At 33.7% G+C, this 120,937-nt stretch overlaps 9 protein-coding genes and 1 long non-coding RNA gene across 19 annotated transcripts; 5 read left to right on the plus strand and 5 right to left on the minus strand.

The window, feature by feature from the left end:
• Positions 1–24,550: 24,550 nt before the first annotated feature.
• LOC110673703 (uncharacterized mitochondrial protein AtMg00810-like) lies at positions 24,551–26,221 on the minus strand. Its single transcript, XM_058140574.1, has 2 exons — positions 25,618–26,221; positions 24,551–25,221 (listed from the first exon to the last, which is right to left on the minus strand). Exons 1-2 carry the CDS (start codon positions 26,219–26,221, stop codon positions 24,551–24,553), a joined length of 1,275 nt encoding a protein of 424 aa, XP_057996557.1.
• Positions 26,222–35,150: 8,929 nt separating this feature from the next.
• LOC110649023 (phenylcoumaran benzylic ether reductase Betv6-like) lies at positions 35,151–38,310 on the plus strand. The gene is made up of 5 exons (XM_058140351.1): positions 35,151–36,167; positions 36,243–36,373; positions 36,598–36,835; positions 36,933–37,136; positions 37,807–38,310. Exons 1-5 carry the CDS (start codon positions 35,978–35,980, stop codon positions 37,971–37,973), a joined length of 930 nt encoding a protein of 309 aa, XP_057996334.1. The 5' UTR covers positions 35,151–35,977; the 3' UTR covers positions 37,974–38,310.
• On the minus strand, positions 36,688–39,087 carry LOC131175803 (uncharacterized). Its single transcript, XR_009145988.1, has 3 exons — positions 38,694–39,087; positions 36,968–37,060; positions 36,688–36,813 (listed from the first exon to the last, which is right to left on the minus strand). It is a non-coding gene; the product is annotated as an uncharacterized LOC131175803 (long non-coding RNA).
• Positions 39,088–40,552: 1,465 nt separating this feature from the next.
• On the plus strand, positions 40,553–42,310 carry LOC110649022 (isoflavone reductase-like protein). Of its 2 annotated transcripts, none has more exons than XM_058140349.1 (5): positions 40,553–40,773; positions 41,034–41,168; positions 41,330–41,576; positions 41,654–41,857; positions 41,942–42,310. In XM_058140349.1, the coding sequence occupies exons 1-5, from the start codon at positions 40,588–40,590 to the stop codon at positions 42,097–42,099; spliced, it is 930 nt and encodes a 309-aa protein (XP_057996332.1). In that variant the 5' UTR covers positions 40,553–40,587; the 3' UTR covers positions 42,100–42,310. The 2 variants fall into 2 exon arrangements, with proteins under 2 accessions (XP_057996332.1, XP_021659108.2); XM_021803416.2 differs by having other exon boundaries at positions 41,339–41,576; positions 41,942–42,307.
• Positions 42,311–42,962: 652 nt separating this feature from the next.
• On the plus strand, positions 42,963–50,167 carry LOC110649021 (phospholipase A1-Igamma1, chloroplastic). The gene is given in 6 exon segments (XM_058140575.1): positions 42,963–43,035; positions 43,980–44,000; positions 44,409–44,437; positions 44,439–44,839; positions 48,888–48,976; positions 48,979–50,167. Coding segments are annotated over 6 exon segments (1,632 nt in total). The 3' UTR covers positions 49,998–50,167.
• Positions 50,168–50,245: 78 nt separating this feature from the next.
• On the minus strand, positions 50,246–55,108 carry LOC110649017 (CSC1-like protein ERD4). The gene is made up of 6 exons (XM_021803409.2): positions 54,429–55,108; positions 53,219–53,364; positions 52,743–53,018; positions 51,492–52,336; positions 50,930–51,185; positions 50,246–50,810 (listed from the first exon to the last, which is right to left on the minus strand). Exons 1-6 carry the CDS (start codon positions 54,697–54,699, stop codon positions 50,433–50,435), a joined length of 2,172 nt encoding a protein of 723 aa, XP_021659101.2. The 5' UTR covers positions 54,700–55,108; the 3' UTR covers positions 50,246–50,432.
• Positions 55,109–57,095: 1,987 nt separating this feature from the next.
• LOC110649019 (hydroxyproline O-galactosyltransferase GALT2) lies at positions 57,096–66,642 on the minus strand. Its single transcript, XM_021803410.2, has 7 exons — positions 64,947–66,642; positions 63,954–64,186; positions 60,245–60,535; positions 59,005–59,133; positions 58,712–58,885; positions 57,830–57,937; positions 57,096–57,666 (listed from the first exon to the last, which is right to left on the minus strand). The coding sequence occupies exons 1-7, from the start codon at positions 65,851–65,853 to the stop codon at positions 57,460–57,462; spliced, it is 2,049 nt and encodes a 682-aa protein (XP_021659102.2). The 5' UTR covers positions 65,854–66,642; the 3' UTR covers positions 57,096–57,459.
• A 2,008-nt stretch (positions 66,643–68,650) lies between these two features.
• Positions 68,651–76,698, plus strand: LOC110649020 (protein PLASTID TRANSCRIPTIONALLY ACTIVE 12, chloroplastic). 2 transcript variants are annotated; one of them, XM_021803411.2, is made up of 11 exons: positions 68,651–68,806; positions 68,964–69,032; positions 69,145–69,215; positions 70,005–70,661; positions 71,083–71,195; positions 72,320–72,579; positions 72,895–73,016; positions 73,972–74,040; positions 75,529–75,585; positions 75,712–75,819; positions 76,355–76,698. In XM_021803411.2, exons 2-11 carry the CDS (start codon positions 68,999–69,001, stop codon positions 76,451–76,453), a joined length of 1,590 nt encoding a protein of 529 aa, XP_021659103.2. In that variant the 5' UTR covers positions 68,651–68,806; positions 68,964–68,998; the 3' UTR covers positions 76,454–76,698. The 2 variants fall into 2 exon arrangements, with proteins under 2 accessions (XP_021659103.2, XP_021659105.2); XM_021803413.2 differs by having other exon boundaries at positions 75,532–75,585.
• Positions 76,699–104,738: 28,040 nt separating this feature from the next.
• Positions 104,739–116,277, plus strand: LOC110650212 (auxin response factor 6). Of its 4 annotated transcripts, XM_058140896.1 has the most exons (15): positions 104,739–105,918; positions 106,561–106,673; positions 107,049–107,147; positions 107,235–107,291; positions 107,383–107,538; positions 107,633–107,717; positions 108,237–108,327; positions 108,686–108,850; positions 108,925–109,047; positions 109,501–109,576; positions 109,713–109,860; positions 110,069–111,246; positions 111,392–111,582; positions 111,843–112,053; positions 115,410–116,277. In XM_058140896.1, exons 1-14 carry the CDS (start codon positions 105,876–105,878, stop codon positions 112,039–112,041), a joined length of 2,724 nt encoding a protein of 907 aa, XP_057996879.1. In that variant the 5' UTR covers positions 104,739–105,875; the 3' UTR covers positions 112,042–112,053; positions 115,410–116,277. The 4 variants fall into 4 exon arrangements, with proteins under 4 accessions (XP_057996879.1, XP_057996881.1, XP_057996880.1 ...); XM_058140898.1 differs by lacking the exon at positions 115,410–116,277 and having other exon boundaries at positions 104,739–105,938; positions 111,843–112,244; XM_058140895.1 differs by lacking the exon at positions 115,410–116,277 and having other exon boundaries at positions 104,740–105,918; positions 111,843–112,244.
• LOC110650213 (uncharacterized) lies at positions 114,324–118,092 on the minus strand. 5 transcript variants are annotated; one of them, XM_021805069.2, is made up of 6 exons: positions 117,810–118,092; positions 117,118–117,280; positions 116,255–116,935; positions 115,172–115,613; positions 114,951–115,032; positions 114,324–114,719 (listed from the first exon to the last, which is right to left on the minus strand). In XM_021805069.2, exons 1-6 carry the CDS (start codon positions 117,837–117,839, stop codon positions 114,495–114,497), a joined length of 1,623 nt encoding a protein of 540 aa, XP_021660761.2. In that variant the 5' UTR covers positions 117,840–118,092; the 3' UTR covers positions 114,324–114,494. The 5 variants fall into 5 exon arrangements, with proteins under 5 accessions (XP_021660761.2, XP_021660758.2, XP_021660759.2 ...); XM_021805066.2 differs by having other exon boundaries at positions 116,255–116,956; XM_021805067.2 differs by having other exon boundaries at positions 116,255–116,941; positions 117,810–118,087.
• Between the last annotated feature and the right edge of the window lie 2,845 nt (positions 118,093–120,937).

The following is a 120,937-nucleotide window of genomic DNA, read 5'->3' on the forward strand; positions in this document are numbered from 1 at the left end:
TGGAATTCATTTGTTTTGTAGGATAAATTTGGAGAAATTTGATGTATTTTGATCAGAGTAGCCATTTAGAGGAGATTAAAATCGAATTGCAAAAATTTTGAAGTTGAGTAAAAAAATGGCCGAGCGACACAACCCGCAAAGACAACTGAATTAGCTTATGTCGCAGCTTGTGTCGATCGTCAGATATTCACGCCGAGAGCGACACAACCCGCGACACAACTGACTCGGCTTATGTCGTTTTTACTGGAAAATAATTGACGTGGCATTTCCGTTACTCCAGCTTTTTACCTCACTTTCTCTGGATCCTTCCCCCTTTTACCCATTATAGAACAGTCCCCTCGCCTATATAAAGTGCCCTTTATCACTTTCTTTCCATATAGAGAGCAAGGGAGTCATTTTCGGAAAAGTTAGAAAGAGAGAAGGAGGAGCACCTTCTGCATTTTCTTCCAGCAGCAGCAAGGATCACGTTTCTGCACTTTTCTGCAGAGATCCTTCTGCAATTTGCTGGGTTTTTTCTACCCCTTTTAGCTTACATTTCCATTATTTCTTCATTTCTTCATTTGGGTTTGTCTTTAAACAATGATTTGTGAGTAGTTGATTGAGATTCTAGAGATGGGTTTGTAAATATTGATTTGTATTGTGGTTTTGAACTGATTTAGCCATTTAAATGGGATTTGTTATATTTTGATTTATTGCTTGTGTGCTTATTGCCTTGCTTGATGAATGGGCCCTCATTAAGTTAAGTTTTAATCCTTAATAGATGGACTGAAAAGTGAATATTGGGGATGGATAATCTTGCAATAAACTTTATTTTCTTGGTGTTAGAAATAAGCTAAGAAGATTAAGGGGAATTTTCCAAAAATCAATTTTATGCATTAGTTGGGTTTTTATTAGATTTGAAATACCGTGAAAACAGGGTTTGATTTAATGAAAACCAATTTTGAGATGCTTGAAAAAGGTTTCAAAAATTTAAGAATTGATTTCCCTCAAAATTGCAATTCTCATGTGTTTGGCTAAATTAATGATAAACCACATGCAAACAATATTGAAAATCCAATCTCTAGAATCAATTTTATTTTTATTGAATTTAGATTTAATTCTTCTTAATTTCATAAATAGAAATTTCAAATTAATTTTTGGTAATCTAGTTTAATTAATTTTAATTAATTGTTTGATTTAGTTTTAATTTCTCAAATACCAATTTTAATTCTAAATTTCACTTTTAATATTTTTAAATTTTGTCATTCTAATTAGCTTATCCTTTTATTTCCAATTTAAGCACAATTCCCTGTGGGATCGATATCATTTTTAAAACTATACTACTGTGACCCGTGCACTTGCGGACACACCGTATCAGTAAGAGGAGACAGGAGCTTCCATAAAATGACTTACTAAACCAACTGCAAACAGAATATCAGGTTTTGAGAATGTCACGTATCTCAAGCTTCCCACAAGACTTTTAAAGAGAGTGGAATATATATTATCCCCACTATCGAACTTTGACAACTTAACTCCACATTTCATAGGCGCGTTCATAGGATTGTAGTCAAGCATTTTGAATTTCTCCAAATTTTTTTTTGCATATCCTTCTTGAGAAATAAAAATGCCATCTTCCATTTGCTTCACCTCAAAGCCTAAATAGTGAGTCATGAGGCCAATATCGGTCATCTCAAATTCAATAGTCATTATTTTCTTCAATTCTTCAAACAAGTTTGAATTGTTGCCCGTGAAAATGAGATCATCCACATATAGACAAACAATTAAAATATCACCATTAGCATGCAGCTTCACAAAAAGAGCACATTCATGAAGATAATACAAACCCATTGTCTTGAAAGTACTTGTCAATCCGGCTATTCCATGCTCTTGGTGCTTGTTCTAGCCCATACAAAGCTTTCTTTAATCTCAACACTTTATCTTCATGTCCTTTAACCACGAAACCCAATGGTTATTCTGCATAAACCTCCTATTCAAAATAGCCATTGAGAAAAGCTGACTTCACATCAAGTTGAAAGATTTCCCACTTCATTTGTGCTGAAATAGCTATGAGTAAACGAATAGTCTCCATGCGTGCAACTGGTGCAAACATCCCTTCATAATCAACTCCATGCTTTTGCTTGTATCCTTTAGCGACAAGCCTTGCCTTGTATCTTTCCACTTCTCCTTGAGAATTCTTCTTTGCCTTGTACACCCATTTGATGCCAATAGCTTCATGTCCTTTAGGAAGAGTTGTTAGCTCCCACGTGTTATTTTTGTTTATGGAATTGATCTCTTCTTCCATAGCTTATCTCCATCTTGTATCTCTCATGGCTTCATCAAAATTCATGGGCTCACTGTCAAGGAAAAGACAAAACAAAGCATTTATGTCAAAGTTAATGATCTCCTCAGTTTCATCATAAAGTTTTTGAATGCTCTTCATTTTCTGTGGCCTTTCATTTGAACTTTCTTAAAAGGTGGGTGATGTAACATGATTTGGAGAAGGAGGTGGAGTTGTCTCTTGCAAAGGCACCATGGTCTATTGATCTTCCTCTCCAAAGTATGGAAAGAAATCATAGACACCTTCTTCTTGTTGCTCCCATTTCCAAGCCACTTCTTCATCAAACTCTACAGCTCTACTCACCACAATCTTGCCATTACTTGGGTTGTACAATTTGTAGCATTTTGAATTTGCATCATAGCCAATGAAGACATGCTTGACACTTCGATCATCAAGCTTGGATCTCTCTTGTTGTGGAACATGAGCATATGCAATGTAACACCCTCACTTTAGGTAGTCCATATATTCTACTGTTCTGACGACTAATGTCTATTCAGACAGCTAGGATGTCTGGAACTACACTCAAACTAAAGTGAAGAGCCATAAATTGATTGAATAAAGACCAAGAAAAATTAAGGAAAAATAAAAGAAATGAAATGCAACTGAGTTAAACAAGCCGGAGTCACGGCGATGGGTGACCGTACTGGGAAGCGACTGCGAAGTCAGTTGCCGACCTCAGACTTGCGAGGAACCCTAGGAAATAATTTTTGAGACTAAATTAGAGGTTTTATAAAGATTAAATGACATTAAAAATATCAAAGAAATTCAAAAAAAATTGCCAATCGATAAAGGGAAATTAAAACTCGATAAGCACTATGAAGGGTATTTTGGTCATTTCAACCCCAGAGTTAAATTTTGACCTAATGTCAATTAAAATAAGGGAGATTAAAACACATAAAATAAATTAAAATAATGAATTATGGAATGAAAAAGGAAAAAGAAAAGAAAAGAAAAGAAAGAAAATCAAAATATAAATGAATTACTACATGAGCATGATGTCAAAATGACATCATTAAAAGTTCTACCCAATTAAAATTGGACAAGCATATATAAATGAGACAAATTAACTTAAATAGTAAAAAAGAGACCATTTTCTTTAATTTTTCTCATCTTTGCCGAACCATGGGAGCTATCTTCTCCCACCATTTTTCTTCCTAGCAAGCTTGAATTTCCATGCTTTTCTCACCCAAAAACCCTAAATCCCCTCACAAATAATTAATTCCACACCTTAAAGAAGATAGGGGCAACCAAGAAGAAAAGGAAAATTAAAGATTAGTTAAAACTAAATTTGGCTCCAAAGAGATTAGTGCACCATATGACTTTCCTTCTTTCTTTTATAGTTATTAACATACAAACTAAGTCAAAATTTCATGAAATTAAAAAGAATACTTTAAGTACATGGAACCCAAATTTTTGGCAGCCATGGAAAGTGTGATGAATTGATGGTTCTGATGGTTTTAAATTAGTTAGTGATGTTGATTGATGAACTTATATGTATTAGAAGTTGAATTGCCTTGAGAATGCTTGAAATTGAAACTTTGAGTTAGGGTTTTGACCTAACTTTAGGGCTTTGGCATTATTACTTGAAATTTGTGTTGTTGAGACTATTTGTTGCCTACTAGAAGTGCCATGTATGCCAATTGAAGTATGAGAGTTGGAGGAAATTGAAAATTTGGAAGTGTGTTTTTATGCAAGATTTCTGGACTAATGAGTTCAGCATGTTTTGACAACCATAACTTGAATTGTGTTGCTCCAATTGGTATGAAGCCAATTGGAGATGAAACCAGGATCAAAGTGCCCCATTTTTCATAAAAAACTATGCCCAAAAGTTGTCCAAATCTTGACCTAATTACTGTTTCAATTTGGCCTACCAAATCCTAAAGCCAGAAAAATGACCAAATGAACAGTTCATTTGGCCATAACTTCCTCTAGACAGGTCCAAATGACCTGATTTTTGTGGCATTGGAAAGCTTAGACATAGGGCTACAACTTTCATGAAGAACACAAAACCCAAAAATGCCTCTAACCAAGTCAAATTGTTAGCACAAATTAGATTAATAAAACTGTCCAGAACCAATCTGCCCAGAATTTGTTAAACTTAGGCTCACCCGATCAGTTTTGGCAAAAATGCCAAAACTTGGTCTTAAAAATTGCAAAATGAATGAAGCTAGTGTCAAAAGTTTTATAAGGCATATATCTACAATATTGATGTTTTGACCAGAACCCAGAACCCAAGGGAACTAAGTCAAATTGTTAGAACAACTTAATATACCAAATCTTGAAATTTGCCTCAACTACCACCTGACCCCAGAACAGAATTTATATCATAACTTTCACTAGGAAATCCCAAATGGGATGAACCAAACTGTTTTGGAAACCTAAGAGATAGGGCTTCAACTTTAATTTATAAAATTTTCTCAAAATTTGAGTGTAAGATCCCTAAAATGAGAGTCAAGGCCACTGACCTAAACTTGAAATCCTGTAGACACAGGGCACCTGAGTCCAGACCAGTTAATTTGCTATAATTAATTCTACAAGACTTGAAAAATTGTAATTCAAAATTCTGAGTAATCATAAGACATATGGTAATAAATTCTATGAAGAATATTAGGCCTAAAAGTGGCTGTAACATGTTCAAATAATTAGAAAAATATTGACTTCAGAATCTGCCTGGTTCTGGAACTTAAGTGAGTTAAGAAACCAGTTTTGGTTATTTGACCATAACTTGAGTTCTAAAACTCCAAATGATATGATTCAAAAAGGAAAATAAAAATAAGACATAGAGAGACAACTTTTCATGAAGGAAGTGTAGCCAAACAGTACCCACATCTTGGCCAATTTGCTAGAAGAAGATAAGACACCAAATTTGGACCTAAAGAAAGGTTCAAGATATTATTTGATACATGACATGTAAATTACCTATATGAATTGCTAAATGTATAAGTTACATGAAAATGAAGGGGGAACCTATCTTCCTACTATAAATTGACATGAAACTACTATAAAGCACAAATAGTGCATGACATGAAATGATAAGATCATAAGTAATTAATAATATTAATTTGCCCAAAGAATACCTAGACTTATTTATATAGCACGGATCGATTGGTATATCAATTAGGGACTACAGATAGCAGTATTGCTCACAGGAATAATTATTGATGGACAACATATGTCTAAAATGGTTGTTCTACTGGCTTTATGCCTGTCCGCTGGCCTTGTGCCTGACATGACAGATGTATACATGATAGGCATATGGATGTCTAACTTGTATACTCCCGTGTATCCAGTCTTTATAGTCTATCATAGGTTACTTGGGCACAAATATGAGTAATGAGTCTTAGATTTAATTAAATACCGAAAATATCACATATATGAGTAATAGGCTATAAAAATCAATTGATTATATGAAGAGATCCCAGTAAATGGAGCAGCTAAAGTTATGAAACGACTCATAAGTAATAAGTTTTAAAAATTAAATAATTATATGAAGAGACCACTGATATGAAATTAAGAAGACTGAAAATAGAATAAATTATTAAAAAAGATCCCGACAAGTTTAATTGCTTCCAAAGCTCAGTAAACATGTAATTGACTCAGAGTCCTTTAAATATGTATCTCTATATGAAATTATGCATGAAATAATTATCCTTGATTATTCAGTTATTTTTATTTTAAATTATGCACCACTAAGCAATATGCTTAGAGCGATGGATTGTTGCTTTGCGTAGGTATTGAAGGGATTGACCAATAGAGTCCAGACAGAGATTCTGAGCAGATCTGCACTAGTGTGGGAGTCACATCAGCAGAGTATTTTTGGTATGGCTCATGTATATTTAGATTTTGTACTTTTGATTTCTGTACATAAATCAAAGATGTAATTTATTTTGAGACTGTAATATAAATTGTAAATTATTGTATATGAATTTTATTAATAAAAGTAAATGTGTTTTACATGAATTGATTATATGACATATGATATGAATTGATGATATGATGTGATACATGGAAACTAATGAGATGGATATGACAAGAGGTAAATTGATATAGATTGAACTTATGATATGAAAATTTAAACAGGTAAATAAGAAAACCCGCCATGCACTAATAAAATAGAGGAGACTCTGTCTGGGTCTCCATAAAAATGAAATAGGATAAAAAAAAATTTTACACGTAAGATAATATAATTAAATAGACAATTAAATTAATATTGTATATGAAAAGATAAAATAAGATGCTCTGATACCGAATGTAGCACATCTTGCTTGACTGCACTGTAGACGGGTGAGGGGGTGTTGCATGCAATACTTCCAAAAACTCGTAAATGATTGACGCAAGGCTTTTTTTTGCTCCATACTTCTTGGGGAGTCTTGTCTTTCACACTTCTTGTTGGAGATTTGTTGGAAAAATATACTGCACAAGAGATAACTTCGGCCCAAAATTCCTTGGGCATACATTTGGCTTTTAACATACATCTAGCCATGTTAACAATTGTTCTACTTTTCCTCTTCGCAACACCATTTTGTTATGGTGATCTTGGAACTGTTAAGGGACAATTCTACGAGATTCACAAAAATTATGGAATTCTTTGGAAGTGAATTTGCCTCCTCTATCGGTTCTCAAAAATTTAATCTCATAGTTACTATCTTTTTCTACAAGTGCCTTAAAATTTTTAATAGCAACAAATGCATCCGACTTTTGCTTCAGAAAATAAACCCAAGTCTTACTGCTATAATCATCAATAAAAAGTAAGAAATATTCATTTTTACCAAATGAAGGTGGATTGATTGGCCCACAAACATTGGCATGCACAAGTTGGAGCGGCTTGGATGCTCTTATAGTGGCTTCTTTTGGAAAACTTCTTCTTGAATGCTTCCCAAGTAGATATGCTTTACACAATTGATTTGGATGGTTAATCAAAGGCATCCCTTTCACCATCTTTTCTTTTTCTATCACCTTGAGTGCGGCAAATTTTAAATGGCCAAATCTCAAATGCCAACGCCATGCTTCATCTTTCACACTAGCCTTTAAGTATCTTGCTTTAATAGTCTTGAGATTCAATACAAACATTCTATTCTTTGACATATGCACCTTAGCAATCAAATTAGCACTTTGATCTCTAAGCCAAAGACAATAATCTTTTATATGAATCTCATACCTTTTTTCAATAAGTTGGCCCAAACTCAAAATATTACTATTCAATTTTTGAACATAATAAACATTGATAATAAGTACATGCCCACTATCCTTTGAAGAAATTAGAATTGTACCTCTCCCTTGAATTTGTACTTTTGAAGAGTCTCCAGAAGAAATATTTCTGCAACACCCCAAAATTTTAAAACTTTATTATTTTATGAGTATTATGGATATTTTAATTTTATTAAATTTTAAGAAATTATTTGAGATTTTTCAGATTTTAAAAATCGGGTTCGATTTTTCCGAAAATATAAATTTAGATGATTTTTAAAAATTAATTTAAAGACCACGTGGAAAAACTAAAAATATATTTGGAATCTACGAATTTTTCTGAGTTTTTTGGAATTTTTTCGGAATTTTTGGACCTCGTTTTCGGTCCCGAGGCAGAGTAAAAATTCAAAATTTTATATCCTGAATCGAACCGGCTGAATCGAACCGGATTGGATCGGACCGGTCGAATCGGACCGGCCTTTTCTTTTTCTTCTTTCCCCTTCCCCGCACGCGTCCGACCCCCCTCCCTTTCTCTCTCTTTTTCTCTCTCCTCCCTACTCCCCTTGCCGCGCCGCCGCCTCCCTTGCCACCCCAGCTCGCCGGCGCCCACCACCAGCCGTCCCAGCCCACCGGCCGCCGCCTGGAATGCCGGAAAACGGCGCTCGAAGTGGAGCGACGCGCGCGCACGACCGTTCGACTTCCCGGCCAAAATCCGGTCGATCCGTCCACCAATCAGACCGGGTCTTGTGTCTAAACTCATCTACTCGTCGAGAGCTTTCCATAGACACCAAGAACACCGAAATCCATTGAGCGGTTTGTCCAATTTTTGCCTGGGAAGTTTTAGCCCATTTTGACTTTTGGGCTAGATTTCTCGCAAACCGTGAACCCAACGAGAAAACCGAGAGTACCAGAGCGTTCCACTCGTCGAGAGCTTCGCGGGGATATAAATTTCAAAATTTTTCGACACCGTTTTTCGGTGGGTCCCACGAAACTTCGCAGTGTTTTTCCGAGCATTAAATGAGCTTAGAAAATTCTGAAAAATTTATGTACTAACCCCCGTGTTGTGGGCTTTGTGTAGGTATCCTCAATTCGCGGAAATTCGATAGTTGACCGGGTTTGTGAATTTCCGGCCAGACAGACCCGTTACCAGAAAAGTCTCCGAATTGGACCGAGGTTTTAGCTACCCCCCCCATTGTCAGACGTCCCGAGCTCGTCCCCGGAGTCGGAATCAGCAAAGGTAAACCTGAACCTTGCTTTTTTCATAATTTTTTAGTGCTTAAATAGGATTAAAAATCCATAAAATATTCGTGGCAGCTCAGAAAATTATGATTCTTTTTGCAATAGCCTAATAATATCATTAAGGACCGCGAGGCGAAGTTTTAGAATTTTTAGAGCTTATTTGGGTAGTTTTTGCAAAAATGATAAATTATAAGGATTAAATTGAAATTTTACATATTGTGATGGATGACTGATTTGATGGGCCCAGGAGGGGCTGTGTGATGTGATTGAGTTGTGGATATATGGGTTGTGAATATAGAAGTGTGTTTTGAGCCCTTTTGCAGGTTGGGTAGGTCCTAGGTATAGAGGAGACTCTGCCGGATTTTCGGTATGACTTAGGACGTATTTGGTCTTTTCTTGATTTGTATTGAGTCATTTGTATTAAATAATTGTAATGTAATTGTCAGGTGAGCCGGGACAGCCTTCTTCCTCCGCCCAGCCGCCCCAGTGACCGTTGTCAAGTCTGTGAGTAAAATATTAAATTTAATTGTAATTTCACTATTATTATATGTTCAAGCATGTCCATGCATCACTTATATGTATATATTTATGTAGTTAAACTCTAGGCACGATTTATATTGCATTCATAACTGTTAAAGTGCCATGGATGTTGTTGTGGTAATTTGGAGCAGTGTGCGTGCGTTGGCGTGCTTGTGATGTGGTGTGGACTATGGATAGGACGGGTAGACACGGCTTGAGATCTTAGCTGGGAACCGGTCCTTCGGGGTAGACACGGCTTGAGTTCTTCGCTGGGACCCCGATTTGGTTTATTAAGCGAAAGTCCGGCTTGAGTTCTTCGCTGGCACCAGGTTGAATTTAAGAGAGTTGTATAAGGGATTAGCTCCCATATATTATGATTGATACTACTGGGTGTGTGAGTGCTCCAAATGACCTTTTTGCTGTTATGATGTGAATTTATTGCTAGTGTTGCATTTCACTCTACAGGGTGCATTAGTTTTAGATAGTTATAGAAATTATGGTTAAAATTGATATTTTACTCTCTGAGTCGAACGCTCACTCCTGTTCAATATTTTTCCAGGCCACAGGAGGATATTTTTGAGGTTAACCTGCTTTCTTCCTCGCAGGTCAATTATTAATGTTTGTATAAACTTGTTAAATCTCAGAATTTCCGCATGTGTTAGGAATGTTTATTTGATATGGGTCTGTAAACTAAATTATTATTTTGGACCTGTAAACTTAATATTCTATGCATGTTTGATGGATTGGATGAGGGAGCTGAGCTCCCATTTATTTTTATGCTGATGAGTATGTGGAGGGTGAGCTGAGCTCCCCAATTGAGTATTTATTGTGTTTACAGGTCGGGTGAGTCAAAAACTCCCCGTTGGTAGGTCCATTTTATGGCCGGACTCTGTCCGGTTGATTTCTTGAAATTGGGCCCAAATGGGCCTTAGAGTTGGGTTAAGTGAATAGTTAGGCTTACTACGGGCCTCGGGGGCTTTAGGCTGGCCCAGGTCCTAGTGCCGGTCCGGCCCATAGGTTGGGTCGTGACAAATGTGGTATCAGAGCTTAGGCTCCAGATTCTTAGGGAATGTTTGTCTAAAGTATTGGGAAGAGTCTACTAGGAGTCACATGCGGAAAAATAGGGTCCATATTCGTCTTGCATTGTCATCTTTGCTTCTAGTTTCTGCTTTATATATTGAGTGTAAATATGAGTTTATAGAGCTATGTAATGAGTAATTTTGAATTTTGTGGGCTAATGCTGCTGAATTTCAAGAAAATGCGTAGAAGTAAGAGAGTTGCCACTGCACCAGAACCAGATGTGCCTGACGAGGTGTCAGCACAGGATGAGGCGCCTACCCCGAGGAGGCGGGGTAGGAGGCCTATAGCTGCTCAAATAAAAGAGCAGCTGCCACCAGTTCAGGATCAGTCGTTTATGGCACAGGGTCCCATGGACCCCATGGCAGCTACTCTAGCTGGGTTACAGAGAACCATCGATATGATGGCGCAGTATATGGTCCACCCTCCACAGCAGCAGTCTACCGCACCAAGAGGGGAACTTTACAAACAGATCATCAATTTCAAGAAGTTAGTGCCAGGTACTTATGATGTGTCAGACGATGCATATTGGTTTTTGGATTCTTGCAGACAGGCAGGAACAGAATTACAGTTGACTGATAGAAGACTAATAGAGTGTATGCAGCATGTCATGGGGCCTATGCCTAGACAATGGATGAATGACTACATATTACCTCGGATGGAGGGTTTATCGTGGACTCAGTTTGTGGAACTGTTCATCAATCGGTTTATGCCAGAAAGTTTCAGGGATCAAAAGCAGTGGGCCTTTGAGGCCTTAAGACAGAATGGCAGGTCTGTAGATGAATATGCTACAGAATTTCTTGAGTTGAGCAGGTATGCCCCTACAGCAGTTGCTACAGAAACTATGAAGGTGAAGAGGTTCCTAAAGGGGCTAGACAGGAGATATGCAAACCTGGCCATGATGTCGGATCAGTCATTTGATGTGGTAGTTGATCGAGCCAGACAGATAGAGATTAGCTATGCTGCGGATGACAGCCGAAGAGCAAAGAAAAACAGAGCAGAGGGTTCTTCAGGTACTCCCCACATGGGTACTCCAGATAGTGGTGGCTAGAGTAATTTCAGAGGAAGAAGTAGGAACAAGAAGAGTGGTTTTAGACACAAATCCCGAGGGTTCAGACCAGGGTACGGATCTAGCAGTGGTCACAGTTCGGGGTACAGCAATTATGGGTCTGGTTTAGGATCCTCCTTGGCACCTTGTGCACAGTGTGGAAGAGGACATTCAGGACCTTGTATGATGGGTTCAGGAGTATGCTTCAGGTGTGGCCAACCAGGTCACTTTGCTAGGGAATGCCCCGTGTTCAGCGAGCCACAGATGGGGTCACAGGGTTCTGTTGCAAATGTTCCTCGTCAGTTGTATCCGGGTGCTTCGAGATGGCGGCAATCGATTGATGGCCAGTGGTCGAGGACAAGGGGGACGTGGATTTGGAGGCAGATCAGGAGGGAGAAGTCAGTATCAGGGTTCTGCCACTCAGGGTAGGGGTCAAGCTCGGGTTTTCACCCTGACCCACCAGGATGCTCAAGCTTCAAATGCAGTTGTGGCAGGTATTCTTCTGGTCTGTTCCTATGAGGCTCGTGTTTTAATAGATCCAGGTGCTACGCACTCATTTGTCTCCCCTGTGTTTGCCATGAGGTTGGGTAGAAACCCTACAACCTTAGAATGTCCTTTGTCGGTAGCTACCCCACTTAGTGACAACATAGATGTAGATATGGTTTTTCTAGGTAGCCCAGTAGTAGTGGATGGAAAGATCCTCCCAGCAGACTTGGTTCCTCTACCAGTGATGGATTTCGATGTAATCTTGGGGATGGATTGGTTGGCAACTCATTATGTCACTTTAGACTGCAGGAACAAAAAGGTGCATTTTCACATACCTGGTGTGGAAGAGTTTAGCTTTGATGGTGACAAGAGCGTGGCTCCATATAATTTGGTGTCAACAATTAGTGCTAGAAAAATGTTGAGGCGTGGATGCCAAGGGTATTTGGCATTGGTGAGAGATACATCTGTAGAAGGTGCCAGTATGTAAAATGTTCCTGTTGTCAGAGAATTCATGGATGTCTTCCCTGAAGAGCTTCCAGGGTTGCCACCGAAAAGGGAAATAGAGTTCTGCATTGATATTGTGCCGGGTACAAACCCCATATCAATGCCGCCTTACAGGATGGCACCAGCAGAATTAAAAGAGCTAAAGGAGCAACTACAAGAGCTTTTGGACAAGGGTTTTATACGTCCGAGCACTTCACCCTGGGGTGCTCCTGTTCTATTTGTGAGAAAGAAGGATGGGTCATTGAGGTTGTGTATTGACTATAGACAGCTGAACAAGGTGACTGTGAAGAATAAGTATCCACTTCCTTGGATCGATGACCTGTTTGATCAGCTCCAAGGGGCTAGATTCTTTTCCAAGATAGACCTGCGATCAGGCTACCATCAGTTGAGAATCAGGAATGAGGACGTGTCCAAAACGGCATTCAGGACAAGATATGGTCATTATGAGTTCTTGGTGATGTCTTTTGGACTCATTAATGCACCAGCAGCCTTCATGGACTTGATGAACAGGGTGTTCAAGCCATTTTTGGACCGTTTTGTCATCGTATTCATAGATGACATTCTGGTATACTCTCGGACCGAGGAAGAGCACGTGTGGCACTTGAGAATGGTGTTACAGACTTTGAGGGAGCACCAGCTATATGCTAAATTTTCAAAATGTGAATTTTGGCTAGAAAGCATCTCATTCTTGGGACACGTGGTTTCTAGTGACGGCATTCAAGTAGATCCCAAGAAAGTTGAAGCTGTAACTGATTGGCTTAGGCCTACAACAGTCACTGAGGTGCGAAGTTTTCTGGGCCTAGCTGGCTACTATAGGTTTTTTGTGCAAGATTTTTCTAGGATAGTAGCTCCCTTAACTAAGTTAACTCGGAAGAATGTTCCATTCATTTGGACAAATGACTGTGAGAAGAGCTTCCAGAAGCTTAAGGAGTGTCTAACCACCGCTCCTGTGTTGACACTACCTATGAGTGGTGAAGGATACACCGTGTAATCGTGGACGCCCAGAGTTGGCTTAGGGTGTGTTTTGATGCAGAATGGAAAGGTAGTGGCTTATGCTTCAAGGCAGCTGAAGAGGCATGAGCAGAACTACCCCACCCATGATTTGGAAATGGTGGCTGTAATCTTTGCACTAAAAATCTGGAGACACTACCTATATGATGAAGTGTGCGAGATATACACCGATGACAAGAGTTTGAAGTACATCTTCCAACAGAGGGATTTAAACTTGAGACAGAGGAGATAGATGGAGCTTCTGAAAGACTATGATTGCACCATCCAGTACCACCCTGGGAAGGCCAATGTAGTGGCAGATGCTTTGAGCAGGAAGTCTTCTGGCAGTTTGGCGCACATTTCAGTGGAGAAGAGACCGTTGATTCGGGAAGTACATGAGTTAATGGATTAAGGTTTAATCCTAGATCTTTCAGATGAGGGGGTGTTGTTGGCTCATTTTTCAGTGAGGCCAGACTTGCGAGACAGAGTTAGAGTTTCCCAGCACAGAGACCAACAATTAATGAAAATCATAGAAAGAGTACAACAAGGTGAAGGTGGTGAGTTTGGATTTGCCAATGATGGCACCCTAGTACAGGGTTCTAGGATATGTGTGCCCGATGTGGACAATCTCAGAAATGAAATCATGCAAGAGGACTATACACTGTACAATGTCCACCCAGGCTCCACCAAGATGTACCATGATGTGAAAGATAGTTATTGGTGGAATGGCATGAAGAGAGACATAGCAGACTTCGTGTCCAAGTGCTTGACTTGTCAGAAGGTGAAGTTTGAACACTAGAGACCGTCAGGGAAGCTGCAAGAGCTCCCTATCCCAGAATGGAAGTGGGAAATGATCACTATAGATTTTGTGACTGGGTTGCCTCGTACCACGCGAAGATATGACTCGATATGGGTAATTGTAGACCGTCTAACCAAATCAGCTCACTTCTTGCCTGTGAAGACTACATATTCTGTGGCACAGTACGCCCGACTCTACATTCGAGAAATAGTCAGATTGCATGGAGTTCCGGCTTCCATAATATCTGACAGAGGGCCCCAGTTCACTTCTCGGTTTTGGAGAAAGTTGCAGGAGGCACTTGGCACACAGTTAAACTTTAGTACGGCTTTCCACCCTTAGACAGACGGACAGTCCGAAAGGACAATCCAAACACTGGAAGATATACTTCGCATGAGTGTTTTGGATTTTGGAGGTCAATGGGATGATCAGCTAGCTTTGGTGGAGTTTGCCTACAACAACAGTTACCATTCCAGCATAGGGATGGCACCCTATGAGGCACTATATGGAAGAAAGTGTAGGTCTCCTCTGTGTTGGACGGAAATGGGAGAAGCGAAGGTGCATGATGTAGACCTAGTGCAGTACACTTCAGAGATAGTTCCTTTAATCAGGGAACGATTGAAAACAGCTTTTAGTAGGCAGAAGAGTTATGCAGACCCCAGACGGAGGGATGTGGAGTTTGCAGTAGGCGACTATGTATTCCTGAAAGTTTCTCCGATGAAGGAAGTGATGAGATTTGGAAAGAAGGCAAGTTGACACCTCGGTACATTGGACCTTTTGAGGTTACTGATAGAGTTGGAGCAGTTGCCTACCGGTTGGAGCTACCACCCAACCTTTCTCATGTTCATCCTGTGTTTCACATCTCCATGCTCAGGAAATACATTCCAGATCCTTCTCATGTACTACAGCCGGATGTAATAGAGCTAAAAGAGAACTTGACATTTGAGGAGCAACCTGTAGCCATTGTGGACTACCAAGTGAGACAACTAAGATCAAAACAGATCCCTATGGTTAAGGTTTTGTGGAGGAGTCAGTCAGTGGAAGAGTGCACCTGGGAGTCAGAACAGGACATGTGTAGCAAGTATCCTTATCTGTGTAATCTTGTACTTTATTCTGCCTTGTGTAAAATTCGAGAACGAATTTTCTGTAAGGGGGGAAGAATGTAACACCCCAAAATTTTAAAACTTTATTATTTTATGAGTATTATGGATATTTTAATTTTATTAAATTTTAAGAAATTATTTGAGATTTTTCGGATTTTAAAAATCGGGTTCGATTTTTTCGAAAATATAAATTTAGATGATTTTTAAAAATTAATTTAAAGACCACGTGGCAAAACTAAAAATATATTTGGAGTCTACGAATTTTTCTGAGTTTTCTGAAATTTTTTCAAAATTTTTGGACCTCGTTTTCGATCCCGAGGCAGAGTAAAAATTTAAAATTTTATATCCTGAATCGAACTGGCCGAATCGAACTGGACCGGATCGGACCGGTCGAATCGGATTGGCCTTTTCTTTTTCTTCTTTCCCCTTCCCCGCGCGCGTCCGACCTCCCTCCCTTTCTCTCTCTTTTTCTCTCTCCTCCCTCCTCCCCTTGCCACGCCGCCGCCTCCCCTGCCACCCCAGCTCGCCGGCGCCCACCCTCACTGCCCCACCATCGGCCGCTCGAACGCCGTAAACGGCGCTCGAAGTGGAGCGACGCACGCGTGCGACCGTTCGACTTCCCAACCAAAATCCGGCCAATCCGGCCACCAATCGGATCGAGTCTTGTGTCTAAACTCATCTACTCGTCGAGAGCTTTCCATAGACACCAAGAACACCAAAATCCATCAAGCGGTTTGTCCAATTTTTGCCCGGGAAGTTTTAGCCCATTTTGACTTTCGGGCTAGATTTCTCGCAAACCGTGAACCCAACGAGAAAACCAAGAGTACCAGAGTGCTCCACTCGTCGAGAGCTTCGCGAGGATATAAATTTCAAAATTTTCTGACACCGTTTTTTGGTGGATCCCATGGAACTTCGCAGTATTTTTCCGAGCATTAAATGAGCTTAGAAAATTCTGAAAAATTTATGTACTAACCCTCGTGTTGTGGGCTTCGTGTAGGTATCCTCAATTCGCAGAAATTCGACAGTTGACCAGGTCTGTGAATTTCTGGCCAGACATACCCGTTACCGGAAGAGTCTCCGAATTGGACCAAGGTTTTGGCTACCCCCCCATTGTCAGACGTCCCGAGCGTGTCCCCGGAGTCGGAATCAGCAAAGGTAAACCCGAACCTTGCTTTTTCGTAATTTTTTAGTGCTTAAATAGGATTAAAAATCCATAAAATATTCGTGGTAGCTCAGAAAATTATGATTCTTTTTGCAATAGCCTAGTAATATCGTTAAGGACCGCGGGGCAAAGTTTTAGAATTTTTAGAGCTTATTTGGGTAGTTTTTGCAAAAATGATAAATTATAAGGACTAAATTGAAATTTTACATATTGTGATGGATGACTGATTTGATAGGCCCAGGAGGGGCTGTGTGATGTGATTGAGTTGCGGATTTTCGGCACGACTTAGGACGTATTTAGTCTTTTCTTGATTTGTATTGAGTCATTTGTATTAAATAATTGTAATGTAATTGTCAGGTGAGCCGGGACAGCCTTCTTCCTCCGCCCAGCCGCCCCAGTGACCGTTGTCAAGTCTGTGAGTAAAATATTAATTTTAATTGTAATTTCACTATTATTATATGTTCAAGCATGCCCATGCATCACTTATATGCATATATTTATGTAGTTAAACTCTAGGCACGATTTATGTTGCATTCATAACTGTTAAAGTGCTATGGATGTTGTTGTGGTAATTTGGAGCAGTGTGCGTGCGTTGGCGTGCGTGTGATGTGGTGTGGACTATGGATAGGACGGGTAGACACGGCTTGAGATCTTCGCTGGGACCCGGTCCTTCGGGGTAGACACAGCTTGAGTTCTTCGCTGGGACCCCGATTTGATTTATGAAGCGAAAGTCTGGCTTGAGTTCTTCGCTGGCACCAGGTTGGATTTAAGAGAGTTGTATAGGGGATCAGCTCCCATATATTATGATTGATACTACTGGGTGTGTGAGTGCTCCAAATTACCTTTTTGCTGTTATGATGTGAATTTATTGCTGGTGTTGCATTTCACTCTACAGGGTGCATTAGTTTTAGATAGTTATAGAAATTATGGTTAAAATTGATATTTTACTCTCTGAGTCGAACGCTCACTCCTGTTCAATATTTTTTCAGGCCACAGGAGGATATTTTTGAGGTTAACCTGCTTTCTTTCTCACAGGTCGATTATTAATGTTTGTATAAACTTGTTAAATCTCAGAATTTCCGCATGTGTTAGGAATGTTTATTTGCTATGGGTCTGTAAACTAAATTATTATTTTGGACCTGTAAACTTAATATTCTGTGCATGTTTGATGGATTGGATGAGGGAGCTGAGCTCCCATTTATTTTTATGCTGATGAGTATGTGGAGGGTGAGCTGAGCTCCCCAATTGAGTATTTATTGTGTTTACAGGTCGGGTGAGTCAAAAACTCCCCGTTGTTAGGTCCATTTTATGGCCAGACTCTGTCCGATTGATTTCTTGAAATTGGGCCCAAATGGGCCTTAGAGTTGGGTTAAGTGAATAGTTAGGCTTACTACGGGCCTCGGGGGCTTTAGGCTGGCCCAGGTCCTAGTGCCGGTCCGGCCCATAGGTTGGGTCGTGACAATTTCCATTGAACTTCTCATCAAGTTCCGCAAATTTTTCTTTATAGAGTGATTGCTTGCTCCATTATCCAAGTACCACGAATTATGGTCATCATGATCTCCATCTTTGAGTGCTAGCAACAAGCTTGGTTCCTCTCCATCTTGTTTATCATTAACAAGATTAACTTTCTCCTCCCTATCATTTGAAGTGCCACGACAGTCCCAAGAATAATGACCATAATTGTGACAATTGTAACATTCAATGTTAGACTTTTCAAACCTTCTTTCATTTGATCTATAATAGTTGCCTCTTCCTTTTCCTCTTCCATGACCTCTACTTGATCGTTGGCTTTTATCTTCATTGTTGGCATGTCTTGATTGCTTATTCTTTTAGTTACTTGACCACGACCACGACTGCATCCTCTACCTTTTCCTCGTCCTCTTTGGCTTCTATCATCATTCAAAGAAACCTTGGTTTTGAGGATTTGATCGGAAGGTTCTTATTGTCTTCTCTTCATTTTGTCTTCATGAGCTTGCAAAGACCCCTCTAACTCCTCAATTGTTATGGAGTCTAAATCTTTTGATTCTTCAATGGTACACACCACATAATCAAATTTTGGTGTAAAAAATCGAAGAATTTTCTCTACCACATGAACATCTTCTACCTTCTCACCAAATCTCTTCAATTGGCTCACTATAGGTTTCACCATCGTTTAAAAAACCAAAATGGATTCAACATCCTTCATTCGCAAAGCTTCAAATTCACCTCTTAACATTTGGAGTCGCACCTTCTTCACTCTATCAACTCCTTGGAGGAAATTTTTCAAAATCTCCCAAGCTTACTTTGCATTAGTAGCATCGGCCACCTTCAAGAACATAGATTCATCCAAACTTTGATGGATGAGAGCAAGGGCTTGTTGATCCTTCTTCCTTGCTTTTGCTAAAGCATCATTCTCATTTTGAGATAACGATGCTTCATCTTCGGGTGGAGTAAAGCCTTTATCAACAATATCCCACACATCTTGTGAGCCAAGCAAGGCTTTCATACGAATATACCAACTCTCATAATTTTCTCTTATAAGGTGAGGGAATTGAAAAGAAAGAAGACCACTGCTAGCCATTTCTCAAATTATTCAAGATTAAAGAAAGAAGCTCTGATACCACTTTGTTGGAAAAAGAAAGAGGAGAGAAAATACTATTTTGTATTCTACACTTATGAACCTTCAAGTACAAGGGATGTATATATAGTAGTTTAGGCAACTCCTCAAGTTCTAATTACATGAACCTAAGTTAATATTCATTTTTGAACCATCCAAGAAATCTAAAAAGACACATACTTTGATCTATTACATTAATTATATTTAATCACCTAGAAAAAACTAAAAGACTAATTAACCTAGACATATATAGAAAATTACAAATTATTTTTTAAAACTCTCTCTTAATTTACAATTTCCTTTTTCACTTTAAGACTAGCACGTAATCTTTTTCACTCCAAATTATTTTTTCAACAAGGCAGGTAAGAGAAGCATAACAACCATTAATAATGTTACCCTGATAATTACGGACAATGACACCATAAACAGCTAGAGGGAGCTCAAAATCAAAAGAAGCATCGACGTTCAACTTGAGAATACCTCTTGGCGAGTTAGACCATGGACCCGCGTTCTATGATTGCCACGTGGTGATTTGGTAAGAATCACTCAGTCAAGGGTGACCCGTGAGTTGTCGATAATAGGCAATACTGATTCGCCGTGCTTCTGCGCGAAAGCGACAGTTACCTTTTGCTATTACATGATGAGTTGTATTTTTTTTTTAATGAAGAGCGGAAGCAATAGAACCACGTGGCCATATAATTTCTTCGGTTGCAGTCATGGCTGGATGCCACATCGACCAGAAGTGACACCTCATACCAGCAGCAGCGGGTCCAGCACCTGTAATGAGGCCTTCTCTCAAATTATAGTTGGGTCACGGAGCAGCCTTTATCTGCTCATCATATGGTCCAGAGCCCACGTAGCGTTCATTTCATCATCTTCCCTCTCCTATATCCAGGCAACCTCTCTCTTTCTCTCTCTCTCTCTCTCTCTCTCCCCTCCCGTGTGTGTGTATATATATATATATATATATATATATATATATATATATATTGATATGATTGAATTTATTTATATAGGAACTCAGGACAGGGGTTCTTATTATGATATCCTTATTCAAATTTTTTTTTTCATCCACTAGCTGAACGCTTCAAAATGAAATTTTAACTAGGTGTTGTTTATGCCCTTCGGATTTGGGCGTATGATTTCTTTTGTTGTTCTGCGTGAATTTGAAGTCAGATATTTTCCCAACTTGTCTAAAGGCAATACTCAATAATCTTCGTTTGTTTTGTGTAAATTCTCCACAATGGGACACATGTTTGAGCTTCTAGCTCGTGAATTTTAGTTCATGGGGTAATGCGTTGTCATGTGATTAAAGAGTTGTTTGAAGTTTGAACACCGGCTTTGAATTGGATGAGCTTTGTGTGTTTTAGGGGCAGCAGCGGCTTGAGGTTTTTAATTGCCTTTTGGAGAATAGTTAGTGGAGGAAAGATATTCATATTATTGCATTTGGAATTGACAGCTTTGGATTGAAGATTGAGCTGGGTTTGGGTTGGTCCGTGCTGTGCTGTGGGCAGTGTCTCTGTAATTTCAAAATGGCAATGATTTAATATTCACAACATAATTGGGGAGTAATCTTTATATTAGCATCTTTAATGAAGTCTACAATTTTATAGGATAGTGATTAGGACCTTCCAACTGTATAATGCTTGTATCATCTGTATGTCAGCCTACACATTTCACCCCAAGCAGTTTGCACGGGTTGGGGGTGGGGTTCGCAAAATGATTAAATGATATTCATCTTTATCACATCTCATATTGCTATTGATGTATAATTGAGTATCTGTTTCATGATGTTTGAGTAATCTGCATGTACAGGAGCATATGTCTAAATTGGAATACAAATGATAGCTGCTAAAACACACACTTTTTTGTTGTTTCTGTCTTGATGATAGATGAAGATGAGCCTGTGCTCTGTTTCCTTGTTAAATTGATGGATCTCGAAGGCAAGAAGTTTGGAAGGGGTTAGATGCTTTAGTTATTGAGCGATTTGGTTATTGTTTGTCCCATTTGTGTAGTTGAATTCCTTTCATTATTAATATAATGGAGTGTAATTTAAATTTGTTACTTTTTATGTTCTTTTTCCCACTATTAATTAAAGAGAGGTTATGGACTGTATTTCTTCAGTTTTTATATAAGAACTATTAGTTGTAGAGATATCTTGGTCTGCGTGTAATGTTGGTTTGCTTTTTATGAGAGATTTTGTGATATTGTCAACAAGCTATGAAGACCCTGCTATTGTCCTATACTTGCCTTAAAAGGGGATTGTGCTTCTGAACATAAGTTTTGTCATATTGTGTTTGACAGTAAGCAAAAGCAATTTGTATGTGAACTATAAACAATTTTTGAATCCTTTTCACCATTATCTATTCCTTACTCATTGATTATATCCATTCTTTTCTCAACTCTTGAATTATTACTGTGACAAAATAGTCATGATTTGGTTGCTAAATTTTGATATAGGTACTTAGATTGGGGAGGGGATGAATAGTGATTGGAGGTCCTTTCATGCATTTTCACATTCTAGTTCCAAAACTTCATTTTTCTCTATTTTTTTTTCTAACATTTAGGAATCACGATTTAAATGGAACTTTGACTTCAGACACACACACACACACACACACACACACACACACACACATAAAACTTATCTATTTTTTGGGGAAAGCTGCTATTCCACCTTTTTCTCTTTTTACCTGGCTGTATTCAAGGTCATTCAATTTGACACTTTTTTTTTTTTTCAAAAACTAGTGGATGGTTTCAGTCCAATCTGATATTCGGTATGCTTAGTGTTTACTGGAGGGTTTTGATAATTTGATCTCTTTATTTGTGGTCCAACAAGGCTACTTAAGCTTTTGTTTTTGATTCACTGCCTATTGGAGCCTCATGTTGGCAAGTGTTTCGTGAGGTTAAACGCAGTGATATAGCAATCAGAGCTTCATTTAACCTTTTGATCTTGAGATGATCTCTTGGGGGAGCCTTGAGAAGGCAATAACTCAAATATTTAAAATCCAAGAAGCCTTTTACTTGACATTTAGGCATTTGACCTGATAATTTGAAATGGCCCTTGCTATTGCAATTTTTTTTCCTTTTAAATTTCATTTCTTTTCATTTAAAAGAAAAAAAAATGATGTTCATTTTTTTGCAAGGCTCTATCTGGAACAATGCAAGGGAGCTTGGTGGTGCTGTTGATTTCATAATGATAAATGAGTACAAGCTTTGGCCTTAGCATGAAGTATTCTGCAGGTTGTCGTTACCTTTGCAATATGTGCTTTGTGAATAGGTTTCTGTTTTTCTTCAATTAAAAGTCAAAACTTGTATGTTTTTTTAAGCATGATTGCTGGAAGAACTGGCGTGTATTTAAGCCATCACAGTGGGAATTTATTTCAAAAAGGCAGCATATTAAAATTTTAATCCTATTGATTAAGTTTTGCATATGTTTTTTGTTGGCTTAAATTAGTGTGATAAATACTATGCTTCATGTTTTAGTTGTGATTTCTAAATTTGATTGGGAGGGTTACAAGTTTACAGCGACAGGATTTTCATTCTTGCAAACAGACTCTTCTGGTTGTTCCTTTGGTCTCATCTTAACAGGCAGATGGAGGGATCCCTACTGCAGTAATGAAGTCAAGGAGCAAGTCCACAAATGATAAAGGAAATGAAGCACAAAATGCACAAAGACAAGGATCATAACAAGCACAAGCATCACAAGGATGGAAGTAATAAAAAGGATAGAAAAAGAAGTGGAACAGAACCTGGTCCCGAGAACTTGAAGAAACACAGGTGGACAAGATTTTCACATGAATTCTCTTCCATTTAGCATTGAGCATTGCATGGTTTACATTGACTATGTAACCTTTTTTGTTAAAATCACTTGCCTTCTCTTTGCATGGTTTGTATTGGCCGTTACTTCTTGTTCCTTGGTATTGCATTGTAATTGCTATTTTACCACCTTCTCTTTCAACATCTCTTTAAATTAATCTACTACCACGTTAAATGCTCGGGTGTATATTAATAAGAACAGTTAGACTAGCTCTATGTTTGAGTATCACATCATTTTTATGTTCCAATTTCCGTTATTCTAAGGGAAACACACCAGCTCCTTTTACATTCACGAATCAAGGAGCGATGAACTGCGAAGTCTATTTCAGAACCTATAGCCTTTTCCTTGTTGCTATTTCTCCCTCTTGATGGACCTATGGTGACAAAAAAGTAAGATTCGTCGGAGGGACCTCAAAACCTCAAGACTCATTAAGAGAGAGTCTCAAACCTCATAGGACAATCAAGATAATTTTACTTATTTTATTTCATATTACTCAGCCAGTTATATAGGCTTACACGGCAAAAAAGGATCCCATAGATAAGTTCCTACTAAACAGGAAATAAAGTCTTCCTAATACAAAGGAAATTACTAATATTAAGAAAATTAGTTACCGAAGCTAATCCCTCAATTTATGCATAGAAAAATAGCAACTGAAATAAAAAAAAAGATACTGATCCCAAAGAATTATGCCGCAATCAAATTTTCCTGGTACTGCTGGTCCCACGTCCACGTCTGCAGTAGTGCTGACCACAAAGGCGTCCACAACAGCTACACACTGTACTAAGTTTGCAAAAGCATTATTTTCCATCTAGAGACGCAAAAAATTATGGAGCCATGATTTTATTATCATAATGTACAGTGCTTTCCTCAATAATTCCGAGTGTAATTAGAGTCTTAAAGCTGTGTGAGTTTGTAGAACCATGAATATGATTATCATTACTTATAATGGTTTTCTCAAATTGTAAGTAATGTGATTATCATTTAGCTTTCTGACCTCTTTCAAATTAGCTTAACCATTGTAGTTGTAGTTCTTTCACAAGAATTCAACTTTGAGAAGCTTTATTTATTTATTTTGTTCAAACTACTCTCGTGGGTGTAACCAGTTCTGTTCTTTTTTCCCTTTATCTAATTAGATGAGACGACACAACGGATGGCAAATGACCTTCTGATAAACTCAACATGAGAAAACCTGGCAAGTCATTGTTGGACTCTCAAGTATACCCAGAAGTACTCGATGTTTTGATTCATATATTTTCCTGTTAATTATTGGGCAATTTTATTGTATTTATCTTCAGTTTTGAGAAAAGAAAGAATTTTGTATTTCTGAATCTATGTATTACAAGATTTATAGAGTTCTATATATACAAGTATAATTGAGCTAAGAAAAGAAAGAAGGTTGGTAGCAAAAATAAAGCCTAGATTAAAGCCTAAATCAAGGTCCGTAATATTGGGTTAATGACATAATATTGGGTCAATGACAACTTAATACAAATATGACAGTTGAATTCTAACATGCCCCCTCAAACTCAAGTAGGCAAAGTATTTGCTAAATTGAGTTTGCAAGATAAGTTGTGAAATTGCCCAGGTGGATGAGCTTTGGTGAAGATATCTGCCGTCTGATCAGCAGAAGGAACCGAAATGAGACAAAGCTTGCCACTCACGAGGTGATGACGAACAAAATGACAATCAATCTCAATGTGTTTAGTTCATTCATGAAAAACATCATTGTGGGCAATTTGGATGGCACTTTGATTGTCACAATAGATGTTTGTTGTAGCATGGGATGACACTTTGATTGCCAATTTGGCTGACAATTTGGATGGCCTAGGTGGATGAGCTTTGGTGAAGATATCTGCCTTCTGATCAGCAGAAGGAACCGAAATGAGACAAAGCTTACCACTCACAAGGTGATGACGAACAAAATGACAATCAATCTCAATGTGTTTAGTTCGTTCATGAAAAACATCATTGTGGGCAATTTGGATGGCACTTTTATTGTCACAATAGATGTTTGTTGTAGCATTAGATTGAGAGACACCCATATTCTGTAATAACCATCTTAACCAGAGAAGTTCAGAAGTAGTGTCAGTTAGTACCCTGTACTCTACTTCCGTACTAGATTGAGAAACTATTGTTTGCTTCTTACTACACCAAGATATAAGCGAATCTCCTAGAAAGAAACAATAGCTAGTTGTAGATCTTCTATCGGTAGGATCTCCAGCCCAGTCAGCATCAGAATATGCTTTTAGTTCAAGTGATGATTGAGCAGAAAAATGAAGACCATGGAACAATGTACCTTTGATGTATCGAAGGATACGAAGAACAATAGTAAAGTGAGAAGTGCAAGGAGCAGCCATGAATTGGCTAACAATATAAACTGTGTAACACCCTAGGCAAATCCCACATCGACAAAACACGAGAGAAATATTGAGTTTATAAGTTGACAGTTCGTAACCCCCTATTGACGTGTTTTAAAACCGTGAGGGCTTCGGCCCAGAGCCGACAATATCACTAGTGGGCTGGGCTGTTACATTTGTGGTATCAGAGCTGCTCCGCGTGCAACCTTGAATGATGGTGGGGCAAACCTCAGCGAGGACGCTGAGTCCCATAAGGGGGGTGGATTGTAACACCCTAGGCAAATCCCACATAGACAAAACACGGGAGAAATGCTGAGTTTATAAGTTGACAGTTCGTAACCCCCTATTGACGCGTTTTAAAACCGTGAGGGCTTCAGCCCAGAGCGGACAATATCACTAGTGGGCCGGGCCGTTACAAACTGCATATGCTATGTCTGGTCGAGTGGCAGTGAGATAAATAAGACTCCCAACCAACTGCCTGTAGAGTGTTGGATCCTTCAAAATTGTTCCATCCGTAGGAGAAAGTTTCACATTTGTCTCAAGAGGAGTATTAGCAGTTTTATTATCTGTCAAACCTGCTCGACATAGAAGATCAATGGCATATTTAGCCTGAGACAAATAATAGCCTTTGCTGTCATAAGAGACTTCTAACCCAAGAAAATAACTCAAACGACCAAGGTCTTTCATTTCAAACTGAGTATAAAGAAAATTTTGCACCTCTTTAACACCCTGCAAATCATCACCTGTGATAATCATATCATCCACATATAATAACAAAAGTGTATATCCCTTATAAGTCTTGCGAATAAAAATAGCACTATCAAAAGAGCTAGAAGAGAAACCCAATTTGCTGATTGTAGAGCTGAGTTTTGCAAACCATGCTCTAAAGGCTTGTTTAAGTCCATATAAAGCCTTTTGAAGATGGCAAACTTTCCCAGGTGGATGATCATAACTAGGTGGAGGTTGCATGTAAACTTCCTCAGAAAGATCCCCATTGAGAAAGGCATTTTTCATGTCCATCTGAAAGAGTGTCCATTTATGCACAGCTGCAATAGCGATGAGGCTATGAATAGATGTGAGACGAGCTACCGGAGCAAAAGTCTCTTCGTAGTCAATACCATACTCCTAAGTAAAGCCTTTTGTTACTAATAGTGCTTTGTAACGTTCTACTAAACCATGTACTCGGGTTTTGATTTTATAAATCCATTTGCATCCTATAGCAATTTTACCAGGCGTTAAATCAACCAAGTTCCAAGTGGAAGTCTTTATTAAGGCCTGCAATTCTTCTTGCATTGCTTGTTGCCAAAGAGGATTAGTATTGACTTCCTTATAAGAAGAAGGTTCATGCAAAGAAACTATTATGGAAAGTCAATCACTATATTATTTCTCTGTATATTCTGTATTTTGTATTCCTATTTAGAATTTTTTATGTAGGATTTCTTTCTAATTAGTATAACACAATTATAGGAATCAATTGTGTATATATATATATATATATATATATATATCCATGTACAGATTAATTGAAATTAAGGAGAATCATCTCTTTCTACATGGTATTAGAGCAGGTCATCTATCTAGGGTGACTATTTGTTCTCACCACCCAGCTCAGAAGAGACCTTGGCCGCCGACTGGCCATTTCGACTATGATCAACATCGCTAGCGTCGCCTCAACCCCCTCATTCCACCACTGTGTGCTATTGTCTGATCCAGTACACCATTGAAGGACTTCTGAGGTTTGGCTCTCAGATCCTATTTCGATATTTGCTTGATTTGTGATTTTGGGTTATTTTGCTATTGTAAGCACTTTGCATTAGCATTTCGATTAGTTTTCTTTGTCTCAACAAATGGTAGACAATAAGAATGTTATTTCTGATGTGATTCCGGTGATGACTAAGATCACGAAATACAAACTTAATGGTTCAAATTAACTGAAGTGGAGTAAGACTGTTAGGGTCTATTTGCGTAGCATTGATAAGGATGATCTCCTTACTAAAGATCCACCTACTGATGATACACAACAAACTTGGCTAAGGGAGGATGCTCGGTTGTTTTTGCAGCTTTAGAACTCGACTCATAGTGAGGTGATTAGTTTAATTAATCACTATGAATTTGTCAAGGAATTGATGGATTACTTAGATTTTCTGTATTCTGGTAAAGGGAATATCTCCCGTATTTATGATGTTTGTAAGGCATTCTACCGTGCTGAGAAAGAGGATAAGTCTCTCACGGCTTATTTTATGGATTTTAAACAGGTATATGAGGAACTTAATGTATTGTTGCCTTTTAGTCCTGATGTGAAAGTTCAGCAGGCCCAACGGGAGCAACTGGCTATTATGAGTTTTCTTGCAGGCCTTTCTTCAGAGTATGAGACTGCTAAATCTCAGATTCTTTCCAGTTCTGAGATTTCCTATTTGCATGAAACGTTCACACGGGTCCTTCGTATAAAGAGTACCCAATCTTCACAGCCTACCAGTATTGCTCTTTTTAGCAGTAATCCAAATGGACAACAGGGTAATAGAAGAGAAAGTAGAGAAGGAATTACAGGCAACAGAAGTAATCAGCGTAATGGAGAGGCTAATTCTAATCAGGACTCAAGAGGAGTCATTTGTTATTATTGCTATAAGCCTGACCATGCAAAATATAATTGTCCGCAACTTTAGAGAAAAATCAACGATCACAGATGGCAAATATGGCAGCAGAAGATTCTACAGTATCTTCCTCTAAGAAAACTATTTTGGTATCTGCAGAGGATTTTGCACAGTTTTTCCAGTATCAGACATCTCTAAAGCCTACCAGTTCCCCTGTCACTAGGGGTGTATAAACGGTCGGTTCGGTTTTGAACCAAACCAAACCGATAAAATCAAAAATCGAAAATAAAAAATTTTAAAAACTGAATCAAACCGATTAATAAGAGAAAATCGAACCGAATCAAACCGATATTATTGGTTCAGTTTGATTTTAGACCGATCAAATCAAAATTTATAAAATTTTATATTTTTAACATTAAATCTAAATAATAAAACATAAAAACAAAAAAAAATAGAAATCAAAACTCAAAAATCTTAAGGTTCGGTTTGGTTTTCTTTGATTTCAGTTCGGTTCGATTCAATTTGGTTCGATTTTCTTTGATTTCCTATATATATTAATAATTTCGGTTCGGTTCAGTTTTTATTTTTATTTTTTATGAGAACCGAACTGAACTGATTAATTGAAATTATTAAAATTATAAACTGAACTGAACCGATTAAATTTTAAAACCAAACCGATTGAATCGAATTGAATCGGTTCGGTTCGATTTTTCAGTTTAAACTGAAAACTGCTCTCTCCTACCTATCACTGCGATCGCTGAGTCAGATAAATCCACTACATGCCTTGTATCTTCCTTATCCAAATGGGTTATTGATTCTGGTGCGACAGATCACATGACAGGTAATTCTAGTCTTCTATCTGCTTTTCAGTCTAATCTCACTTCCTTTACTGTTATTTTAGCTGATAGTTCTATTTCTTGTGTCATGAGTTTTGGAACTACGAATACGACTTCGTCAATTTCTTTATCATCTATTTTGTGTCTACCAAAATTCTCTTTTAATCTACTTTCTGTTAGTAAACTTACTCGTACATTAAATTGTTCTGTTTCTTTTTTTCCTGACCAGTGTTTGTTTCAGGATCTTACGACGAAATAGATTATTGGTAGAGGACGTGAGTCAGAAGGTCTCTACATTCTGAAAAATCATGTACCACGGTCGCTTGTTTGCTTCAGTATCTTAACACCTCTTGAAGCTCATTGTAGATTGAGCCATCATTCTTTGTCTACCATGAAGAAGCTGTGTCCTCAATTTCAGTCTTTATCAGTACTAGAATGTGAGTCGTGTCAATTTGTAAAACATCATCGTTTGCCTTCTGTGTCTAGAGTCAATAAACGGGCTTCATCCCCTTTTGAGTTAGTTCATTCTGATGTTTGGGGTCCTTGTTCTGTTACTTCTAAAACTGGATTTCGTTATTTTGTTACTTTTATTGATGATTACTCTCATTTTACCTGATTATATTTAATGAAGAATCGTTCTGAGTTATTTTCTATCTTTTTTGCCTTTTGTAATGAAATCAAAACTCAATTTAATATTTCTGTGCGCATATTAAGAAGTGACAATGCCAAAGAATATTTTTCAGCACAATTTCAGTCTTATATGATACAAAATGGCATTCTTTATCAGTCTTTCTGTGTGGATACCCCATCACAAAATGGCGTGGCCGAAAGAAAAAATTGGCATCTTCTTGAGGTAACTTGTGCTCTTCTTTTTCAGATGAAAGTTCCTCAACACTTTTGGGCGGATGTAGTTTCCATGGCATGTTTTTTGATCAATCGTATGCCGTCTTCTATCCTTAATGGGGATATTCCTTATATTGCTTTATTTCCTACAAAATCTTTATTCCCGGTTGAATCCCATATTTTTTGTTGTACCTATTTTGTGCGTGATGTTTGTTCACAGGTTACTAAATTGGATCCAAAGTCTCTTAAATATGTCTTCTTTGGGTACTCCTGGCTCCAAAAAGGATACCGCTGTTTCTCTCCTACTCTTAATTGTTATCTTGTTTCTGTAGATGTCACATTTTTTTAGTCCACTCTATTTTTTTTCTCAATCATCTGTGTATGAGAGTTAGGGGGAGGACGATGATCTCTTAATATATACTGTCCAACCAATGTCTAATCCTCTCCCACAGCCTGTTCCTTCTGTCTCTAGACCTACTCGATCTCCCGTTGTTCATGTTTATTCCAGGAGATTGGAGATTCCTGACTCAGATCCTCCACCAGCTACTTCATTGGGAGATCCTGTACCTCACACTGATCATGATTCTGATCTAGACTTACCCATTGCTCTTCGTAAAGGTAAACGTTCATGTACTTACCCTATTTGTTCTTTTGTTTCTTATAATCAATTGTCTTTTTATTCTCGGTGTTTTGTTACTTCTTTAGACTCTGTTCCTATCCCTAATACTGTTGGTGAGGCACTGTCTCATCCTAGCTCATGTGCTGCTGTGAAAGAGGAAATGGAGGCTTTAGATGCTAATGGTACATGGGAACTGTTGCCTTTGCCCACTGGTAAGAAAGCTATTGGTTGTAAATAGGTATTTATAGTAAAGGTAAATCCTGATAGTTCTGTGGCTAAGTTAAAAGCACGCCTTGTAGCAAAAGAATATGCTCAGACATATGGGGTTGATTACTCTGACACTTTTTCTCCTGTAGCTAAACTTACTTCTGTTCGCTTGTTTATCTCTTTAGCAGCTACATATGATTGGCCCCTGCACCAATTGGATATCAAGAATGTATTCCTTCATGGTGATCTTCAGGAGGAGGTGTATATGGAGCAATCACCTGGATTTGTTGCTCAGAGAGAGTTGGGTAAAGTTTGTAGGCTTCGGATGTCTCTTTATGGGTTGAAACAAAGTCCTAGGGCTTGATTTAGGAGATTCAGTGAAGCAGTACAGGAATTTGGTATGCAAAAGAGTAAGTGTGATCACTCAGTATTTTATAGGCAATCTGAAGCTGGTCTAATTCTCCTGGTAGTCTATGTGGATGACATTGTCATCACTGGGAGTGACTTTGCAGGTATTTCATCTCTTAAAACCTTCCTGCAAACTCAGTTTCAGACCAAAGACTTGGGATTATTAAAGTATTTCTTGGGTATTGAAGTTATGAGAAGTAAGAAGGATATTTTCTTATCTCAAAGAAAATATGTCCTCGATCTATTGACAGAGATAGGAAAATTAGGTGCTAAGCCTTATAGTACACTAATGACTCCAAATTTGCAACTGTTAGCAGGGGATAGTGAGTTATTTGAAGATTTAGAGAGATACAGGAGATTGGTAGGAAAATTGAACTACCTTACGGTCACTCATCCTGACATTGCTTATGCCGTTAGTGTGGTAAGTCAGTTTATGTCTTCTCCAACTGTTGCTCATTAGGAAGCCTTGGGACAAATCTTGTATTATTTGAAGGGTGCTCCAGGAAGAGGTTTGTTATATGGTAATCATGGGTATTTGAATGTTGAATGTTTTTCAGATGCCGACTGGGCTGGATCTAAGGTTGACTGGAGGTCAACTATTGGATATTGCATTTTTGTTGGAGGAAATTTGGTGTCTTGGAGAAGCAAGAAGTAGAGTGTAGTTTCTCGATCTAGTGCTGAATCCGAATACAGAGCAATGTCACAATTAGTATGTAAGGTAATGTGGATACTTCAATTACTAGATGAGATAAGTTTTAAGACCTCTCTGCCTACGAAATTGTGGTGTGATAATCAAGCTGTTCTCCATATTGCTTCTAATCTAGTGTTTCATGAGTGGATCAAACATATTGAGATTGATTGTCACTTTGTTTGTGAAAAGATTCAACAACAAATCATCTCAACAGGACACATCAAAACTGGAGGGCAATTAGGAGATATTTTCACAAAAGCTCTGCATGGAGCTAGGATTGACTACATTTGTAACAAGTTGGGTATGATTAACATCTATGCTCCAACTTGAGGGGGAGTGTTATGGAAAGTCAATCACTATATTATTTCTCTGTATATTCTGTATTCTGTATTCCTATTCAGAATTTCTTATTTAGGATTTCTTCATAATTAGTAGAATACAATTATAAGAATCAATTGTGTATATATATATATATATATATATATATATATATATCCATGTACAGATTAGTTGAAATTAAGGAGAATCATCTTTTTCTATAGAAACTATAACAGAATAGCAGTGATAATCATGAAGATAAGATGGTGGACGACGTACTCTAGAAGGTACAATATCAGAAGGAGTAGAAACAGTGGGTGGGGAGACAGAATTCACAGATGTACTAGATCTCTCAGACATCACCATAGGTTGATCATCTGTTTGTCCTGCATTAAAGATGTTAGGAGAAGGAGTTGCATTGTCATTGAGAGGAGAAGATGTATCAGGAAATAACTCCACAGACAAATTAGTGAAGAAAGGGGAACTATTGTCTGGACACTGAAACTCAGACAATGTGGAAAACATTTTATATTCCCAAAAGGTAACATGACGAGAGATACGAAGACGTTTAGAAATAGGATCCCAACATCGATAACCTTTATACTCAATGCCATAACCCAAAAAACAACATAACCGTGCATGAGGTTCTAATTTTGAACATTCATGTGGTTGAAGAAAAACAAAGCAAGCACACCCAAAAACACGAAGAAGACTGTAATTAGGAGAGATACCATACAAACGTTCATAAGGTGTTTGATTACCAATTATTGCAGAAGGAACGCGATTAATGATGTAGACAGCTGTAAGAGCAGCTTCTCCCCAAAACCGTTCAGGATAAGAGGAAGAAATTAAAAGGGTACGTACAGTGTCAAGAATGTGTTTGTGTTTTCGTTCTGCATGACCATTTTGTTGAGAGGTACCTAGACAAAATCGATGAACAGTAGTGCCATGTTGAGAGAGAAGATTGAGAAAGCCAGTATCTTTATATTCCATGGCATTATCTGTTCGAAGAGTTTTAATGGTACAAGAGAATTGAGTTTGAACATAAGCAGTAAAATTAGAATAAATTTGAGACAATTGAAAATGATTTTTCATAAAGTAAATCCAAGTAAATCTAGAGTAATCATCCACAAATATCACAAAATAAGTGGCACCACCTATGGTGGCAACTAGAGATGGACCCCAGATATCAGTATGCACAAGATCAAAGATTGAAGAGGAAATAGAATCACTATTATTAAAGGGTAAAGCATGATGCTTACCAAGTTCACATGAAGAGGAATCAAAATTCTCATACTTAATATTTCCTAAAAGACCACTAGAACATAAAGATTTTAGTCTAGAAGGAAAAACATGCCCAAGTCATGAATGCCAAGTAGAAGAAGACACGGAGGTAGCACATTGAGATAAAGAGATAAGTATAGATGTGGTTTGTGAAGGAAGGTGAATATATGACAATTCAAACAAACGATCAACTTTACGGCCGGTCCCAAGGATCTGTCCTATCTGTGGATCTTGCACATAACAACCATGACAAGAAAAATGTAAATCAAGACCAAGATCACATAATTGTCCAATAGAAATAAGATTGAGTGAAAGTTTAGGAACAAGAAAGGTATTAGGTAAGGACAAAGTTGATGTAGAAATATTTCCAACATGACTAACAAACAAGCATGAGTTATCGGCAGTATGAATAACAGAAGAATGAGATATGGAATTTTTGGTTTTGAAAAGATGTGAGTCAGCTGTCTTATGGTTATAATAAGCAGAGTCAAAGAACCAAGAAGAATATGTACCTGGGGTGATTGATAATGCAGAAGAGGTGGAAACTCCAGTGATGGAATGGGCTAAAGCTTGTTTTAAAGTATCAATATTTATCTAGTTAAGAAGCTCATCTAAGGTAGATGTGTCACTAGAAGACCAACTTTCAGTGGCAGCAGCAGTAGTATGGGTAGGAGCCTTACCAGACTTAAATTTGGATTCATTATTTCGTCTAATTCCCTGCTTGGATTGCAACCTGAAGCAATTAGAAATGTGATGTCCTGGTTTGTGACAATACCTGCAAGTCACTTTATTTTGCGATTGAGAAGATGCTGGAGTGGCTAACATGTGTCAGTAGTGATGATAGACTGTTGAGATTTCAAGGTAGCAAGACGAGCTTCTTTAGATAATAATTCTGTAACCACAATCTCAAGTTTGGGAAAATGATCCCTATGTAACAGAGAGGATCTGACTGACTCAAATTCATAATTTAAAGCCAAGGTAAATTGATAAACCCGAAATTCATCTCTTTCTTTAGCATAAAGTTCAGCATCACGAATGTCATGCCATAGTGGTTTCGATAATGACAATTGGTCCCATAAAGCAGTCATTTTAGACAAAAAATCATTAATGGACTGACCTGGTTTTTGATGCATGCAATTGAGAGTACCATAAATTTGCAATCGATGAATAGCATTCGAAGTGGAGTATCACTTGATTAACAAGTCCCAAACTTCTTTGGCAGTATCAAATCGGCCAAATTGGAGTTTGATGGATGGAGCACAGGTGTTGAGTAGCCAAGTAAGAATTTGATAATTCTTACAATCACATTCCTCAAGACGTTCAACATATTTGGATTCATTTTCATCTGTGATCTTAGTGGGTTTAGTGACATTATCGGTGACATAACGCCATAATTTTCTGCCTTTGAGAAAGCTAGACATTTCTTAGGACCAAAGGACGTAATTGGATCCATTTAAAATGATGCCAATAGGCTGTGATACATCGAACTTCTCCATTAAAAAAAATTGTCTACACACAGAAATTGTGATAGACCAAACAAAATGAGAAAAGACCAAAGTGAAATGAGTGCTGTGAATAAAGACTATTGAATCAGGGATGGAATAACAAGACAAAAATCCATCAAGTCAAACAGCTCTGATACCATGAGAAAAGATAGAATTTTGTATTTCTGAATCTATATATTACAAAATTTACAAGGTTCTATATATACAAGTATAATTGAGCTAAGAAAAGAAAGAAGGTTGGTAGTAAAAATAAAGCCTAGATTAAAGCCTAACCTAAATCAAGGTCTGTAATATTGGGTCAATGACAGAATATTGGGTCAATGACAGCTTAATACAAATATGACAGTTGTATTCTAACAAGTGTATCACTTTGACTGATTGCTTTTTCTTTCCAAGTTATGCGAAAATCAGAATCAGAAATATTGAAGTTGGCAGGCAGCAGGCTGAAAGCATCTGGGTTGAATTGCCGATTTGTGCTCTCCACTAGATGGAAATTGTCATGGTATATGGAATTTAATCCTATAGATAATATAAATGAAGATGTGGGAAGCTCCAACATCTCTTACGATGATGGTCGGTGCCTAGATCAGCTATTGTAGAAAGGAAAACCATGGAAAAAAAAAAAAAGCTATAATGTGAATTCTCGTTGCAAAATTGACTTCTTATGTTTTCTAAATTAATTATGTACTAGTCCTTTCAGGATATGACTGTTGATTTTTTTTTTTTGAAAGCAAATATCATCGCTGAAAAGCCTAACAACAGGCATCTGCATACAAGGGGATGATGGCCATTGATGGTGTCTAGCCAAAGATTTCTCTTGATTCCTCTCCCTCTAAACTTATGTCCTGTAATCCTCTGTGTTTGCCCTCAGATTATGGATGCATGGCTCTGTGCTTGCTCATGCTTTGATGTTTTACCAGCAGTTTAACTTTAACTTCACTAGTAAAGTGCTTGATTAGTTAAAGATTTCTCTGTGGAAAATTGGTGAATTCATCAAGTGCACCCTTTAGTATATCAATCAAGGAGTTTATCTCGTAGTGATGTCAGCTGCAGCTGGGCAAAAATTCTAACTTGCTCGAGCAAACCATCGACTCCAATTACTTTTTTGTTTTTCATTATTTTTCCCTCATAATTGAAAGAATGCCTTCTTTTTCAAATATTTCTTGAGACTTTGTCAGAGCATGTTAGCAGACAGCTTTCATGAAACCTCTAACTTGAGTTTGTGATATCCCTGATATCACTATCAAATTCTTGTTAGAAGTTTTTGTGATGTCACTAGGGCTACAGTTGCATTTTCGCTTTCAAATGTAGTGTTAATCATGTATATCCTTGGACAGGTGGTGCCTGGTGATGTTTGCTTATACTAAATTTTATTAGTTTATTACCAAAACATAGAATTTCTTCACTCCGTTTCTTTATTTAATCCAACTGCGAACAGAGACCATATTTGTATCTTCCAATTGAGAAAATTTCCATGGCTGAAAAAAGCAAGATTTTGGTGATTGGAGGGACTGGATATATAGGAAAATTCATAGTAGAGGCAAGTGCCAAATTGGGTCACCCCACTTTTGCATTTGTAAGAGAAAGCACGGTTTCATCAAATCCTGAAAAGTCCAAACTCATTGAGAGTTTCAAGAGCTCTGGAGTAACGTTGATCTATGCATGTTCCTGAAACTAACTAATTTTCTTCTAATTATGTTCTTAATTAGCATCATTAATTTGTGAACTTTGATAGGGAGATATCCATGATCATGAGAGCCTGGTGAAGGCGATCACGCAAGTGGATGTTGTGATCTCCACAGTGGCTGCTTTGCAGGTGCCTGATCAAGTCAAGATTATTGCTGCAATTAAAGAAGCTGGAAATGTCAAGGTTTTCCATTCGTGAATTATCCTAACCCCATTTGCTATAATATCTTTGTATTTTTTCTTCTGACCCAGTTTGGATTACCAGGGCTTTTTTTTAATTATTTATTATTATTATTATTATTAATTTTTTTTATTGAACCTATGATTTTTGGTTCCATGAAATTATTCTTGAGAAACTTTTTCTATATATACACTTGGATTTCTGACAAATGTTGGGGGTGGATTTAGAGATTCGTTCCATCAGAATTTGGCACAGACGTTGATAGAACCCATGCAGTGGAACCTGCTGCAAGCATTTTCGGGCTCAAGGCTAAGATCCGGAGAGCCACTGAGGCTGAGGAGATCCCCTACACTTACATTGTGTCCAATGGCTTCGCTGGATACTTCTTGCCTACTTTGGGACAGCCAAATGCTCAAGTTCCTCCTAGAGACAAGGTTGTCATCCTGGGAGATGGAAATCCCAAAGGTGATATATTTCAACGCAGAAATTCGATCCTCAAATCTTATAAATATTTTGCCTAATCATCATAGAAATAGAATCTTACAATTTCTATCTGTTTCAGCAATTTTCGTCGCAGAGGAAGATATAGCAACTTACACTATAAAGGCAGTGGATGACCCAAGAACCTTGAACAAGATCTTGTATATGAGACCCCCAGCTAATATTTTATCCTTCAATGAGATCGTTGCCCTATGGGAGAAGAAGATTGTCAAGACCCGGGAAAAGATCTATGTTCCAGAAGCCCAACTGCTCAAGAACATTGGAGGTAAAAGAACAAGAAAAGAGAAAACAAAAAGATTATCTATATTCATTATATGTATATGGTACAATATTTGATTGATAAGATTAAGGTTAAGGCTATATTCATTATATGTATATAGTTCAATATTTGATTAATGAGATTAAGGTTAAGGATATCGACAAGGGATAAATTTTAACAATTGTCCTTAAACTTATCTAGTTGTAACATTACAGTCCCTCAACTCTTAAAATATAACATAAAATCTCATAAACTTTCAAATTTTGCACAGTAAAATCCTTCTAATCTCCAATTATCAATTTTTCAATTAGACGCTGACCTGGACAGTTCCAGCATGAAATTTCTCTTTTCTCTCATAAGCCATGTGTAAATTGAATCCTTTTTCTCTCTATAGACATAATAATTTTTCATGTATAAAAAAAATAATTTTAGATTTTGCATAAGAGAGAAGAGAGAAATGTTGACTAAGTGTCATGCGGGAGCTATTTACATCAGTTTTTAACTGAAAAATCAGTCATTGAAAGTCAGAGAAATTTTACTGTATAAAATTTAAAAATTTAGGGAGTTTTATGTTACATTTTAAAGTTAAAAGACTGTACTATTACAACTATATAAGTTCAAGGATAATTGTTGAAATTTACAAGTAATGAATAATTGTTGTTTTGTGCTTTTGCAGAGGCTCCTCCTCCCATGAATTTAATTTTGGCCCTCTGCCACTCTGCTTTAGTGAAGGGAGATGCTACAAACTTTGAGATAGAGGCCTCTTTTGCGGTGGAGGCTTCTGAGATTTATCCTGAGGTTAAATACATTACGATTGATCAATTCCTTGATAAGTTTGCTTAAGATCACGATTATAAGATATTACCTGTCAGCCTTTATTTGTGTGGTCACTGGTCGGTGTACTCTTGTTCTTGTGATTGTGTCAAATGTATCTTTTCGGTTCGTTTGGTTGGGGTCAGGAGTTGTATTGTTAGCTTGTTACTATAAAAATAAAGGATAATTACTATTTAATTTTTAAGTATTATAATTATTCATTAGTTAGTGTCTCAATTTTAAGAATTATTTTACTTAATCTAATTTCATTAAATTAAATGATACCAATGGAGCAAAATGAAGTTAAGAAAGAAACTTCTCTCTATATTCTCTATTTTCTACTCTCTCTCTCTAATCTTTATTTTTATCTTCCCCTCTCTCTGTTCAATCCACGGCTCTCTCCTCCATTAAACACAATAAAAAAAAAGGCCTAAGATTAAAAATCAACAAGCACATTGAAGAGCACATTCAAGAAAATACAAGAAAAATTTAAGAAAGAGAGACTTTGATAAATAATATAGAGAGTAGGATCATTTAATTTAACAGAATTAAACTGTATGGATTAATTAATGTAATTCTCAAAATAAAATGACTGCTTTGTGGATAATAATAATAATAATATTAATATTGAAAGATTACATAATAATTCTTCCTAGAATATTGATAAAAAAAATTCTTCCTAGAAATAAAAATAAATAAACATCAGTAAGAAAAGAAAAGATCCACTTCAAAGTCCTGAGCAACTCTTACCTTAAAATCTACGTTTTGAGTTTCAACTTGTGTAAAAAAAGTGTGAGCTTCTCTCTTTCTAACCTTCTACAGAGAGAATTCTCCTTTTTTTTTTGGTTGTGTTTGTTGTGGGGTAATTGCCATCTTTGTTGCCTTAGAGACTTCTGTTGCCCCTACTGGGCAAGGAGGCTCCTCCTTGATCGATTCTGTGGATCTTACCTTCTCCTCACCGGGTTGGGCTGTTTTGTTTGCTTTGTCTGTTAGCTTCACAGGTATGAGGTTAAGTGAGAGGGTGTTGTATGGCAGACCTGTGCTGTATTTTCTTTGTGTTTGGGTGGCTTTGCTTTGGCCACGGTTGTTTTGTATTAAGCTGCTGTGCTTTTGTGGGCTTTGTTCTGCTCTTTGGGTTCTTGGGCTTGGTATCTTTGGAGAGACACCTCTAGTTTGCATCTGGTCTCTTAGCGGCTATAAGAGACTAGGCTTGGTCCCCGTCGAGCTCCTGAGATCTTTCCTAGTTTTTGAATGCGTTGAGACTCATGGATAACATCTATTGTGCAGTGGTGCGGCCTCTTCTACCTGTGTTGGTATAGCGAAGTCATCTCATCTTTATTTTACTGAGACAATGGAATAAATATATATTGTAATATTTTATAGATATGAAGAGTAAAATTAAAAAATAAATAAATATTCTCAATTTTTTAAAAATAATAAATGACTTTAAATAAAAAAAAATTTAAATATAATAAATAAAAATAAACAAAAATAACACAACCCATTTTTATAATGGAAATAACATATAGATTTCTGCATTCACATGGGGGGCATTATTTTATCGGGTCAACGTTGTTGGGTACTCAAAATAATTCTTTTAATCTATCATTTGCATTTGGGTGATAAATATCATTAAATTGTTCAGGCGGCTATCAATAATTATAAAATTAAGAGCTATTATTGTCTATGATAATAAAATACTTACTCTATTCCGGTATAAATTTTTTTAAGGATTTTTTTGAAAGAATTAAAGAAAAAATTAGATATTTTTTCATAAAATAATATTAATAATTAATTAAAATATTTTTATATTTAATTAAGATAAAAAAACACTAAAATTAATATAAGAGCAGATTAAAAAATAACAGATTGTTCACTTGAATAGAATTTCTTGTATTATGAGTTGACTCAAAATAGTAACTTTTACTTTGTTAAGAGTTTGTTTGGCATTGCTATTGAAATTATTATTAAAAAAATTATTTTTTTAAAATATATTAATTATAAAATATTAAAAAATAATTAAAAATTAAATTTAATTAATTTTAATTATAAAAATATTAAATTAATAAAATAATTTTTTAAATTAATTTTTTCAATAACATTTAAAATAATATTTTTATCCAAAAAAATAATTTTAACTTTCAAAATTCAGCATCAATCAGACTGGAAGTCTCACGGTAGCTAATGACCGTGTAGGATTTGTTGGGTCGAGGGGCTAACGGATAAAATCTGCAGCCTGAGAACCCTTTGATGAACCGTGAAAATAGATACTAAAATGTGATAACAATTAATAAATAAAAGTAAAATTAAAATAAAATAATTAATGTATTTTTAATTTTTTTGAAAAATAAATAAAATGAAATAATTTTTTTAAAAAATTAATAATTAATTATCAGGGTGATAAAGAAAATTTTCTGCAGTTGGGGGCACTTAAAACAATTTCTTAATCAATTTATTTTATTAGGGTAATAAAGTAATCATGAAATTAATGAGGCAGCTATCCAGTACAGGCTGTTCTCCGTCGAAGCAGATGTAAAAATAAACCCCCCGTCTGAAGTCAAATCGACAAACTTCATTTGGTTGACACTCCAAACAAGCACTTGGTTGGCCCTAACCTAATTAACTCTGAGAGCTTAATTAAACCATGGCTGAGAAAAGCAAGATTTTGGTGATTGGAGGGACAGGGCATATCGGAAAATTCATAGTAGAGGCAAGTGTCAAACTGGGTCACCCCACGTTTGCTTTAGTAAGAGAAAGCACTGTTTCTAATAATCCTGAAAAGTCCAAAATCATCAACAGTTTCAACGGCCATGGAGTAACCTTGCTCTACGTAATTACCTGAACTTCTGATTGTCTTATTAATGCATAAATTTTAATTGTGTATACTGACCTGTTGACAATCTAGTCGTATAGGATCAAAGGGATTTGTGAGCTAGCTAGGATCAGTGGTTATGTTAATTTTCTCTTAATAATAAATATTTGTAGAATAAGCAAATAATTGTCAAATCATTTAAATTTTGTGTTCTGATTATCTTGTTTTTCACAAAATCCTCTTGGTTCACATGCTTTGGGGTTCATTTTGACATACAGGGAGATGTTCATGATCATAAGGGTTTGGTGAAGGCTATCAAGCAAGTGGACGTTGTAATCTCCACTGTTGGAGCGGAACTAATGGCTGAACAGCACAAGATTGTTTCTGCTATTAAAGAGGCTGGAAATGTCAAGGTAATTAACTATAATTTGAATAATCAGATTGCTTTGTCTTGTCAATATATTGTTAATAGCATTCTAAATGAATCCCAAAGAGTAAATAAACAAAAAAAAAAAAAAAAAGAGAGAATTTATCATGAGTTCTTGCCAACGATGAATGGTGCAATGACATTCAGTGTCTTCAGAGATTCCTTCCATCAGAATTTGGAGGAGACGTTGATCTGAGCCAAGTAGTAGAGCCTGCTACAGACTACATCGAGCTCAAGCGCAAAATACGGAGAGCAGTGGAGGCTGAGGGGATTCCGTACACCTTCATTGTCTCCAATGGCTTTGCTCAATATTTCTTAGCAAGCTTGGGACAATTAAATGCTAAAGTTCCTCCTAGAGACAAAGTGGTCATTTTGGGAGATGGAAACACCAGAGGTAAAGAATTTGTTCTATAGATTAATTCTTGGGCTACTCGATCTGTTGACGGAGATGATTCATTGTTGGCCTTTCAGTAATTCTTCTGGCAGAAGAAGATATAGCAACTTACACAATAAAAGCAGTGGATGACCAAAGAACTTTAAACAAGATTCTATATATGAGGCCTCCTGCTAATGTTTTATCATTCAACGACATGGTTGCTTTATGGGAGAAGAAAATTGGCAAGACCCTTGATAAGATCAATATTCCAGAAGACCAATTGCTTAAGAACATCCAAGGTCAATAAAAACAAATTAATATCTTGTTTAACTGAGGCTAGGAAGTATATCAGGAAATATTGATTTTTGTTTGTGCTTTTGCAGAGGCTCCTTCTCCACTTAATTTCATTTTGGCTATCAACCACAATGCATTTGTGCAGGGAAATTTTGACATTGAGGTTCCTTCCGGAGTAGAGGCTTGTCAGCTTTATCCTGAAGTGAAATACACTACAGTTGATAAATACCTTGATCAGTTTGTTTAATTATGATTACTGAATTAATTTCTTTTTAATTTGGGAATTTATTTTCACCCCAAATTCCGATCATACTTATGGATTCTACATCAACAATACCCTTTCTCTTCTCTGTATTATTTGCTGTTGCTTCTTGTTTGTATGTGTAAATCCACTTCTCATCTACTTATATGATATGAGCTGCTATGAATGTGTGGTTGTCCATCTGCAATAAATTTGATGAGCACAAAGAATATGTGTATACAGCCATGGGTTTCATCTAGGTTTGGACATGAACAGTCCTGATCAAAGTTGGATTAGAATTAAATTAAAATCGGTTAAATTTAAATTTAATTATAATTGTCTAAAATCGTATCAAATTGATTTTGATCAATATGTGATCTGATTTCAGATAAAAATAAGATTTTTCATTTTTTTGGAAGAGTTTTAAAATTTTTTATTGACTAATTTAATCAAATTAGATAAAATTGAATAAATCAAATTAAAATTAAACTAGAGTTGAACTAAAATTGAAATTGAAATTGAGGTAACCTTTTTAATTTGGTATTGGATCCCAACTCTTAAGAACAAACTGTCAATCTGATTCTGGTTCTGGCCAAAACCTACTGTGCCCATGCCTATATGTATGTATCCTAACCCTAACGTTAGGCATACACATGAGTGTTGAACGAAACTGAAGGGATTGAAATGACTAACAAAGAATATATTCTATATCAGTATGTTTCTTACTCTTGAAGTTGGATTCCTTTTAGTAGAAGATTGGGAGAGGAGACTAAAACTTGAATTTATCATATTAATAATATATATATATATATTTGTATTTGCTCAATAATAATGTCTTCAATCCCTAAATCAAGTCAAGTGAGGATTTGATGAAGGCTATCAAGCAAGTAGATGCTGTAATCTCTACTATTAGATTTCTATTAGAAGCCGGAAAATGTGGAGGTAATTAACTATAATTAATTATCTATAATGCGTCATACATAAAGACAGAACAGAAGAGAAAATGTGATTTTTTTTTTTAATTATTTATGATGTGTCATGTGAAACTCACATATTTAAAATAAAAAATATCACCTGTAACGCTACAACAGCAAAAAGCATACTTTATTAATTTTAATTTTAAATAAAATTTAATCAAATTTTCAAAATCTAATCAATTGATTCAAAATTAGAAAAATTAGATTAAAACTCTAAAATTTGTAAAAATTTAAATTTTTAACGTGATTGGGGCTAAATCAAACTATGGTTGTGTTTACATGAAAACATTAATTTTGTGAAAAATATCCATACTAAATTAATATATGTCACTATAAATTTTTATTATATATATTTTAATTAATTTTATTTCCATTATAAATTTTTATTATATATATTTTAATTAATTTTATTTCCATTAAGATTCAAATTCATGATTTCTAAGTTATTATTATTGAGTAATTTTGACATTAATTAGATCTTTCCACCCAAGCTATGCCCGATAATTGTTAGGATCACTTGCTCACTCTTTTTCCTACACATTTTTATGCGGAATGTAATTCAATATACTTGCTTACCCTATAGCCATGTTTATCTAGGCCTAATTTTTCAAAAAGCTTGTTTCGGTTGTATATACAATTTCTACAATATCCAGACAATGAATCAAAATCAAGAGCATTGTATGTTGCTTGTTCAAATTGTCCATACTTTGACAATTTCTTGTCCAATCCAAGGGTGGAGAGGGTTTAGAAGATTTTGCAAAAGTTTTTATTTAGACTCGATTTATCGCATACATAAAAATAAAATATATATAATGAGATTGACATGTAAAATAGATATAGCCTACATAGAATATAATTTAAATGACTTCTTTTATTTATTTTTAGTTTATCGTTTTTTTTTTTTTTCAGATGATCCTGAAAATATAGATGGTAAGACTAATGGAATGTCTAAAAGACCAACTAAGAATGGCTGCTGATTCGTGGTCCTTAATTAGGTAGCCATCAGTATGCCATTAGTCTTTCAGTATGGCATACCGTTCCTGATTTCCTCTGCTAATCCATCATAGAGTATTATATTTACGCTTAGAAAAAGACAATGGTCAGCTGTAGTATGCATTGGTGGTCCAATTATGAGGGTGACACTTTTCCAAGAAGAAGGCATCGTGAGCCACCGTCCCTGAAATTTCAAACTCTCTGGTTTCTGGACCAATTAGGCCTCCATCTATCAATAATTAGATAAAACCTTTCTTTGTTGTCATTTGCATATCCTAAGAAGGAAAGAAAAGATCGCTTTCGTTGTTCTTCCATTAATTCTGAGACCACCATGGAGGTGTTAAGAGTCATCACTAAGACGACATGTCGCAACAAAAGAAAACAAGGTCGAGAAAAGCCAGAAGGCGGCTATGGAAGTTGAAGCTCAATATTACCTGGCAAGCTATCATGAAGGCATTTACAAGCAAGTGCCGTCTCCGGTTAAGCTGTGTACCGAGCATGAAACAGCTTTCCACCATCAAAATCCATCAAGAAACCAAAACGAAGAAAAATTCCTGCCGTCCCCATTAAACACTAGAGCACCTACTCAATGTGCCCTACGCAGCACTGGATTTCATCGACCGAGGAGATCACATGACTCCAACATTTTCTCCCAAGGAGAATATACCTACAAAGTGGCGTGAAATCCATGATTCTTGCAACTGGGAAAACATTCTTGACCCTCTCCATCCATGGCTTCGTCGAGAAATTGTCAAGTATGGAGAATTCGTTGGAGCAACTTACTGTTATAAATAGCTTGTATGTTAGATAGTATAGAGAGAAAGAATTTTTATATTGTTAAAATATAAGAAAGTGAAGGAATGACAAGAGTGAAATATGTATAGAATTATATATATATATATAATTCAATAAATATTATTCTATTATGGCACTTAACAAATAGATGTGTCTGTTAATAGACAGACATATCAATTCTATACAAACAGTCACAACTGTTTGTATAGGTATCTGTTAATAAACAGACATGTCTATTCTATACAAATAGTCACAACTATTTGTATAGGTATCTTTTAATAAACAGACATGTCTATTACATAAATAGTTGTATCTATTGAAGATAGACAGATGTGTCTATCTAGTAAAGGTGCCATAACTTTTCATTCTTTATAAATATAGATGAGTTTTTTCAATCCAGATATACTACTTCTACTTCTTCTTCTTTTCTTCTAATCTCTATAAATTCAGTTCATATAAAGAGTTCTTAAGGGAAATCTTCAGGAGTTGCTGTCTGCAGATTTCAGGCTTTGTTGTATCCTGGAGGTATATTGCCATAACCTTGCAGCAATATAGTGGGGGCAATTAATACCTTAAAGATAGTGATTCATCACGCCTCAAAGCCTATTCTACATCCACTGCCTCAACAATTTTAAGGTATTAATCGCAATAGAGTCTAAGGCTGTTTCCGTGATGAATCAAGAGTTCATGAAACTTGATCATTTTGAGGAACAAATTATGTTCACTGAGAAGGTAAAAACAGATCAGGAAAAGAAGATGAATTGCCATGCAGAGGTCATATTCTCAACAACTCATCAGATAGGCTATAAGATTTGTTTACCTCTGTCAAGTCTCCAAAAGAAATTTGGAATTCGTTAGAATTCGAATATAATACAGAAAAAAAAGGTATGGATAAATTTCTCATTATGAAATATTTTGAATTCTAAATACTTGATAATATGTCTAAAGAAATATAAGGTTATATTATGATGCTAAAGCTCATGGTGAATGTGATAAATAAGGTAATAAGATTTATGTGCATAAGTCGAAAAACACTTTTATATGCATAAATCCTAATTCATATTGATTGTGTCTATCACTAACTAGGTGGGGATATTGTTAAAATATTAGTGATAGAAAATTTTGTCTCATTTCAAAAGAGTTATGTCTGTTCATAAGTGAATATATATAATTATTCTAAGAGATACAAAGTGAATGGTTGTATCTGTTCTAAAAGATATAACTGAATGGTTGTATCTGTTCTAAGAGGTATAAGTGAACGGTTGCATATGTTCTAAAAGGTATAAGTGAATAGATGTAATTATACTAAGAGATACAAAAGTGAACAGTTGTATCTATTGTAAAATGTATAAATAAACAGATGTAATTATTCTAAGAGATACAAAAGTGAACGATTGTATCTGTTGTAAAAGGTATAAGAGAATAGATGTAATTATTATAAGAGATACGAATTGAACTGTTGTATCTATTCTAAAAGGTGTAAGTGAATAGATATAACTATTCTAATAGATACAAAGTGAATTATTGTATATGTTTGAAGAGATGCAAATGCTTTATAAATAGCAGTTTGGAACAAAAATCTATTAACTTTTCTTTTTTGTCTCTTCTCTTCATTTTTACCGACAATCAACATTATTATTCTTTAATTTATTCTTGGGAGAATTTTAAAATTGCTATCTAGATTTATATTTTGGTTATTATCCTTGAGGGATCTGCCTAAAACTACCCAGCTATAACATAGTGGGGGTTTTACTCTTTTTCAATTTCATTATATTGAGGGAAGTAAATACTCCATATGATATTTATTACAAATTGACTAGAAATTTTGGTAGAATAATTATTCAAATTGAGTGTGCTAGTGCTATTGTTAGCTTAATGTATGTTATGCATTGCACTACTCCTGATATTGCTTTTGCAATGTATAAATTGTCAAGATATACTAATAATCCTAGTGTGGAATATTGAAAAGAAATTTCAAGGGTTTTTGGATATTTAAAAAAGGAATTATAAACTATAGATTATTCTGCGATAAGTTTTCAATTGTATAAAAACCATATAAAGAATTGTATCTATGCAAAGAGTTATGTCCCTTGGCCAAAAGATGTAACTAAATGAAAAGATGCAATTTTTCTAAATAGTTACATGCATGAAGAGATGAACTAATTGGCCAAAAGGTTGGTACATTTTGAGTAGTAAAAATAAGAGCCTTACAAGTCATTTGTAAGAAGTGACAAAAGAACAAATGAGTATGCATTTGTGTGTGTGTGCAAGTTTAGCTTGGTTCTTTATTGTTGGATACTCTCATTTTAAACAAGTTATGGAGCAATTTATTTCTGCAAATAAGGTACATATCTAGACTGTGAATTATTTATGTAGTTCATGTCATAAACATGTGATTATATGGTTAACTAGTAAAACAAATATGGTGGAGATCCTAGAGTTATACAAATGCCAATTGGATAAGTAGTACTAAGAATAATAAGTCAACATTTGGTTGGGTATCCACTTTAAGTGGAGGTTCTGTTTCTTAGGCATCAAAGAAACAAACTTGTATAACTCATTCTACGGTGAAATCCGAATTTATAACTTTAGCTAATGTTGGTAAAGAAGTAGAATGACTGAGAAACTTGTTATCGGATATTAAGTTGTGGCCACAACCTGTGCTATCTATTTCTTTATATTGTGATAGTCAAATCATGATGGTTAAAGCTTATAGTAAAATATACAATTAAAAGTATATATATATAAGCTTAAGACATGAAAATGTAAGACAATTAGTCTCTAATGGTGTTATTACCATGGTTATGTTAAATCCTATAATAATCTAGCAAATCCTTTAATAAAAGGGCTCTCGAGAGTTATGATCATAAGCACATGTGCTGATTAGGATTTAGAATATTCCATTAAATTTACTAATGATGGGAACCCTACTTTATAGTATTATTACTAAATAAAGTTTAAAGGGTAACAACAAGTCATTAGTAAATAGTGTAATTAAAGTACTTAATGTACTAAGTTAATGGAATGAGGATGAGTGTTTATACTCTTAATGAAGTTTAAAATTATTACAAAGGAAACTTCACCTATATGAACATAGGAAGTGGTGCCGCTTCAACAAAAGTGAGAATAACTTTTGTAAATGTTTATGAAAACAGGAGGTAGCACAAGGCCATATTCGTGCTAAAATTTTGGTGAACTTTTTAAGTTGAACTAATTGATTCGTGTGTGTAGTATTTCCGGTTCTATTTAATAGGAATCTAGGTTTAAGCTAAGGCCACCATGATTTCTTTAGAACTTTGAAATACTTACACTAAGAAAAAGTTTAAATCGAAAGATACTTTTCATTATGCATGAAACAATGGGATCTAACAATACAAGCTAAGTGGGGGATTGTTATAAATAGCTTGTATGTTAGATAGTATAGAGAGAAAGAATTTCTATATTGTTAAAATATAAGAAAGTGAAGGAATGACAAGAGTGAAATATGTATAGAATTATATATATATATATAATTCAATAAATATTATTCTATTATGGCACTTAACAAATAGATGTGTCTGTTAATAGACAGACATATCAATTCTATACAAACAAATACGCTGTTTTGTATAGGTATCTGTTAATATAAATAGACATCTATTCTATACAAATAGTCACAACTATTTGTATAGGTATCTTTTAATAAACAGACATGTCTATTACATAAACAGTTGTATCTATTGAAGATAGACAGATGTGTCTATCTAGTAAAGGTGCCATAACTTTTCATTCTTTATAAATATAGATGAGTTTTTTCAATCCAGATATACTACTTCTACTTCTTCTTCTTTTCTTCTAATCTCTATAAATTCAGTTCATATAAAGAGTTCTTAAGGGAAATCTTCAGGAGTTGCTGTCTGCAGATTTCAGGCTTTGTTGTATCCTGGAGGTATATTGCCATAACCTTGCAGTAATCTAGTGGGGGCAATTAATACCTTAAAGATAGTGATTCATCACGCCTCAAAGCCTATTCTACATCCACTGCCTCAACACTTACGATGCCTTCGACTTCGATGCTCTATCTGAGTATTGTTGGAGTTGCAGGTATAACCGGCACAAGTTTTTGCAAGAACTGGGCCTTACAAGCACGGTTACAAGGTGACTAAGTACATTCATGCCATGTCCCATGTAGACGTGCCTGAATGGTTCGTGAGGTCACATAGTATATGGAGCAAAGATTCCAACTGGATGGGATATGTTGAGGTGAGCAACGACGAGGAATCGCATAGAATTGGTCGGCGAGACATAGTCGTGGCATGGCGGGGCACGGTGGCTCCCACAGAGTGGTTTACGGACCTTAAGACAAAGCTAGAGCAATTTGATGATGACAAGAAAAATATTACGCTACAATGTGGGTTCCTTGGCATATGCAAATCCAAGGATGAGTTTACTAGGTACAACAAGTTAAGTGCCTCTGAGCAAGTTATGGAAGAATTCAAGAAGCATGTCAGTTTTTACAGGGAAAATGGCGAAAGGGTCAGCTTGACACTTACAGCACATAGTTTAGGAGGAGCATTAGCCCTTCTCAACGCTTATGAGGTTGCAATTTCGATTCCTCATTTTTTCATTAGTGTCGTTTCGTTTGGTGCACCAAGAGTTGGAAACATGGCCTTCAAGGAGAAGCTTAATGAACTAGGAGTCAAAACACTTGGGGTCGTTGTCAAGCAAGATATAGTCTCAAAAGTTCCAGGGATCATAGTCAACAAAATTCTCAAGAAACTTGACAAAATGGCTCAAAAATTGACCTGGGTTTATAGGCATGTGGGCCAGTTGAAACTTGATGTGTTCATGTCACCCTACTTGAAGCACGAATCTGACTTGTCAGGGCGTCACAATTTGGAGGTTTACCTCCATCTTTTGGATGGATTTTTGGGCAAGAAATTGAAGTTTCGATGGAATGCTAGGAGGGATTTGGCATTGGTGAACAAGTCTAGTGATATGTTAATAGAGGAGCTAAAAATACGCGAGTTCTGGTTCCGGTTGCCTCACAAGGGGCTTGTATTGAACAAACATGGTAGATGGGTTAAGCCAGGGACAGAACCTGAAGATATTCCTTCTCCATTTAGTACTGAAATATCCAATCATGATCCTACATATTAGATTTATGTTTCCCATAGGATCAAGCCTTTTATCTAGTATCCATTTCTTTCTTATTTTGATGATGATTTTTTTCCAAAAAAAGTTACTATAGATTTGATTTACTGTCTACTTCGATCAATTTGATCTGAGAACAGCTATTGGAAATCCAAAATCTTGTTTGTAACTAATCATAAATTAGGTTCCTCATAAGATTAATATATTCTTTACCTATGGTCTATGGAACTTATGCGAAAAAGACATGACCATACTTAAGGAACCCATTCAACTAAGCAAACATTAAAAACAGGATTGATTTACAAAATATCCACACAAGAACTAAAAAGAAAAAAGAAAAACCTAATTTATGTTCTAACTTAGAATATGACAAGCAGAAATTGAAAAAAAAAATGAAGTTTCTGATGCAAGTCTGGAATATCAAGTGGAAAAACACCAAGTTCAAGCAAATGATCCCATTCTTGAAACTTGCGATAATGCATCTTCGAACTGCTCATCGTCGAGCTTCTCAGAGTTCAAGCTTGGTGGGATGAAGGATCTGAAGAGTTGTTCCATGTTAGGAACTTCCTTCAGCTCACGGCAAGCAACTTCAAGAGGTGTGTTACAAAAAGAGCGGTAGAATTTCTTCGAACAAACATAGACGAAGATCAAGGAAATTATGGGAAGCGGAATCAGCATTGGAGTATAATAGAATTCCTTCACCCCAAAGTAACCAAACATTGTGACTTGGAACAATAACAGAGAAGCAAGGATTCGTGTATGCATATGGGGCCACATCCTTCCATAGCTCTCAAAGGATGGAACAAAGACTTTAAGTGCCTGTTAAGAAAAAGAAGTCAATAATTATCTCAGTGAATGCATGCATGCCATCATATGTTGCCATTGAAGCTCAGCAGGCAGGGAATGCATATTTAAACACACATCTAAAAGGAAATTACCTGATTTCGTAAAACAAGCCATCCCAGGCCAAAGTACACAACTCCAAATGGGATAATCAGAGGAGCTATGACAGAGTAGCAGAGGACAATTGTGATGATAAGCATGTCACCAGGAACTCTGGTTGCATATCCAAAATCTCCAGGAGCCCAAGCCTCTTTCAACTCAGTTTCAGTCTTGCAAAGGTACTTCCTTTTCAGATGATAAATGATTAGAGGAACCACACGTGAAAGCTCAAGTCCATATCCAACAAAGAACCTGAGATCAATGAAATATGTAGAAGTCAGACATTAATTTAACAGGTACTAGAATGCATAGAAGTAGCATTATTGTAACTGGATTTATCTCTAGCAAAAACCCCTCATAGAGAAAAGAAATATTTAGGAAGGATTAATATATCCACTAATCTCAGTAAAGATGAAATTTAAAAAAAAAATGCAAATGTGTTGTCTTCATATCCATCTGGTTTATGGTTCAGAAACCAGGAGGATATAACATAGCTAAAGGTGTATAATCTTCTAGAAGGACAAGACTGAAAATGAAAGCAATGACAAAAAATCTTACTTCAGGGCCACAAAGGTAAGAAAGAAAGTTGCATTGCCAGGGAGGCCGTTTCCTAGCAATTTAACTACAGAATCTGGATTCTTCTGAATGCTCTTGAATGTACTGAACAAGGTTCCACCGATTGTAACTCCAATAAAAACATTCAAAACAGTGAAATAAAAGTACTTTCCAGACGTAGCCCTTACTGCATGGCTCTGTGAAGGAATTCCCTCTGCCTTGGAGAGAAACAAAAGCAACTTGGGCAACAATGCCAAAAAGACGATGAGTGCAATCTGAGGAAGGTAGGCTTCCAACACTGTCTTGATTGCAACAATGTTCACAACTGGCTTTAGGAATGGGAGAATTTTCTTCAGATTGTCCAAAGTTGTTAATGCAGAAATAAACCCAATTGGTATCATGTAAAACAATATGGTCAGAGCCACAATAATGTATACCACGTACTGTCGTATTTGCCTCTTGAAAAACTTAATTTTAAGATTAGTCCATAAAAGTTGACGAGGCTCAGGAGCTTCCATGGCAGTCCATGTGTCAACCATTTGGGCATGCAGACTCTGAGATGCAGAAGCAGCTGTCACCCTACTGGTGAAAAAGACCAAAGCAGAAGGCTGCTGCTTGTCTCGTAATGTAACTTTTTGTGCAGCTTCCAATTTTGTGACTAGTTCCTTAATCTTCTCATTGAAGTACTCTATGCTATCTACTTTCTTACCAATGAGACCAAGGAAGCCAGTTTTGGTGGTAGGTCTTGACCCTTCTGGTTTGCCTGATTCCTTGGACTCGGCATATATGGCTTCTGCATGTGCAAGCTTTTTCTTGTACCCTTCCAACTCTTCATAAATTTTGTTAACCTAGTTCAGTTTTTTTTACAAGCTTATAATCAGTACAATTGGTATAGCATATACCAACATAAGCTTAAAAAACACATACTTAGCATGGTCAAGAATTGTAGCCATCTAAAATATAATATCCCTTCTTACTCTCTCGAATACCAAGAGTTGGTCAATATTCAGGATTGTCTAAAAGATACATTAATCAAATTACAATACTATAACAATATCATTAAATTCTGAAAACCAGGAAACAATAACATAGAACTTGAAAGGTAATAGTAAAAGAAAGAAAAATGATACATAAGAATCAGAAACAAGAATAGAGGACTCAACTGGAACATAATAACATCAGAAAGTCAACTCAAACCATTGAGGGTAAGGAGGAGTATGAAAATGAAGAAAATAAATTAATGTATTGTAATACCTCTTTATTGTTTGTAACCACCATCGATCTGTAAAATGTCTCAGGGTAGATGGATTTAAAATATGAATCCACCTGTTCCTTTAGAGTTTGGCCCTCAGGAGGAGGAGGTATGTCCCTAACAAGAACAGCGAATTGCTCTGCTTTTACTTCTGGAGACATTAAAGCCTTAGCTCTCAGCCCAGAAACATGTATGTATGCTTTCCATAACATGTAATAGGTGACAAAAGAAACCCAGTAGGTAGCAATCAGGAATGCCCACAGCCTTGGACTCTTCTCCTGTAGGTAAGAAGAACAACAACAAACACTTCCACATGTAAAATTGCAAGTAGAGGATTCCATTAATTATGGTGGAATACAACACGGAGAATTTATTAAGAAAAGAGTCACAACCATCTCAATCAAATAATAAATTATATCGATGGAGCAAAATGAACGTGAGCAAATCATTTCAGCACATGCAAAATTGAACAGCTTACCTTAACATGTCCCATAGATAACTTGTCAAGATCATTGAAACTCCCCTCACTTGTAGAATTTGTGACTTTCAATCTTTTTTCAGTCGCAGCAACAGGGAGAAGAACTGGTAGAAGAATGATGCCCGATACAACCAATATTGACAACACTGTCACATTAATAAAAGGAATGATCATTAAAATTGTATTCTTTCTTGTCAGAAAGTCCATACGTTTATATCAAGCAAGGAAATAATGAAAGAAACAATGTTATAAAGGGTTCCGTGAGCAAATAATAGATCGAGTAAATAATAATCTAAAGAAACCAGAACTACCTTTCACAAGAACATTTTCAAGTAAAAGTTAGTTTCTTGTAATGAAGTCTCTTCATATTTTCATCATTCTCGATAAGTTGCAAAAAATATGAATCCTAGATAACTTGGACTGAAAAAAAAATCCAAGCTATTAAGCAAAATGATCATCCAGCATTACATCAGGTTCATCAATAATTCAACAGAGGATTTATAGACTTTCAACCGCCTCTTAAATAAATTTTCCAATACAACTATATTGAGGTAACCTACCGTCCATTTTTTTTTTTTGGCGGAAGGCAACCTATCATCTTTGCTAAGGCATGAAAACTAGAAGATGGGGAAGAGAGAAACAAAGTATTACCAGAAAGAAGAAGATACAGAGGAAATGAAAAGCATAAGCACAAAATTAGGCACTTTTCTTTGTTTTCTAGTTTTCTTCTGAGTAAATAATGAAATTGACAATTAAGAACTCAATTCATCCAGTCACCCACCCTTTTCCTTGGTAATTAGAAAGAAAATGACATATGAAAGTTAAATTAATGAAAAAAAAAAATACCATAGATTATCTAACCCCAAAATTGGAAGCAAGTTAAAGTTTTGGATTATGGGGGCAAAAAAAAAAAAAAATTGATTATATTAATTTGCCATTTATCAATAATCATATTTCTAAAAGGATAAAAAGAAGAAAAAAGGGAGAATGAAAAGGGAAAAACGCTAGCTCCACACTCCATAGCCATCAAGTCAATAATCAGAAGAAAAAAGAAGAAAGAAAACAAAATAAATCTGAAAAAGCGAAGTTCAATCCCACTTCACAGAAACCAGAACAAGAAATTTGCAGATTGATCTACAAATAAAACAAACATGAATGAACAGAAACAATATGTGGAAATTCAGACATGAAAAAAAAAAAAAAGACAAACCTGTACTCAAGAACACAAAATAGACAGCACTGTCAATGCCAGACATGTTTATGATATCCTCTTCACTGGAAGACAACGCTTCCCGTATCCAAGCGAAAGGGTTGCGAGTTCTGGACCCTCCCTCCGATGGATCCAAGCCTTTCAAGATCCGGTTGGGGTAATAAACGACAGTGTTTCCAGGTTTTCTGGAAAGCCATGTAAAAAGCATCATCAAAATCACAAAGATTACAAAGGAAGTCCCCAAGGAGGTCAAGAAGGAAGAAAAATCCATCTCTCAGCGTACAGAGAGACACTATGGGAACTAGCTCTCTCCTTGTCTGAGTTTGGCAGACAAAAATGAAGAAAGGGTATGGTGTTATGAGAGAAAGAAGTAGCCGTTAAGAGAACGAATATGGAGGGGTTAAAGATCTATATTAATTAGAAGCATTGATGGGTGGTGGTTGTAACGTGGATAGGGATAAACGAGCAGGGGAGAGAGAAAGAGAGAGAGAGAGAGAAGACGCGAATGAAAAATATCTAAGGACAGGTTTCTGTCCAAGGTGGGTGTAATGTGGCCATTGATTGGGTGTTTTTTCTTTCCTTGTGGGGTTCCTGCTTTGTTTTCCCAAATTCTTTCGCTTTCTTCTGTGTATTCTGTTCCAAGCCTTTCAAAGTAGAAAAGAGAAGAAAGGACTTGATTCAGAGCAGATAACGGGAACGTCGGGAGTGCACGTCGGCAAGAGAGTGAGCGTGAAAGGACAAAAATAGGCTTTTATTAGTACAATGCATACTTCACTGTCTCAGGGGTCTTTAACTGCTTTTTTTTTACCATAACGTCTCTCTTTTTTTTTAAAAAAAAAAATGCGCCACCTTTTTTTTTAATGAATATAATTATGTGATTGAAAATATATTTTTTATATAATAAAATTAAATATAAAATTTTATTTTTTTTAAATATATTAATAATATATTTATTTTATTATTAATAAGTAACATTGAAATTACTTTTAAAATGATAAAATTTAAAATTTTAATTAAAATTAATTATTTTTGAAGGATTTAAATCTTGCTGCGTTTACTTTTTTTTCACTTGGAAATATATTTGAGAAAATGAGGATATTTTTGTCATTTAGATGGAGTGAAGAATAAAGGATATATTATTATCCACATAATAGTACGTGATTGCGAAATTGCCACCTTTACTCTGCTCCTATCCAAACCTCGGGCCCCACTTAATCAACAGTCCACCTGTGCACTCCAACGCTGCTTTATGTTTTCAAACAGCCACATAAACGGCGCCGTGCTACTCAAAACCTTAGCCAGCGAGCGACGCGAGTGTTCATTGCTTGTTGAATAAGTATACGCAGGGCAAAGCGATAAACTTTGCTTTTGAACTTGAACACGTGGCAAGATATCTGCTTGCCGACAGGAAATATGGAGCTCTGGAGGATTCTGTCGTTTTTGGGATCCACAAATTGTCGTGTTTTTCTAACTGATGAGTCATGAGAAGGGCTAAACGTTGAGGGGCACGTTAGGTGTAAAACGCTACCGTACTTAGTGGCCCTTCACATAAAATTATAAATTTATATCAAATAATAATTTATTTTAAAAAATAAAACTTATTATACCATATATATATATATATATATATATATATATATATATATATAAAATATTTAACACTTAACTAAACCATCTCCAATTTCAAATTTTAGACTTAATTATTTATGCTATAATCATAATTCAGTTAATAAGTTCTCACAATTTACTTGAAAATCATGAAATTCACAAAAAGTATGTTAACTTATTTTTTCTTTGGAATTAAGGAAATTTGAAAAATTAAAATTAATTTTTTGTTACTTTTTACTGTTTGTTAAATAAATATTAAAATAAGGAAAAAAATTGAAACAAAAAAAAGGTTATTTATTATTTATTATTTTTATTGCATTTATTCAGTAAAATTATATAAATTATGATAGAAATAAATATTATATACATAATGGTAGTCAACTAACTCTTTAAAACAAGAGAAATATTATATACTCAGTAAATTATTTATATATTTAATACACTAAAAAATAATATACTCAATATTCATATAGACATAACTATATCTTAAAAGTAAAAAGATAAAATTTATTATTTTATGGATAAAAATATATGTACACTTAATAATTTATTTATGTATTCTCAAGAAAGAATTTTTAATGAAGAAAGAGGAGAAATTTAATGCAGTTAAATAAAAAAAACTATATAAAACGAAAAATGAAAAATGCAAACGTAAACGGAAGCAACTTAACTATATATATATATATATATATATATATATAAAAGAATATCTCCGGAAGAAGAAAACAGATAAATAAATAAGAGTGACAGGGTGCCAACTGTCAACTGCCCAGAGGGGGGGGGGGGGAGGGGGGGGATGGGGGGAGTGGGCGGGGGAGGGGGGCCAGTTTTCAACTATTTTAACTACTAGTCCAATTCCAGTGAGGCGTACAGGGATGGAGTCCACAGAATTTGGTTTCAATAGTTGGACAGTTATCATAGCTATGGATGGTTTGTGGACCCTCCCACGTATTGTACTTAACTATAATCATCATGCTAAGTGTATTCTTGAGAGCATCAGTTACAGTATCAGGCACATGAATCGCATTGAAAGATTCTACAGCTTGAATTGAAGTAGGATTGATTTCAAGGCTTCTTCCACTTGCCAACTAAATTTGATATCAAAAGTATGAAATACAAGATATACAACTACACTTGTACAAATTTTTCTCTCTCTTTTTCTGCAGCTTTTAGTTGAAGCCAAAATGGGTTTGATCTAATTAACAATCATTCCTGATTACAACATGACACCGTCCGCGTTCTTCCAAAATGATGAGTGTAACTCAATACCCAGCCATCTCTACAACCCACTTTAAAAAAATGGACAAGAATCAGCAATAGGTGGGGAAACAAGAACAAGAACATAACGTTCTCATCAGCTAATGCAGCATGAGTTGCTGTTATCTTCTTAAGGCCTGGTGGGGACTTTGTGGTGAGGCAGTCATCATCTGAAGTTGCAGCAATGAGCCCCACCTCTAGCCAACTTGTCCCACAGACAGATCATCTGTCTAGGGGATTGATAATGTGCTGTGTAATAGTTCTCCATGCATCCGTACTGACAAAATTTCCAGTTGTGGGAGTACTGGACAGGCTTCGAGCTGTTGAATTGTTCAACCCACATTCCCATACTGACATCTTCCATCTTGAAAAGCTGAAACCAGAATGTAAAACAATACACTTTAAGGAACCAAGCAGACTGAACAAAAGGTAATGGAAAAAAAAAAATTACAGAAAACAAGAACATAAGATAAGAGACAAAAAGAGGCTATCCCCCTCCTGACCATGATATTAGATAAAATTCAAATATCACTAACCCGGAGGCTTCGGTTGCCATGTTGAGCAACGACAAATTTAGCAATATCACTGGAAATTACATATCCAGGCCCATTGGCATAAGGAGGATATACTACATGTGGCCACTCCTGTCACATCAGGTAAAAATACAGTCAAATTTAACAAATGTAGGGATAATGACTATCATACTTTCTAGATTAGTTTTTGCGATTAAATCTTAAGGGACATTTGGTATGGGGTTAAAAAAAAGGTAATTATTATTCTTGTAACTTTTAACTCCTTATTAATATTGTTTAAATACTTTAAGAGAATATATTAACTTTTCACGTCATTAATATTTATATTCTCTTAAGAGTTTAAATGTTAATCTTTGGGGGACTAGATTAATAGTTGCCCTCTTTAAAGTTAAAACTTACAAGGGTAACATTTAACCCTTTATTTTTAAATCTTCTACTAAATGCATCATTAGTTGAGTTGAGTACAATCTCTGGGGAATTCTAAGGTTGCATTGTTTTCAACAAATTAAATCCAACTTTGTAAATAACCATATCTGGATAAATTAGTAATGGCTCACCTAATGGTAAAAGCAACATAGCATAAAGAAAGTGTATGAAAAACGGTCCACACAGTAAACACCCTAAAAATAATATCACTGACTTCATGTTTTATTGATAGTTTCTAACAAATTTCCCCCAAACCCCTCCTCCTTCCCCAGATCAAAATTTATAACCAAGATAACATGGAAGGTGTCTTCCATGGTTACTTTGTTTTCACTTTGTTCTTCTATCCACAAGATGTAGATTACTTTTTTCATCTAAGGGTAATTAACGAAGTAAGTTACACTTTGATTTTAACAAAATAACAATAGAAAACCTCAACATGGAAGGAAGTAGAAAGAATACCTCAAAAGTGACTGCCCATTTTCCAGTTCTCAGAGGTCGATGTAACAGGTTGAGATTGCCCATATAAAGAGACTTTTTGGTAGAGATGGCATTAATTTCTTTCAAGACAGTGTCCACCCTAACAAATGTGTCGTCATCACATTTCATGATATATGCAGTAGAAACATTCTGAACCTGTACAAAGGATATTTGTGCTTAATTCAGAAAAATGAACACATAAGAAAGTAAATAGATTCATAAAATCCTATTGAAGAGACTCAATGAAAGATGACTGATGGATAAAGTGGACTTACACCGAACTCACAAATAGCAACAGTTTTAAGAACCACAAGTTCATAGCGATCCATAAATGGCAATATCACAATATCACCAAAGTAAGAAGCCTCTTTCTTCAACACTGCATTCACTTCCTTCCTGGGGCTCTGCAATGATGAGTGCATTCCAGTTATGCATATAAATATAATTAAATGGTAGCAATTTAATGGCAGAAAAGAAAATTGAGAATTTAACAAATACAAATTTATTATAGAACATATGGTATAGTGTACATGATGTGTCCCACATCGGCTCTGCAGGGAGTTCTTGGGTGTTATATATATGGGTTTGCAAACCTCCCCTTGTGAGCTAGCTTTTGAGATGGAGTTAGGTAGGTTCATATTATTTGGTATCAGAGCCTCACTCTGTATGGGTTGGTGGGCTATATATAAAGGCTCCCTGACGTTCTTCCGGAGAGGTCGGAGTGAACGAGTCATGACCCCGGTTGCTTCACAAGAACATTCAGTCTAAAGGGGTTGGGAATGATGCGTCCCACATCGGTTCTGTAGGGAGGTCTTGGGCGTTATATATATAAGATTACAAACCTCCTTTTGTGAGCTAGCTTTTAAGGTAGAGTTAGGCAAGTTCATATTAGTACATTATTGCACAATACTTAATAGATAATTTTGCCACCTCGTGTTCATGTATCCCTGAAAAATCTATATATGAAAATCCAAGAACCACAAGACCATCATAAAACAACTCATACACTAGATAGGAATGGACAAGCTAAAACTTTTATCCACAAAACAACTAGGTTTTTGTCAAGGGAATATAAAATCAAGTCAAACACAAATTGCAACGACCTAACAGTAGACAGAAAATCAAGCGTGAACTAAATTAGCCGTTCAGGATCCACCAAATTCGTTAATCCTAGAATCAATAATTGTTTGCATCTCTAGTTCTGCTGATTAGAGCACTCGTAATTCAAATCAGTGCCTTCAAACAACCATGGCAGGTGAACAGACCCTTTAACATCTCAGTGTTTCCAGAACCCAAATGAACATCGACCCTCATATGTTGTCCTCCCTCTACTGAGACTATTAGAAACCCAACTACCTTGCTGGGCACATTTCTAAATGTGACTTGAACCAATATCACCGCATCCATTAGCTACATGTTCACAGGTCAAAGGTTGGCATTGAAGATCAAGTTGATCCTGCTATCTAACTACTTTTGACTTCATAACTACATTAAATGAAAAGAATAAGACCTTACCAAAGCAACAAAGAAACGAACTACTACATTTGAAGACTTGATTGGTGATGATTGCATCCAAGTTTTTCTCACTGCCATACGTTCTGCGAAGTGATTTGTAGTAGAAAGAATCCCAATGAAAAGTTGAATAGGACTCTTTGGTAAAGGAAGAGCTTTCCACTTCTCCGACATTTCCAACACCCTTTGAGGAGAGAAACTTGGATGAGTACTAGGAAGAGAGGTGGCATAAACTGAATGAATGTCCACATCTCCTTTGATTGCTAATCCTGTTGCGTCTTCAATGGTAAATCCCTGAAGGTACATAAAATTTCAGAAGATATCATTTTCAAGCTCAATACAGTCAAGGTAAAATCACTCTATTTGCAGTACTGAACAGTTGACAAGAGATTGATTCAATATAATTTATAACAATAAGAGGTAGTAAGAACACATACACAAGAATCTAAAATTAAACTGTATTGAAGAATCCCAGTAGAAAGACAAAGGGGAATCAAAACTTGAAAGGAAGAGCTACAACCTTAATACACGGGAAGTGTACAATGAATGAAGGAAGCCTTCAAAGAAAATAATGCAGAATGCAGACAAATCAAAACTACAATTTCTCTGCAATAGTTAGAACCATTAGAATAAAGAATAAACAGCAATTCAGATGTGCAACAGTGTTGTATAGATCTACAAGGTCAACATTTGCCATATGAAAAAGAGAGATATAGAAGAGCAGTCAAAAGAGGCAAACAAAATTAGTTCCTTATCTTTAGCAATACAATTAAACTGTATTGAAGAATCCCAGCAGAAAGACAAAGGGGAAAGAAAAAGAGGAATCCAAACTTGAAAGGAAGAGCAACAAACTTAGCACATCGGAAGTGTATGTTAGGTAGTAGCCCTAACAGTAGATATCCCAGAGAAGAAAATAGAAGAAATAATAGAACAGAAGAGAGAGAGAGAAAGGGAGAGAAGGGAATTTTAGAGAGAAGATAGAGAATATTATTTATCAGAATTCAGAATCTCTAAACAGGTGTTTCATCTCCCTTTTATAACAGATTCTCCTCCAATTCCCTAATAACTGCTCTTTAACAACTACAGCTGTCACTGCTTATAGTTTCCCTCCCAAACAATTAACAACTACTCAATAGACCTAACAAACTTTCCCTCCACAATTCTAATTTGCTCTACTAGCCCAATTACATATTCCTTTCCTTATTTCTATATTTTCTCCTTCTCTACGTAACAATACCCTCTCCATTAGAGCATTTTTGACCCCAAGAATGCTGGAAGTCAGGAAATTGAGTTTTGGATAAATGTGGTATCTTCCCAAGTGGCATCCTTAGCTAGCACTTTGAACTAGAATTTCTTTCTTTCTTTCTTTCTTCCTTCCTTTCTTCTTCTTTTTCCTCTTCTAATATGATCATATTGGAGAATTGCAGCAGATGTCAACTGCCCCTGGTTGCCAATGACTGAAATCATAGGTAGTGAGAAAAGACTAGGTCTGAACTTCCATTTGAGAAAAGACACATGAAAGTATGAACTATTAATTAACAAAGAGCTAACTTTCTTTCTTTGTTTTCTCCAAATTTCCAATTTTTGTTCCTTTAAGATCACCATACCACTTGATGTCCAGCTATAAATGGAAGCCATCTCATGCTTTTCCTTAACATTTTCAGCAAAAGGAAAAATGCACTCTGCAGAATTCTTTTTATCAAATCTCATAACACTTTTGCAGTTTACTTTGTCATTGCAGCACAAATTTCCAATGCAATCATCCCTCGACAAGGAATTTATTTTTTTCCTCTGTCTTCTCCATATCTCAAACTCATTCTCCTTGAGTATCATATGATTACATGATCTCAACTCAATTATGCTACCACCAAGATTCCAATACTTCACTTCTTCATAAACTTCCATGTCTTCTCCTTTAATAAAAACATTCTTAGCAAGGGAAACAACCTTTTTGTTTCCAGAAATTTTGACAAGTCTAGGGCCAAGAAACATACCTTTTAAGATTTCAATATTTTTATCAGCACTATTGATACGTGTGTCATCTTGAATCCCAAATGATTCCTCTTCGAGGCACCCATCTCTTATGGAAGAATTCAGGTTGAGGATAGGATCTTGATCATTATTCCATCTGATTGACTATTGAAATGCTTAAGAAATATTGAAATTTTCTCTTCAAAATTTTGTTCATCTTCATCCTTAATCCAAGCATCAGTATTGATTGCTTCTAGGGTAGGACTAAACACTCCAAGTGTAATGCTTTGAATGCCTGATTCCATGACAGAACTAGAACTTCCTTGAAGATTCAGAGTTTCCTTAGGCATTAGTAAGAAATTCTCACTTGTCACTCCATTGGAATCAGAATTGATGGTTTCTTTCCCCTTTTCACCAAAAAACCCTAACATCAGGATTTCCAATCTTCCCCCCTCATTTGAACTACTGCTCTCCTTATTCCTTTCCACCACATGAGTGATCATCATTTGTCGCAAGTCCTCCAGAATGGCATTATTTGTTAAAGAAGTCTTGTTTAATTCCTCCTTCATCTCCTTCTTGAAATCATTTAGGTCCTCGGCATTCCTTGAGTTGCTTCCTACAAATTCCTCATTTGTTCCTCCAATTCTGCAATCCGCACCATCTCTGGGCCTATCACAATAGATCTAGTCATGGCTGCAACCCCTAAGGAAAAATTACCCACTGATTTCTTGGATGCAAAGCTCTGATACCAATGTTAGGTAGTAGCCCTAACAGTAGATATCCCAGAGAAGAAAATAGAAGAAATAATAGAACAGAAGAGAGAGAGAGAGAGAGAGAGAAAGGGAGAGAAGGGAATTTTAGAGAGAAGATAGAGAATATTATTGATAAGAATTCAGAATCTCTATTACAAGTGTTTCATCTCCCTTTTATAACAGATTCTCCTCCAATTCCCTAATAACTGCTCTTTAACAACTACAGCTGTCACTGCTCATATTTTCCCTCCCAAACAATTAACAACTACTCAATAGACCTAACAAACTTTCCCTCCACAATTCTAATTTGCTCTACTAGCCTAATTACATATTCCTTTCCTTATTTTTATATTTTCTCCTTCTCTACGTAACAATATACCAATGTTAGGTAATAGCCCTAACAGTAGATATCCCAGAGAAGAAAATAGAAGAAATAACAGAACAGAAGAGAGAGAGAGAGAGAGAGAGAGAGGGAGAGAAGGGAATTTTAGAGAGAAGATAGAGAATATTATTAATCAGAATTCAGAATCTCTAATACAGGTGTTTCATCTCCCTTTTATAACAGATTCTCCTCCAATTCCCTAATAACTGCTCTTTAACAACTACAGCTGTCACTGCTCATAGTTTCCCTCCCAAACAATTAACAACTACTCAATAGACCTAACAAACTTTCCCTTCACAATTCTAATTTGCTCTACTAGCCCAATTACATATTCCTTTCCTTATTTCTATATTTTCTCCTTCTCTATGTAACAGTGTACAACGAATGAAGGAAGCCTTCAAAGAAAATAATGCAAAATGCAGACAATTCAAAACTACCATTTCTCTGCTCTAGATAGGACCATTAGAATAAAGAATAAATAGCAAATCAGATGTGCAACAATGTTGTATAGATCAACAAGATCAACTTTTGACATATGAAAAGGAGAGATATCAAAGAGCAGTCATAAGAGGCAAACAACATTAGTTCCTCATCTTTAGCAACATACCGGACGATATGGAAATGAGGTGACATGCCGACCCCCAACATTAATATGATAGCCATCAACACCTGCACGCAATGTCAAGATAAACAATCTTCCCTCCACAAAAGGAAACGGCCAGGTCACTTCTGGCTTCTGTTCGCGCCCTATGAATCTCTTGAACCATGAAGTTGTCTTGGACTCTTTTGAATCGACAATGTCATTCCGCATCCATTTCTCACATCTCATAAATCCATCAACTGCCAAATACATGTATTAGAAATATGGTGTGACGTGGAGTTTAGAGGATTGAAGTCCACCAAGAACTTCAGCATGTGCATATGTGTTTTTCAGCGAGTGTCTTGAAAAGCGCATTCACAAAACAATATCATATGACCCAACATATCAAATAATATGTCATAGTGCCTAGCATGGAAAGAAAAAACAATGTGTTTGATCCAAATACTTCTTGCAACTCAACTGGGACATTTATAGTGATAGTTTGTGTTAACTGAAAAGCCAGATGAGGTATAAACAGTAGGGACTACAAGACTTTGTAAAATCCCTGCAAGTATCATCTCACTACTTGATTAGAGAATCCATTTCATAGGACATCAAAAACTTCAAAGTATTAGTTCCAGGGAACTTGATCTCATGGACATCAAGTTGTTTCTAAATGGTTTTGTTTAGAACCTCAAAAGTGTTTCCCTCTTGTCTACTTCAAAATTTCATAACTCCCATTGATCAATAGAAATATATCCCAGACATTTTAAAGAGTTACATAAATAAATAAATAAATCCCCAACCTCAACACCCAGCATATAATTAGAATGTTACCTAGGGATATAAACAAAAGATCAATAATTTGCTTCCTTTAATATAAACATACAGTTAGTCATGTTTCTTTTCATCTAAAAATATATATCATTTCATCTACTCATGAATCCTAATGCATTTGATATAACATGCAAAAGAAAATAGGAGAGAACAAAAATAAATGAAGATATTTATACTCCATACCCAGCATGTCTTCATCATTTTTGGATGGCAAACCATCACACCTCTGAGCTGTCCCCCATTGCATCCTATAGCAGGTGTTATGCTCAATAATCGGTCGCTTACTCCAATCTCCTCTTAACCGAGGATTCAAATGTAGAATCTTTGGTGGATCCTCCCCATCAACTACCTTTAGCCCTTGCAACTCAATCATAAACTGTGAAACTTTAACAATTCCATCACCACGCCTCAACCTAGCTAGCTGAGGCACATACTCCTCATGTGCATAATGAGGTGTTCCCACCACTGTTATAGAAGAACCTGCAGCTAAACCACATGGAAGGAACATCATCTTATCCCCCCCAGCCAATTCCTCCCCGCTCATGGATGCCCATGAGGGGCATGACTCAGACTTCCCCTCAAATACAGAATTTTGTGCAAGCTCCTTTCCATCATAATTCTCTACTTCTTTCCATGCCCTCAAACCCAAAGTCCAGGCCTCATCTGCTAGTCTCTCAAGCATTGATAAATCACTGGTTCTATTCCTTCGTCTCATAATTTCACCTGTTATCCGACCATATCGATGCCGAAGAGGTTTTATAGGCTTAGACACTTCTTTTACTTCTTCCAAAGGTTCCTTACTAGGCATCCTTGGTGCATTTTGGTTTTGGTTATCTTCCAACTTCCGGTGGAATGTATCCTTATAAACAGAACTGAAAATTGGTTTGCTTAAATCCGAATCATCCATATCTTCTGCTGCAGCCGCATCCAATCCAACATAACTGTCATCTCCACTCAACATTGCTGCAATCTCTAAAAAGTGTGGAAATTTAAATGCTAAAAAAACCAAGTATAATGCTCCTATACCCAGCAAGAAATGTGACAATTTACACCTCCTCCCACTAGGAGGTTCACTTTTTAACCTCTTCATTTTATAACGCCCAGAAAAAACCAGATAAATTAAAATACCCTACAAAACCCAGCAATCTCTCATAACTTAATAAAAAAACACCTCGAACGAGCTCAGAACCCAGCAAGCGAACAAAATTAACCGTGCCCAAATCTTCAAAATAAAACCCTTTTGAGGTTTGAATGTAAACTTCAGAAAATTTTATAACCCCACGTATCTACTGCACTAAATGATCTAAAGGAGATAAAACAAGCTCAAAATCCAACAGAACATGCAAAGAGTAAAGTGCCAAAATCTTCAGAAAGGCACCAGAGTAGATCAAATTACGGAAATAGAACTGACACCTTGATGGGTCTGACGAGATCGAGTAGACGATTAACAAATATGACGAAACGAACAGCACAATGTACAAAAGCCATCAAATTTTGGGACCCAAAATCCCAAATTTGTCAATATTAACCAACATATCCTCGAATGATGCGCAAAGAAATAATGATTGATCGATCAGAGCAGCTGAGACACAGAAAGAAATATGATCTTGATTTCAAAAGTGAAAAAAAAAAAAAAACTTTCTTTTCTTGGAGGAAAGGAAATAGAAAAGCAGAGAAGGTGAGAGGGACAAAAGACTCAGAAAATACAGTCTACGACGTGGATGTGGGGGTACTGAGGAGTTAAGAGCTTAGATAGAGGAGAGGGTCATTACAACGGAAATACCTGGAAATTGAAGGAGTGGAATGCAAAAGGCTGCATAAAATCAAAATTTTAAGGGAAATTCATTTGGTTCCTGGTTTTTTATTGCTTTCATACAAATTAGAGCTTTTCCTGCCCAATGTTACCTTAATTTAAGCAAAAATATAAATATATCTTTTTATTTAATTAAAAAAATTATTATTTAATCTCTAAAATTTTTTAAAAATTAAATAATTTGATTCTTTACATATATTTTCTTTCAATTATAATTAATTATTATTAAATAAATTATTTTTTTATAAAAAAATTAACAAAAAATTTTAATAAAAACGAAGCTAATAAAAAAATAAATTCTTATAATTTTGTTCATTATTAAATACAGAATTAAATAGTTTAATTTTTAAAATGTAATGATCAAATTATAATATTAGTTAAAATTAAATAATTAAATAATAAATTTTTTAAATTAAATAAAGAATATATTTAATTTTTTATTTAAATTAATAGAAATATTGAATAAAAAAATTTTTAATTTTGATAAAAATATAAGTGATAAATTAAATTATTTAATTTAAAAAATATAAAAATTAAATCATAATATTAACTAAATTTAAGATGAAATAATAAATTATTTAATTTTTAAAGACTTTTTATTGGAAATTAGTTGTTTTTGAGGTTGGAGAGTTGTTATTAATGATTGCACAGTTGTTGTTTTTTTTTAATGGAAAAAATTTAACAAACAACACAGAGTTCAAGTTTTTTTTTTAAACTATTATTTTTGTATGATTACAGTTATTAGGGGTGTGCAAATGGTCGGTTCGATTTTGAACTGAACCAAATTCATAAAATTAAAAATTAAAAATTTTAAAAATCAAACCAAATTGATTAATAAGAAAAAATCGAATCGAATCGATAAATATTGGTTCAGTTTGATTTTAAACCGATTAAATCGAAATTTATAAAATTTTATATTTTTAACATTAAATCTAAATAATAAAACATAAAACAAAAAACAATTAGAAATCAAAACTCAAAAATCTTAAGGTTCGATTTGGTTTTCTTTAATTTCGATTCGGCTTGATTCGGTTTTCTTTGATTTCCTATATATATATTAATAATTTTGATTCGATTTGATTTTTTATTTTTTATGAAAATAACCGAATCAAACTGATTAATTAAAATTATCAAAATTATAAATCCAATCGAACAGATTGAATTTTAAAACTAAACTAATTAAATCAAATTAAATCGATTCAATTTAATTTTTCAATTTAAACTGAAAACTGCTCTACAAGTTCTAGTTTTCTTGCTACTTTATTTTTTTTTTTTATGATGATAATTTTTTAGCTGAAAAATTCATTAAACTTTTTTTTAATCAAATAGTAAAATCTTTTATTAAAAAAAGACGAACCAGACAGGAGACATCACTTAGAGCTAAATTTTAATATATTATTTTAATTTTAATTTATCACCTAAAATTTTAAATTTTAATTTGTGTTTTGATAAAGTTAATATTGCCAAATTACAACAACTTGGCCAACATTTGGCCAATTTAAAAAGTTAATCTAACAAAACAACAAATAGGTTTATTGTCAATTATTAGGAAAGAAAACATGTAAAATTAAGATGATATCATTCTCAAAATTAGGTGTTAGGACAGCAAAAAATTTGTAAGAAAGTAAGTGCCTTGGTGGTTCTCATATGGCTTTCCACCCTTGCAGGTAAAGAGGCTGTAACGTCCTGATTAAACTTTAAAATAAATAAATAAATAAATTTTTTAAACTCCATATATATATATATATATATATATATATATATATATATATATATATATATTTTAATTATAAATGTATATGATATATGTATAATAATAAAAAGGTTAAATATATCATTTTATATATTAATTTTATTAATAAAAATATGATAGTAATATGAAATTTTAAAACGTATAATACATTTCAATTTCTATATAGTTTAATTAAGATATTTTTAAGGTTTTTAAATTTTAATTACATTAATATGAGATTTATTGACTGAGATTTAAAAGATATTTTAATTTATAAAATATATAAATATAAGAATCCCATAAAATAGACAAAACTATGTTTTCAGAAAAACATTTCTGTCCCTTTTTTTTAAAATAAATGGTAACAGTATCCAAAACCCTTATCCATTTTGAAAGCTATTCTCACTCGTCATGTCCCCTCGCTTAAACCATCAAAATCCAAACTTTTAAACCCCATGATTGTTCTTGGTTTTCTCTCTGCAGTTCGACACTAGAACGGTTCGTTTCTTATCTTAACCATTAGTTTCTTTTCATCAAAATTTTTGTTTTACCTGCTTGCGCTTGATATTGTTATTGTCTGTTGGATTTTATAATAATGGGTTGAATTTCTGTAGATTAACATAATACCAACCCAGTGTTTTGGTCTTCTCTGCAGATTTTATCAGCTGTCTAGCTAGTTGAATAAAAAAAATGGCATCTTTCTTAGCAACTTGGCTTTACCAAGGTTTTTATGTTTCGTTATCTTCATATGGTTTTTCTTCTACTAAAATAGGATTTTCTGTTAGTAGTTAGAATTCACCTCTTTTTTCTTTTTTTGGTGGGCTGGGGTATGGCAGATAGAGGACTGAGGGATACAGTTTGTGCAGATAGCTTTGTTACTGGGAAGCCAGGCTACAGTCATCTGCAGGTTTACTTTCTTTTTCTTTCCTTTTCTTTTTTTTTTTTCCCCTTGTATTTGCTTCTCTGGGGTGAGGGGTTAGTAAACATTATTATGCTGCTCTCAAATATTAAATGATTAATGAGTAAAAAATACGCATACATATGTAGCTGAGATGTGGATGTGGTACTACCTACTAGTTCTTTACTGTATGGGACGTCTTTGAAAATTTCATGGGATATCAATTTTCCAGGTGGGAAATTAAGCCAAACTTATCAATTATCATCGTGATAAGTCTTGTATAGTTTGTTGATCATCTTCTTCATCATCATCATCAAAGTAAAAAGGAGCTTTTCTTATCCTCCAATGGTGCTACATAACAGAAAATGCAAATTTTTCTTGAAAAGCATAAAGAAACTTTTTCTAGATCACTTCTGCATTAGTTCAATCTTCTCTCTGTTCAATTTATTTTGGGACCATATTTTCCTACATAATCACATCTCTAATTCTGTTGGCTCTAATATCAGAGAGTTGTGTTGATGAAATCCTATAGCGAGTCTCCTCCTGAACAAATTCTACGATGATCCATGTTGAAAGTGTGCCAGTGTTGTAAACAATTTATAAATGATGTTACTTTTTATCACCTAATCAATTAAACATGTGGCCCTTGCTGACCTAGATTTTATTTTATTTTATTTGGGGGTGGGTCTGGAAATTTCCCCATTTGCCCTGCCTGTGACAAAGGTGCTTCATTATTCCCATCTCATTTACTATACACTGCTTACTAGTTACATGTATAATTTTCTGTGCACAATGCAGACAGCATTTGTAGGTTCATTTTCAACTGGAATTTTGCAAGTTCAGTTTGGCTCTAAAGCATTTCTGAAGGCTCCATTACTTCCTTGTATAAAGTGTGAGAAGAAGGATGAATACATCGAACATGTGTCTGTTGAACGCCCTCCTTACCATAGTTATATGGACTCCACATCTGGGCAACTTGAGCCAGCATCTGGTGCTCGTGCTAGCATTCCAGGACAGGAGTACTGGCCAGAAGGCACTGCTGATCGAGTTAGGGCTGCCAGGGCTCCTGAACCAACAGGCACGTCAACAGGATCTCCATCTTATGGTGAAAGGCCTGGAAGTAGGAGGAAAAAGTACAGAACATCAGCCACTGCTCCTGAATCTAATGAAGTGACCATAGAAGCTCCCAAGGCACCTGATACTCTCGACGAGACAATGGAAGAACCTAAAGATATCTCATCTGATTATGTGGTTTATCAGATGGAACCTGAGGAAGAACAAGAAACTGGATATGAATTAGACAAGAAGCTGGGACGCCCTCATCCCTTTATTGATCCAAAAGTCAAGAAGCCAATTGAGGGGACGCTTACAAGTGAAGAATTATGGTGGAACTGGAGAAAGCCAGAGGATGAGCAATGGTCAAGATGGCAAAGGCGGAAACCTGATGTGGAAACGGTTAGTATAGTTTTATTAGAAAAAAGATTAACTTTTGTTGATGTACTCTCTGTCAATAATATTGGCTTTATGTGATAACAACCATGTATCTGTTCTGCCCAGATCCTTTAACATCATGTTGACCATATGTTCTATTCATTTTACAATGTAAATACAATGTGGACTTTAAGAATAAATGGTTCCTAGTGTGTAACATCTCTTTTCAGTTTGAACACCTTTTTTTTTGGGCCTTGGGTAGCCACATGTTGTGTCAGTAGTGAAAATCTCAAAATTTTGGAGGATGATAACCCAAGACTCTTCTTAATTTTGGGAAGATTGAACAACATTTGAAGTATGTGCTTTGAAAGTTTATATTAAAATATTATATATAAGCATGCTTCTTACTGAATTATTTTAATTTGGTATATTTAAATTTTTGAAGGTTTTTCTCAAAGCAATGGCTGAAACTGGGCAAGTGAAGCTTTATGGCGAGACTCCAACATTGACAGAGGCTGCTCTGTACAGGGCTAGAAAACATCTTTTTAAAGAAGAAAGGTAATATTGATCTTCAATTGATTTTTTTTTTTTTAAAAGAAGAAAAAAATCCATGCTGCAATAATTTTTGGGCATTTCTACAAGGTCTTTCTTTCTTTTTGAGTTATAATAGTCATTAGAAAGATTTAAACTACGTTACTTTCACCACCTATGATTAAGTATTTTTCACATTATTTTATTCCTATCTTTTTTTAATCTTTATTATATATTAGTGGAAGCATTTTGTTTTATCAAATTCTCTCCCACCACCACCCCTTTTCATTTAATGACTGAAATTATTTCTCAAATTCAAATCTGGACCTCAGTTATTAAAGATAATGTAAAATTAATGAACTTCATAGCATGATAGATGGGGAATGTGATGCATTCAGTGTTGTGGAGACTCTTTTGTATTATCAAACATGTGTATCACACAATCTTAGGGCTTCCTTTTTGTTGTTATATTCTCAAAAACAATGAGAAAGAAGAGATGTGTGAAAAATAGGAGACAAGGAAGAGATACAGCCTCCAGGTCCTTTTAACTGCAAGAAAATCTAAATAGGACAGGACTAATGAGAGAGCAAGAGGAAAAGACAATTTCAGGACTTTTGAATATGAGAAGATAGAGATGGAGGAAAGGAGAAAAAGAGGAGGGGTAGAGAGAGAGAGAGAGAGAAGGGGATGTCTCATTCATAAGCTGCTTCCAGACCAGAAAACAAGTTTAGGTGAACTTTCTAGTTGTTAATCTTCTTATAATGTAATGTGTCTAAGTAGCTATGCTATGAAGAATTACTGAACCATAGAGAATAAAATTTTCCTGTTATTCTAAAATTACTAATATGCCATTTCCATGTCAATATATTGTAGAACTTCCATCAGTAACATCTAGAAACTGAAAATTTTGGAAAGCCCGTTTAGTTGCAACAAAAATCAAATCTTGATAGTGGCTGCTCATTTTGGATGTAACATTGTGTGAACTCCAGATCCCCAATAATTTTGAATTGTAATGTCCCATGATGTTCATTTTTGTTTCCCCTATTGCTTTTCAACCTGATGGTCCACCAGAAAAACTTGTCTATAGCATCTATAGTATTTTTTTTGTTTTTGGATAAATACGTGGATTTATCCATTATTACCTTGTGTAGACTTCAAGCTGAACAAGAGAGACTGGAAAGAATAGGTCCTATAGCGTATTACTCAGAATGGGTAAAAGCATGGAAGAAAGACACCTCTTGTGAAGCTATTCAGAAGCATTTTGAAGAGACTGGTGAAGATGAAAACACCCAACTAATTGAAATGTTCTGCCATCAAACTGATCGAGAATATCGCATAATGATGGGGACAGATATTCGTATTCGTAGGGATCCTTTAGCAATGAGAATGCGGGAGGATCTAATAAAGCAAAGTATCTTATTCAAAGCTGATTTCTTTGTGCATTTTTTCTCTGTTTTTTATATTTTAGTTACATTGATTTATGATCTAAATCTTGATCTGAATAATATATACTATAGTAACCTTGCTTGTTGTTTCTAACCTCTCTTTTTCTTCTTTCTTAAATCTTTTGTACGTCTGAATTCTAATGATCTCAGAAACACGGTTTTCTTTCTGTTATTTTCTCTTGCCTAAACCATGAGGTCATATTATTAATTTAAGTAGTTTTGAAGTTATAAAAATTTTCTTGCTTCATTTTGTTCTCAAAGTTGACAGTTGATCTTTGCAGTTTGGGGTGGAGATCCAGTTTACCCAACTATCAACTATATCCAAGATCCAAATGAAATAGTTGATTATAGGGGTCCTGATTTTCATGAACCAACACCCAATATGCTGGCTTTCCTGAAAGAGGTTAACACTCTGCTTCGGATCCACTTGTTCACCATATCAAAGATAGGTTACAGTCAAGCAGTTTGTCATAGATTTTTTTTATGGTTTTCCCGTTATGAAATAATTTGGTTGATAAAAGGAAGTTAATCAATTTCTGAAATATCATGGTCCAAAGTTCAAGCCTGGAGCATTCATCAGATGATCTCCAAAAGTTGATGAGGTCAGCATACTGCTGATGAAACTAACATGCCTGCAGTCTGCGTGTCTGATTGAGTAGTTCTCCTAATCTCATCTGATTTCTATGCTTCTACGCGTGTATTACTTATTTGGGTCTTATACTGTCGTTTTTTGCATTTGCATGAATTATATGTGCTATTTGCCAGTTCAAGTAGGATCATGTCTGTAATTATCCAACTGAATTTATGCCAATCGGAAGCTGGGTTTTAATATCTGATTGACTTTTTCTTTTGCATTAGTTGTGCCTGGAACGAATGAATTCTAGTGCAACATCCAGATTAAAGAAATCAAGTTTAATTTTGGGTGGGATCTGGCCTTAAACCATTTGAGAATCATAGTTTTACATTTCTTCTAGCCCTGTAGATCACACTAGAATTGGATGCAGCATGCAAGAAAAGATATTGATGTGAAATATGGATTTTATCTGAGGAGCTAAGGTTTTTTATAGCTTGTTTTCATTTCATTTGCATCAAGATTCCAAGTTAAATAGGAGTGATGTTGTAAGATTGGGAAAAGAAAAGTGGTATTATGCAATTTGATCCAAAACATCATTTCCCTCATGGTGATTCTGAATCCCTGAGGTCTTGTTTCAAGCATGCTTAAAATGTAACTTTTCTCTTTGGCCCATTTGAAATCACATTCTATACAAAATGAGTGGAATAATTTGTGTTTTAGGCGAGGCGAGTGATTATCGTCTTTGTACGTTAAGCTCTAACTTTCTTTTCCTTGATTTTATCAGCATGGCAAAATTGTACCTAGGGAGGAGTTTGAAAAGATTCTGGCAAAAGAAAAGACAGAACAACTTGAGGTAATTCACAAAAAAATTAACTTGGTATATTCATTTACCAAATTGACTGATAAATCTTTTTTATTAGGAAGAGTACATTTTCATTCTTGTATATAATTGATGTTTAGTTGTTATGTTTCAAGGAGATCTTTTCCTTCCCTCCTCTGTTCCACCTCCATCCTTTAGACTGCAGTGACTCTCTCTGTCTGTGTGGTCTGTCCAAGCATTATCTACTTTCCTATTGTTTGTATTTAACAAATCCCATATTGGATCAAATTATATGCATGATTCTTATCTTAAAAAATTCTAAAATTTTTCCAGTTAGAAAGAATGCTTCATCTGACTGTTACGGTTCTTCATTCTAGTTTGTGGATGTAATTTCTAAAACTTATTGTTTATTCCCAGTTTCTACTGTAAGCTATCTGCCAAGGTTTTTAGATACATCTAATAAGCTAAGGCAGTCAGGTTTTTTATTGTACTCTCATACAGAATAAAATGGTCAGTATCTTTCTTTGGCAAGTGGGATTTGAACCTAAGCCTTACCTCTACTTTGGCCTTTATCCCTTACCACCTGAGTCAAGGTTCTGGGGTTCCAATTCTTTTTAATTCAAGTTCAAAATCTATTTTTAATGGTTTTTAATAGTGCACCAAAGCCTCTTGTCTACTGCTTTTTTTTTTCAGTTAGACAAACTACTGAATGCAATCATAATGTGCTCTCGATTTAAAAGGTAAATACCAGGAAATAAATGGCAAATATAAAACCTGTGTAGGGTTTTCCATTGAACTTATATGACATGAAATTGTATGTCTTGTTGAAACAATCAAAGCCTTTTGTGAAGCAAATCATCCAATTGTATAGAGGAATTTCAGATACACGTCAATAACATTTTGCAATTGAGAATTGAATGTAGCTTCCCACTACTTCAACCTTGTAAGTTAATGTTCTAGACAGTTTCTTAATGTTCATTCAAAAACTCAACATCATGGTTTGTACTCATTCAACAGATAAATTTAATTGGATTGGTAGTTTGGGATGATCGGAGAATATGTGCCTTTTGATTTTGATTGCATTCAATTCAGCATTATCAAAAAGCTGGGACAAATGTGTACTTACAGAGTTATACGTAACAGAGAAGTGTATTAATGTGAACAGAGTTCTTAGGCCCCTTTCATGAAATGATGAGATGAGTTAACCATCAGTAATATTTATTTATTATGTCAGTACTTCAAGTTCATCATTGAGGTCCATTAATGCTAAAATTATAACAGATGTCAATTTTTTAGCTCAATTGAGTGATTACCAATGCATCTATGGACTATGATATAAAATCTGTTCTTCTAACAACGTAGTTACTCTTCCATGAGTCTCCAACTTGAACTTTATATTTGTGCTTGTCTGTTATATATAAAATTTTAAAGTCAACTTGAATTTTTCCTTGGAATTGAATTTTGGATTATGGCTTATTTCTACTTGATATTCATCCTTTAATTCTTGATACTTTTTAAAAGCAGATGACAGACATGGATGAAGCTATGGAACAAGCTGTTGACATTGGCGAAAATGACGTGGGTTTCATTAATTTGATGTTTGTGATCATCTATCTATTCAATAAAAAATACCTCTATCGTGCAAAAGTTTATGTCTGTTCTGTCTATAATATAATGGCATTGATCTATTGACACTTGCATTAGGATGAAGGAGAGGATAGTGATTTAGATGAAGAGGAGGAGGAGGAGGAGGAGAAAATTACACGCAATTGGAGTGTTCTAAAGTCTACTCCTAAGCTTCGCAAATCAAAGGTTTGTTGTATTCTATTAGATTTTGTAATTCTCTGCCTTAGCCAAGTCAGACGTGTGCATACACACATATTTAGCGCATTCTGTGTACAGTCCTCTGCTTAATTAATGGTGGTGGTTTTTTCTACTAAATTATGTGGGATTTCTTGCCTTGCTGAGACCCATATGCTCACAGGCTACCAGCAGAACCATTGTATTCATCAGTTCATCTCCTGTTTCTGAATCATGTTCGATCACTTTCATTCTAATCTCATGGTTCTGAAACTACTTGTCTTATCCATTCTATAGTTTTTGAATGAACATTTGCTTGTGCTATCCTTCTTGTAGAAAATGTTGAAAGCATTTGCATTATTTTCAAGTAATAGAATCCCACAGGACAGAAGCAGAAGATTTATTTTTGTCAGGACCTAGAGATTGAAAATTCGATGGACCAATTTGTGTTCAAACAAATTTGTTTCCTGAATATTATTCACCAACCAGTTTCTTTTTTCACGCATTTCAAGCCAGTAAAATTTTCTTGCTTTCATTCAACCTGCAGGAAAAGCTTAAAAAGGACGGTCGCATGTCTCTTGAGGAAGCAATAGAAGATTCAGAGAACTTGACTGATTTCCTCATGGACTTTGGAGAAGAGGAGTGATAATTGGCTACTGTGGAACTTCAAACAGGAAGTTTCTTCAAAATCGAAAGAAATAATTGGCTCAGAAAAGGCGTTATGTATTATGAAATCTCGTGATTGAACTGAGAATTGATCAGATGAATTGAGAGTTTGGGGCGAGTTTCATGATTGTCCTTGCCAAATAAATGTCCCTGTTATTCCTCTTTGTTAAAAAAATAATAAAAATAATAAATAAAAAAACAATATTTGGTTTGAGGATTTTTGAATCTAAAGTCTCTACAGATATTTCAATCCCCTTAGTTGCTTAATATAATTAACGCAAAGCTTAACAGGGCTCCTGGAGGGGCTTTGTATGCAATTTTTGCAGCTGAAAAGCTCAAAACAAAGTGAGCTTTGAGAAGTTACCAACCTGATATGTAGGGGTGATATGTAGGGGTGAGCAATCAGTTCAAATCGAATCGAATCAAATCGAATTAAATTATAAAAATTGAATCGTCAATTTTAGAAATTGAATCGAAATTGGTGAAAAATCAAATCTAATTGAATCGTTTTATTTTGTTTCGGTTTGGTTTAAATCGATCGGTTTGATTTTTTATTGATTTTTTAATTTAGCTTTGATTTTCAAGTTATTTGATCTAATTTTAACTTTGGTTTGATTCTAATAACCATTAATCAATGAAATTAAACAACTAATATATATAAAATTAAATATAATTCATAAATTTTTCATAAAAATAAATTAATTCAAAAATTGATTCGGTTCGATTTGATTATATAAATCACTATTCGGTTCGGTTCGGTTTAACCGATTTTTTTCTTTTCAAAATCGAACCGAACCGAAATAACAGAAAATTTTATAAATTAAAACTGAACCGAACCAATTAAATTTTAAAATCAAACTGATTGAACCGAATTGATTCGGTTCGATTCAATTTTTTAATTTGAACCGAATTCTGCTCAGCCCTACTTATATGTTTGGGTTTAACACCTTAAAAATAATTCACTGAGATGGGATCCACCCATATGGAGTGAACTTGCCAGATTGGGGTGCAAAAGAAAGCTATCAAGAATGCTACTGTTAGTCCAATTCTTAGCATGAATCTGCCTAGACGTAGGTAAGGATGGACCAACATGGATGGTCCAATTGCTAGCATGAATCTGCCTAGACATAGGTGAGGGTGCACCAACATGGACAGGTTTGGATTACCAAATAAGCTGTACTACATTATTCTTTTTGTATGTTCGCCATTTTATCTATCATGCTAAATCAATGCCCCTCATCCTTTTTTTCCCTCATTTTCTCTGAAAATGTTTGCTCTTGGATTTGGATTTGGATTATGCAATAGAAAAAATTTAAATCATTACAATTAAAATTGATGTTAATATTACTCAGGAATTGCAAGTGGAATCCCAAATTTTTCTCCCCAAAAAATATTAGAAGTTCATTTCAATAGTTTATTTCCAAACCTAAACAACCTTAGATTCTTTTCAAAAAGCAATAGTTTAATCACTTTTGACGTAGTTTTCAAACTTGGAAATCCCAAGATTGTTTCTGTTCTTTAAAGGCAAAAAAAAAAAAAGGAAACAAGTATGTAATTTTTTTCCTTAAAGGTATGTGTTTAATGTTTCCAAAACCTTGTTGTTGAAGATCAATTGAGGCACTTTGGAGCCCCCACTAATTATTACAAGGCAACCTTTGCTACAGTTGATCTCAAGTAAAAGATGGGACCAAAATGAAGGAGCATAATTAGGAGTTTTGATACCTAAGAAAAGTGTTAGCAAAGGGTCTTGAAGAATCCCATGCAAAAAGAGAGAAGAGGGCTAGAGATCCCTTTTGGTGCTTGAGGTAAGATTTTCTTGAATAATGGGATTTGCTCTATCTTTCTTTCTCATTTGAAAATTATGGCACATTTTTTCCCTTTTGACCCTAGTGCCTTCCAGAGCACACACATATTTAACTATGTATATGCTAGCAGGCTAGAATTGTCCCCCTCTCCTCATCTTCCTTAATTTATTCCCCTCTGGCCTACACTATCTATCTGATAACTTTGCAAGATCTCAAAAGTGTTTTGTATTCTTAATTTATTCTTCCTTCCTCTCTCTCTCTTTCCATCATTAAATTATTTTTCTATGTTAATTATAATTATTTTTCTATGTTAATTATAATTATTTTATGTTATTTAAGCTACTGAGAATTTTTAAAAAATTAGTGCTTATGCTTATATTAACTGAACCATGCTTTGTTCACCTGAATTCATTCGTTAAGTGGTCCCATTCATAATGCATAGATTCTTGCTTGGACTTCAAATATACTAAATGCATCATTATTACCAATATATATATATATATATATTAAATAAAAATAATCTAATATTAGCAAGAAGAAATCTAGCATCCATGAAAGATGGGTAGGGATAGTGAGATGATCTTTGACCTTATAATTATGAGCAACATTGGATATTCTATAGCCAACCATAAAAGAAAAACGAACCACGTTTGGTGGTTCAAAATTGCCTAATCTTGACTTTTTACTCAAAATAAGGCTAAGCAAGCCAAACCCATTTGATTCTTCTTTGTTATTATTAATATTATTATTACCCCGAAGAATGGAAGTACTCAATCAAGCCACCCCATAAGCGCATCAAAGGTTTAATTTATCTAGAATTCTATTTTCAAAACCCTCCACTTAACCAGCATAAACATACTCTTTTGCTGCTGGGATCCTATCAATGGCAGCTTACATATGCCTCTTGGGCAGTGATGCTTCTGTTGTGTTATCAATTGATCAAGTGATTCTTCTGTTGTATGCATGAGAGAGAGAGAGAGAGAGAGAGAGAGAGAGAGGGATGGAGGGATTTGACGAAAAACCAAAAAGAAAGAAAAGAAAAGGTTTGAAGTTTGGGTGGGGGAGATGATATGATTGAGCAAAAATGGTGCATGCAAGGGCAATAGTGAAAAAGATTATTTATTTATAGAAGGCTGCTAAAGATTTGACTAGTACAAAACGAATTAAAGACTTGAACAAGGAAGGGGGACAACAGATCCTATTTCACTAACCCAGATGATATAGAAATGATTAGATATATAGAGAATGGTCAGTAAACAGGCACACAATTAGAACAAATATGCTTAATGAGTTAATGGTTTTTTGTTGGAGACTCTCTCTCTGTCACCCAAAACATGATCAAGAAAATATCCAAGAATTGCTGGCTTGCTTTCTTGCTTTGCCCCCCACCCCTTACCAAATCCCTTTGAAGAAAAAGGGAGGCAGATAAAAAAAAAAAAAAAAAAACAACGTTGTCAACCCTGTTTGATTCCATGTTTGTGTCTCTATTAGCATTTGTATATGTCCTCCTTAAATGGGTTCAAATGTGAGAGGAGCTTCCTCATCATGTCTTAACCTCCCTCTTTCTTTATCATTAATCATCATTAGTTTTCCTTTCAAAACCTTTCTTTATCATCAATTATCGTCATGTTCTCACTAAACACTAACATCATTAACACATGGGCTCCACGCTAAACCATCCAAGTTAGTATTGCCTCTCCATAAGTGTCATATTGTCCTAAACTTGTTTTTAACATTCTTCTTTTTGTTAAGACAAATGAAACCCTACTATAAGTTATTGAATTAGGGGGGCTTTAATTAATTGTTTGGATTTAGGATTATTTATATTTTATTTATTATTTATTTATATTATTAAGTTAATTACTCATTAGTTTGTGCCGCATAATCCGTTTCATTATTAAGTACCAACATGTCCAATCAAAGACCAACACGCATTCGTCTATTAATTTGCTTTGTGATTAGGGAACCCATTATCTCTTGATAATCACTCTTTCAAAGTTGCTTTAGATATAAATTAAAATAAGCATTAAAATTTGTGCAGCAACTTTAATTTTACTGTCTATAAAGTTAATATATAGCAATAATGTAAATAATTACTATTAATAACATATAAAAAATATATGCTAGAAATTATTATTATCATTGAAAATTTTTTAAAGCAATAATTGTTGCTGCCAATAACTTTTTTTTTTTACAGCAATCATAATTTTGCTGTAAAATACCTACAGCCACGATTTTATAACAGTAACATGCGGCAATTCATATATTTGATAAGAAAAATTTAGTGTTAAATGCCTAAATCTAAAATTTCTTATAGTAAAGTATATTTTGCAAATTGATAAATAAGAATATTTTAGATGTTATACCATCCTGTTGCTTCCAAAGTGAACTTAACAAGTAGAAATAGAAGTGTAGAGATTAGGATTTGGCAAATCAAACCCTAAGCCTAGCAAAAAGCTAACAAGCAACAAGGGTTGATTTGCCATTTTCAACTTTTAACCCATATCTGCTCTCTAGTCTCAACCCTTTAATTGCTTATTATATGTGAAATTATAGCAGCATTTGAGATGTTTTAGAAAGGTGTCTGTCTGGAAATTAATTAGGTCAGCCAACCCTCAAATGATTTCTAAAAAGGCTAGCCATTTTTGAATCTATGTTGTCCCTTAAGCTTGGATCTGACTTAAATCATCTTCTTGAAGCAACCTATTTTCATGTGATGAATGTAATTTTCAGAAAGTAAAATTTAAAAAGCTAATATTCCTTATTATAAAATATATATTTAATCATTAAATTATTAATTTTATAAAATATAATGTTGTGCAGTCCCTAGGTTTATAATTATCTTGGAAGCCAATTAAAATATATGGTGAAATGATTATCCACCTAAAGTGGAAACACTTCTCATATTTACCTTGTAAAAGTCCACTGAGCTTGCAATTGCTCTTTATCTACTTAGCATCGAATTACATGTTACCCTATTCTCTACTAGAATTTAGAAGAAAAAAAAAAGACAATAATAATAATAATAATAATAAAAGAAAAGCTAGGCATTGATATTCCAATTAAATTGGAAAGAAATGAGAAATCAGAAAGTTTAATGAAATTGGGATATCCCCACCTCATACTACACATTCATTATTATTGATGGCAATGCCATATGTGTACGAGGTTAAAGATAAAAGGGGGCAAAAGGGTTAACAATGTTATGACCCGTCAATTGGACTAGTGCTCTCTGCCGACCACCAAAGAACATGCAACCCATGTTCACTTTTTGACTTTGGTTGCTTTTTTCTTTCTTTTTTTTTAATTACGAAAAATGGCAAGATTAAAATTTATCATATTAGCAAATTTTATGTTTTGGTATATAATAAAAAGGATAAATTTACTATATATAATAAATTTCATCTCTATACTACTTATTACATTTATTGAACTCCATTTTTAATATGACCTGATAAAAATATATATATATTTTTTTGTTATTTAAAGCCAAATAAGATACATTGTATAAAAGTTTTACAAGAAATTTTTTTTAAAATGAGTAATTTTATTGAAATAAATTAAAGTATAATAATTAAGATAAAATCATTGCCAAAGTTGAGCGAGCGTGGATAAAATTTATCCTAATAAAAGCGTAAAATAAATAAGCTACATTCTCATTTTGAACAATGATAGTCCTGAAATATGAAGAACCCTTAAATGGGTTGGGTGTAAAGTGAACTGAATTATTGGAATGGACTCATAAGACCTTCGAGTGTTTGTGAGATGACCACTGAAAGTGGGCGACGATCACTTCTGAAATTGAAGGGGTATGCTGGGTGTGATCTTCGCAAGACAAGAACTTGTTAAAAAATAAAGTAAGCTTCCAAAAGAATTGAATGAGATTTGTGGAAAAACTAATAGAGGATAGAGAATTTTTTTTTAATAAGCTGATATTATATTTAACTTAAAATTTCAAGATAACGAGATTTAAGTCATTCTCACTTATACATCGGTCATTCATTTCATGTCAATATAGAAATTGTAACTTTGCATAGAGAAAACATACAAATGAAATATTTCTCAATTTGCAGTTCGCTATCCCAAAGATCATGCTCAAGAAGATATTATAAGTGTGTAAATATAATGGTATAGATAATAGAGAGACAAGATTCACTCAATGATAATTACCAAATCAAACAAAAATATCCATTTCATTGGTTGCAATGTCATAACATCAACAATCCCATTTTCTAACCACAATCAACTTCAAATATCCTTGTCCACAGATCAATCTAAATAATCTTGATTTCAGAATTATGTCGTATGCAGTTGACTACTTGCACTTAATTGCCAAAATAATTAATTCAATCATCAAGATTTTTTTTTCCTTTAAGTTCTGTTGGAACTCAGCTTTCTAACAAGCCTACTTCAATTTCAATTGATTGATGACTGTCTACTTCAAAATTTGGAATAATCAAATTTTATAGATGCCCTATTGATAAACATTCATATTACGAGATTTTCTTTTCACTAATTTTAATTGGAGCAATTATGAGAGTTAATTGGATTTAGAGACAGAATCTACTCATTTGATGAGGTAAATTAGCGTAGGGTTTGGGAAATGGAGAGAGTAGAGGGAGTAAGAGTGGGGGGAGGGCAGGGAAGCGTGGGGAGAGCGAGAGAGTGTTGACGTCGCATCAATGGGAACGATATCTACAGCCAGCAAATTGCATGGTCCCTCAAATCTACGCCGTGAGCTGTTGCTTTTTTGACATCTCTCGCTTTTTCTTTTTTATTTTTTATTTTCACTTTCCATTCATTTCCCTATATACAATGGAAAGAAAGTGACCTTCTTCAAACCAGGAAATTAAATTATTATTATTATTATTTCGCTTTTATTTCTAAAAATAAAAAAGGAGCAATAGAAGAAGCATCTGTGACTGTGACCTTATCCTCCACCACTACCACCAGCCTTCTTTTCGTTTGGCCAAAAGTCCATTTCAATTCATGAACTATGGGGGAAGTATTTGCCCTTCATCTTTATCTCCACAAATATCACCTTATCAAATTTGTAGAAGAAAGAGGTCTCACGAAGTTTTTCGTTTAGGATTTTTCTGTGCTTTTAATTTTCTCTGCCAAATCAACAATTTTTTGGATTAGAAGACCATATTTGTTTCCACACACAGTGAACTAGATGGATGAATTAGTATCTCTGCGTCATCGCACCCACATCGACGCCTCTTTATCCTAGGTTTACCGATACACTTCGACAATAGCAGCATGTAAAAAATAGTTAACATTTCATAATTTCTTGAGTGAAGATGTATATGTGCTAAATATACTGAAATTTATAGAAGGAAGAGGCTTAAATCTTAATGCCAGGGCTAATTGTTCACTCCCCCCTATAGTTTAGGGGTTGAAATAAACTTTGGCATTTTTCTTTTTCTTTCTTAATTCTCGTGATTCTATTTTTCTGCTGCCATTCATTCTTTGCTTTTTTAACCCATTTGCCACGGCCTGTGTTAATCCCCAATTCAAATATCTTATAGCCGACTTCTTTGAAAACCACTTGAATTTTATATATTTATATTTATATTTGCCATTTTTTTATTTTTAATGATTATTATGGAAAAAGGCAATAGATGAATAAAGGTAAACTTGGCCGACTTTGTTGATATTCCTGGTTTTACTTTTTTTTTTCTTTAATATATTAATCTTTATGAAAATGTATAATTAAGAGGATGTTTATCTTAATTTATAGGTTAATAAATTAATTTGTAAGTTTTAAAAATAAATTTATTTATTTATTTATAATTATTTTTTTATTTATAAGTTAAGTTTATAAACTTAAAAAAATAAGTGAAGATTTATTTATTTTTTTATTTTAGTGCTTATAAGTCATATACTTATTAGCTAATTTAATTGATTATTTTATTATATTACTCTTATTTAATTTTTAAAATTTTATTATAAATTTTATTTAATATTTTTTTAATTATTTTAATAATAAATATATTTATAAACTATTTTTTATTAAACATATTAACTGCTTATCAATTACTTATAGACACTTTAATTAAATATGTAACTGCTTAAATTTTTCTAATTATTATAAATTAATTTAAATATTATCTAAGTGTGAAAATGATGAAGCCACCGTATTAGTGGTTATTTTATATATTTTTGTTTGAAAATGGATCTTTCATGACTTTAAACAAAAATAAAATAAAATATTCTAAGGGTTCTTTCTCTTTATATAATGGGTTCACTAAGAAGAATGCAATAGGTCATTTTCTTGATTCTTCTCCATTGCAATATGTTATTTAAAGATAAACAAAAGAGAAATGAAGAACAATTATATTAGTAACATATACATATATATATATTCTATGAAAAATACCTTTTTTTGTATATTCCTGGTAGAGGAATTCAACATCTAAAAATGCCATCATTAAGAACAAGATTAGGGTTTTCAACAATGAACTTTTTGATTGTTTATTCCATATTCACAAATCTAAATCCGTGGGCAAGTTGATCCTAAGTTAAACGTACAAGTGGTCATTTCATTTTAATTAGTGATATATATGAAATTTGTTAAGGCCAAATGCGATTGTGATCCAAGTGGTATGATGACTCAACAAGGTTCTCTCCTTCTAATAGGCTTAATTGTGTGCTCTTTCAAACCCTAGTGGCCACTCAACCCATAAAGCAAGAATATGGATTATTCCTTACTGATCCTCCAAATTAATTAGGGTGCAGCTCCAAGATACCAAATTGTATTCATTTGTTACCTTAATATTAACTTATTTAATCATGTTTTTTATAATATAATTTTATAGGTGCAATAATTTAATTTAGGTAAATTCTAAATTGCAGCAATCCTTCCCTTCTTATTTTATAAAGTCAAGCAATTGGATGCACAACAACTGGTAACCATAAACGACATTAATGGGCAGGGGCACAGTACAAATATTATGGAGATTTTTCTTTTGAATTATGGTGTTGAAGTTGTGTAGCTAGCTGTAGAAATGGGCACCCCTTAATTAAGAGTGTGCAACTAAGGACATTAAGGGCCATCGCTTTCTGTTGTTGATTGCTAAAATAATAGAAAGTGCAAAATACAAAAAAGTATCAACCTTTTATACATATAATTTAGGTGCATGTTTCATTCAACCACTGCTCCATTCTTTCTAATTTTTATTATGATGTTACTTGCTAACTCAATAGTAGGGTACATGTCCTGTGGTAGGCAGGACCCAAATCATCTATTTATTATCCACAACATATCCCACTCTTGTTTTCCTTTTTTTTTTTTTTTTTTTGCCTTTTACGATCCCCTAGTTTTATGAAGAGGATTAATTTAAGTCATTAATCAATAATCATGTGCAAGTTTAGGTGATGGCATTACAATTTACATGTGGAAATTAATTGTCTTAATGGGGCAAATGGGTTGAATAATTGAGCAAGGTAAACAAGCCATGTTGATGTTTTTCATAGGAAAAATGTGGAGATTGATATTATTTCCCATATTTGCATGAGACATAAGCTTTTGTCATTTAATCAAAATTGAGATGATGTGATCTTCACTTGGGTTTGAAAAGAATAGATTTAAAAGGCATCTCTTATCCCTTCTTCTATGAATGAATATGCACCACATGTGATGAATTTGGCCAAATTCCAAATAAGGATAGTTTTTTTTTTTTCCTTTCTTTCTTCCTAGAAATTAATATTGGTTGGTTGGATTTCTTTCAAATTTAGATTTATGATAGAGTTCACTTTTTTTCTTTTTTTTTTTCTTTTAAAATCACAAGACAAAGATAAATAAATATATATATATATATATAATAAAACTTTTTTAGTAGGGGAATGGGGAGTGGATGCTCAATCTTATCGACTGGATTAATTTGGTGGTGTCCAGTAAGTTTTTCATAACTTTCTTATTAATTAGTAAAATTTATGTTTATCAAAAAGATTATGGCTATATTTGGTATGGTGTAATCAAAGTTGTACTGTGATTACATTACATATTAGATTATGTTGTTTGATAATAATAAAAAAAAATTAATGTAGTAGAATAATAATTATATAATGTAATCAATTATATTTATAGTAACGTGACCATTACATTCAAAAATAAATGTAATCATAATTATTTATTTTAATATTTTATTTATTATCAATACTACTACCACTATATCACTACGTGGCCACTACTATTTCTATCACCATTACCCCTACCCTATCATCACTACAAGTCTACAACTACCACTACCAACACCATTATTGTCATACTGCTATCATCGCTATCATCGCCAATTGACCATCACTATTACTATTTAGTCGCTATCACTTTTATGCCATCTAGCAATTACTACCATTATTATCTTACTTTACCGCCACCGTTACCACCATTACTATTCGACTTTTCATCACTATAACCATTATCACTTATTATTAATATTATAAATAAATTAAATATTAAAATAAATATTATCATCACATTACACTATTTATATTTTTATTTTGTAACTAAATATAGGAATGTAATGATAATTACATTATATTAAAATTTTACTTACATTATATAATTAATTATATTGTATTGCATTATCCTTTACCAAACATAACTTATGTGTATTGGGGATTCCCTTGAGAGATAAAAATATGAAAAATATAATCAACACATTACAGTTATGTTAGCTAGAACTAGCTTAAGAAAAAATACATTTACAAAGAACAATAAATATATTTAAATAAAAGATTAAAAATATGAAAAATATAATCAATTTAGTATTAGTGAGATTTAAACCTAAAAGGCTAATAAATCTCAATTTAATAAAAATATTTTTTGTTAATTAATTTTTCTAAATGTCCAAATATTAAGAAATGCAAAAAATATTCTTACGAAGCAAAAGAAGAAAAAATTCTAAATAAACAAAAAAATATATATATAACATATTCTTTCACAAGAAATCGATTAATAATAGGCCTAATATTAAAAAAAAATCAAAATTTTATGTTTTTTTACAATTATAGTTAATTTTTTATTATCAAATTTGATTTAATTTGGAAGCTTAGTATTTATTATAGTCCAATTAAAATTAGAGATTTGGGGTGCTAACGTGACATTTGACATGTTAAAAATATTATTTTCTTAATATATTATTATTGATGTGGCTTGCATTATTATGTTATTGTTTACATGGTAAAAGTATTATTATTTTATATGTTATTATTAACATTGTATAACTTTAATAATTAAAAAATCTCATACTTTTAGACTTTTAATAATTATAACTAATTCTATAAGTTTGTTTCATTTGTTGTTAATTGATTAATTTTGATTTAATTTAATTAAAAATTAATAATTTATTACCTAATATAATTTTAAAAATAAATATTTATATTACTTAGTATAAAAAAAGAAATAATTTTAAATGACCATGGGTGGGAGGAGAGAGAGAAAGCAAAAGGTATAATAATTTTTTTTTTAGAGAGAGGGAGAGTGAAAGAGAGAGGTAAAAATAAGGATATTATTTAAAAAGAAAAAATTGAGTAGAGGGTATTTTATATATATATAATTATGAATAAATTTAAAAAAAATGCAAAGGATAGGAAAAATATAAAATTATTGAAAGTGTAAATAAAATTTTATTTAAAAAATACACTAAAATTTATAGATGAATTTTAATTTAAAAATTTTAGGGAGTGCACATAATAAATTTTCAAAAAAATATATATTAAATTTTATAAATAAAATTTTAATTTTAAAAAATTCTAGAGCACACTTGAGTAGTATAAACTATCTTATATAAAAAGGTATATAATATATTATTTTTTTGTATTCTAATAGATTAATATTTTTTTAATCATTTTATTTTTATTACTTATTCATGTGTATATATTTTATTTATGACAAAAAAATAATATATTAATTATTGAATAATTAGTATGCAATATAAGAAATTAAAAATTTTAATTTTAATAATTCTTGATATATTAAGATGAATTGAAGTATTCACTTTCAACTTGTTTATTTACATTTCTGCCACCGACTGATGGAGGAGCCGACGACAGGGGGGTAATTTACTGCGTGTGCTGTCTCTCCACCGTGCAATCTGACAGCGACCAATGAAAAGGTGAGGTGGTTCACGTCAAGTCCCATCAGGGCTTCATGGGACCCGCCTTCCCTCAGCCAATGGTCAGGATTCGTCCTTTTCCTCTTTTCTTCTGCTTCTTGTACGATAATATCTGCATTTTATCCATAGGATCACAAGATTCGGTGATGTCACTTTTCTTTTTTGCTAATCTGCCCCTCAACATATCCCTATTCACCAATTTTTCCCTATTTGCAAATCATGTGTACATTCCCAAACCTTTTAAAAAATAATTCAAATTTTGCATTTTGATTAATTTTCTATTCCTGAGTTATATTAAATTCAGTACTTATGCCCTCTAAAGTTTTAAAAAGTTAATGATTTATTTTTTACATTTTGATTCCATATAATTAAAGATTCATCAGTCTAATTTTTTAAAATATTTTTAAACTCTATTGTTTTACGAAAAATAATTTACATATGAAAAATATTTTTCATAAAAAATATTATTCAAAAAAATATTTCTCCTTAAAATATTTTTCTTTATTTTATTGTAATATTAAATTAATAATATTTATTTATTTTATATATGTATAAGTTGGTTTATATTTTAATAACATTTTTAAAGTTTAAAAAATAAAAAATAATTTCCTCTTTCGAAAAAATAAAAGTCATTTTTTATAAAGAATGACTTAATTTTTCTTTGATCAAAAAAATATTTTCTATTGATCAATTTTTTTAGTGACTCTAAACATCAAAAAATACAAAAATATTTTTCAAAAAAATATTTATGTGAAACAAATATAGCCTTAAAGATAAAATATTTTTCTGTTGTTAGTTTATATAAAAATTAGCACATATTTCTCCTATTTTTTTAAAAATAATAGTTTAATTATTGTATTTTACTTCTATCTATTTAAGGAAAAAACACGTTATTTTTAAATATGGACAACGAGATTTTAATATGATAGAGTCAAAATATAAAAAATTAAATAATTGATTTTTGAAATCAAAACTATACATTAATTTTAAAATAATTCAAAGAAAAAAAATAGTAAAATAACTTTTTACGAATTATTTTTTTCAACCGCATCTAATGTGATTATTTTTTTTTTGTGAAATATAGTTTTAGTCTTCTAATATGATTAATACCCAAATAGGTATTTAGTTGGAATTAGCTAACTAGTGTCTAATGGATTAAGACTAACTCTGTTCATGTCGAGTTGGTATATTAAGGAGTAAAGTGCTTTCAATAGGTATTTTCTCTATCCATAAGGATTGAATATTCAACCTTGCTTAAAGGATAAGAGTGTATTATGCCCAGAGAATGAGAATGCCTTTATGCATTTATTGCCCAAGTTAACTTGATCCTAATGCTTTTTATGAATTATGATTTATACAATAGTACTAATAAAGCATTATAGGCCATTAATTACGACCATAAAATTAATGGAATTTAATTTATGCATCAAAAACAATTTGTCTCTTCTCTATATTTATGAAATAGCACATTTATTTAATTACAGTCATCCCTTAATTAATAGGCCATTAATTCTTGAGAAAAACATATGCATTAATCTCTTAATGCCATTTATGTGAAAGCAAAGTATCATATATGTAGTTAAATAATAATTAATTAAAAGCTAATTTATAAACAAAAAATATGACACTTGATTAAGCAAGATATTGAAGAAAAAAAATATATTAAATAAAAGGAAATATTAATTAAGAATATTGAACAGCAGGAAGTTTAATTGTTGGGCAACATGCCCTTATTTTTTCAAATATATTTTTAAGTGAATCATTTAGCAATAAAAAAATTAATATTAATTTTTCACAAATTTAAAAGAATATAATAAATTTAAAAACTTCATATATGTTTAAATCATGTTGAAAAGGAAACGAATAATTTGTGAAATTAATAGGTGAAATCCATACCCTAAAACATTAGACGACGTTGCAAGTACAAGTTATATAAATATGGCTTTAAATTAATCAAATTGTTTGCGAGCTGCTTGAGACTTATCACAATGAAAAAAATAATTGAATTTGACTTTTATAATATTCATGTACCCCTATATTCATCAGTTCTGTACAGTTTACTATTTTGGCGATTGATGTCTGTCTGGACAGTTAAGATGTTCAGAACCATAATTAAGCCATCTTGAAAAGTCATAAATAAAAATTAATATAAATTATATGAAGGTGAAATGAAAATAAGAAAAATAAAACATAATCAGTTAAATGAGTAGAGGTGCCAACGATGGGTGACCGAACTGGAAAATGACTGCGAGTCAGTTGTTACCCTAACTTCGCATGGGACCTTCTGGCACCTCAAGCTTAATAATTATTGCGAAACTAGTGATAAAATGAAAATCACAAAAAAGAATGAAAAACCAGTTCAAATAATTAAATTATAGTTCAAGAAGTAACCTAATATTATTAGAAAAACAGATCAAACCGATAAGGGGTAAAATGTTTAATTCACCCTTAGAGGTGACTCTTAGCCTAAATGTCCATTAAAATATAGGAAATTAAAATTATAAAAAAATAATTAAAAGCATAAGAGTTATATGGAAGAAAAGGAAAAAAAAGAAATTTAAATAAAGGGAATTATGACATCACACCTATGCAAGTATGACATCATAAAAAGTTATAACCTAAAAATTTGAAATTATGGATAAATGTTAAGATAAGAGACTAATTAGAAAAAGAAAAAAATAAAAAAAAAATAGTAACCAATAAGCATTAGACAAAAATAAAAAAATTAAGTTTAATATTTTATTTTTATGGATAAATATCCATTATAAGAAGACAAATGGAATTAAAAGAAAATAAAAATCCCTTACCTTCTTCCAAAGAGCCGGCCACACATGCATTCTCTCTTTCCCTCTTTTCTTTCAACCGTTAACAATACTACCAAGCTCCAATACTCCCATTTCTTCCATAAATTTCATACTAAACTAGTAGAAAACATTCAATTGACACTTGATAGGAAGAATTGAAGCAAGGGAAACAAGAAAAAATTGAAGTAAATTGAAGATTAGGAAAACTTCACTAGAGGTAAGCTTCCTTTCAGACTTAATTAACTATGTATGTATGGAATTTAGTTTAATTGCAATGAATTAAATTGGGAAAAAGATAAAAATTATGCAAGTATGGGAAAGAAGGAAGTTTGGCCAACCTAGGGTATATTAAGATTTGATGATGCTTAGTTGAATTAAACATGAAATTGAACCTACATGAAGTGGTAGGAGTGATTAGTGAAGTGAAATTTACACGATTTGGCATGAATTGTGACAATGGGAAAAATTAGAGTTCTTGGTGATTAGGGTTTTGGAAGAAATTGGAAATTTTGAGAATTATTGACTAATTGATGTTTTAATGCTTAATTTTGATCAATTAGTGTGCTTATGAATGCAAATTGATGAATGGAATTGAGAATGGTTTATAGTGTGGTGTTGCTAGATTCTGAATAGCCTGACCTCTATCTATTTAAAAGGTTATAAGTTGAATTATGTTGCTCCAATTGGTGTGAGGCCAATTGAAGACAAAAATTAAGACCCAAAGCCACATTTTTTATGTATAAATCTTACCCAAAAACTGACTACAAGTTAGTTTAAAATTAGGTTGAATCCAGAATAGGTACCCTGTTATTGGGTAGAATTGACTAAATGAACAGTACATGTTCAAATTGTCATAACTTTGTGTAGAAAGGTCTAAATAACTTGATTTTTGAACCATTGGAAAGCTTACACATAGTAGAACAACTTTTATGTAGAATACAAACCCAAATTCTGACAATAACCTATTCAAATTGCCAATCAAATTTAGGTCACTAAATCTACTAGAACCAAAATTTGCTCAGAAAATCTGGAAATGACTAATCTGGCCAGCCTTAGTTAAAATGGTATAACTTGAGCTACAAAACTCTAAATGAAATGATTCAAAAAGAAAATTAAAGCTAAGACATTAAGGAACAAGTTTGATGAAGAAAAGTTGATTAAATTTGTTACACCTTACCCCTCTGTAAGGCATAACATGATCCCGTAGAATACCTAATGAACTACCGAACTTCACCTACCGATAACTCATTAAGTACCCCACAAGAGATTTTAAACAATTTTCTTACTTTTGACAAGTGCTGAGTATTTTCTAATAGGTATTTAAAACATATGATTAAAAGTAAATCTAATTAATATTTTTGGTTCATTTTAGTTTTCCGCAAATTTTATAAAAATTTTGACAGAGTTCTGTCTGTATTTTGAGAAACCAGTTCTTCAAATACCTGTAAAAAGCACTTCTAAAAGTTTTATCAACAACTGCTTCAATTTCAAACTCAATCTCAAATAATTTCTCAACACATTTATCAACTTTCAATTTCAAATCCAGTATCCAATGATCATCAAAATACTAATAGTCCATTTCATTCAAATTAAATAAAATAGTTCCATTCATATTTCATTAGAAACAAAATAATTTGAATAGATCATTACAAAATTTACATTAAGAGAATTTCAAACTATAATATATATTACAACTTTATACAAATTTTATACAACTGCTCAACACCCATTTTTACATGTCCATACATTTATGTGCAATATATACATTAAAAGAAATATTTACAATTAGGGTATAAATTATACCCGAAGACTTTAGGCTGAATGATCCTCAATCTTTAGCAGCTCAGTCTGCTGCTCTTCTAGTCTCTGTATCTGCGACAGCAATAAAAGCTATCGCTGAGTACTAGGACTCAGTGGTGCACAACATACTAAAACAATCTTTATGCTAAAATAAAATCACATTTATTCAAAAATTTGACTAAACATGAGTATTAAACACAAAACATGAATTATGAGATTTTAATGCAAACCACGTTCATTTCGAAGTATCAAAACACATTTCATAAAACCCACAGTTAGATCATGCCATTCGAAACAAATAGAATCTCAATAGCCAGAGGCTAAAGAGAAATCACATCACAAGGCTAGCTAGCTCAAATATATGGATATCCATTCACATCCTCTTCTACTGGCACACCTCAACACTTTTCCAGAGAAGGAATCAAAATTTGAAACTAATTACCCCCACTAGTCGTGCTAGTGAGGTGTTCAAATATATGGTCATGACATTGTGGTTTCAAAACTTATCTTAACAATTTGCTAAACATTGCTATTTCAAATATACACAATAACTTTCACAGTTTAAATCAAAACATCATAAATAATGTTACAAATAAACTTTCAACAATTCCGAAGCACAAGTAAAATACATATTTCGTTCACTTTATCAATGAATTTTAAAGCATGGAGATGTTGTGCACAAACCTCAAGCGAGTCACCTCTTGGCCTTTACTCGGTTCCTCGGGTTTTTTCCCGGTATTCTTTTCAACTGAAACACACAATTTTACAATGTTTCAATACTAGAACTTAACATAAATCCAAAATAAATTTAGCTTCACATTTACTTAGTTCTAACGTGTTAAATTCGACGTTCACGAAATTTTTGTGTTTCGGGTTACTATTCACTACACTATTCAAGTCAAAATAGTTAACTTTCTAAGGCTTAATAGGTATGAGAACTCCAACTTCACCCACATACCACATTTTGGTCACTAAACTTGTTGGTTTTGGTTGTTTACTCAAATCCTAAGTCTTTTAGGCAAATTTGGTAAATTTCAGTTTTGGAGTCCTAAGTTGCACTGTTCCATTGGTCACTTTATTGTTGGAATTTGGCAAAACTTTCTTCATAGAAAATGTTCCCCATTGTCTTAAGTTTATTCTCCTTTTTGAATCACCCCAATTGGAGTTTTGTAGCTCAAGTTATAGCCAAAATACAATTACTGTTCACGTGTACTGTTCATGCTGTAATTTTGGTTCTGGCAGATTTTTGATCCAATTTCGTTCAATAATTTGATCAAGTTAAGTCCGTAATTTGGTCTAATTTCCTTCATACGAAATGTTCTACTATGTCTTAGGTTTCCATCGGTTCAAGATTCACCTAAATCGGAGTTTTCTAGAGAGAGTTTTAGCCATTGAAACCTTACTGTTCAAATGGCAATCCTGCAGTTTTGTAGGTTCAGTAACTTAATTTTGCTCAATAATTTGATTAGGTTAATGGCATAATTTTGAGTTGGTGTTCTTCATAAAAGTTTTAGACCTATATCTTATCTAATTACTGGTAAAATTTCAGGTCATTTTGACCTTCCTAGCTCGAGTTATGACCAAATGAACAAATACTGTTCATTTGGTCAGTTTGTGCAGTGGCAGACTGCTCTTAACCAACTTTGGTCAATTGGTTCACTAGGTTTTGGTCAGTTTTTGGGCATAGTTCCTTAATGAAAATTGTGCTATTTTATGTCTATTTTCATCCCCAATTGGTGGCATATCAATTGGACTTGTAAAATTTCTGTTTTGGTCCTTCAAAGTTGGCTTGGTCATGCTGCCAGCAGCATGACTATTTGCCCTACGAATTTAACTTCTATTCTCACAATTTCCACACATCTCTTTTGGTCATTTTTTATCATTTTTCATCTCACAATAGGTCAAACATGCCATTTACTCATTTCTCCAAATTTTGCCTCAAAACCCTAGGTTTCAAAACCCTAATCACACTAAATTATTGCATTTTACTAATTCCAACCATACAAACACAATTCCTCAACTTATTCAATCTTTCTAACATATTTTATCCAATCAAACTCATGCAATTCTCACCCCTACATAGGCTGGACGAATTTTCTTTTGGTCCTCTAGAGATGTTTTCTTTTCATTTTAAGTATATTTCTAGGTTAATTAAGCTATAAACATAACTAAATCAACTAACAATTCAAGTTTAGTTTACTAACTTTGTGTGCAGAATTTCTTCTCCCTTTTCTTCAAATTTTTCTTCTTTCTTTTCCTTGAATCTTCTTTCCTAGTTGCCCAAACAAAGTCTAGTTATGGTAGGACAATTTTCTATGGTTGGATTTTGGGTTCTTCAAGCTCAAAAATGAGCTTTTATGGTGGTTTTGGTGTGGGAGAGAGAGAGTGAAGTTTTTTTTAAGAAGGCTTGTGTTTTATTTTTTTTTCTTTTCTTTTCTTTTATCTTTATCTTATGGAAGACCACAAAAAAAATCAAATTAATTAATTTATTAATTAACACTTATGGCATGTCATGCATGATGTCATCACCTTTTTACTTTTTCATTTTCCTCTCTTTTTTTTTATTTTTCTATTAGTTCTTTAATTTAATTATCGATTCCGAAATTTCCTTTTCTCCGATTTTATTTGACAGTTAGGTCAGGAGTCAGCTCTCGGGGTCAATTGACCAAATTGCCCCTCGTCGGTTCATCCCGGTTTGCAAGTAATTCCATATTTCTTCCAGCTCCCTGACCTAATTATTTGACTGGCTTAACAGTTCTTTTTCGTGATTTTCTCTTTTCCACTGTGTTCATAAGGGTCCTAAGGACCGCAGCGTCACTTTTTACAGTTCGAAATTTGAGTTTAAAATGACTTCGTAATCATTCCCGAGAAGGTCACCCATCGCTGTGACTCTCGGCTCGTTTAATTTCTTCTGTTCTGTTTTTCTTATTTATATTTAACTAATTGAACATTACTAATTATTTGTGTTTATGGCTTCTCTAGTTGTCTTAAGGGTGGTTCTAATCCCCTTAATTGTTCAGACCGACACCGGTCACCGGAACAGTGAAATCTACCAGGCTATGCAAACGGGGTGTTACAAAATTTCTACTGTAGATAGGTCCAATGGAACAATAAACTTTAGTGACCAAAACTAAAATTTTGAAATTTCTCTTAGGGAGTTTTGAATTTCAATTAGCAATCAATGCCAACACAATTGTAACCCAAAATGTGATATGTGGGTGTAATTATAACTAATATACCTATTAAATATGAGAAAGTCAATATTTTACCTAATTAGTCAAATGAATAGTAACCATCATAGTCATAAACACAAAGATGAGTAAAATTAAATATGCAAAGTTTAATTATTGGATTAATTATTAGAAATTGTTTGGATGGATGGTGAAACACTTTAAAATTATGTGTTTTAGTTGAAAAGAAGTCATCCGAGGAAGAAGGAAAAATTGGATTAAAATCAAGGCAAGCAAAAGAGGTTTGTGCATAGCTAGCCTATTTCTATGTTTCAAATTTATAATGAGTTTTGAATGAACTTGATAATTGTATTTTCTTTTATGTACAATAACTTTAATTCATTAAATGACTTTGTATGATTTAATTATATTTTCTTCTATGCATTTAAGAATTTATTGCATGGTTTTAAGAATTATAAATTGTGAATTTGATGTGTTGCCAACCTTGTGCACGAATTTACAATGATTAAATATGTTTAGTGATTTGTAAATACTTTTTGTGAATATAAATTTTTTTGAATATGATTTGAAACCACAGTCGGCATGGCAATGTGATTGAATTTCTCATTAGCTTGTCTAATGGGATGAACATGTTATTCCCTCTCTGGCTGAATGTTGAGGTGTGTGCCAATTTAGGAATAATTAAATGAGTACTTATATTTGCTAGCTAGCTCATATATACCCCTTAAAGCCTTTGGTTATTGGGAGAATTAGCTTGTCTAATGGGATGAACATGTTATTCCCTCTCTGGTTGAATGTTGAGGTGTGTGCCAGTTTAGGAATAATTAAATGAGTACTTATATTTGCTAGCTAGCTCATATATACCCCTTTAGCCTTTGGTTATTGGGAGAATTGGCTTTGTCATAGTATACAACCCGACATTATTTTAGTGTCATGCTCTAAGTTGTGTGAATATTTTCAACATCCTTAAATCATGCATACTTTGATAAAATGTGATAGAAATAAATATTTGTTAGTGGTTGGAAAATGATATATTGTTTTATGGTTCAATAAAATATAAATATTTCAATTGCTTTATTATGAATTGGATAAATTGTTATTACTCGATCAAACGCTATTCATCAAATAATTTGTGTGATTTGTATTATTGATTTTGATTTTATGAATTTTGAAGAAATTAAATATTTTGAGGTTTTTTGCTATGATTTGTCAAGTATATTTTGTATTAAATTTTAATTTATTTGTTGTGCACCACTGAGTTCACCGCTCAGCGATAACTTTATATACTGTCACAAGTGAAAGTAAAGATATAACAACTGAGTGAGGCCACTTGGAGCAGTGGATTGAAGTTGTTTACGGGTATAGCCTAGGTATACCCTTGTATATTAAGTTTTGGTACAATCATGTAATTATATGTATGTAACAACATTCGAGCAGTTGTACAGAAATACTTGTAAGATTATTTTGGGGTTGTAATCAAATGAAAACAAATTTTGTACTATTATTTAGGGACTTAATTATATAAATTTCTTTTGAAATATAAATTTTGTTATCTCAATGAATACATATATTTAAATTTCTTTATGAGTATTATACATAATGAATTATTTTCTTTATGATGAGATTGGGTTGTGTTGCTCTAAATGAAGTTTTGGCTGAAATAAATTATATGAAGTATTTTTCTGCAGGTTTTGAAAAACTATTTCCTAAATTTCTAACCGGCACTTTATCAAAATTTTATAGAATTTTTAAATATTAAATTAATTTTAAATAAAGTATACGACATCACCGCAAAATTTTAAAGATGCTTAATTATTCCTAAAAAGTTTTATGACAGATATTAGATTCGAAAACATTTAGCTTAAATTTTTGTCACCACACCAGATTGTTAAATGGAATTATTTTGCCAAAATCACTTGTAGTATATTTAATAGATTATCGGTAGGTGAAGTACGGTAATTTATTTAGGTATACTACGGGATCATATACATCTTACGGAGGAGTAGGTGTGATAATTTGACTCATTAATATTCGTGAAATATACTCACAATTTATAAAAATATTTATATTAATTATTATATTTTATTATCTTATAAATATTTATTATTTATTTATAAATATCTTAAAAATAAATTATTTTAAATTATGATATAATTATTATATAAAATGTGCTTATAAAATATAATTATTTATAATTTAAATTTAAAATTCATGAAAATTAATTTTTTTATATCAAAACTATGTAATATGAATTTTATGACTCTAAATTTAAAATTCACTAAAATGTAAATAAATTTAATTATTTGTAAACTATTTGAGATTAAATTTAATAAAAATTAACTTAATTCAGTTTTTTATTTTTTTTAAAATTAGACAGAGCTTGAATTTATTGATATTCAATACCGAGTAAGCTCACATCCCTATGTAAAAACTGGAAATATCAACGGTATTATTCAATGGACCTCAGAAAGGATGTCATCATTTTGCAGCTTAACCCCTTGTTTGGGTAGCGGAAAAAGGAGTGAAAAGGAGATAACAAGAGGAAAATAAATTAAAAAAAAATTATTTAGATAAAAAAGGAAAATAAAGAAAAAAAGAAAAAATTATTCTATTTTTTTAATTTTAAAAAAATAAAAAATTATTATAAAAATAAAATTTTTTATTATTTTTTATTTTCCATCGTTTATTTTTTTTTATCCAAACATAAAAAAAAAACCATAATAGAAATAACAAAAAAATTTCTTTCTTTTATTTTCTTTTATCCTTAATAATTTATCGAAATAGAGTGTAAATGTGATGGACCCTTCACACTTTGATTTTGCCAATTGTCTCCAGTTTAAGAAATAATGCAATATTAAATAAAATTATCACTTCAAAATCCTATAACGTAAAATAAAAGTAAAGTGCTAAAAGAACTAATTAGAAAATATCAAAAATCTAATTATAGCTGCAAAAAAAAATGCTAATTATAATTTGATACACGTCCAAGTATTAATAATTTAATTTTTTATATTAAAAATATTTTAAGAAAAATTTATTTATAATTATAACGGGTGATATGCAAATCTATAATTTGAATGATTAATTAATAATATGAAATGTGAGCATATAAAATACATAAAATTTATATTAATTATATGATTGGATAAGTGATTTTGCATTTTTAGTTAAAAAGACTCATATTTAATAATTGTAATTTTTTTAGTAATTTTTATAGTACGTCTCTGAATTCTATCTTATGTGTCACTTTTTTCCTTTAATTTAAATTTATTATTAAAAAATTTCTAAACTTTAATTTTATTTCACAAGAAATCTTTATAACCTGCAATAGCAAGTTAGTTTTTAGATTAAAAAAAATCATTCTAAATTATAATGTGACGGTTATAAATACAGTTTCAATACTTTTTGGTAAAAGATAAATTATCTTTTTTTTAATAAGCAGATTATTCGATGGCATTGATATTTTTATAACAGGTCTAGATAGTAATTGAAATGGTTTATATTTTTTAGTGTTAGAGGAGATGAGATAAAAATATAATTTTATTATTTTTTTAATTTAAAAATATGTTATAATAAGTTAAAGGAATTCTTGTGAAATAAAATTAATATTTAAAATTTTTAATAATAAATTAAAAATAAAAATAAAAATAAAATGCAGATTAAAAAAAAAGGGATGCGAGATATAAAAATTACCTTAATTTTTTAAATAATATGAATCGGTTTGCTTATTAAATTTAGGTTACAATAATATGTTGGTAATTGTCATATTTCATTTTGATCTTGTAGCCTATAAATGATCTGATGGTACAGATTTTTTTTTTTCAAATTCCGATGGTGATTGGAGATTGAAAAATAAAAATAAGTAATACAATTTTAAATATAAAAATAATAATTAAAAAGTTATTTCATTATTTTAATTTTTTATTATTAAAATTTATTAAATTTAATTTGAATTAATATTATTTAGTTAATATATTTAATTATATATATATTTTTAGTAATAATTATTTTTTATTAATAGATTGTAATATTTTCATTATTAAAATATATTAAATAAAGTTTAATAACATTTAATTGAGATACATAATCACATATTTTTAATAATAATTTTTTATCAATATATTGTAATATTTGATTTTTTTTCTCAATTTATAAGAAAAATTATTGATAAATATCAAGGGATTATATTCCGTTGATAAAAAAAAAAAAATTTACTAATACGGTTCACCGCAATACAACGTATCTATTGGTAGTCTGTTAATAATTTTAATTACCAACTAATTTTATAAAATTATAACAAAAAAAAATCTTAATAAATACAAATGCAATACTCTAATTTAATGTTCAATAAAACCAGAAGGTACTAAATAATTCTAATTTTAAGTTATATTTTATTTTAATTCGATTAGATTAAATTTAATTTTTATTTTTTAAAAAATTAAAAAATATATAATTTTCACTTAAAACTGTCCAACAGATTTTAATCCGATTAATACTTACTTTAATTAATATAATTTTGATTAGTATTGAGCTTATTCGAATTAAATTAATTTAATTTCAATTCTAAACAGATTGCTAACCTAGTTTATATAATTGAGAACAGAATTAAGGGAAATTTTTTTTTCATCGAAATGTCTCAATATGATAATTAAAAAAAATAGTTAAATATTTTAGATAAATTATAATTTAACTTGTAAAGTTTGATAAAACTTACGTATTAATCCTTGTATTTTTAAAATTTATTTATTTAGTTATTAATATTTTAATAAATATATAAATTAGTCTTTGACATTAAAATCACTGTAAAATTATTGTTAATTTTAATAAAAATGACAAAAATACCCTTTACTATATAATCTATATAAAACAATTTTAATTGTTTTAATTAAAAAATATTTGTAAATTAAATGTTCAAATTTTCAACATGATTAATAGTTAATTTTACAAATTAAAATTTTGAAAATTACATGTTAAATTTTTTAACATGATTAATAGTTAATTTTACAAAGTAACTATTAATTAATAGGGTGAAATTTTGTAAAGTTAACTATTAAATCATATTTATGTTTTATATTATATTATTAAAATGTAAGGATGAATTTGTGATTAGTAAAAATATAAGGATCTTAAAATAATTAATTCATACTTTAATAATTATAACTATTTCTAAATTAATTCTTATATTTTTTTTAATTACAAAAATATATGGGCTTATTTGTTAATAATTAAAATATTCAGAAATCATTTTGTAAAATATATGGATGATTTTGTAAGCTTTTTATGACTTTAAAGAAATTAATGCATATTTTTAATAATTATAAATTATATGGTTTAATTTAGAGGTTCTAATCCATATTTAGTATCTTAATAAAATAACAACAATTTAACTATGAATCTTAATCGTGTTGACTAATTTATATGTTTATTAAAATTTCAAAAATTAAATATATGAATTTTAAAAAATAAGAACTAATATACAGATTTTGCCAACCTCAAATACTAATTAAATTGTAATTTACTCAATTATTTTATTAGTAAAATTAAAAGTTGATGATAGAATTATTTTTTCGTTTTGTAATTAGGCATTTAAACAATTAGCAAACATAAGTTAGAAGCGATTTTTTTTTTTTTTTTAAATTGCAAGTCCATTGCTTAAAAGCTAAATAGGCAAAGTTCATAAGATATTAGAAAGAAAATCCAACCCAAAGCAGGCTTCTTATAGTCAATAAACCAAACCAGTTATGCCATAATCTTAATTAAAAACTAGGGGACCTAAACCAAGAATCCCAACTGTTGAATCGCTACCAACCTTCGAGTTCAGCTAACAAATAACGCCGAAGGCAGGAAGGAGAATTTCTCTTTGTTAAAACCTTGCTAGCTTGAGCAGGATCTCCTGATGACAAATAAACTTATTAAACTAAGAACAACCATCACCTCTAGCAAAAATTTAGGCTCAAACTAATCATCAGCCAAGGAGAAAAGGAGAGCAGAGGCCATGGCATTCTAGCCATGAAAAACCAGCCATAGACTTTTAGGCGCCCTTGGAATCGTCTTCCTTGAAACTTACTTCCAAGTCGATCACCTGCCCTTTCACCAAACTGAACACAACGGCACCAAGGAAGAAACAGAGCCATGAAAACATGGTTCCTTCAACCACAGAGCCACATCGCAAGACAACAAGATCCCCTGCCAACACTCATCCTGCAAACTAAAGTCAAACAAAATCATTTACAACCTCACCCCTGATGAGGAAGGAGACCTAGGGAGGAGATAAAAACCATTCCGTGGCTTGAACGGCGCATTAAACTATCGAGAAACGAGGGTAAAAACTCAAAAGACAACATGGTTCCTTCATCCCATGGTGCTCGTTTAAATTTTTATCCTTCCAACATAAGTTATAAGCTATAGTAATAGACAGCAACAAAGCATATTAGTTGTATTGCGTGATACACAGCATAAACATGGTTCTTTTAAATAAAATAGATTATGGACTTTTAAATAAATCTTCCAAATTTTTTATTTTAATACATCATGAAGAAATCTCCCAAATAAGATGATAACATAAAAGCTTCCAATTTCCTTTGAAAAAAAGGGAAAAAAGAGAAAGCTTCCACTTTCCCTTAAAAACATAAAAGCAAGAGATGGATTTGGGAACTTGAATAATAATTAAAATTATTTTTTTTTGTATAAAAATATATTAATGGTAATGAACATGAAAAAATAAAACATCTCATTGAAGCTTTAGTTAATAATAAATTATTTAATTTATTTTTTTTAAATAATAACATGATTTGAGATGTGTGAATTAATAATTTGATCTAAAAAAAAATATAAACGGCTACTTATTCAAAAAAGAATAATGAAAAAAAATTATTACACGTTATAATTGTGGTGAAAGCTCATTAGTTAATCGAATTAAATTTAATTAATACAATTTTTTAATAATCCTAAAATATTAACCTAATCAAAATAAATTAAGTATAATCGACATATTCGATTTAATTTTTCCATAATGAAATTAATTAAAAATATAATTTATATATTATTTGATATTAAGTCAAAAAAAATAAAATACAACTAAAGATTATTAGTAAATTATCATTAAATTTATTAATTACATGAAAATAACAATTGTATTATTTTAATAAAATAATCGAATTTAATTTATTTATTTTATTATAAACACATACTGCCACTTATATATATATATATAAAGTAAATTAAGTTCACCATTTATATTTTTTTTATTTCTTTAATGAGAGTTTTTTTTTTTAAGAAATTAATGATAGTTTATTGTTATTTTCTTATAAAAATATTGTTTCTTCTGCGTATTGAGATTATTATCTTTTAGTGTATTCCATAGTTATTTATTTTTTATTATGAAGTAAATTTTTTTATGAAAAATCAAATGATTTAATGAAATTTTGTAATTAATTTTATGTAATTTTTATAAATTATTAATTATAAAAAATTTATTAACTTAATGAAAAAAGTAAAATTTTTAAAATTAAAAAAATACTTATAATACCTTTTAAAAAATCCAACAAATATATTATATATAGTTTATTTTATTAAAAAAAATTCTAGAAATAGATAACCCATTCATTATAATAAATTACGTTGCTACTAATTTTTGTAACAATTACCTTTCTCTTATTAAGATAATAAAATTTTCGTAATTAATAATTTTACAGAAAAAATATTAATTTAAAAAATAATATGAGATAAATTACAAGATTTTATCAAATAATCTTATTTTTTATAATAAAATAATTTCACTTTATAATAAAAGTAAGTAACCATAAAATACAATTTTTTTTATGAGGTTAGTTACTTATGAAGATTTTATTTGAGTCGATATATTAACTATTTATAATTATATGACAATTTGATATTATCACTTATAATAATAATAATAATAATAAAAGGAAATGTGCTATTGCACCTGTTTACATATACACATCTGAAATTTAAATGTATTTTTTATTAATCTTTTTAATAATAGATTAGCGGATTTGAATAACATTGTGAGAGGTGAGAGAAAGGGCTTTTAATTATTTTAATGAATTTTTACTAAATAATATTAAAATTAATTTTTACTAAATATGAAAAATAAGATGAATATATTAATCATATAAAAGAGAACAAGTATAAGATATTAAGATAAGATACTAATTTAATTTTTGAGTTGCAATTTGGGGAAATGTCTCCTATAATTGTACTAGTCTAGTAGTGGGACTTGTGTTGGCCCATAGCAAAGTAGTGACAATCAACTTGCAACCATACTCTTTTGTACAATTTGCCCTTTCAATCATTTCATTCTAACACTTTTATTTTTATTTATGTGTAATAAAATTTCAAAAATATTCTTTCTAATAACTTTTTTTTTATAATAAATAAATTTCAATTTTTTTTAAAATTGAAAAAAAAAAACACAGGGACAGGATAGTAAATCTTGCCAACTTTGAAGGTAAATGCCTTCCTTCCAAAATTGTCTGAAATGAGCATGAAAAGTCTCAGTAAAGAAAGAAAATTTACAGGGAAAGAAAAAATAAAATTCTCTCTCTAATAAAATCTGACACTCTCTCTCTCTCTCTCTCTCTCTCTGCCTGGCCTTTGTTTTCTCTTGGTATAAAAAAGGGCGAAAATAAAATGGCTGTTGGCTGTTCATTGATTGAGCCAAAATAGAGAGAGAGAGAGAGAGAGAGGGGTAAAGCAGCAGCAGCAGCAGCTAGCAGAACCATCAACTCCACCACTAGCACTATTTCCGTTACTGGAAACAACTGCCCAAAGCCCATAAAATTCTCTCCACATACGAATAAATATATACACATGTCTTTATATGGTTGTAGCTATATATTCTCTGTTAAGATCTTGATATATGTCTAAAGTGGTTGCTGCTGTTGTTGTTATTGCATGTTCATGTGCCTTCAACTTGCTCTGAAAATGCTTTGTACTTGAGTTTCTTACTTGTACTATTTTGGGTTTTTCTCGTGTTATAAGATCTGGGTTTTTTGAACGAGTTCTAAGGGAAGTAATATTTGGTACTTTCAAGTGAGATCTATTGCTCTTTTGTGAGTTTTGGATTTTGGGTGTTACTGGGTCTGTTCTCAAGTGCTTGGTTGCGGAGCCTGGCTCATCTGATTGCTGAAATCATTAGCTCACAATCTGGTCGGCTCTCTCTAAAGAAGCACGCGTGGGAGATTCTGTTCTGTTTTTTGGAGCTGGAATGTGGGCTTCCATTTGCTGAAGATTTCTGTAGTTTAAGCGCCTTAGTTAGTGACTAGTCAAGTTGGGGGTTGTGGGTGAAGAAAATAGCAAGCGGATGTGGCTGAAATCGATAGTCTTTTGTAGCAACACCGGCTTCGGTTGAGGAATCAGAAGTGGGTTTTTGCTGGTGTTGTTAGTTTTCAAATGAAGTTCATGTTGAATATCATTTGACTTCCGCGTTTCGCTGATGGTTAGACACAAAAATTTGTCAATCTGGATTGGTGTTTGAAGGGGAAGGGAAAAGGTGAAGGCATGGTATTGTGTGGGGAGAAGCCAGTGAAGAGAATAATTGTTGAGTGGTTTGGTTGGTTTAATTTGGGGTTTAATTGGTGTGGTTAAGAGTGGTTCTTTTGGATCTTTTTGTTGCGGGTCTCAACCTGTTTTTGAAGGCGGTATTAAATCTCTGTGATAATGAGGCTCTCTTCAGCTGGTTTTAATCCACAGGCACAGGAAGGTGAGTATTATTGCTTGCAGGTTTTCTCCTCCTCTCTTCTTCTTTTCTCTTACTCTTCTGTTATTTATTTTATTTTATTTATTTATTTTTTTTGTTTGGGGGTGGGGGGTGAGGGTTGTTCTTTCTTTCTTTCTCTACTGGTTTTGGGTTTATTCATTTTTTGTCCGGGGATTTGATTGAGTTTTGAGGCGAGTTTGTGGTTTAAGCATGGAATTGGGACATCTACAAAATCCATTTGTTACTTAAAAAATATGGGAAAGGGATAGAAATTGAGATCTTCAAAAGCATAGTGGGCTGATAGATTCTCTTTGGTTGGTTTAAGCTCTTTACTTTTTGGGTTTTCTTTGGCAGCTTCAGCTGCATGGTGCGGAGATCTCAATTGGTACAAATGTTTGGACCTCCACAACCCACCCCCCAACCACTCCCCCTCTCCCCCCTCCCTCTTCCCTTCCCCTTTTTTCAGCCGTTTCAGTAATCAACCAGAGGATAGTACAACGAATCTTGTTAAATAAATAGCCAAGGCCCTTATGGCATCTTTGATTAGTTGATTTTACTAGTAGAAGTGCTTATTATAGAGTCTTGACGACTTCAAATGTCGGTTTTCATGTGATTCTGACATCTCCCCGAAAATGAATTTTGCAGGGGAGAAAAGGGTTTTGAATTCTGAACTTTGGCACGCGTGTGCGGGCCCTCTTGTTTCTCTGCCTGCTGTTGGAAGTCGTGTCGTATATTTCCCCCAGGGTCACAGCGAGCAGGCAAGTATATGTAATTTGATTATAGCCTTGCTCCCTGTAATAATGAAGAGGATTGATATATTACCTTGAATAATTATGTTTCAAGGTATTGTGTGTTTACTATTTGATCTGAATATTGCTTCAGCACCATTTATGCTTATCATCTTGGGTAAAACAGGCTTTGAAATGCTTAATATTGCCTTTCAGTGGTTAAGCTATTTAAGTAGTCGGGTTTGCATCTTGCATCTTGAAAATTCAAGTTGAAAATGCCAATCAGTGCACTCCCACCACTACTGGATGCCAGTATTAAATGGATGATTCATTCAAATCACCTTGTGTTATAATAGTTAGGATCTCTTTACTGTATTTCACCAAAATCAATGCTCTTTTGTGTAGGTTGCTGCATCAACTAACAAAGAAGTGGATGCCCATATCCCTAACTACCCAAGCTTACCTCCGCAACTTATCTGTCAGCTTCACAATGTGACCATGCATGTAAGACTTACTTGTTTTCTAGTTCCTTGTTCTGCATATTCCCATTGGATCTTCCTTAAAAGGCTTAAAAAAATTTCTCTATTTCAGGCAGATGTTGAGACAGATGAAGTATATGCACAGATGACATTGCAGCCATTGAGTCCTGTATGCCATATTGTCTTTATTGGTTTTTGGATTTGTTGTTCTTTGGTTGACATGAATTACATCACATATTTAAAATGTCCTTATTCTATAGCAAGAGCAGAAGGATGCCTACCTTCCAGCGGAATTGGGCACCCCCAGCAAACAGCCAACAAATTATTTTTGTAAAACTTTGACGGCCAGTGACACAAGTACTCATGGAGGATTCTCTGTCCCTCGCCGGGCAGCTGAAAAAGTGTTTCCTCCTCTGGTAAAGCTTATTTCTTACCATGGAACAAGATCATTAGTTTAAGTTCCCAGTGGTTGAAATCTAGTGTGAAATTATGTCAATTCTTCATTTGCAGGACTTCTCACAGCAACCCCCAGCTCAAGAGTTGATTGCTAGGGATCTACATGATAATGAATGGAAATTCAGGCATATCTTTCGTGGTGAGTTTTTTTTTTTTTTTGAATAATGTGTCTTCTTTGTTGTGTAGTTTTTTAAGTTAGCATCATTTCTATCTGTTAAGCTATCATACTTGATCTTGAGGTTGGTGTAAATGATATTTGTGGTGAGTGTTTTAATAATTATCATGTATCTGATGCTCAAAGGGATGAGAGCACTGCATGTGAATTTTTTTTTCTTTTATTTATTTATTTATTTTTAAGTTGTAATACTAATTAGCTCTGTTCTGTAGATTGATTTTCTTCTTTTCTGTTTTACAAGCGTGCAGAACTTTCTTTGATATTAAAAGCTCAAGTAAATTAAGTTTTTTAATGTTTTGATTTTTGACATTTAAAATGTTAATAAATCCACATCCTATAGTTGCTTTGTTGGAAGTTTTACAGTGTATTGGATTGCTGCTGGTTATTATCTTGCGTAGTGGTTGATAATTCTGAGCTCTCAAGAATAGGAAAGGAACACCTGTAGATTACACACCTGACAGTTCTCAACTTTTCTTCATACAGGCCAGCCCAAAAGGCATCTTCTTACGACTGGGTGGAGTGTGTTTGTAAGTGCTAAAAGGCTTGTTGCTGGGGATTCAGTCCTTTTTATTTGGTAGGCTGTTGGTTATCTCTCCTGCAATGTCTTTTTTTAGCAGAGCTTATCTTATTTCTAATTGCATTAGAGTAGAATGTATCCCAACACTTAATTTTGGGCATATTTAACCCTTGACTGAAAGTACAGGGTTTATTTGGTTTTTTTTTTCCCCTTCCTTTTAGTTTTCTTCTTGCATAATCTCTTTGAACGTTAAGTATTCTCAGGGTGTGAAACTCATATCGACTAGATGATCTTTGCTAAGTAAATCACATATTCTCTTGGATACTTGGAAATGCATATGACATGGGTTTAGTTAAAGAGTGAATGTGATTGCTATCTTGTGAATGTCTAATATAGATGGGTATTACTTTATCAGGAATGAAAAGAATCAATTGTTGCTTGGTATCCGACGTGCTAATCGTCCTCAAACTGTGATGCCTTCATCAGTCTTATCAAGTGACAGCATGCATTTAGGGCTGCTTGCTGCTGCAGCTCATGCAGCTGCAACAAATAGCCGTTTCACCATATTTTACAATCCAAGGTGTGATATTGACTGATGTGAAATTTTGAATTTTGTTGTTATGTGCTCCCTTCAAATTTTCATTCTCTCTTCAGGGCTAGCCCATCAGAATTTGTCATACCATTGGCCAAGTATGTTAAAGCAGTCTATCATACCCGAGTTTCTGTTGGTATGCGCTTTAGGATGCTATTTGAAACAGAAGAATCAAGTGTCCGTCGGTAGGCCCTAAGCCTTTAATGTTACATTTATTATAATTGTTACAATAACTGTATAATTGTATTCACTTTCTTGCAATTTGTTGAGAAAAAGTCTTTTTCCCTCACAGCTGTAAAAGATGAGCTTGATTATTGGCTGTGGTAAACAATAAATTCATTACATACAAGTAAGACTAAATAAATATCTGCTCCCGTTTTATAAGGGGATGATCTGTTGTCAAATTGCAGCTGGTTAATATCAATGGGCTTTTGAAGTTGAATCCTCTGTGCTTTGTGCGTTGTGTATGCAGTGTATTTAACCACTTTTGTGCTTCTATCTGGTGCTTCCTTGGCTCATCTGATAACATGTTCTCTTCTTGTATTGTTTTGTCTCCTATTTTAATGCGATGAGCTACTTTCTGAGAAATTTTTGAATTTATTTATTTTATTATTTTTTTATTTTTTTAATGTATACAGCTACATGGGTACAATAACTGGCATAAGTGACTTGGATCCTGTAAGGTGGCCTAATTCACATTGGCGTTCTGTCAAGGTGTGTTAAGAAAAATCAGCAGATATCATATATTGTTGAATAAATTGTTGTTTGGCAAAATGTTGTTTTTATCAAATTTCCTTCAGATATATTATGTGAATATCCTTGCTAATGTAAATATAGCAAATAAATGTAGGTTGGCTGGGATGAGTCCACAGCTGGAGAGAGGCAACCAAGAGTTTCCCTATGGGAAATTGAACCACTAACAACATTCCCAATGTATCCATCTCCATTCCCTCTAAGGCTTAAGCGCCCTTGGCCACCTGGACTTCCCTCATTCCATGGTAAGCTTGTCTATTGCCAACTTGAGGGTTTTGATGAGTAGGTTGTATTTCCTAAAGTTTAGTTATAGGCTCTTTTTTCCCCCTGCAATTTTTTAGTCCCTCCCCTCTATACAGTTTGCATTAAAATCAACATTATTAAGGATTATGTTTTTAGTCTTAATTAAAAAAAAATCCTTCAATATTTTGTTTACCAATTTTTTGAATGTAGGAATCAAGGATGATGATTTGGGAATGAATTCTCCCCTTATGTGGCTTCGAGGGGATGGAGATCGTGGAATTCATTCTATGGGCTTTCAGGGACTAGGAGTAACACCATGGATGCAGCCAAGGGTTGATGCTTCCATGCTTGGTTTGCAAACTGACATGTACCAAGCTATGGCTGCTGCTGCACTTCAGGAGATGAGGGCTATTGATCCTTCTAAACCATCAACTACACCCCTTCTGCAATTCCAGCAACATCTTAATCTCCCAAACAGATCTGCTGCATTGATGCAGCCCCAGATGTTGCAGCAGTCTCAGTCTCAACAGGCCTTTCTTCAAGGTGTTCAAGAAAACCACCATCAGCCTCAGGCTCAGGTTCAAACGCAGTCACACCTTATTCAGCAACAGTTGCATCACCAGCACTTGCTTAATAGTCAGCAGCAGCAGCAGCAGCAACAACAGCATTCCCTGCCACAACAACAGCATCTGGTTGAGCATCAACAGATTCCAAATGTTGTATCTGCAATGTCTCAATTTGCTTCAGCCTCTCAATCCCAGTCACCACCATTACAAGCTATCTCTTCCCTTTGCCAGCAGCAGAGTTTCTCCGATTCAAATGGGAACCCTGTGACAAATTCTGTTGTTTCTCCTTTGCAAAGTCTCATTTGTTCATTTTCCCAGGATGAATCAACTCATTTGATCAACCTGCCTAGAACCAGTCCCTTGATAACTTCTTCTGTCTGGCCATCTAAGCGAGCTGCTGTTGAACCTCTTATTTCTTCTGGAGCTCCGCAATGTGTTCTGCCCCAACTGGAACAGTTGGGGGCTCATCAGACAAACATTTCTCAGAGTTCTGTTTCATTACCACCCTTCCCTGGTAGGGAGTGTTCAATAGACCAAGAAGGTGGCACTGGCACTGATCCACACAGCCATCTTCTATTTGGTGTCAATATAGAGCCTTCATCTCTTCTACTGCAGAATGGAATGTCAAGTCTTAGGGGCGTTGGCAGTGATTGTGATTCCACAACTATGCCATTCTCTTCTTCAAATTACATGAGTACTACGGGCACTGATTTCTCGCTTAACCCAGCAATGACACCATCAAGTTGCATTGATGAATCAGGTTTCCTGCAGTCCCCAGAAAATGTGGGCCAGGTAAACCCACCAACTAGAACCTTTGTTAAGGTGAGTTGCCTTTTTGGCCTTCCAATTATTTTTCATTACTTGATGTGCGTTGTGGAAATCTCATAATTTAATAATTCTGGTTATTTCTGTAAATTATGCTCAATTTCTTTTCTTTTTACCTGATGCTGATATTGTATTGTTGCAGGTTTACAAGTCAGGGTCCTTCGGTAGGTCGCTGGACATTACCAAATTCAGCAGTTACAATGAATTGCGGAGTGAGCTTGCTCGTATGTTTGGCCTTGAAGGCCAGCTGGAGGACCCTCTGAGATCAGGCTGGCAGCTTGTATTTGTTGACCGGGAGAATGATGTTCTTCTCCTTGGTGATGACCCCTGGCCGTAAGTTTCTAGCTTTTTTCTAGCAATTTTTTAGTTGCACTTTTTCTTTAGAACTTCTTGATTATTAGTTTTCTGAGAGCCTGGTGATTTTAACCTAAGTTGTACTACCAGCATGTTGTCATAAAAATATTCTGAAAATAAAGTAATCTCTATATGCAATGGTTATGAGATTAACATTTTCCAAAAACAAAATATTTTCTTTTATCTGTTTTCTTGCCATTCTTCATCACTACTGATATGTTTGGTTCTTTGTAAACCAGGGAATTTGTAAACAGTGTGTGGTGCATCAAAATACTCTCACCACAAGAAGTTCAGCAAATGGGCAAACGAGGCCTAGAGCTTCTGAACTCGGTCCCAATTCAGAGGCTTTCTAATGGCAGTTGTGATGATTATGCAAGCCGGCAGGACTCAAGAAATTTGAGCACCGGTATCACTTCTGTGGGGTCTTTGGACTACTGATCAATTTAACCAGTTAAGATACCATTTTCTCTTTTGTAATATTAGTTTCTCTTTGGACCCTTCCAGAGGGGGAAGTACTGCCTAATCCTAGCTTAAAAGTTATATGTAAGTTATTACTGTAATTAGAAGATGCTGTTCTTTCTTTCTATGATATTGAATACATACAATTCATAATTAGAAGCAGACAATATTTTGTGGACTTAGCTGTTTGTTTTTGTTATGTTGCAATCAATATTTTATGAGAAAACTTTGATTGTAGAATGAACGTGATGTTCCTGTGTCATAATTTGGGCTTTTCGGTCAATGTGACAAGAACTAATGGGGTGTGATGACTAATACAATTTGTAGGATGGGTCTAAAGTAGCTAGGAGTCAAAAGCAGCTTCTTATGCTTGCATTAATGGGAAAATGGCCCAACTTCGTTAAGACTATTGGCTCTGGACAGAAGCGTAAGCTTCATATTTGTGCTTTTCTTTTGACCATCTTTATCAATCCTATCTGGATTCTTTAATCTGGGGATGCCCCCTACCCAATTTAAGTGGAACAGAATGCTCATAGCAAATCTGTGTATCATGTTTAGGCAGATGGTGGTCGGTTTGTCTTTCGGTAATATTTTATCGAGTAGGCTTGAATTGCATGGAGAACTAATTTTAGGCATTATCATCTTGGTTGTTTTTTCACTGTGTTATACATGGCTGTGCATGTAAAGTCCATTTGTAGAAGGTAAGTGGGATAGTTCATTTGATTTCTAGGAGGAAATACTCTTCATAATATAATATTTCTAAGTAGATAAAAATCAATGTCTTGTAGTATAGGAGGTTAAGAGCTGAACTCAACTTTAGTACACCCCTTGCCTAAAAACATTATCCTCTTGACTTCGGATGATAAATGCTCAAAGATGGAATGGAAATTAAATAGTGGAATTCCTACGGAGTTATTTACTTTTGACGCAGTAGACAAAATTATTCTGTGGGCACCTACCTTTGAATCATCTTCAATTATTCAGGTTGTCCAAATGTGCGCTGAATAGTGAGTCATGTGCATCCCTCTCTTCATCTTCGATCAAAATCTTATCAATTTCTACATTTCTTTGATGATTTTGAACCAGTAAAAATTGCATATATATTTTTTAAAGTTGAGATGATTTTTTTTTTTCTTTATTCTTGTGGGTCTAGTGTAAGTGGTCATTGAAAGGCTTTTGTTTGGTGATGCATGTTGTGGGGCACCGAGTGCAGATAGGACTTGTGATGGAGGATGGAATGGTGACAAGGTAGAGCACTGTCGACAATAATACTACCAATAAAATGTAGGACTGACTGTCCAACAACCCCTTCAAAAGGGCCTTTACCCTTGGGTGGGGGTTCCCTTTTTATCTCTTGCCCGCCTTTGTATTTGTTTTCAAACTGAAACTTTTTGATACACCCATTCTCTGAAATGCACAGAATGATAAAAAAATTTAGGGCATATTGACCTATAAAAAATTTTATAAGAAAACTGAAATATTGATTTTTTTTTTAAATTTTTTAAAATTTAATTAAGATTTGAAAATGTTGATTATTAAAGATTTGAGAGATTATGATTAAGCATATTTACAAGGAAGCAACCATGAGTACTGATTGGATTGCGAAATTGGCGTCTCTCTTCCTATGAGACTTATTCTTTATCTTCTTCAACAACCTCCTTCTGAAGTGATAGCTGTGAAATTCTTCTGGTTCGCTCTTCTTCTGCTTAGGTTTCTTTTTGGAGCTTTTAGGTCTCTTTTTCCAAAATAATGGTAATAATAAGTTGTTGATTCATTAGGAGCAATTCAAGAAATCTTTAAGTTTTTTATTCATTCGAAAAATTCAGTTTCAGCCCGAAATTTCAGCAAACCAAACTGGTCAGTCTTGGTTTGATTTAAGACCGGTTCTTTCAATCTAATTTTGATCAATTTTAGTTCAATTTCATTTTTAGATTGAAAAGTTTCAATTTTGATTCCGAATCGAATCAACTTAGATCTTCGACCTTCTCACAAGTCGACCCTGTTTCTCAAGTTGGGGCTGCTGTACTGGGCCAATCTTCGTGGTCTCTTGGGTCACAAAAACCTAATCATTCATGGCCGTCTCTATGTTGTAATGTTCTAGTGCAACACATCATCCAAAATCCAAATATTCAGACCTTAAACGGGTATTTTGAGGGTTAGTTGTAAGTTTTAGGATCAGTTTTCTTTACTTGTTCAAGGTGTTCGTACTTGGTGTTTGAATGAAGTTAATGTTACAGAAAATGCAGAGAAGGTTCACATAATAACTTGCAAACTAAGGTCACTCCATTAGATACAAAGACTGAGCAACATACAGGACAAGTGGACAACACTCGAATGAATTTTGAAAGGAAAAAACGAAGTACAAGAGATGCCACTTTGGCTCAATGAGTATGAGCAAATTCTTTCCACTTGAATATTTGATGTTTTCAGTTTTATGACAACCAACCACAGCACATGTAATGGGATGATGGCATTCGTCCTGTCTGACGTATAGACTCTGCTTGGGCTGCAGTTTTTTCTCCATCCCTGTTTTTCCTGGCTTCTGCTGCAGCGTGTTTTTCTTCTGACCGTTGCCTTGCCATGGAGATCTTCTTTACCATCTTTGCTTGAGCTTGGGCTCGCATTTTGTCTACTTGGGCCTGAAAATTTATGGATTTCTGACAAGTCAGTAAAATATCTGCCCACTACATAGCAGTCTCAGGATGAGTGATGCCTATATTTCACCTAATCTTGAAAAGAATTAACTAAGATTTTAGGCCTTCTTGCAATTTTCAAATGATCTAGGCTACTGTTCATTCTATTAAACAAGAATGCAGACAAAAACTAAAATCATGTTAGAGGCTTAGAGCTATAAATACATGTGGACAATCAAAAGGCCATTAAAATACCTCTATTTTCCGGATCTCTGCTTCTAGTTTTGCTTTCTGCTGACTTTCCCATGCTTGAATTTTGATTTCTTCACGTTTATATCTGAAAGGTTCAAGCACACTTTGTCAGATAAAAACACAGGAATATTATCTTATAGCAAAAAGTTACTCGAACTGCTCCATATATTCTCATGAATATCGCTTTAAATATAGTTCAAGGGTACCAAGGTCATGGAAAGAACCTTGCTGTGTGTTTAGAATTTTCAGCTTCTTCCCATGCAGCTGCACGTCTTTCAAATTCAATCCTCTCAAGCTCCTCAACATCAGTAGTCTCAACTGCAGATGTATTCTTTTCCCGATCTTCTTTACTTGCCCATGCTGCGATATTCATCTTGCCTAGCTGGACACCTAGGGCCACAATCTCCCTCCTTGTCTTTAGTTTAATTTCTTGCTCAGTTAACTCTTTTTTGCCATTTTCAGGGGTGTTTTGTGTATCATCATCAGTGCCATGTTCCATAGGTGTTGGTTCCCCTCTCCAGGGAGTAGATGGGATCGAAGAAGTTGGGCTGCGGAGAGGAGTTGTTGCCCCCACAGGAGTAGCAGTCCTCGAAGGCTCTTGACTTGTAACAGGGGTCATTTCTGTTCCCATGTCTCTCATGCAGACTGATCTTATGACAGGAAGAACTGCAAAGTCATATGATCATATTATCAAGTGCAAAAAATGATACTTGGTAGAACAGATGAAAAGGGATTATGATACAGGGTTAGCTTCTTAGACTAATTCTATCAATGCCCTACTCTATTTTTGCAAGTCCACAAATAAGAGTTTCAATTATTAAGGTAATCAAAAGAGCCCATTATCAAACGACAATATCTATTTTGGAGACCGGACAGACCCTAAATGGTTGATTCAAAGCTGCATAACTATCAACTTATTAGAAGTTCAAGCACCCAAATAAGCATTGCCGTTTTATCATGCAAATTATATGATGGCATTTCTACAAACATGGGGACAATAAGCGGGGCAGAAAATAGTCAAGCATGGGAACAATAAAGTCATCCTTCTTGATTATTTTGATAAAAGGGATCAAATGGCTGTTTAAGTGTAAATACATCAGCGAAAACTGTGTTTTAAAACAGTGTTCTTGGAGCAGAAATGTGTATTCCTGCAAAAAGGCATCATTGTAAAATAACTTTTATATGCTTTTCTTGTCTCTTGTTAACACAACACTTCATAGTGCTTTAAAACTTATGCGCAACAAAGCAGTAAGCTTCGTGGTTCTCAACTTAACATTACTCAAAGCACAGCATAAATGCAAATTTACCTGTTGTTTCTTCTGCTAAACTATTTGTATTATATATTTCTCTTTGATCCACTTCCTGCAAGTCTTTGGTTTGAGTACACTGATCAATCAGCAAATTACCCTCATGTGCTTGACCAGAAACAGAAGGAGTTCCAGGGGGAATAAAAGAGAACTTCTCAAATGCCACTTGTGAAGCAGACTGACAGAAATCTATGCGTTTAGTGTCTGCTAACCTGCTAATCAATAACTTAAGATCATGATTTGCTGATTCTGGAGCAACTCTCACTGTCTTAGTTCCAAGCACCCGATTAGCTTGATTGTATAAAGCATTTTTCTTAGAATTAGGCTGCACATTTTGCTTATTCATTATCCATTTCTCCGCATCATTCCACTTAGATGGCATTGGCCTTGAAAATGATCTTGTAAATTGATTATGTACTGATCTTTCTTTATGAAACTCAAAACTAGAAGAACTAGCATTACTATCATAATCAAGATTCTCATCTTCAAATGATCTCATTGGATGAACTGCAATCGAATTACCACTTTCACCCTTTGAAAATTGCTGCATTCTAACATGACCCGCATTGCCATTTTCCTTTGGCAATGTCTCCTTTGGCTGGCAAGATGTATGATGAACTTGGCTGAGGTCAACCACTGTGTCACCTGGTGCAGTCACAGATGCAACTTCTAAGCTGGAAGCTGCAACTGGAGACAATAGTTCTAATAAATAAGTCCATGCAGAAAATGCTTCATTTAGAGCAACAGAAATTCAAAACCTACCTAATTGCTCAAATAAGGAGAAACTATAATGAATTAATTTACTACCAACCCGTTTTATGCCAAATAATACCCCAAAGAAAGTGAAGAATAGTAAAACCAACCTTCCTCATCATTGGAGGCTAATAAGCTATTCTTGACAAATTCGGTATCGTCGATCCTTGAAGGAGATGTTCTTGAAGAATTACTGTTTGATCCATCCTTCTTTCTATTATGGTGAGGTCCCATTAGCTTCATCCTCAGCTTACTTGGAGATATTATACCAGTCTGCATATGATAAATCAAACCTTTAATCCACAGCTTTCCAAGAAATACAGCAAGAAACTTTTTTACAAGATTAATTGAAAGCAGCAAACCCAAGAAAAAGTCGAATTCTTTTAAAACAATTTCTTTGCAAATTTATTTAAGGCACTTCTCAAATTGACCCATTCAAGCATAGAAAAAAAAAAAAACGAAAGAAATAGCTGTGTAATAAGACCTTTTAATACATTCTCCAACTTCAAATAATAGATCACAATTTTGGAATTAAAATTATATTTAGAAAAAAAAAAATTCAAACACCATAAAAGCAAAAGCACAAAACCCAGATCATCACAGAAACCAGGTGACAACAACAATGAACTATTGCCTTACATTATTAAATCAAAAAACCTGTAAGCTACCAACAGAGATAAAGGGGAAAGGACCAGCGCACCCATTAATTTGCAAATTGCAAAAACATCAAGAACAAACAAAAACAGGATAAGGGTCTTTCAATATCAAAAACAGCATTCAAAACACAAAAACCAAACTACACCTGCACTTTGTGTATCCTCTCGTACTCCATTAGATCTCTCTCTAAACTGTTGGGGTCTCTAGAATGAAGGAGTAGCAGCAGAGGAAGCTACAAGCATACGTCTCTGTCTCTGTCTCTCTCTCTCTCTCTCTCTCCCCCCCTCCCTTTGTTGAGAGCTGTTTTTTTGTAGCAGACACATCACAGGTGCCAGAACTGTGGCCACCGTGAATCAAAGATCCAAGCATTAGCTTCTCTTCTCTCCCCCGACCCCACTCCGAACTCTCCACGTCACCACCTGGGCCCACATCTCAATACACATACACAAGGCAGGCGAGATTAATGGCAGTTTTTCTTTTTTTTTCCAAAGGGAAGACGACAAATAACTTAGCCACAGAAATAGACAGTCATATAAATTATGATTTTAATGAAATTTATTTTTTTCATATAAATCACTCGTACACTCGCTTCTTCAATGGATATGAGAGTTCAAAGACTTAATCCTTGGGGTACGTCTACCAAATAACAGACCTCAACTCACAGCCATCCGATGATAAGTCTCTTCATTTATTTTCACTTGTAAAATTTTATTTTATTTTTAATAAAAAAAATTTAATAATAAAAATAAATTATTATTAAAATTATAATAATTTTAACATAGCCTAATTCTCCATATAAATCATTCCTATACCCACTCATCTAACCAATACGTGAGTCCGAAGGTTCACATTAATGGCAGTTGGCAATTACTTGCTCCACCAGCCGATGAATCGCCCATTTTTTAAAAAACAAATTCATCTTTTTCCCTGACAAATTCTAATTTCTCACAACCCAATTCAAAGACAGACGAAATGCAAAAATAAAAAAAGAAATTATAGATAGGGAATGATTAATAACAGGCTTTTGAACAGCGGAGCAATGATGGAAAAGTGGAATTTCAGCTTGCTCTGTATGGTAAGCTGATCATCAAGTAAATAAATGTGTCATCATCTGCTGAATCACTGAAAAAATATCACCAAAAATATTAAGTAACAATAGAGGAGAGTTGTTTTCTTCAGTGTTATTAACCAATCCAATCAATGGATCCATCCGATTTTATTTATTTATTTATTTATTTTATCAGAAATCCATCCGACTTTCTCAACAATGATTTTCTGAGCTTTAATTATCAGTGCAGAAACAATCTATTTTTGTTATGGGGCTTTCAGCACTTGACTGTTTGTCTCTTTGCATCGTTCTCCATTATTTTCCATTTTGACCAGTTTGGATTTTTCTTTCATTCCAGGGAAGACTATAATTTAATGTGACAATGTCATCTCTATAATTAATTTTCTGTCATTTTTAAGTTAATAGCAATTCCCAAAAAAACAAGTTAACATATTTTGTACTTAATTAAGAATAAATCACTATAATTAATAACTAATTAGAATGATAATTTATCTCTTTTATTAATAACTAATTAGAAATGGACTCAATGGGGCAGAGAAGACAAACCTTTCTAGGATTCCATAAACAAATTCACCTTTCAAAAAGCACTATGGCTAATCATTTCATGAATTTGGCTTCACTCAAAATCTAGGTATATTTTGATTTGTTAAAGTTTATCTCTTTCATATATCTACAACCTGTTTAAAAAAATATTACAATTTTGATATTTAACATTTTATATTATGAGAATAATTATTTGATTTTTAATTATTAATTTAATAATATAAATAATTTACTAAATTAAATAATCAAATAAATTTTAATAATTAAAAATTCAAATCATAATTTAAAAACAAAATTCTATAAAACGTGAAAAAAAATTGCAACATGGTGTGTATTTATTGGAGTAATATACTCATGGGTAGGGTTGAGTATTCAGTTCGAATCGAATCGAACAGAATTAAATTATAAAAATTGAATTATGTATTTTAGAAATCGAATCGAATCAAGATCGGTTTAAATTGAATCAAACCGAATCGCTCTATTTCGATTCGATTCAATTTAAACCGATCGGTTTTGATTTTTAATTGATTTTTAATTTAGACTTGATTTTCAAATTATTTGATCTAATTTTGACTTTGGCTTGAACCTACTAACCATTAATCAATGAAATTAAAAAATTAATATATATAAAATTAAATATAATTCATAAATTTTCCATAAAAATAAATCAATTCATAAATCAATTTGATTCGATTTGGTTTGATTTAAACATATAAATTATTATTTGGTTCGGTTCGGTTTAACCGATTTTTTTCTTTTCAAAATCGAACAGAATAGAAATAATTGAAATTTATATAATGTAAAATCGAACTAAATCGATTAAATTTTAAAATCAAATTGATTGAACCGAATTGATTCAATTCGATTTTTTAATTTGAACAAAAACCTGCTCACCTATGCTCATGGGCAATTAACTAGCATAAAGGAGCGTAGTTTTAGATGGTTACATGTGATTACCCCACAGCCCAAATAGTCATCATCTCCAAGAAATGCTTTTTAGGGCTTCAAAACCAATGTTCTTTTTCATTAAAAAGAATGCTAAATCCACTTAATTTATGGGTCACTCAAAGCCCTAGGCAAATGGGAAAGAAGAGGTGAGGTCCCCTCCTTCCTCTTCCATATATTCTTTGTTCAAAATGAATTAAGGCTGCTAGAAGAATGAAGTTGGTCCAAAAACATTCTAAAAACATAAGTATAGAAATAGAATTAATGATTAAATGGGTTGTTCACATGTATTCTTTGTCTTTCTTTGGGGACATGAACAAGGAATTACCTTGCTCATCTGCCACATGTGAATTCATTAACTAGCCCACTTCTTTGACCACATTCCTCACATGCCCACATAAGATGCCTCCACCTTATTATTATTATTAGGGGTGTGCAAACGGTCGGTTCGGTTCCGAACCGAACCGAACCGAAAAAACCGAAAACCAAAAATCGAAAATTTTAAAAACCGAACCGAACCGATTGATAAGAGAAAACCGAACCGAATCAAATCGATAAATTTCGGTTCGATTCGGTTTTAAACCGATCAAACCGAAATTTATAAAATTTCATATTTTTAACATTAAATCTAAATAATAAAAACATAAAAACAAAAAAAATTGGAAATCAAAACTAAAAAATCTTTAGATTCGGTTCGGTTTTCTTTGATTTCGGTT

Source organism: Hevea brasiliensis, chromosome 18, assembly GCF_030052815.1.
Source record: "Hevea brasiliensis isolate MT/VB/25A 57/8 chromosome 18, ASM3005281v1, whole genome shotgun sequence".
NCBI classification, from domain to species: domain Eukaryota; kingdom Viridiplantae; phylum Streptophyta; class Magnoliopsida; order Malpighiales; family Euphorbiaceae; genus Hevea; species Hevea brasiliensis.

Bases quoted from the DNA above. Each gene is read 5' to 3' on its own strand.
- LOC110649022 (XM_058140349.1), top strand. From the start codon at position 40,588: ATGGCTGAGAAAAGCAAGATTTTGGTGATTGGAGGGACAGGGCATATC. The intron at 40,774-41,033 runs GTAATTACCTGA...TTTGACATACAG, and splicing joins ATGGAGTAACCTTGCTCTAC to GGAGATGTTCATGATCATAA. The intron at 41,858-41,941 runs GTCAATAAAAAC...GTGCTTTTGCAG, and splicing joins ATTGCTTAAGAACATCCAAG to AGGCTCCTTCTCCACTTAAT.
- LOC110649019 (XM_021803410.2), bottom strand. From the start codon at position 65,853: ATGAAGAGGTTAAAAAGTGAACCTCCTAGTGGGAGGAGGTGTAAATTG. The intron at 60,536-63,953 runs GTATGTTGCTAA...ATGTACCTTCAG, and splicing joins CCTCATTTCCATATCGTCCG to GGATTTACCATTGAAGACGC. The intron at 58,886-59,004 runs GTAAGTCCACTT...TCCTTTGTACAG, and splicing joins TTGCTATTTGTGAGTTCGGT to GTTCAGAATGTTTCTACTGC.
- LOC110649017 (XM_021803409.2), bottom strand. From the start codon at position 54,699: ATGGATTTTTCTTCCTTCTTGACCTCCTTGGGGACTTCCTTTGTAATC. The intron at 53,019-53,218 runs GTAAGCTGTTCA...TCTTACCTACAG, and splicing joins TATCTATGGGACATGTTAAG to GAGAAGAGTCCAAGGCTGTG. The intron at 51,186-51,491 runs GTAAGATTTTTT...CATTGATCTCAG, and splicing joins CTTACCTTTGTGGCCCTGAA to GTTCTTTGTTGGATATGGAC.
- LOC110673703 (XM_058140574.1), bottom strand. From the start codon at position 26,221: ATGGACATGAAAAATGCCTTTCTCAATGGGGATCTTTCTGAGGAAGTT. The intron at 25,222-25,617 runs GTAACGGCCCGG...GGTGTTACACAG, and splicing joins AGACATAGCATATGCAGTTT to TTTATATTGTTAGCCAATTC.
- LOC110649020 (XM_021803411.2), top strand. From the start codon at position 68,999: ATGGCATCTTTCTTAGCAACTTGGCTTTACCAAG. The intron at 69,033-69,144 runs GTTTTTATGTTT...GGGGTATGGCAG, and splicing joins AGCAACTTGGCTTTACCAAG to ATAGAGGACTGAGGGATACA. The intron at 73,017-73,971 runs GTTAACACTCTG...TGATTTTATCAG, and splicing joins TGCTGGCTTTCCTGAAAGAG to CATGGCAAAATTGTACCTAG.
- LOC110650213 (XM_021805066.2), bottom strand. From the start codon at position 117,839: ATGGAGTACGAGAGGATACACAAAGTGCAG. The intron at 117,281-117,809 runs GTGTAGTTTGGT...TATCATATGCAG, and splicing joins AGAGGATACACAAAGTGCAG to ACTGGTATAATATCTCCAAG. The intron at 116,957-117,117 runs GTTGGTTTTACT...CTTATTTATTAG, and splicing joins AGCCTCCAATGATGAGGAAG to AACTATTGTCTCCAGTTGCA.
- LOC110649023 (XM_058140351.1), top strand. From the start codon at position 35,978: ATGGCTGAAAAAAGCAAGATTTTGGTGATTGGAGGGACTGGATATATA. The intron at 36,168-36,242 runs GTTCCTGAAACT...TTTGATAGGGAG, and splicing joins AGTAACGTTGATCTATGCAT to ATATCCATGATCATGAGAGC. The intron at 36,374-36,597 runs GTTTTCCATTCG...GGGTGGATTTAG, and splicing joins AAGAAGCTGGAAATGTCAAG to AGATTCGTTCCATCAGAATT.
- LOC110650212 (XM_058140896.1), top strand. From the start codon at position 105,876: ATGAGGCTCTCTTCAGCTGGTTTTAATCCACAGGCACAGGAAG. The intron at 107,539-107,632 runs GTAAAGCTTATT...CTTCATTTGCAG, and splicing joins AAAAAGTGTTTCCTCCTCTG to GACTTCTCACAGCAACCCCC. The intron at 111,583-111,842 runs GTAAGTTTCTAG...TTTGTAAACCAG, and splicing joins CTTGGTGATGACCCCTGGCC to GGAATTTGTAAACAGTGTGT.